Genomic DNA, 122,345 nt, shown 5'->3' on the forward strand with positions numbered 1-122,345 from the left:
ATCAATTCTAACACACATAAACAATGGACTGCGTGTAGCGTTTTATTAAGTAAATTCAATTATTTTCTACATGCACTTTAACAAGTGAGGAAAATAAACGTTTAATAGGTTTTGCTTCAACTTTGTAGTTAATTCCTTTGTGTTTTCCACACATGCACAATTTTGCATGCTTACTAACAAAATTAAAAAGATCTAACATAGGCATAATATTAATAAAAATTGGTATTCGAGAGTGTACCCCGAGGTATCGTAGACTGAAATTTTTCATCGTTAAACTCTTTCAGAAGTTACTTGCATATTTACTAAGAATTAATTTTAAAAATATTTTTAATATAAACGTTTTCAGTCATTTTAAAAGTATTTTTAGATGAGAACTCACTTGCTAGTTTAACAAAACTTAGAAAAGTGCTTAGAAGAAAAGTACATAATTTCGGAGAAGGTTGACTCAGGCCCCATCCCAGAGAATAAAAGCTGACTTTAAGTTGACCTAACCTACTATAAGTAATTAAACAAATTACAAATTATCATTTTTTGAATAAACAAATTATGAATTAAATATATCAAGACTACCATAACGCCCAATTTTTAAGTAATAGCGTTAAATTTTTTTGGTAACTAATTGCGCAAAATTTGGAAATCACACAAAATTGTATAAAAAAAAATAGAGTGTTGTTATCCACGCATCTGTTTTTAAATTTCACACCCTCTGTTGATTTGTGTTTTTTTTATCTTCTTCAATTCATTCGATCTGACAACTAAAAATTAATAGGGTATATAAAAAAAGGTAAAAAAGAGGTATGTGAATTACACTACCCAAAATTTAAACTAATGGTTAACCACAAAGTGATCAGTGGTTATGACGAATTTCAAATCTCTATTCCACACGGCACTTTTTTAGTTCAATTTCTGACGTTGATCAATCATACAAGGGTAGTCAGATAAAGGATGCCTCTGTGCGTCTTCCTAGCCCTGAAAGGTTGGACTGACTTGGCGAAGCCACCAGCTCATCCTTTTTATAAAAAAAAAAAATTAAACTAATTGAAAGTTGTGCAATAAATTGAGGTCTTAAATTTTTTTTTTTAATTTTTATATTCTTTTGGTCGTTTCCCGTTGTACTTTAGATCTTCTTTGAAAGTGTAATAAGTATACATATCTCTCACGTTTTAACGTAAGAATAGGATTATAGTAATTAATCACGTCAATTAACGTGAATTCCTTTTTTCACTCAATTGGAATCCTCATATTTTCTTTCCTTTTACAATTAATCCCAATTATGCTATAAATTAACTTAATTATATCATGAACCTGCATAGAACTTGTTTTCACATAGCCATGGCTAAGCTTCGGAAGAACTTGTTCACATCTGCAGTGTTGATCACTCTTTTGGTTCAAGCCATGGGTTACATAATCCCTACCGATATGAGAGCCGGTCACGGCTATATAATCCCTGCCGGTGGAAGCATCGGTAACGGCTATGTAAACCCAACAGGAGGAAGAGACGGCAATGTTTGGCAAGATGCACATGCAACGTTTTACGGTGACATGAACGGAGGAGATACCATGCGTAAGTGAAGAACTTTTGTTCGCTCTGGTTACGTACGATTTCTTTGTTAATTTGTTGTTAACTAAAATTTGATTAGGTTTTGACTTTGTGATTTGTTGGACAGAGGGGGCTTGTGGATACGGCAATCTCCATGAACAAGGCTATGGCCTCGAGACAGCAGCCCTGAGTACGGCCCTCTTCAACAATGGCGGTACTTGCGGTGCTTGTTTCCAGCTAATGTGCGTCAATGATCCCCAGTGGTGTAACCCTCACGTTAGAGCCATCACAATTACCGCAACCAACTTTTGTCCGCCAAATTGGGTTCCGGCTCCTGATCACTGGTGCAATCCACCCCAAAAGCACTTCGACCTGTCCATGCCTATGTTCGCAAAGCTCGCACAGACAAAAGCCGGTATCATTCCAGTTAAGTACCGCAGAGTCTCGTGCCAGAAGAGAGGAGGGGTTAAGTTCGAGCTCAAGGGCAACCCCTGGTGGCTTACCGCGACAGTGTTCAACGTCGGTGGTGCTGGCGATGTTACGAACGTCAGAATCAAAGGATCTAGCAGGAATTGGATTCAAATGTCAAGAAATTGGGGGCAAGTTTGGTTGGCGACCGGAAACCAACTTGTAGGGCAAAGCTTGTCATTCCTAGTAACTACGAGTGATGGGAAAACAATAGAGTTGGATAATGTCGCACCAGCAAATTGGCAGTTTGGACAAACCTTTGAGGGGAGAATAAATTTCTAGGTTTCTAGGGTTTAGGGTTTGGTTTTCTAAGAGTTACTTTTACAGCTTTTGTTTTACCTATTTACCAGATTTGAGAACTGATCTTTAATGCAGATGATGAATAAAAACAGGTTTTTTTGCTCTTTTCTATTGGCGAAAGATACGCTATTTACGAAGATACTTTTTACAACAGATCGTTATAATCGACTCAAAAGTAGTCACATTAGGTCGCAAGTTGTACAAACTTCAAAATTTTGAACATGCAATTACACAAGAAAGAAAGTGACTGCTAACTGTTGAATAAGAAGAGTATCCAAGATAACTCTAATGATTCCAAGAAGAAGAAAATAGAGCACACTCTTAAAGAAAACTCACAAAACAAACTAATTAGCAAAGCTTTTCTTATTTAGCTCTAGGCTTTGTTTTTCCTTGGATGATATACAATGCTTGGGGATTTGGGTATTTATAGCAAACCAAATGAAAGCTACACCACACACTTAATTAAACTAAGATTATTTACTACCACACAAAACTCATTAATTGCACCTAATTTTTCCACTCAACCATACCTAACATTTGTGACATTGATTAATTGCATAGAGCACTCAACACTCCCCCTCAATGTCAGCTCTCATTCTTTGCACTGTGCTGAGCAGACAGCGAAAATTTTCGAGCTTGCCTGTACTTAAACTTTTTGTGAACAAGTCCGCAACTTGATCATTCGTCTTGACCTGTCTCATCTCAATCTCTTCTTGTAGAACCTTTTCTCTGATAAAGTGGTAGTGCACTTCCACATGTTTAGTTCTTGCATGAAAGACTGGATTTTCCGCCAAGCGAATGGCCGATTGGTTATCACAGTACAATGGTACTGGATAATCTACTGGTTGATGTAGATTACTCATCAACTGTACCAGCCATGCATTCTCTTGAGCTGCCATTGCTGCTGCTCTATACTCTGCTTCTGTGGTTGACAAAGATACCGTTGGCTGTCTCTTGCTACACCAAGAGATGGTTCCAGAACCAAGCTTAAACACATACCCAGTTGTTGATCTCCTGGTGTCATGATCTCCCGCATAGTCAGCATCACAGTAACCAACTAACTTGCAGTCTTCACCTTTCTTGTACAAAAGACCATAGTCAATTGTACTCTTCACATATCTCAGTATTCGTCGAACTGCTTCCAAATGAGGTCTCTTTGGATTTTGCATGTACCGACTCATCACACCAACTGCATAAGAAATGTCAGGTCGAGTCAAGGTTAAGTAGATTAGACTACCTACCAATTGTCGATACATTGTCGCATCTTTCAAATCTTTTCCTTCATGTGCACACATTTTGGCGTTTGGTTCCATCGTTGTCAAAATTGGCTTGCATTCGAGCATTCCAAACTTCTTCAATAAATCTTTGGAATATTTTTGCTGACAGAGAAATATTCCTTCTTGTGTGCGATCAATCTCTAGACCAAAGAAGTGCTTGAGTTGGCCAAATTCCTTCATCTGGAAACGGACTGATAAATTCTCCTTCGTCCGAAGAATTTCTGCCTCATCATCACCGGTTATGATCAAGTCATCCACATACACTAGCACGATAGCTAGCTTTCCTTCATTGGCTTTGACAAACAAGCTGGAATCTGCAGGTGTTACTGAATAACCACTTTGTGTTAGAAACTCTGCAATCTTACCGTACCACGCTCTTGGTGCTTGTTTCAAACCGTAGAGTGCTTTCCTTAACTTGCACACGTACTCAGGATGAGCTTCGCTTTTAAAGCCCATTGGCTGCATCATGTAGATCTCCCGATCTAACTCTCCATGCAAGAAAGCATTCTTCACATCCATTTGGTATAGATTCCAATCTTTGTTAGCTGCAAGTGCAAGTAGGACTCGTATTGTTGTAAGTTTTGCCACTGGACTAAACGTTTCATCATAGTCTAGTCCGTACTGTTGAGAAAAACCACGAGCTACTAGTCGTGCCTTGTACCTCTCGATTGACCCATCTGGACGACGCTTTATCTTGTAAACTCACTTACAGGATATGGGTTTGACATCTCTTGGCTTTGGTACCAGATCCCAAGTTTGATTTTGCTCAAGTGCATCAAGCTCTTCTTTCATAACTGTCATCCACTCAAAACTCTGTGATGCTTCTTCGAACATCTCAGGTTCTGTTGCTTCTTCAATTATGGCTGCATTGGCGTATTTGGGATTTGGTCTCCGTGCTCTTGTTGACCTTCGGAGTTGAGATTGTGGAGTTGATTCTTCCGGTACACTAGGCCCACCTTCTTCGTCTGGTTGTTGATACATGCCAGTTTGCCAAGGATTCTGAGTCACTCTCTGTTCGACATCATCGTCATTTGGATCTCCTGATTCATCTGAACTTGGTTGGAGTTGGATAGTATGCTCCCCCATATTCTGTTGCAGCTTTTCTTCAAATTCTCTAGAGTCTGGTAGCACCTCCTTCTCTGATGACCACCAAGAAGACGCTTCATCAAACACCACATCTCGTGAAGTGTAGCACCCTCCACTTGTTGGATCACAACATTTCCACCCCTTTCTCTGGCTGTCGTATCCCACAAAGATACATCTAACAGCTTTCCTGTCAAATTTGCTCTGTAAATGATCAGGAACAAATACATAACATACACAGCCAAATACTCGAAAATAGCTAACTGTAGGTTTCATGTTCCACAGATTCTCAAAGGGAGAAACAAATCCTAACCTTGGTTGAGGAAGTCTGTTGATCACAAAGGCTGCAGTCCTCATTGCTTCAGCCCAAAACCTTCCCAGTACGTTCTTTGCATGTAGCATACTTCGACAGACTTCTGCAAGATGCCGGTTCTTTCTCTCAGCTACACCATTTTGTTGTGGTGTGTTGGCACAAGTATACTGATGACGTATTCGACATTCCCTTAGGTATTGAGAGAACTCACTTGAGCTATATTCTCCCCCGTTATCTGTGCGCAGGCAACGGATCTTCTTTCCCACTTCTCCTTCGGCTGACTCTCTGAACTCTTTAAACTTTGAGAATGTGTCAGATTTTTCTTTCATAAAGAAGACCCACACATACCTTGAGAAGTCATCAATGAATGTTACCATGTACCGCATACCACCAACGGATGGTTGCTTAACTGGTCCGAACACATCAGAGTGAACTAACTCTAATGGTTCTTTTGCTTTAAACTTCGATTCCTTATATGGTAATTGGTGTGCTTTACCATACTGGCATCCTGCACATACTGTGTCTGTTCGCACGTCCAGTTGAGGAAGCCCCTTAAGCATCGACTTTTTCACCATCACACTTAGCTTGGAATAGCTAACGTGACCTAACCGCATGTGTCATAGATCTGATGTCTCATTTTTCCTTGTCCTGTCTACATATGCAGATTTTGCTGACATTACGTAGACTGACTCCAATCGTCGCCCCTCCATTGTTGGTGTTTCTGAGATTTTGAGGTCACGATACACCTTCACATCTCGTGGACCGAACAAGACATGGTGGCCTGATGATGTTAATTGAGCCACAGATAGCAAATTTTTCTTCATTTCTGAGACATGATAAACATCTTGAAGTGGCACCTGGTTAGAATTATATCGAGGCTTAACTATTGTCTTACCGATGTGAGCTATCGGTAACCTTGAGTTGTCGGCTGTCACCACCACACGACCTCCCTTGTATTCAGATAGATTTTGCAGCTTCTGTTTATCACCCGTCATATGATTTGAGCAGCCCGAATCTACGATCCAATCATTTTTGTAGTCAATGCGTTCTGGTGTTGTTACCGTGAGGGCTAATTCTTCTTCTTCCTCCGTAGCGAATAATGCTTCAGCATCCCAGCCATCTTCACTATTCTCCTTCGAACTGAAAGTAGCAGTATTACTTTCAACAGGCTCTTTCTTGGTCCAACAATCTTTCGCCATGTGGCCCATCTTCCCACAGTTGTAACACTTGCCACTAAACTTTTTACTATTACCGCGATTCTTCCAAGCTCCCCCTGGACGAGAGCCTCCATTTTCTTGGTGACTTTGCACCTTTTCTCCATCCTTTTTAGATCCACTACCAGTGTACCGCTTGAAGGTGTCTTTGCTTTTGTTGGTGTAGAGCACTTCCTCTTCACTCTTCAGTGAGACTCCTCCTATTTGCTTGGCCATAGCTTCTTGACCTGCAAGCAAATTTTCAAACTCAACAAGCGATGGTTGTGTCGGCCATCCTTGTATAGCGGCAATGAACCCTCGATATTCGGGTCTCAAACCATGGATAATTATTCTCTTCATCCTGGTTTCCCTAATAGGAGCTGTTGGATCTAATTCTGAAATTTCGCGGCATATCGACTTCACCTTGTGAAAGTACTGGGCAATCGTCATGTCGCGTTGTACCATCGATAGCAGCTCATTCTCGAGAAGTTGCAATTTTGTATCGTTCCTCTTCAAAAGAGTGTAATAAAAGTGTCACATGCTTCCTTTGGCGTTTTAGCATCCCGAATGTGCTCCAACATTTCTTCTTCTATTGTGGTCTTTAAAGCAAACATTGATTTGCCTGCTTTAATTTTCCACTTCCGCAAGACGCCGTTAGCATCTTCCGCTGCCAGTTGTGTAGCTTCACTACCACCGACAAACTCCCACAAGTCTTGACCTTGAAGGTAAGACTCTATACACGTTGCCCACTTGTTATAGTTTTGGTTGTTGAGCTTCTTGATTCCTCCAACAACTTGAAGATCACCCATCGTATCGGCAAGACTTTGACTACACCGAACAAGCTTGAGTGACTACCGTGCAGAGTAATACACTACTCTCGACACAAAGAAGCTCCCTCTCAAGGTTTGTGATAACCCCAGCAATAATCTCAAGAAATTTTTTCTGATGTGGAAGATCAGTCAAAACTGCAACCACAGAGCATACTCGGAATTTCAAGAGACTTTACAACCAATGCTTAACCAAGAACGATCCCTGACCGACTTGGCTCTGATACCAATTGTTGAATAAGAAGAGTATCCAAGATAACTCTAATGATCCCAAGAAGAAGAAAATAGAGCACACTCTTAAAGAAAACTCACAAAACAAACTAATTAGCAAAACTTTTCTTATTTAGCTCTAGGCTTTGTTTTTCCTTGGATGATATACAATGCTTGGGGACTTGGGTATTTATAGCAAACCAAATGAAAGCTACACCACACACTTAATTAAACTAAGATTATTTACTACCACACAAAATCCATTAATTGCACCTAATTTTTCCACTCAACCATACCTAACATTTGTGACATTGATTAATTGCATAGAGCACTCAACACTAACGCAAAGTGTTTATGCTGAAAATGTGAGCGTCGCGCTGTTTTCTTCCGCATGCAGACTAAGCGTGTCAACTAAACTGTAGAAGACTAAAACCAAACCTTCACTTCCAGTCAAGCATGTCTAATAGCCTCAAAACCTCTTCCTTCGAGTTCGCAGCATCCATGAAATCCATTTCGATCCCAAAAACATCAACAACTCCTTCATCTCCGTTGTCCATGAAAAGCAAAGAGATCCAGGCCCGGATACCTGTAGTGATGAATGGGTAACCGCGGAGAAGTCAATGTAATCATTTGCCGTGGCTCTATATGCCTTTCGATCAATATAGTCAAACATAGAATTATCAATTATACATGCAACCCTATTAGAATCCTTGCGCCCAACAAGCACTGAAACACTCAGTCTGGGTGATCAGAGGAACGATAAACCTTCTCAACAGCGAGTTTCATCTTGTACTCAGGACCCTTTAGGTGAAATCTAAGCATGTCACGTACTCCTGGTGGTGGGATTTTGATATCTATCTAGGACGCGGCCAGGGACCATTTCAGCAAAGAGAAATCGATCTTCTTCCCATATATCAATGAAAAACTCCAAGTTATCAAAGGAAAGCCTTGGTGGAAGAAGAGTTCGACGATGGTGGCGCTTATAAAAGGTTTGATACAGCTTGCAATATGTTGAAGTGGGAGGGCTAGGTCGCTTGCAGGTAGAGGGCCATCTCTTGGCGCATAAACACTTCTAAAAGAAATCATCTCGAGCTATACATGCGTCTCCACTGCTTGCACTCTCCCATACAAGAAGCAAGATCCACCCCCTCCAGTAAAGGAAAAACCGCCTCTTCAGAACCTCTTCATTCACCATTTTTCAGCTCACAAACAATTCACAAAAAGAATCCGCCACTGCAACTTTCACTACATCGGAGGACTAAAATCAACAGAGATGAGAACAGATAGAAAACCCTGTGGAAAAAGGATAAAATCCAATATCAGAAAATATACACTCGTAAGTTTTTGTTAAGATTAGCACACAATCATGAACATGCCGTATAGCGTAACGAGGAAAACGCAAAAGATCGTATCAAAATCAGTTCAGATATAACGAATGACTTAAGTGTTAATTAGATGAATCATAAGAAAAAAAAAAAAAAAAAAAAAAAAAACTTGTTCCATATGACAGGTGGCCCTGAAAAGGAGTGAAGAACGTCGCATTATGTCTATCAACTCAGCAACAACCTCGCATTGTATTGATAATCGCGATGGGCGGTCTAAATGAATAAGCAAACTTTCAAGCTTCAACCAAATAGCTAATTTTCGTATCGAACAACCACGGAATTCTTCCTACACTTGAGTGCCCAACAACGTGCATTTTACATATGTGATTACAAACACAAGGCGGATTATCAATACATATGTATACATACATATATATATATACATATGTATAACAAGGGCGAGCCTTGGCGCAACAGAAATGTTGCTCATTTGTGACTGAAATGTCACAGGTTTGAGTTGTAGAAACATGGTCTTTGTAAAGGTAAAGCTGTGTACGATAAATGTTGTCCCGATCTTGCAAAAGCGTCATGTTGACTTGGGATCGTCCTTTTATATATGCATATATAACAAGACAAGCTCAATTCTTTCTTTCTCCTGTTCAGATTGTTCAGTTCCAACACACATACTAAGCACATATTTCTAGCACTTGATTAGATCAGATTAAGAGGCATAGAAAACAGGGAATTAAGAAAATGAAATACAAAATTTAAAATTAACACTGCAAAAAAAAAAAAAAAAAAAAAAAAAAAAAAACCCCGGAAACGTTGATGGAAGTTGGAAGCAGAGGAATGGGGGGAGTTAGGCAGAGGCCGGGAGGAAGGAGAGAAAAGTAGCAAATTAACGATAAAAACAAAAAACAATAAAACCGCATTAAGGGACATTGATGTAAAATTATGTAATAGTTTTGGGGTCGCCAATGGCCCAACAAAGCAGCAAATCACCGTTGGGCAACCCTTCTCTACGTGGAAGCGAGGTGAGAAATTTCGAGAGGGTTACATCTTGATTATTAGTTTTACAGTTTAGTTTATTATTTTTGTTTTATAAGAGAGGTTCTTAGTTAGATTTCTATAAATAAGGTATTTGGTATTAAATAATTGTTGGTCCGTTGTTGATTTAGCCTAACACTTTTGAAGTTCCATGTTTTTGTGAGACTGTTCTACAAACGACGTGGTTGAATGAACGTTAAATCTCAACCATTTTCTTTTGTTCTCCATGTGCGGGAGAGCAAAACTGGTTATTACATTTGGCCGGTTCAGGTTTTTCGTGGAGAACCCGGTCCAATTTGGTCATTGTGGATTTGAGACTCTTAGGTCCGGAATATTATGTCGGTTCGGTAACCCGCGTCCAAAAAGATGCAGTATCGGCAGAGCCACTAGAACTGAAGTCGGGATGGGTGGTGGAGCAGGCCATCTTAGCTGAGGAGGAGCCCCTGGTCCTGGTCGTTATCCGATTCACCCGCCAAGGGGGGGATGCATGCATGCAGGTTGGAACTTTGAACTTGAAACCCTCATTTTTGTTAATTTATTTATATATTTTAACAAATAATCAAAGGAAAAAGGATTACATTGTTTAGAGAAACCCTAGTTTTGGTTGACAATTAGAAAAAGATGTGAAATCAAATATAATTTTTATGAAAAAATAAGATGAAAATGCATGATTTTGGTAATGTGATGAACTTCCAAAATTTTGGGGAAAATGAAATAAATGCTAAGTTTTCAAACCAAAATTAATAATAATATTGTTGGTTAAGTCAATTGGGTAGGATCGATATTATACCACCGTTATACATTTAAATTTGAATTACCATCTCTGTAAATTAGAATGATCCGGAATATATTGTATCATAGAACAATCAAAACCTCACTTGTTGGTTATGGATTAGGCGCCGACAATGGTTAATTTGACTTGAGCATATATCTACATATACTTGAAGAGGGTCGAGCATATATATAAGAAGTGGAAAAGCGGGAAAATAAATAAATAAAATAGAGAGATGAAAGAGAGGCATAAGCATGTAGGCAAGTGGGTTGACTAGACCAAAAAGGGTAAGCATTGAGTGAGTGAGCCATGTTCGATTATGGCAGCCTCTGCCGACCCAAAAACAAAAGGAATAAAGTGATCAACAACTTAAACCTAGCTCCACATGATATTGCATATATATATATATATATATATATGTATATCTCTCTCTATCTGCTCAGCTAGTTCATGAGCAGTAGTACTCACTCACCTGTCCTCTCTATACAGATAAGTACAGCCGATCATGAACCAGAAAAAAGATGTTACATCACATCTAAATCTCTATCTCTCTCCCGATATAATTGGATTTGAATTTTAAACAATTAGATGCCTTTCATCATCAGCACAATGACAAGTAAAAGGGGTGACTTCACGCCAACAAGGTTTCTGCTTTGTGAGGGTCAGGAGAGAACGTAGCAGCCTTGTCCTCATTTTGCAAAGAGTTTGTTTCTATGACTCAAACATGTGACCTTTAGATCACAAAAGAGCAACATTTTCCTCACATAAATACGTGCATATATATATATATATATGAAGCCTAGAATGACCGTTCATATCATTAATTTGGACCAAGCCTAGAATGACCGTTCATATCATTAATTTGGACCTATAAGTAATTAGCACATGATGATCATCAAATTTAAAAACATTTTCCTCACATAAATACGCTCATATATATATATGAAGCCTAGAATGACCGTTCATATCATTAATTTGGACCTATAAGTAATTAGCACATGATGATCATCAAACTTAAAAGACCAAAACAAAGTTAACTTTTTACTCTCTCAAGTTTCTTATAATTAACCCACAAAAACACGAAAAAAAAAAGAACCATTAGTGCGGTTGGACCAACTCACTTCCAATCCAAAGTCTACTCCTCTATGTCTATGTTTATATTGAAGAGGGTGTGAAACATAATTTTGGAAGAAAGATTGCTTGGCTACTTACATGTAACGAAGATTTTTTGCTTACTTACAACTCACTAAAATCACAAAAAAAAAAAAAAATTGCGTTCAACCATCAAACTACTGATTCATCTGTTAAAAGAAATAAACTACAAAATGATTAAACTTCGATATTTGGGGAAGCTTCATAAAAATTTGAACCCATTCTTTTGAACTTGTAGTACACAGCAATTGTTTTCATATTAAATAGATAAAGTTAAATATTTGTTGGAAGTTTGCAGTGGGTAGTTCAACAAAAGTCCACCTAAGAGAAGACAAGATCTTCTGTTTAGCATAATAAATTGACGAGAATGGTACTTTCATAATCTTAAACAGTTGACAAGGTACAGTTGGGAATGATGTCATCATGTGCACTGCTTACACACATGTCACACATGCCTGATTGAAAATCAAACCAAGTCTAAACATGCATTTGTATAATAAAATTTAATTAGTAAACCCGATTTCGGTAAGATTTTATTGAATCGTAAGTTAAAGTCAAATCGGTTCACTTGAACGAAGAAACTTGAAATTATTTTTTTCATTAATATGAAATTCATCGTTAACACTCGATGTATTGTTGTAAATTACTTTTTGATTTGTATAGTTTTAGGGATCACATTGTGATATTATATTATTATTTTCAAAAGGAAAAGGGGAGGGGGAGAGAGAGGAGAAAAGGTACATTTGCTGCCACTCGATCAGGTCCATGCAGGGAATGTGCAAAACATGCTGTACATTTCATGCTGCCTCACTGTCTCTCATTTGTCACATGCCCTACCCCCTCTCCCAAACTACCCCCCAAAACTCCCTCTTCTGCATGTGCTTCCCATGTGCTCTCTCTCTCTCCCCTTCATAGCCCTCAGATGGGGGCTTTGCTGGCCCATATCACCTTCACATGCAGCCTCACTCCCACCCCCAATACAACTCTCTAGCTAGCTTACACTTCAACATTTATTTATGCCCCAAATGTCCATTTTACCCCTTGATTAGCTTCATCGTCATCTAAACAACCCAATTACTTTCTTCACCTTAATAAAAAGACAAGCTTTGTCTTCTAATAATGTGAAGAGTAGAGAGAAGAAGAGAAGGTTAATTTGTTGTCTTGCTATACCTTCTAGATCACCCGATACACTATGTTCTATAACTTGTTCCATTGGACTTTGGTATAGTATCGTATTTGTCTTTGTTGCTTTGGTTGTCTAACATGATAGTGTCTTCCATCTGATGCATTGAACTAAGTATTTTTCGATCCAATCCTAATGAATTGGCTTGCTTCGAATATTTGTACTGACTATTTACTTACAGTGGACAAGGTTTATTATGTACAGCTACTCACACGCATTGTTCACCCCGAGTAAGACTTGCACCAATTTTCAGTATTTTTTGGTCTAAAAGACAAGAACACCTTGATTAGAGGTTAATGCTTCTCAACTATTAAACACAAAAATCAAAGAAACAAACTTGAGGGGTATTTTCGGAACGAGGGTTTTATACGGTCCTGGACCTCGCATGTGCCGTTACAGATGGGCAGCCTTTCTGCCTTGTGGCTCGCAAGTTGTGCCGTGTTCCCGCTTTCTCCTTTTGATTGAGATGCCAACTCCTTGAAGGTGCAATTACAAAAACACCCCCTTTCTCTCCTCAATGGAAAGATCTGCATTTTGCCATTTTCCTTCTGTCCTTTGCTCCTCGCATGATTATTTTTCTTTCAATTATAGCTCAATAAATAGAAGAAGGCACAACCTTTTACCAAATGCATCAAAGCCAAAGGCCAAAATAGAGAGAATCAAAATAAAACTAGTAAACAAAAAAAGTAAACTTCCAAACATGTCTAAGGAGTGGACTTTACGACTCACACTTTCTGCAAGAGTTTAATCTCTCGTGAGGCAGTGTGTCGAATATTCAACTTGATCTTCTTGTTGGACAGAAAAATTTCTCTTGTGTTACGATAGTTAGTTCAAAAGTATACCCATTTCCTTGCATTGAGTTCTAATGGATTGTTCGACATCAAGAACTTATGGTGTATTTTCTGAACAAACGATAGAATCTGCACTAAGGGGGTGAGAGAGTGGATTAAATCTTAAAATGGGCTTAATATAATAATGTGGTTCAATTTCGACTTTGGCAAGAATCGAACCTGAGAACTTGCTAAGTATTAGGCTAGTGAGCTGATAATGTATCCGTTTTCTTACACTCAAGTTCAAATTCACAAATACTAATAATTTAGAGTAGTTTAAAACATCGTCAAAATTGCGAGAATCATAAGAAAATGGCTAAACGACAAAGGAAAAAAAAACCAGAAATGGCACTTTCGTAGTAACCAACAACCCGAGTGTCAATTTACCAACCCTCCATTACTTAAACCCCCGTAAGGCCTCTTCTTCCTCCTCACATTCCCTCTGCGACTCTGTTTTTCCATCATACAAAAACATAATGAGCTCGGCTCCTGGAAATTACCTCAAAGCCACCCTCGCCGGAAGAAGAAGAAGACTTGTGTCGCGTAGGGGTCGAGCTCCGGTAAGAAAATTCAACAACGGCGGCCGCAAACGGAGGTGTTTGAAGGCCGTCTCCGCCAAGCTGGAGACCCTGAAGAGCCTCGTTAATCCGACCCACGTCGGGAAAACGCTAAAAGCCGACGAATTGTTCCAGGAAACGGCGGATTACATCGTCCTGCTGCGGACCCAGGTCGTGATTTTGCAGAGACTCGTCGAGTTTTATGGATCTAGTGACAAGGAAAATGCTGCTGCTGCATTATAGTCGTTCCATATCTTTTAATTTGTCAATGGAAAACAAGAAGAAGAAGAAGAAGAAAAGGATGGGTTTTTTGGGTTTTTTTATTTTCCTTTATTTTTCTCTTAATTTTTGTTTGGAAGTTTAGATGTTGCATGCTTTGTTTGGTTGAAGATCATCCACCAAAGGAGGCTCAACTAAATTATTAATAGCTATTTTTTTTTGCCAGATCTTTTGTGGCAAAATGTGTTACTTGTAGGAACGAGTTCGATCTTTAGATCTCTTTTCTTGTTGATTAGAGTAGTTTAAAATATCGCTCGTTAAAAAACAGCTTAGCTTAGGTAATTTTTATCTTAAATAAGACTGAAAGTTTTATACTTTTTCCCTTTTTATCATCATTTTCCTTCTCCTTGGAATATTTTTGCTTGAAATTGGTTGAATTTGAATATTAATCATATTTTATTCCTGAGTTTTTGCTTTTATGTCTGCGTTAAAATGCATAAACAAAAACTGCAGGAATTGTTTGGCACCCAAGAGCCAGACATCCCTTCTGGCTCTCTCCATATATGTCTCTCGTGCAGGCACACACTGCATACACATCATTTTCAAACCACACAGACATATGCATTGCAGAGAAAATAACAAAAAAGGATGACTCTAAGCCAATAAGGCTCCGGTTTTGTGAGGGTTGAAAGTAGAAACGTTTATTGTACGTAGTCTTACCCTTTCATCATAAAAGAGCAATATATATATATATATATATATATATATGATGAATCTATATATGCACATATAAATCCAAGGAATGCATGAGTGAATGGCATGGCATTTTCACAGGAAGGCCTTGAAAGCCATGTGTCAGTATTAACTGTGGGAAGACAGTATGGGTTGGTGGTGGTGATGGTGGTGACAGTCACCGCAGAGATACTACACTAGAAATTAAAGGAATGGGGATGGATGGGTGCATGTAGCAAATTTGAATGTGATAGATATTTCACATAATATCTCCATGAAATTGACAGCAGTGCCCCTTGTGGCATGCAGTGTTTGTGATGATAGTGGCAAGTTTTTATTTCTCAGCACAGTCAAGAATCCCATGTGCAAAAGCCAAATTTGAGGGGTCTTTGCCTGGGAAAAATTTCAAGGTGTGGCGGTCACACTGACACGAGAGATGTTGCTAGTTCATATATTATAGTATGAATTGACAATTAAGTTGATATTTTCTAATTTCTTTTGGTTTGGTATAAAAAAAATCATATTTCAATGAGGATTTGAATTTTGGTGCAAAGGATTGAACACACTGCTCTAGTCAACTAGTCTAATCCACGCATCTTGGAATATAATGTTATTAAATATATGGATGTGATATAACATGACTAGATTGATTACCAACATTAATGTACAATATTCACACCGACGAATTTCATCTTTGCTGGTTTGGATGCCTCGTGTGCTATGTAATTTTTTAGGTGTGGTGGTTGTATTAATTACTATGTGGTGTTACTAATTGAAGTACTATTATATGGGTGAACGGTAAAACTAATATATTATGGACTTAGAGTACAAATTTGCTAAATAAATACACATGGTGTAACATGAGTTGATCAATAACGCTTTAGACGACAGTAATGTCATCTTTGCCAGTTTGGATGTGTCATGTGGTAAGTAAATCTGTATGTTACTTAACGTTCTTTCTGCTATGTGTAATTTTGTGTGTTAAGCTTGTAAAAGGAAACCATGTGCAAAAGCATGAGCAGAGGTCCACAGCAACTCAGCATGCTGTGCTGGTTTTGCTGGTTAAGGGAAAAATTGAGCAACCATGTCACAGGCTTCATTATATTGGTGAATCTAATTTCGGTTGCTTTTCGATAAATTCGGTAACATGGAGTTCAGAGCTCGCTTTTAATATTTGTTCATTTGTTTGCTTTTTTGGTAGCAATTAGTTGACCAAATTTTAGTAATTTTTGCCCTAAGTCTTTGTAGATTCTTAACCTAATTGCGACAATTATTGAAATAGTGAGGGTCTACGCGCGTGAGGATAAGGTCAATTGTCATTACGTTATGAGATTCACTTGTATTGACGACTGACAACAACTAAATGTGGCCGACTAATTGTAGCATTACTCTTGTTGGGAAGCGTCCATCTTCTATTAAGGCTAGCTCTAGTACTAGCTAGTGTTTGCATTTAAGAATTATACCTTGCAAAAATGTGCAAAATTGAGCGCAGTGACGTTCTACGATAAATACAGCCGACCTCACTTAGTATGATAAGGTTTTGTTGTTGTTGGTGTTGTTCTTACTTCACTTAAAACAAGAAGGATGATACTTCCATGATCTTTCATTTCAAAAAGGGTCCAAACCCCACAACCATGACTAGATGCAAACAATCATCTTTGTCACATCTTCATCAGCTACCATTTGTCTATACATTGAAGCTGGGAGAAAATATTGCTCCTCTTTTTATTTTTCTTCCGAATAGCTCCAATAAAAGTATGCTTTTTGCCGGTTCGTAAATGCGTTTGCCCTCTAGTTGGATACCCTTGTTGGCCATCACTGTAGTTGAATGACACACGAAAGTCGAATCAAGGAGTCATTTCGATTGGTTACATATAAGATCGGAAATTATACATCGTACAAATGTTTATCAATCAGTAAGATCAACACTCTTTAATTTGATTCATCCTTCATCCTATTAGCTATGCCAGTCCGACCTATAAACCCTAATTATATAAATAATTTCAAATACAAGTATATATATCTTGAACTGTTCATTATGTAATATTGTAGAATTTTAATGTGTGGAGATTAAATTTTCGGATCACGATTGACGGAAATAATTGAGATTTAAATAGATTTCATTTATGTGAGAGATGTGAACATTGAGCAATTTGGTGCAAATAGTATTGTATCACTGTATCAACTAAGCCACTAGTCTTATATTAATTCTTACCTCTTCCACTTGCACGCCTATGATTTCATCCATTCAACAAAATTCTTGAAGATCTTGTTCTTGATTTCTCCTTCCTGATGATGTCGGTTTTCCAAACATCACAAATGTAGCTTTCATTAGCGAACTGGTCTGCAAAGTATGGCCAGCACAAGAAAGGAACCCCATTGCTTAGGCCTTCTAAAGTAGTGTTCCAACCACAGTGGCTTAGGAAGCAAGCAATCGAAGGATGAGCCACAACCTTCTGTTAAGGCGCCCAACCAACCATCCGACCGCGAGAGGCTACTCGCTCTTGATATCCTTCCGGGTAGGGAGTACTTGCCTTGTCAGTGAAATCCGGCCTCACAATGCAGAGGAATGGCCTCTCGGATTATTCAAGAGCCAGAACCATTTCTTTGAATTGGTGGATTCAAAATTGTAAAGCTGCCAAATGCAACATAGATCACTGAGCTGGGTGGCTGTTGCTTCTTAACATCGATTAAAACATGATTTTGTGATTGGTTTTATTACCAACACATGCCCACACAAAGTCTGCAGTTTTCAAGATGGGCATGTTTGATGCCAACTGAATCTCCTGGTTTTTCAACATGGTTCCTGCCATAAGTGAACGTTTTTGAAAAATGACCATAGAAACAGAACTTAAGTGATCATGGAGGTTTCTACTGTCAAGAGGACAAGTCACTAATCCCCAAGGAACCCGCTCTCTATTCGCTTACTTGTTTGTTAGATGCGTCGTTTGTGTAACACGTATTGGTGAGGCTTCGATAATCACTTACATGTGCTAGATCTATTAGGCTACCGATGTGACACGCCAAACAACCCGAAGTTTCACTATAGTAACCAAAAATTTAGAACAATTTCAAATAGTAACTAGCAAGGACGTCTAAATCCATCCTTAGTGGACCAATTTGAAACTGCTTATGGCATAGTTAAAAGTGTTTTCTGACAACTAAAAGCGCTTTTAATAACATTATGAGCGCTTTTTAGACTTCCAAAACTTATCTTTCAAATGAGTGAGCTTTACGAACTTAATTTAGAACTAGTTGGACCAAAATACTTACATAGCATGGTTGAATAACTAGTGATAGAGGATCTCACAGGTTTCAATTCCCTTCCAAAAAAATTAATTTTTCTACGCAAATGTCGATTAGGCCAACTAGTCAAGGACCGTGTTTCCGTCGAATTTGTCCCTTAACACTTAAGTTTGAATTCTTTTTTTTTTTTTTTTTTTTTTTTTTTTTTTGTAAATTAAAATAGTTTAGAATATTTAACAGCATGACTTAAATAGAACCAAAGTGAACTAACCTAAAAAACTCATGGGGGCAAAGTTGATATAAACCCTTAATGTCAATACGAGTGACATGACATTAATCATATTTTATTTGGGGTGGAAATTCGAATGCCCAATAATATGGGTGCCATTCGTGCAATTTTACGAAATAATAACAATTGCAGACGTTATCCCCTTAATCCTCCCATATCGAACTACAAACGTTATCCCCTTCATCTTCCCACTAGCAGCAGGCTCAGTGGTGTGAAACGTTAGGGCAAAAATGGCGGTTTCGATAACGGCTCTCACGTCGTCCTTATCCTCTCTCTCGTTTTCCTCCCACGTAGCTCAGAAGCCCAGCATTGTGTCGTTTCCCGGCTCCAAATCAGTGTCTGTTTCGCACGGGTGCGGAGCCGCCACACGTGCCCCTCGTCTGGTGGTGTTTTCCGTCGCGGCAGCTCCTCCAACGGAAGTGGTGGAGACTGAAAACCTCAAGAAATACGTGAAATCGAGGCTTCCCGGCGGCTTTGCGGCTCAGACAATCATCGGCACCGGTCGTCGGAAATGTGCGATTGCTCGTGTTGTACTCCAGGAGGGCACCGGAAAAGTTATCATCAACTATCGCGACGCCAAGGTCTCCTCCCTTTCTCTCTCTCTATCTCTCTCTGTTAACACATGTAGTTTGGGGTTTCCAATTGTGGGTTCCATGCTCATCCAATTTTACCGATTTGTCAGCGACTGAAATCGATTTTTTTTTTCTTCACAAATAAAAATGATTTTAGTGTAGTTGATTTATGAATAATGTATAGTTAAGCTGATATCTCTGCGATTAAGCAATTTCATGCTCAAAGTTTGCTTCTTTGGGCAGCCAAAGATGCTTGCTTTTGTACTTTTTACATTGTTTGTTGCTGAGTCCAGACACAAGTAATATAAACGTTGTGAGATGAACAACGTTCAGAAATTCTTCAATGCCGGAAGAATGCTGCGGGCTATTCACCTCCTGCAACTATCCCACATTGGACAAAACCCCCTAACAACATTACGATAGCAGATGCGGTTGTGGGGGATGGCCCTTTATTTATCTGCTATGATGTTCTTTGTTCTTAATGTTTTGCTTTGTTTGTTCTGTTCTGTTCTTTTCGTTTTACGCTCAAAGTGCCCCAATGATTTTTATGTATTGAATTCAAGCATTCTTCTTTGGGGATTATGTTTATATGATGGAAAGGTTTGCGTAGTGGTTAATTCGTTCGTCTAATCTTGTTTTTCGATCTGTTATCTGTTTCTAGATGCAACTCTGAGTGGAATGCGATGATTTGTGTTAGGTTTCGTTCATGGTTGCCGACTACTGTGATATTTCTTGTTGTCCGAGTCCTTTACAGCTTTCAGTATCAGCAATTCCTTGAACAATGCTTTCTTTTTTGCATCTCATGGTCTACAAAGAATCGTCTCATCTGTCGTGAATATCATGATCATGTAACAAGTATAGCAGTAGTTGGAGTACAGGCACCAAGGTTACTTGTTAGGAGATTTTGTTTGTTCGTAGACAATGTTAACGAACCCCTTATGATTCTGTATTTTAACATTGTGTAGGAATATCTGCAAGGCAACCCGTTGTGGCTACAGTACATAAGAGTACCGTTGGTTACTTTAGGATACGAAAGTGGGTACGACGTGTTTGTCAAGGCTCATGGTGGTGGCCTTTCTGGTCAGGCGCAGGCGATATCCCTTGGCATTGCTCGAGCTTTGCTAAAGGTCAGCGAAGACCATAGAAGACCTCTCAGAAAGGAAGGGCTGCTGACCAGAGACGCCAGAGTAGTTGAAAGGAAGAAGCCTGGTCTCAAGAAAGCTCGCAAAGCCCCTCAGTTTTCAAAGCGTTAGACTCGTCTTTCCTTTTCTATGCTGTGAACATCGCAAGCCATACAAAGATCTCGGCTTCCATTGTAGATTAAAGTTTCTTTTGTGGTGAAATCTTTTTGTGCACTATATGAACAGGTTTTCATTTGGAAATGTGAATGTGGATTGAAAGCAAGGAATTTGGATTTGGTAACTTAATTTGTTACTTCCCATAACTTGATTGCTAGACATATTTATGTTTCTAGTGTTGTATCATATGATCCTAGAGTTTTCGGGCATAAATTCAAGTACCGGGCAGAAGGCAGCTTGCTCGCTAGATCGCCTATTTCTCAACAATTTCCGGCCAACACTCTGATCAGCAAGAACACAATTGAATTGATCCATCGAGTTATTCGGCCATAATTTTAGATTATCAGGTAAGACTATCAGGTAAGACTTGTTATTACTTCTTCAGGTAATAGTAGATTATCACTAATTTTAGCTATAGAAAATGCTCTATATCCCAAATTCTTCTTTTCCAAACCTAGGCGTCAAGTGATATGCACCCTACATCATTGCATAAAAAGTACAATAACTTTGTAGGTTCCAAGGATAACAAAATTGAAACTAAAATTTATGCCGGTTTTCCAAGCGAGACGAAGGTCGCTTGAAGTTCAAGGGCTTTTACAAGACAGGAGCGAATGATGAGACATTTAGGGTTATGGACCAGCCTCAAAAAAAGGAGAGAGTATCAGATACAAAAGGTGAGGGGCACGAGTTAGTGGGTGATATGTAATATTGAGGTTAAAAAGACATTTATATGTCAAATAAGACGAAACACGTGATTTATACGGTTGTATTGGAAGTTTTTCGAGCCCATATTTTAGATTAGTTTCTTATATATTTTGTATCTTATTTTTTGACCTATTTTGGTTAGTTTTGGATCTAATGCTGCATCCTTTTTTGGTACGTTTTCTATAAACCCTAAAACCCTATAATATAAGTTATTTTCTTCTGTCAACCTAAAAACATAAGGATTTTTAGCAAAATAGTCTCTGAAATTGACATAACTCATCACTTTGTTCCTAAACTTGAAAATCGATAGAAGTAATCTTGAGATTATCTACCATCAAATCAATCATTTTAGTCCTGTGAAAAATCTTTGTTAAATTGAAGAAATCGCCAGTCCAACTAGGATTTCTGAAACTATAAAGTTTCTTTAGTCAAATTTCATTACCTACGTGAGACTATAAATAGGAGCATTGGTCTTGTTGATTGATTTGATGCTTTACTATAGGTTTTGTATTCATGGGCATTGGTCTTGATTTCGGACGCTGCTTCGCTGGTCAAATGTTCAGTAGCCAAGTCTTATTTCTTGATTTCTCGTTCCGTGATGATTTATTTGATTTCTTATTCGGCATTGTTGATTGATTTGATGTTTTATTGTAGGTTTAGTCAAATTTCTTTACCTATTTTTTGATGAAATGTTCAGCAGTCAAGTCTTATTTCTTGATTTCTTCTTTCGTGATAATTGATTTGATTTCTTATTGGGCATTGGTCTTGTTGATTGATTTGATGCTTTACCGTAGGTTTAGTCAAATTTCATTACCTAGGTGATACTAAATAGGAGGAGCATTGGATCCTTTACTGTAGATTTTGTATCCATGGGCATTGGTCTTATTGATGCTTTCGCGCAAACGACAATGGGTTGGAATGGTATACAAAATCAACAGATCTTACTTAATATAAAATATCATGGCTACACAAACCGTTGAAGGTAGTTCTAGATCTGGCCGTCCAAAACATCACACCGTTGTTTTATTTTCTTGTTTTGGTACTGTTGGAAAACTTTATTTAATGAACACAAGATTTTGGATTTCCGTTTACATTGGTCTGAGTTGAATCCATGGCTACATTTTCTTTGCTGCCTACGTCCTTCTGTTTATTTCGAAGAAAACGAAGATAGATGGGCGTCTCGTCTAAGACTTCATCCATTCAATAAAGTTCTTGAAGGTCTTGTATGATTGTCCGCCTTCTTTGATATTGTTCATGGCCACTTCCTTCAGTTTCGAAGCTCTCGCTTTGCAGTTTTCATCGCCGAGAAGTTGCTCCACCTTGGTCTTGATTTCTCCTTCCGTGATGATCCCGCTTTCATTCTTATCGAATCTCAGTCCCACATTCCAAATATCGCAAATGTAGCTCTCATTGAGCAACTGGTCAGCAAAGTACGGCCAGCACAAGAAAGGAAGCCCATTGCTTAGGCCTTCCAGGGTAGAGTTCCAACCGCAGTGGCTTACGAAGCAAGCAATCGAAGGATGACTGAGAACCTTTTGTTGAGGTGCCCAACCGACCATCAGACCGCGAGAGCCTACTCTCTCTTGATATCCTTCCGGGTACGGATCACACGTACCATCAGTGGTATCCGGCCTCACAACCCACAGAAATGGCCTCCCTGACAACTCAAGAGCCAAAGCAAGCTCTTGGAATTGTGTTTGATCGAAAACCGTGAAGCTACCAAATGCAACGTAGATCACCGAGCTGGGTTTCTGTTGATCCAGCCACTCTAAGCAAGTTGAGTCTTGTGGCCAGAAGTTTCCTTCTGAGTTCTCGAGGCGGCTGCTTGCCAAAAGCGGGCCTATTGGTAAAATCTCGGGTGCTAGGGTGAACGCTGCCGGTTCAAGATCATACGCCGAGTTGCAGACAAGCCAGTCTGCCGCTTTCGCATACTTACTGTTTCTTACTAAAAGTTGAAAGATGATTTTCTGAGTGTCTAGTGTATGAAAGCATGTCCACAGCAAGTCTGCAGTTTTCATTTTGGGAAGATTTTTTGCCAACTCAATTTCTTGGCTTTTCAACGGAGTTCCTGCCGTAAGTGAATCATAACAAGAATATAATTAGTGAATTAGATCAAAATATTTCTTTGTTAATCAAATTATTGTTACGATACCATCATCGTCGTCGATGATTCCTTCATGAATCAACTTTGGAATATTGAAACTCAATGCCAAAGCTGCAGCTGATGCAGGCCAAAAGGCAACCCGTCGGATTTTCATTTTCGCTGCCACGTCCAGAGCCCACCCGGAATTCTCATCCGCAAGAACACAAGCGACCTTGTCACTTTCTTCTTCATTGATCTTTTCTATCAACTCCTCCAACTTCCCCGGCATGACTCGTTGCATTCCTTCACACAACAGGCCTAGGTCATTCCTGTCCTCCCCGGGTTCTAAGCCATCCGGAAGCGAAACTAGATGAATACGATCTCCTACATGAGTTTCGTCAGCCAAGGCGTTCACGATGCGTTTGTGATTGAACTCTGTGTTCACAAATGTGACTTTGAAGCCATGATTGGCTAAGCATTGTGACAACTCCATCAAGGGAAGCACATGGCCTTGTGCCGGAAAAGGAACAGCTATTATATGTAGGTTGCTCATTTTTGTTCTTGATCTTTCCTTTTTCCGCTATGAGATGTTTTCGAATGTAGCTTCCCTATCGTGTCATATATAGGAGAAGCCCGGAGCATCGTATTAGGAAATATTATATACGGTATTATATGTAAATATCTGGTATTATATTTACCTAAATAGATTTGAGTCAAATCTCACAAAATATGGGTCACTGTTACCTAGTCAATGGAGACAGACGAAAAGCATCCAATCTATCACTTGTCATAGACTTCCAATCTAGCCGTCTGAATATTCAACTATTTTGCCCACGTTTTTAACTCTCATCATTTTCTAAATATCATGTCAGAGATATTTGTTCAACCTCCACCACAGAAAAATCAAAACAATAGCAATATCTGCATGGATCCATCAAGTCCATACTATGTTCATCATTCAGAAAACCCCGGTATCAATTCAGAAAGATTGAATGGTCCCAATTATTCATCTTGGAGTAAATTCACAATCCATGCTCTCACAGCCAAGAATAAAATTGGCTTCATCGATGGCTTCATTCAGCCCCCTCAGCAACAAGTCAACCGAAAGAATTTGCTCTTTGGAATCAATGCAACAATATGATTTTGTCACGGCTTCATAATAGCTGAATTTGATTTATCTAAGGGCGTATTTACGTATCCGTAATTGAATTGAGAATGTGAAATTGAATTTCGATTACAGAGTACTTCGGTGTTTACTAAACATAGAGCAATCAAAAAAGCAGTGGGGCCCACACAAATTTTGGAATTCAATTCCTTGTATTGGTGGAATTGGATTCCCTATATATATAAGTGATAATTTGATTCTTGATTATTTGGGCAATCGGAATGACACTTTTGTTCCCTTTATGCCTTCACTTACTTTTTTTTATTTCCAAGACCATCCTTTATAAACCCATTAAAGTACATAAAATATTTGATTTGGGACAAAGACATTTTAGTAATCATACTAGTTTATATTCCGATTCTGTTGAATTAGTAAACAATTTTATGAAATTCTATTCTGATTCCAGAACATTTAAGTAAACAACTTCAATAGGAATTCGATTCTGACTTCTCCTCATTCGAACTCCTCCTCAATTCAATTCCTCCTATTTTCATTACTGTTATGTAAACACGCCATAAAAGAGTTGTTCATGCCAAAAGCGCCCAAAAGGTGTGGAAAGATTTCAAAGATTAGTTTTCACAGAAGAATGCACCAACAATCTATCAGATTTAGAAGTTCATCGCATCTCTCTCACGAAGCTCCATGACGGTCTCAGCTTATTTTACAAAACTTAAAGGCCTTTGGGATGAATTAGAGACATATCGACCTCTTCTTACAAGGACATATAATGAGCAAATTGAAGAAGATCGGATGATGCAGTTTCTTGTGGGTCTCAACTACGTTTACAATGCAGTTTCAAATTCCACAAAACATGGGTAACTGTTACCTAGTCATTACTGTAGGGTTGATTAGTTGATTAGGTGGTGTGTACGAAAAGCATTCAATCTATCACTTGTCATAGACTTCCAATCTAGCCATTTGAATATTCAACTATTTTCAACTCTCATCAGTTTCTAAATATCATGTCAGAGACATTTGCTCAACACCACCACAGAAAAATCAAAACGATAGCAATATCGGCATCGATTCATCAGGTTCCATACAATGTTCATCTTATTATCGTTTCAAATAATAAGACAAAAAATAATATATGAGAGAAGGGGAAGAAAGGAAATGAGAATAGAAGGGGAGAAAATCCTACTCCTACATTTACCCCTGCATTTACCCGTTTTACACGTGATTTTGTTCCTTTCTTTGGTTTATTAGGATGTTGTTTTGCTGATACATTGATGCAGCCCAAGACAATTAATATTGTCTATGTATTAAACATGTTGTTGGTGGCTTTCCATCTTTCAAAGTCATGTTTTAATTAGATGTTTAGAAACTATAATCTTTAGCATTAAATATTTATCCTATCAATTATTGTAATCTCCATAGTTAAGGGGATCCTTATGTACTCAAAAGGAAGCAAAGTGAGTACATTAAAAGTAATCTAAGAAGAGAGTTTTCCATTTTTAATTTTTTTTATTCTTATGGTTAAGAGTTCTAGGTTCCACTCCTGACATCGAAAAAGATGTTTTAAACACTTTTGTTTAACAAATTACATCTACCCAATTAAAAATCGATTTTATATAAGTCAATTCTTGCTCTTAAATTTCTGATATATAAATTTCTTAAGCATGTATTTATTTATAAGTCGATTATGTTTTAAATTTCTAATTTCGTCATATTATGTTAAAAATCCTCAATCATAGAATTAAACAGCCAGACACAAATACATACAGATCTAGAAAAATCAAAACCAAAATTTAGCCAAATTAGAGGCTGCCGAGTGCGGATGTGCAGGCAGAGGGCTGCTGGAGGCAAGTTGTCACATCCCGGCCCGGGGCGGATCACTTCCCGGGCCCGCTCCACCACCGTAGCACGATATTGTCCATTTTGGGCTTACCATTCCCTCACGGTTTTGTTTTTGGGAACTCACGAGCAACTTCCCAGTGGGTCACCTATCATGGGATTGCTCTAGCCTCCTTCTCGCTTAACTTCGGAGTTCCTACGAAACCCGAAGCCAGTGAGCTCCCAAAAGGCCTCGTGCTAGGTTGGAATGAGAATATATATTTAAGGATCACTCCCCTGGGCGATGTGGGATGTCACAATCCATCCCCTTTAGGGGCCCGACGTCCTCGTCGGCACACATGCGACCAGGGTTAGGCTTTGATACCAAATTGTCACATCCCCGCTCGGGGCGGATCACTTCCAGGGCCCGCTCCACCACCGTAGCACGATATTGTCCGCTTTGGGCTTACCATTCCTTCACGGTTTTGTTTTTGGGAACTTACGAGCAACTTCCCAGTGGGTCACCCATCATGGGATTGCTCTAGCCTCCTTCTCGCTTAACTTCAGAGTTCCTACGGAACCCGAAGCCAGTGAGCTCCCAAAAGGCCTCGTGCTAGGTAGGGATGGAAATATATATTTAAGGATCACTCCCCTGGACGATGTGGGATGTCACACAAGTACCTGCAAATTCAAAACCAAATTTAGAAAAAAAAATGATAGAAAAAATTTGAAAAGAAACTTCAATCCTATCAGATTAGGTTGAGCGTATGAAGGTGATCGTACATTCTTAACATTCATCCAGAAAGTTCTGTACTTCCCATGTTCATCTGCTCATTGCTGTTTTTGGTCGCCACTAGCAGTGACAAAAATCGAAGGCAATGAAATAGTAGCAAATTAAAATTAAAGTTTCACATTCTGTGGATCAGCTGGTTAAAACTGTAGAGTTTCACCCATTATTCATTGATTTTCGAAAGAGAAAGGAAATTGATATCTAGGTGTCCAAGCTTGGCAACCAAATAATGGATTGAAGAAGAAAATCCAAAAGACAATTAAAGAAATGTAGGGAAACAATAAGTACCTTGTTGTTGCCTGAAGAACTCGATCAAAAACAGAATCTCTCTTTCCCTAATTTGGATCCTGTTATGTCAGAGAGAGGAGAGAGTTAGAGAACGAGCATAAGTAATATAAATGTTGCTGAGTCTAGACATAAGTAAAATAAATGTTGTAAGGTCAACAACATTCAGAAATTCTTCAATGCTAGAGGAATGTTGCGGGATGTGAGTGGCCGGTCTACAGTTTGTTGGTTAATTGGTTGATTGTGCGCTGGCTATTCACGTCCTGCAACTATCCCGCATTGGACAAAACCCCCTAACAACATTACGATAGCAGATGCGGTTGTGGGGGATAGCCCTTTATTTATCTGCTATGATGCTCTTAGTTCCTTTATGTTTTGCTTTGTTTGTTCTGGTCTCTTCATTTTATGCTCCAAGTGTCCAATGATTTTTATGTATTGAATCCAAGCATTACTCTGTGGGGCTTATGTTTATGATGGAAAGGTTAACGGGTAGTGGTTAATTAGTTCATCTAATCTTGTATATAATCTGTTATCTGTTTCTAGATACAACTCTGAGTGGACTGCGATGATTTGTGTTAATGGTTTCGTTCATGGTTTCCGAATACTGTGATATTTCTTCTGGTCTGAGTCCTTTTACACATTCAGTATCCACTGTTCCTTGAACAATGCTTTCTTTTTTGTATCTCATGGTCTACAAATAATTGTCTCCTGTCGTGAATATCATGATCATGGAACAAGTATAGCAGTAGGCGAAGTACAAGCACCAAAGTTACTTGTTAGGGAATTTTGTTTGTTTGTAGACAATATAAACGAAACACTTATGATTCTGTAGATTAATGTTGTGTAGGAATATCTGCAAGGCAACCCGTTGTGGTTACAGTACGTAAGAGTACCGTTGGTTACTTTAGGATACGAAAGTGGATACGATGTGTTTGTCAAGGCTCATGGCGGTGGCCTTTCTGGTCAGGCGCAGGCGATATCCCTTGGCATTGCTCGAGCTTTGCTAAAGGTCAGCGAAGACCATAGAAGACCTTGCAGAAAGGAAGGGCTGCTGACCAGAGACGCCAGAGTAGTTGAAAGGAAGAAGCCTGGTCTCAAGAAAGCTCGCAAAGCCCCTCAGTTTTCAAAGCGTTAGACTCGTCTTTCCTTTTCTATGCTGTGGACTCGCAAGCCATACAAAGATCTCGGCTTCCATTGTAGATTAAGTGGCTTTTGTAGTGAAATCTTTTTGTGCACTATATGAACAGGTTTTCATTTGGAAATGTGAATGTAGATTGAAAGCAAGGAATTTGGATTTGGTAACTTAATTTGTTACTTCCCATAACTTGATTGCTAGACATATTTATGTTTCTAGTGTTATATCATATGATCCTAGAGTTTTCGGGCATAAATTCAAGTACCGGGCAGAAGGCAGCTTGCTCGCTAGATCGCCTTTTTCTCAACAACTTCCGGCGAATACTCTGATCAGCAAGAACACAAGCGAATTGATCCATCGAGTTATTCGGCCATAACATGCACGATTTTTTCAGATAACCTTGTTACCACGTAAGACTTGTTATTACTTCTTTAGTTAATAGTAGATTATCACTAATTTTAGGTATAGAAAATGCTCTATATCCCAAAATTTTCTTTTCCAAACCTCGGCGTCAAGTGAAGAAAAACTTGTGTGAGGCTTGACTTACCACTGGACTTTGCTAAGTAGCACTACAATCCACTAAAAATCGCCACATGACAAGTCTTAAATGTAATTTTTTTTCCCATTCTTTTATATTTAGGATTCTCATAATTATATTTCTCACTAATTAATATACATCAATCTAATGGATTTTTTTTTTGTTTTCTTTCTTTTTAAAAAAAAAGGACAATTGGTGGCAAAATACAGTTATCCATTCCAAATATTCCCTCCAATTTATGTTGCAGGACTCTTTCACTTTCTTCTCTCTCCCACTTCTTTGTCTCTCCGACTTTTTTCTCTCACTGTTCTTCAGAAAAAATTCTGTACCCTAAACAAAATCACTTTCTCCAACTTTTGTCATGGAAATCAATCAATAATCTTTAAGTTTTTTCGTTATTTATACAATACTTGATTTGATCATGTGAACTTGACATGAATAACCCATATATATAGGTGTATTAGGGTTAGCCTAATTTTTTATTTGTTTTCGTTCACATGTTAATCTAATATTTGGGCTCAATTGTTAATCAATGTTATGGTTAATATGTTGATACGAATTACCCACATATTTATACAATAGTTTTTTCCGTTCTTTACTATGAGTATTTTATTAATGTGGTAGTCCTTTTTTTTTTTTTTTTTTTTTTTTCAATTGGTAGGTTGCTGCTGAGACAATGGACTTTTAAGAAGATGTGGTGGTGAATTCTGACATTGAAGCCTTTCAAGTACGCAATGCTTATGCTATGAGGAAAAGGTTCAGTCTTCGTAAAGACCATATTCGAAGAGATAAATCAAATAATATTACACAATGAGATTGTTTGGGGAGTTAAAGAAGGCAGGCATGCCCTGCAACATAAACTGGAGGGAATATTTGGGAAAAGGAGAGAAGGGGGGGGGGGGACAAATAAAATATAAGCCATTAAATTGATGCACATTAATTAGTGAAAAAAATAATTATGAGAATTTTAAATATAAAAGAATGAGAAAAAAAAATTATATTTAAGACTTGTCACGGGTGATTTTTGAGTGGATTGTAGTACCACTTAGCAAAGTCCAGTGACATGCTAAATCACACACAAATTTCTCTCCGTCAAGTGACATGCACCCTCCATCATTGCAAAAAAAGTACAATAACTTTGTTTACATCATTGCATAAAAAGTACAATAACTTTGTAGGCTCCAAGGATAACAAAATTGAAACCAAAATTTATAACGGTTTTCCAAGCGAGATGAAGGTCGCTTGAAGTTCAAGGGCTTTTACAAGAGAGGAGCGAATGACGAGACATTTAGGGTTATGGACCAGCCCTAAAAAAGGAGAGTATCAGATACAAAAGGTGAGGATCACGAGTCAGTGGGTAAGATATAATATTGAGGTTAAAAAAACATTTATATGTCAAATCAGATGAAACACATGATTCATACCATCGTATTGGAACTTTTCCGGTCCATATTTTAGATTAGTTTCTTATAGATTTTGTATCTTATTTTTGGACCTATTTTGGTTAGTTTTGGATCTAATGCTGCATCCTTTTTTGGTACGTTTTCTATAAACCCTATAACATATGTTATTTTCTTCTGTCAACCTAAAAACATAAGGATTTTTAGTAAAATGGTTGTTGAAATTGTCATAACGCCTTACTTTGATCCCTAAACTTTAAAATCAATAGAAGTAGTCCTGAGATTGTCTACCATCAAATCAATTATTTTAGTTCTGTAAAAAATCTCTGTTAAATTGAAGAAACCACCAATTCAATTAGAGTTTCTGAAACTATAAAGTATCTTTAGTCAAATTTCATTACCTACGTGATACTATAAATAGAAGGAGCTTTAGGATCCTTTACTGTAGATTTTGTATTCATGGGCATTGGTCTTGTTGATGCTTTAGGGCAAACGACGATAGTTTGGAATGGTATAAAAAGTCAACAGATCTTACTAAATATAAAATATTACGGCCTATACAAACCGTTGAAGGTAGTTCTAGATCTAGCCGCCCAAAACATCACGCTGTTGTTTTATATTCTTGTTTTGGTACTGTTGGAAAACTTTATTTAATGAACATAGGGTTGCCGTTTACATTGGTCTCAGTTGAATCCATGGCTGCATTTTCTTTGCTGCCTATTTCCTTTTGTTTATTTCGAAGAAAACGAAGATCGATGGGCGTCTCGTCTAAGACTTCATCCATTCAATAAAGTTCTTGAAGGTCTCGTACGATTGTCCGCCTTCTTTGATGTTGTTCATGGCCACTTCCTTCAGTTTCGAAGCTCTCGCTGTGAAGTTTTCATCACTGAGAAGTTGCTCCACCTTGGTCTTGATTTCTCCTTCCGTGATGATCCCGCTTTCATTCTTATCGAATCTCAGTCCCACCTTCCAAATATCGCAAATGTAGCTCTCGTTGAGCAACTGGTCAGCAAAGTACGGCCAGCACAAGAAAGGAAGCCCACTGCTTAGGCCTTCCAGGGTAGAGTTCCAACCGCAGTGGCTTATGAAGCAAGCAATCGAAGGATGACTAAGAACCTTTTGTTGAGGTGCCCAACCGACCATCAGACCGCGAGAGCCTACTCGCTCTTGATATCCTTCCGGGTAGGGATCACTTGTACCATCAGTGGTATCCGGCCTCACAACCCACAGAAATGGCCTCCCTGACAACTCAAGAGCCAACGCAAGCTCTTGGAATTGTGTTTGATCGAAAACCGTGAAGCTGCCAAATGCAACATAGATCACTGATCTGGGTTTCTGTTGATCCAGCCACTCTAAGCAAGTGGAGTCTTGTGGCCAGAAGTTTCCTTCTGAGTTCTCGAGCCGGCTGCTTGCCAAAAGCGGGCCTATTGGTAAAATCTCGGGTGCCAGATTGAACGCTGCTGGTTCAAGATCATACGCCGAGTTGCAAACAAGCCAGTCTGCCGCTTTCACAGACTTATTGTTTCTTACTATAACTTGAAAGACGATTTTCTGAGTGGCTAGTGTATGAAAGCATGTCCACAGCAAGTCTGCGGTTTTCATTTTGGGCAGATTTTTTGCCAACTCAATTTCTTGGCTTTTCAACGGAGTTCCTGCCATAAGTGAATCATAACAAAAATATAATTAGTGAATTAGATCAAAATATTTCTTTGTTAATCAAATTATTCTTACGGTACCATCATCGTCGATGATTCCTTCATGAATCAACTTTGGAATATTGAAACTCAATGCCAAAGCTGCAGCTGATGCAGGCCAAAAGGCAACCCGCCGGATTTTCATTTTCGCTGCAACATCCAGAGCCCACCAGCAACTCTCATCGGCAAGGACACAAGTGAGCTTGTCACTTTCTTCTTCATTGATCTTCTCTATCAACTCCTCCAACTTCCCCGGCATGACTCGTTGCATTCCTTCACACAACAGGCCTAGGTCATTCCTGTCCTCCCCGGGTTCTAAGCCATCTGGAAGTGAAACTAGATGAATACAATCTCCTACATGAGTTTTGCCAGCCAAGGCGTTCACGATGCGTTTGTGATTGAACTCTGTGTTCACAAAGGTGACTTTGAAGCCATGATTGACTAAGCATTGTGACAACTCCATCAAGGGAAGCACATGACCTTGTGCCGGAAAAGGAACAGCTATTATATGTAGGTTGCTCATTTTTGTTCTTTATCTTTCCTTTTTCCGCTATGAGATGTTTTAGAATTTAGCTTCTCTATCGTATCATATATAGAAGAAGCCCGGAGCATCGGTTTAGGATTCATTGGGGAATCCACCATTTTGTCTCTTTGATTTAGGGTTCATTCCGGTTAGATTTACCCGTTGTACACGTGATTTTATTCCTTTCTTTGGTTTATTAGGATGTTGTTTTGCTGGTACATTCAGCGAACGGCTTTAGTTTCATCAATCTATTGTTGTATACTTTTGTTCTATTACTGATGGAACTAGGTTTCATTTTCTTTTTCTGGACGCACTGAAAGATTTAAACACAAACTCGGTTTTATTTTCTTTTTGGGTAATTAAATTCATTATTGTCCTTAATTTTGTTGTTATTTTTCTGGTTTATATGCTTTATTGCCTTATGCTGAGCTATGCTGCGGATTTCTTTGTTTTCTTCCTTTTGTTTTTCTATCTAAATTGTTATCTTCCTTTTGATTTATTGCCTTTTCATATGCTAGTGGAATTATTGAAAGTTTGAACTTTTGAAACGGGCCTTGACCACATTTGTGAAACTCTGGGTCTGGGGCCACTCCTCTCTCCATCTTCTGATCTAGAAAGAAACAGAATAAAAAAGATTGACAAATGTCAAATCTGACACGTCCCGATCCCGATATTCCTTGAATACCAGGATAGGCAAGTACTGACCGACACCCAAAGGTGACAAAAACCATTTATTGAGTGCAAATGCTAAAAACAAGGGGTAGATAAGACTTATAAATATAAAAGAATAAAGAATATGCATTTTAAGGAACGTGTTCAGAGCATACAACTAACTAGAACACTAAAAGAAATAATACAAAATTGAATGAAACAAAGGATGGATCCTACATCGAGAGGACTCGAAGATGCTGATGCAGAAGTGCCTGGATGCCTGGATTGTATGCCTCATTTATAAGTCCTGAAGGGGGCACAAAACAAACATAAGTGAATCAAGTTGATATATATAAATAATAAAACAGTTATTATTATTTATATATAATAAAACATGGGTGAACCAAGTGAGCAAATAGTCAGGGTAAAATACACTCCAGGCCTCATGCCGGCTCTCTGTCCATGTGCTAATAGCTAGAGGAAACACACTCCAAGCCCTATGCTAACACCAAACCGTTGCCCGGGACGGACCAGAATCTATCCCTACGTCCCGTAGCGGAAAAATGACCACTAGGTAAGTACAAAGCCATTGAACATATATATATTGAAAAGCAACTTCATAGTATAAAGTCATTCATCATCTATACTATAAAGAGGTGTTCTAAACATGCTCTAAATATCATATCATCATCCATCGGATACTCTATAAGAACACGGGTTATAGGAAAAATAGTAATAATTCAAACTAGCCTCAGTAAGCATGTTATCTCATAAAACGTTTCATAAAACATAGTCATCAAATCATGCCTCATGTATGCATTTCTACTATTAAAACATGCATTTTTAAAGGGGTCCACTCACAGTACTTCGCCGCCGAAGAGCCACGTAACTAGCGAAGACGGAAACACCACAAATAATTGTCTCTAAGCACATAAATGGTACATTTAGTCAAACTCTACTTGAACAACTTAATCTGAGAAAACAGACATCGGAAATGGGTTCAGGACGTCGAAATTAGCCTAGGAAGGGTTCTGGACGAAAACCTGAAAGTCAACGATCAACGTTGATCGGTCAAAGTCAACATTGACCGGGTCAACGGTCAATGTTTCAAAGTCAACGGATCCGGGTCAAGGGTTTTGGATTGGACCGGGTTGGGCCTAAAGGGTTTGGACTTAGGTTAGGTTTACGTTTAGGTAGGTTGGGCTTAGGATAATGGGTTAATGGGTTAAGGGTTTAGCTATTTAGGTGGGCTAGGATTTAATGGGTTTAGGACCAAGTTTTGGGTTACTCGGGCCTAGGTGGGAGGCCCAAAGGCTAAGGCCTTAGGTTCTAAAAGAAAAGGGCTGAGGGAAATTGGGTTTAGGACTTGGGCTTGGGGCCCTCAACAACTCACGGCCCAAAGGCCTTTAACAAATAATTTAAAACAAAACAAATAATAAAAAAGGGTTTGGGCTTGGGTCTGAAACAGGCCTAAGGCCCCGATGGTCTTTAAGGAGACTTGAAAGGTCTGAGTTCCTTGGGTTTTTGAGCTTGGTAGGAATGGCCCGAAGGGCTTGGGTTTGTTGGGTCGCCGGACCTCAAGAAGAAGAAGGCCGGATTTCGGCCGAAAAAACACCTCGAAAGCCTCGAAGGTCGCCGGAAACTGGGTAAGATTCAAATGGATATAACTTCTTCAATACTCAACGAAATTGGGTGATTCAAAAATGAAAGTTGTAGTACTCAGCGAGACAAAGAGATTGATAACTTGCACGCAGGCCAACTCGTAGTGGTTTGGCCTGAAATTGGCTCGAAAGCTGTCGGACCTCGCTAGAAAATCTGGAAAACGCCTTCCCGAGTTATTTTGGTGTTTAAACTATACCACAACAATTCAAACACTATCTAAACACAATAATAAGCACAATCTAAGGAGATTTAGGTGTGCTTTGCACTTACCTCAACAGAGATCTCGTGCATAATGATTGTGCGTAGTGCCGAGATGGATACTGAAGGTGAGGGAGAAAAAGATGAAGCTCGGATGATGAATATGATGGTGAAGTCCTTGTGATGGTTGTGTGTATATATGTATGGGTGCGTGTGTGTGTTCTTGTCGGAGAGAAGATCACCAAGAGGGAGAGAGGTAGAAATGAGACACAGAGAGAGAGCTCGGGAAGAATGAGAGGAGAGAGAGAGGTGAAAGGCTTGGACCCGGGAACAACAAACAAAAGGTGGGCCCCTTGGGCACACCTATTAAGACCCAAAAAGCTATTTTTAAAAAGAAAATATCCCAAAACTGAGTGAAAATACAAAAATACCCTTTTTGTTCCGTAAATCCCGTGATAGGTTGTTGCAAAATCCGATAAAGATAAAAATAAAATTCCTCCATTTTAAGAAATCTTAAATTTAGTCTCCGTAGTATCATCCATTGGTTAATAATACGTCAAGGAATTAAACTACAAAACCTAATTAAATAAAATCATAATTAAGATTAACTAGAAAGAAGAAACCAAACCATTATGGTACAAGGAAATACATTCCATTCCATGAGCAATCTAGGGCTGACCAGGAGAAGGAAAGGGACCTTGGTAATTCAGGTCCCACATTCCACGTGGCTGAAAGTCCCATGTCCTAATCTAAACCCACGTGGACAACAGAAAATGATGGTGAAATTTACAGTAAAAACACCAAATCCATGGTGTTGTCAGCAGTCAACATTTTTGTTGGGAAAGTACCAAATAATCCCACCAAATCCCAAGCTTCTTCGTACATAACCAACCAATCAAGTAAGTAACCCCACAGAATTTTTTTCGTCATTTTCGTTAAAAATAAAAATATAAAACACTTTGGTGGATCATGAACGGATCAGATTCTGATGATGCAGACAGACAGACAGACAACACAAGTACTTTTCAAGAGAACAACAAAAGACAAACAAATTATTTTTAAAGTCCCCATGAAGTTGGAAGCTTCGGCAACCTTTTCAGATAGATTTTCTGGGTTCCCCCACCGAAAATTCAAAGGCCAAATTACAAGCATTTACACGTGACCAATCAGAATAAAGAAAGATACTATCATTAATGTCAGGAAAAAAAAAAAAAAAGAAGTTGAAATTACAACCAACTTTCATAATATTATTCAATTTTCCTAGCTAACTTGAACTGTTTTTCATCTTCAACATCTCAACTCTCTCTCCTGGTTCATCCAGCACAGCTTTATGCAGAAAAAGACCTGTGAAAACGGCGAAAAGAGCGGCGGAGGAAGAGAAAAAGAGAGGAAATGCGACACTGACAGTGCCCGTAGCTACCGGAGATTCTTGTATAAATTAGGTATGGCTAGATTAAAAACTAATTTATGCAACTTAGGGCAACTAAGAGACACATCCAACGACGATCCCCCTGCTACTTCAGGCACTCTACCTATTCTCCTCTGCAACTTCATCAAAATATACAAGAGAACCATATGTACTTTCTCAAAAATGACAACAATAGGTGTTGGTTCAAAAATGAACGAGCGGCCTTTGTTACTTGGGGTCGACTTCCTGCATTCCATCTTTTCAATCTTCTTTCTTCAATGCCAGCATATATGTCAGTAAAAGCGATCATAAACGGGTGCACGAGCGGGATATGGAATGCATATGGATGAAAAGGGGAGAGCATTCAGGCGGGAGGAGCACTCAATTCAGAATCACAGTGAAAGACAATGAACCCCTTCTGGTAGATGTCTTGGCAGTGGCTGTCCAGTGACATATCGTTGGGGAAATGGTTTTGGTGCAGTTGGAACTGTACCGGATGAAGAAGAGACCCCAGACGTAGCTGCTTGGGGGATATGGAACCTGGCAAACCGGTTGATGACGGAAAATCTTTCCAACTCCTGGCATTCCAGTCTTAAGTCTAGAATTGATACCTTGTCTAACCTGCATCATTAAAAGATAGCATGATTCATGATACAAAAGAAATTTAACTAAACGGCCGAAGACATAGTTCTAAGGCATAGTTCCAAAGATAGCTACATATACCAAATGTGGTTATTCTGGCAGATTGACAAGGCATAGTTCTAAGGATTTATCCAATTTTCGCAGGAACACATGCAGTTCTGAATCCAAAAGCACCTATTCTTTTTACCCTTAGAAATAGGGTAAGTACCTGACGTCTGACATAACTAACATCTCTGACTATACCAGAATTTGAAAAAAATGGTTGAGTGTACCCCTGTAAACTTCTAGCAGATTGCAGATCTGGTTATTAAGGAAAAAGCATACACAACTGAGCCTTAGTCCAACTGCTTACGGTCAGTTACAAGAAACATTTTTCTACCATTCATTCCCGATGAAGACTTCATGAACAGAAAACTTTGGCATACCTTAGTAAGTCATTTTCCAGCTTCTCCGATCTATTCATGAACTCTTCCACAGCTTTTGACAAGTATTGCTCATCAATATTTTCAGAAACTTTAGGCTTTTCCGCAATCCTACAAAACATTTGCAGAGGAATTAATTCTTAGAAGGCCAAAACCTCAAACCATACAACTCGAAGCACTAGAACTTTTTATAAACTTCATATTTAAAATCTCTCTCTCTGGCTCTCTCAAAAAACCATGAAAGGTGACTTACATATCACTGTCGTTCAGTGGCGCATGAATACTATTTCTTTTGCTGCAGGTCAGGGTGCATGCATCTCCTAATGATAATTTAGCAACAAAATATGTCACACTATCATAGTACAGTGCAGCATCTGCTGAGAGAATGGATGCTGGTGCAGGGCTGAGCAATTGCTGCAGAAACTGTGTTGTGAAGATAAGCCTTCTCTTAGATCGAAGGATCGGACGTCCATCTTCAATCATTTCAAATTCATGTCCAACCTGCCATTAAAAATGAACAACACATAAACACTAGGATCCAAATACCTGGGAAATTTTTTAAAGTGGAATGAATTGCATGGTTGACCCATTTAACTAGAAGCTCACTTTCTCAATTAGCCGATTGCATGCCAAGGCCCATTCTTGCTCTGCCATACTGCATAAACAAATGCAATTCAAAAGTCAATAAAAAAGCAGAAACGACCCAAGGGTTGTGCGCTTCAATGAACAAAGGAGTAACTCATCTTCTACACACCAAATTTGACATAAAGAAAATAAATGGGGAGCAATATTAAATACCCGACATCTTGAACCCTTTTGGAACCTTGTGTCACTTTGTGCCATGGTAGAAGTTCTGATGTTTCAATTTTGCGTTTCTTTGGTCTCACAATACCCATACTTTCATCAATGGCATCTGAAGGTAACACACAAGGATATATGAAGGGTTCACTTGTTATCAAATTCGTCGCTGTACTTGGCCAGTCTCTGTTGCTTTGACTAGCATTAGAAGCATCTATCTGTTCCACAGAAGAATGTATGTTTAGGCTCTGAGAAGGCTTCATGAGTGAGAACTGCCCCGTAGCAGGCCTTGCATCATACATTGGTTGCATCTGCCCATTTCTGAAAGTCCCATACTGTTTAAACCAGTTCGATGCCATGCTTAGATTCACCCGAGAAGTTTCACCATTATGAGATAACACATTATTGCCAGTAGATTGACTCTGAGAATCACTTTCACCAAATGCAACCATGCCTTGGGCTTGGAAAGCAGCTTGTGAAGAAGTTTTTACACTTGGACCTTCTCTTGCATCTGCCAGGAAACTTGGTGCATTGGAATTTCCAAGTGGCGATAACTTGTGAGCTGGTGTAGAATTCAGTTCACCATCATTGTTATGACCATAAATTGACTGCTGTCCTTCCATAGCAGTTACCTGTTGTACATCCAGATCCCTCCTACTTGGATCGGCCTCTTCATTCTTTGTAGCCTGCACTTGGTGTAGCCGGGAGTAGTCATGATGAAATCCATGTGAATGTTTTAAAGCATGGCCAAGAAATCCAAGATTTCTTGCAGAGGGAGCCAGGCCATTGTTGTTGCTATGTTGTATTCCACCAAGATCCTGCAGTTGCGAATGATTCAACAATGAACCAGAGGCAAAAGCACTAGGATCGGAGACATTCCTTACCCCTGTCTGTGAAGCATCAAGCATCCTCTCTTTCCCTTGCTGCTCTTGTGCAGAAATGAAGCCTTGTAAACTTGTAGAGGAATGGCCAAACTCGGATGACCCATATCCACCATCCTGGGTATTCAGACCATTTAGCTCCTTCGAAGCCAACGAAGTAGTTTCCATGCCAGAAAGATGTTGCTGACTTGGGTTATTTGTCCATAAACTCTGTGGCTTCACTGATACTCCACCCCGTGCAGGTATGCCTGACATAAAAGGAGGCTGAGAAACTGGAGCAGCTTCAAGAACAGGGAATTGTTGACCACCAGAGTTGACAAAAGACTGCTGAGAAATATCTTGAGTTAGAGCAAGGTTGGAAGGTGGATGTCTTGCAGCAGAACCAGTTAATGTTGTCTGATTAGATGGACCAGGTACATTAAACAGATGCTGCGTTTGAAGCTGATTCCTTGAAAATGTAGGACTGGATGTAATTTCTGCAATAGAGCTTCCATGCATATAGGATGCAGGGATGCTCGATTGTCCACCGATACTAAATTTATCATCCCAACGGGATCTTGGTGATGATTCATGTGATTGGGGCAAAGATTGAGAAGGGGACGGAGTAGACCAGGTCTGATTTTTCTCTCTTAAACTAGAATCCATTTGCATTTGATTGGAATTAGTAGCTGGTTGGATCATACCCTGAGAAGAGAAAAAAGTGTTTGAATTGGATTGTTGTTGAGATGGGGAAGCAAATTTCAAAGCAAAACCTTGAGAAGCAGAAGACTGATTGTAGATATGAGAACCAGAAGCTCCAGGAGTTTTTGCCTCAGTTACCTCAGATAATGGATTAAATCCAGAAGGGCCAAACTGTGCGATAGAACTATTCTCCTTCGACTGGTAAACCCTGCTAAGAAGATGAAGCATATTTTGAGTGTTGCGGTTAAGCCATCCAAAGATTCCACAAGAATATACAAAATAGAAGAGAGTGAATGTACAATAAAATTATATTGGAACAACGCAATAGTAAATATGCTAACGAATGCGAATATGTAAGGTAAATAATAAGGAAGGCTGCAGAGAGAATGTTTAATGTTCATTAGTATTCGAAAGAAAACTACCTTGTTTGTGCGGTCACACGCATGCCATTAGAATCCTCTGATTTCCGGTCATATGAGTTGTCCCTCTGGTAGCAATTTTGCTGCTGCTCATATGTTCCACCTTCCCTCCCATAAGAGTTACGCATAACACGAGAGCTGTCACTCATTTGACGCTGTTTTTCTCCAATGGCCTCATTATCCTCCTTGTTGCTAGATATAAAATGTTTCCCGTAATCAAGCTTATTATTATATTGGACTTGGTGACTGGTTTCCTGATGGACATTAGTCATGTGTGAATTTTGCACGGAATGAAAGTTAAAAATATTTGAATTTTCTCTGTTCCTGAGAGTATCCTCTGAGCCCAATTGTACTTGCTCCAATTGTCCAGTTGGTCTGGAAAATGAAGTTACCCTGGAATCACCTTCCCTATTCCACATATGACTCTCAGAGTTCCTATTGTACGTGCCTTCATTAATATCACCTGTCCAACAATCACCCACAATGTCAGGGAAACGTAAACAAGCATCATTTCCATTACAGGGTCAAAAATGAACAATCTTACCTTCTGGTTTACTGCTTTGACTGGTCCATATGCCGTCCAAACACATATGTGGCTGAACCTTCTGAGGGTTACAATCCAACCACTCGTTAGAGTTTTTGGGAGACTTCTGATTGGATTCATGAGATTCATCCTGGTAAATCCCTTCTCGATGCTCAGATGTGAATTGGATGTCTGGCTGCGGAAAGCCGGGGAAGCTAGAATTAACACTTGAGTCATTAAGCATGGGAAAAGGTTTTGAACTTAAGGAAGAGACACTCTGCAGATTGTTATCAGCCCAACTTCCTTGTTGGTTCTCATTGTCCACGATGTTTGAAGGCTGATTACCGGTTGACAGCTCGGTATTCTGAAAAGTCAAACCACTCCACTCCTCTTGTTGGCCAGTATCACTACTAGAAGCTTCTGCTACAGCAGACTGCATAAGCGCGCTCCAGCTTCCACTTTGGAGAGAAGGAAATGAACTTTCGAATGCATCTCCAAAGCCTCCAGCCCCAATATCACTGTGCTTTACCATAGAAGGATCCCAAGTACTATCATCCATGTTAAACAAAATCTTCTCTTCCATTGGATCAAGGGGAACCAAACCCTGTGAAGGGCCATGCTGCATTGTTTTTTGCTGAAAGGTTCCCAGCCAGCCAGCTTGATCTTGCTTTCCACTGAGTTCTTGAAGTGATGTATTTGTTTGCAAGGTATTCCCTAGCTGGAGGTTACCCAATGGGGATTCACAATTTGAACCCTGAGTAGTAACGTGTCCAAATACATTTTTTCCCTGAAAGTCTTGTCGGGATACGAAACCCCCTTGAGGTGAGCAAATCTGGTCCGGAGAAGCAGTCATACAATGATCACCTACAAAGGGATTACTGAAGGCTGATGACTGCATAGCAGGCTTCTGCATTTGATCATTAGCCTTGGTCAACAAATTTTCAGAATCCTGAGACATTGCCGGGAGATGGTACTGATTCATAGTCCCTCTTCCACTAGCAACAGGAGTACCATATAAAGATACATCAAACTGCTGAGAAGTAAGACCCATTGAGCTCAAAGTTTGACCTTGCTCTTGAGAAAAAATAACTCTATTAGAAACATTTTGTCCTGCTGGCGATCCACCCCGCTGCACCCAATTCATAAACATTTGTGGCGTATCATTAACGGGTGTTCCATTGATTAGTGGTGAAAAATGAACCCCAGAACCCTGCTTATTGATTGCAGAGAGCTGATTTACTGCATTATGTTGCCTTGCATCACCGAACTGTTGTACTTGCTGCTGCCTCTGAAGTTCTTGCAGTTTCTTAAACATCAGGTGCTGCTGCAACATCTGCATGTCATTGTACCCAGACTGCTGCATCGAGTGAAGCTGTGGAATGCCTTGTTGTTGTCCCCTCACAAGTTGTTGCTGCCTTCCAACGAAGTTAAACTCGCTGGAAGCTTCAGTAATTTCAGACCTTTCTGAATTGGTAGTCAAAGTGGGACTATCGCATGATGCATTTTCTTGCTCTGATTGAAGGAAAGATAAGCCTCTTGAGGTTAAAGTATGTGGAATGAAAACTGAGCTATCACCAAAAAACTGGCTTTCCTGCAAATCCTGCTGTCCAAGCATAAACTCATTCGTCTCCAGAAGTTGGTTTCTAGACAATTCCGGTCTCTGAGACAACTGTGAATAGTTTTTATCAAACCTCAAGGACTCACCGCCCCGTCCTCTCCCAGAATCTGCAAATACCACAACAGATACATTAGGGCATTCAAAAACACGAACTTCGTATTTAATACGTTACATTATGCAATTGTCCTGGGGGAAAATTCAAAGATTTATCCACTAATTGGGAAACAGAATGCGAACTCCAATGCAGACATGACAATCAAAACACAGAACCTATAAAGCAATCAAGAAGACCATAGAAGGTAAAGCCACTTATACCTAGTTGCTGTACATTACTCGTCTCTCTTTGTTTTCCCTGCCATTGATTATATATATGCGCAGGCCAATTACTGTCTGCAACTTGAGATTGACGGGAATAGTTGTCTAGCTGATAAAAATTATGGATCCTGCCTTCAATTTCGTTACCAGGCATTAAATTCCCAGGCACCAAATTTTCTCAGCTAATTGTTTCTGTGAAAAATAGCTACGACTATATATGAGACCATTATGCATACGGCACCCTTATCCCGCCAATTCTGGGCACTCTCCAAACTGTCCTGCATATTTCATTGGACAAATTGAGATGAGAACTACTGACAGACAATTTGACAAAAGACCAAATAATAAATATTGAAAATTTAAACACGAAAACCTGGAAAATACAGTTACATCAGATTTCAAATTCAAGCCGGTCTCATTATGGAGAACCGCTGAAACAGTTTGCCAATTGATACCCGCAACAACAAAGTTGCATGTGTCTTATTCGATTGCTTGCAAAATAAAATTTATGAGAGAGAGAGAGAGAGAGAGATCAAATTAGGGACTTGGATGTCCAGCTACAAGATTCAAACTTTCTCAAACATCTGAAATGAAAAAGATTCGAACTTTTCGATATTCACAGTTTCTTTTCAGCACCCGAATTTACGAATCTTACGAGAGTATGACAGCTAATACCAAAACATGAGAAAGATAGCAAATTCAGCAGAAAATTAAGTTAATGCGAACTCGGGATTTCAAAAAACAAATCAAAGACTAAACACAAACCACTTAAACTCTATAATTAAGCAACAGAAACCCAAATTAAATCAAAACCAAGATTCAAACTTTCCACCCAAAAACCCTAAAAAATCCAACAAAATCTTACCCAACAGCCAATGGAACCTCAATTCTCGCAAAAATACTAGGAAACCACCTGAATTTAACAAATTCCCAGGTAATTTGACTAAAATTACAAACAGAAGACCTTAACAGCTCCAACTCTAATGTCTCACTCTTACAAGCTAAAGCAACAGAGTGTGAACTCAAAACCACAAACGAGCAAAAACCAGAGATTTGGGAGCTCACGCTGTGATCCAAGCCAGGAGAATTAGGGTTCTTCAAAATCGCGGACAGTACGGCGCCGTTCTGCTTCTTCGCAGCTCCCAATTCACACAGCAGTTGCTTAAGCTCCAAAACGACGTCGCAAATGGCTATCTCTCTCTCTCTCCGGTACTGAAGTTTCTCTCTCTAGGACTGGAGGAGTGAGAAACCGAAATTCATTTTTCGGACCCGAAGTCGAAGATAAAGCGATCCAACCAAAACACCGCTCCGAAAAAATTGTCTTCCAACAAACACTGCAGAGTCTCAGAAGAAAACGCCTCCCCAGCCTCGGAATCCGAATCTCAGGTTCGGACAAGGTTCGAGTAACCGAACCTACGGCACGGGGTTAGAGGCGTTAGTGTGCTTCGCGGGTGTTGGTGTGCTGTGATCTTTCAACCGTTTGATCAATAAATTTGGATGATCGACGGTTGGCTTAGTGGGGAGACGTAGCAAGTGTGCGTCATTGCTTGTGGCTTTGAAAGGAAAAGTGGACGGGATATTCGGATTTCACGCGCTTTTGTGCACGCGTGGAGCGGTGCACTTTATTTTCAAGCCAAACTTTTGAGCTTTTTATTTTTTTTTAAGAATTTTGTAGATAATAAGTTTATATTATTTCTTATTTTTTCGGTTTATTTTCCCGCTGCTGGTTTAAGCAATCGAAGTGGGTATAAGAAATGACATATTCTCCGGATCTCTTTCATCAAGATCACGAGACCAAATGATCCGAACTCTTGAAATTTAATCTAACAGCTAAAAACAGAGGATCTCTTTAAAAGTTATAATAACTTTAGTTGTTTAATCAAATTTCAAGGGTCTGAATCACTTGATCAGATGGCCTAGGATCTCTTTCCTGGGTTTAATGGCAATAGATAAGAGAACAAGTCAACAATAATTGTGTTATTTGAGATAAACTTTAGAAGAGCGTATTTTTATAGTCGAGATAAACAACTTTAACATAAATATAATTTTGAATCAACCTCATTCCAACTCTTAATCAATTTAATTTAATTTATCTCATTCTAATTACAGAATAAAAAACGAGCCATAAGTGTTTAATTGTCTAGGGTTATTATAGGTTTGGGCCAAGCCACCTAACTTTCAAGGCCCAATAGTGAATAAATCGATAGATCAACATTCTTAGCAACTATGACTGTGGAAGAGAAACATAAAAATGCAACCATCTTTGGTCAATTCGTGTTTATGTATTGGTTAAGCTAAAACCAAAACATGGGTTTAACTAATCTGAGGACCAACTACGAAATGAAGCATGTAACGTTAGCTGAATCGAAAAGATGTGCTTTATCATGTAGTTTTATATTAGTTAAATCAACAATTTTTAGATGAGCGGAACTCAAACCTGACATTCATAACAGTGTACATCGTCGTCTTCTAGGCCCCAGTTGATTCTATCATAAAGGTCAATGATGGACAATAGCATTCTCATGAACACAACTTACAGGTGGACTTTTGTAATCATTGATGCATGTAGTAAACAAACTCAAAATGTTGATATCCACTACAGAGTAGCTACTGCTTTTTAGGCTTTGGCTATAGTAGAAGTCAATGATAGACACCGACCTTCTTCCAAACACTGCTTAAAATCGACAATTTAACCGTTAGTGCATGTATGATTCATAATTTATGAACAATGCGTTAGCAACGATGAAGAACATCTACATAACCAAGTTGTGTGATTGTAATATATAACAATTGTTTATGTAGTGGTAGAGTGGATTTTGATACTTCATAATATAGATAAATTTTTTAGTGTGTTGGGAACACAATTCGGTACATCAAGTGTTATAATATAGGTAGTTAAAATTTTTTTTCTTTCAAGTATCCAACTACTAGTATAACACTTAATGTATTTGATCGTATTTCTAACACATTAAAAAATATCTCCCTCGTTCATGCTTAAAGATAGTAGAGTATTGCAGGGGTTGGTGATAGAATTTCTGATTCTTAGTACACCTATCATGCCTCAATAACATTGATGTGGCTGAACCAGTACATTTTTAAATTGCCCCGATAGAGAGAGAGCACGTGATCGACGATTTTCGAGGGAAATTTTTTTTTATTTTTATTAATTATAATTTGTTTGAGTATAAACACTAAAACGGGGATGTAGCTCAAATGGTAGAGCGCCCGCTTTGCATGCGGGAGGTACAGGGTTCGATCCCCTGCATCTCCAAATCTTTCAGTTTTTATGTATTTTTTTTTACTATTTTTCTAAAATGATCAGTTTTGCTGCTCTCTCATGCCCACAGGAAGGAGAGCGATTGGGTGTCGGACAAGTATATCAACATGTTATTGACCATGCGACATCATTTCATCGGAGAGCATTGCATGTCGTTAATATTGCTTCATATGTTTTATACATGTTTGAAATGTTTGTGAATCTAAATGAAAAGTAAATAACGATGTGACATCATTTTATCAGGCGGTTAAACAATCTAAACCTAAGAATTCCCCCACGAACACAAATACACACAAAAAACCACGTAAACGGAGGCAAATGTGGGTGAACTTATTTACACACCCATCTATTTTGCACTTATTTCTGGTGCCAAGAAGTTACAATTATAAATTAATCCCAGGTTTTACAAGTATATATGTATCCATTTGAATCGGACTATTGTCGTACCCACAATTTATAATCCGATCCTTTGTCAACAAACGTCTGCCAGCTCCCTTCCAAGTGGTTTTCCTTCGACAGATTCCAATCGAAATCTCCAAGCTTCATTACCAGTGTATCACCTATCTGTGCAACGTAGCCTTCATTGTTCGCGTGGTATATCTTCACAGAACTCCGGCAATGGATCCCGGCCCTTCTTCGAGCATCTATTAGCTCGGTTAGGATGTCATGGAGACCAAAGTCGTATAAATGGTCATAGAAAATGACAGGCTGCAACAGAGGTAAAGATTGCAAAGTTAAATAGCAGCCATTTGTAGTGGCAACTAAGGGATTAAGAACTCACTGTTCCAGGATGCGTCAGGATGTAAGCGTATCCCTGCGTAAGCTTATCTCGCGGAAACGGCCAATGGCCCTGAAATAAAATCAAAGAAAGTTCCTACATTAGGCTTCTAGAACTTAAAAACCAGTAACTGGCTTCTTGTGCTTAGTTAATGGTACAATAACATCGTATTAGGGGTATTTGGGTTCAGTGCTCGTGTGCGTGTGCGTGTGTGTGAGAGAAAAGGGAAGAGAGACCTGTGTTGATCCTGTGTCGTGGTTCTCCAAAAACGTGACAGCACGAGAGGGCCACCATCCCAGAACTCCAGTTGGTTTACCTTGAGGATCTATTAACCTCCAGTATTGGTTATGAAGAGCGGAGTGGAGTATTCCCTGAAAAATGCAATACTAAGTATGTATTGGGCTAAATATGCAGCCACATAACATAAATTTCACCATTACGTAAATTATCAGATATAACTCTCGTTTTTATTATAAAAAGATAACAAAGGTTTGACAAGCAAAACCATATCAATTATCACACTACTTTTCAAGTTTTCCCCGTGGCTCGAGTGACATTGTTCTTAGCCTTGTTTCTGTGAGTCAAACTAATGTAGGAAGTAGCAGATGCAGTCTAGCAAGTACCTTTGTTGTGACATCAAATGCAGAGGAAGTACCGCCTGTGGCATTGATCCAATTAACAATTCGTTGCCGGTGAGCATCTACAGAACCAGAAAAGTTAATTTTTTTTGTTAAGTTCACCGTGCTAAGAAAAACAGTAATCATATCGTTGCTTCTGGCCACAAAGGAGTTTTACTAAGTTAAGGAGGCATATAATAGAATCTCGCAGTTAACAATATTGTGGTTATCTTCTTTGTTATTGTTCTATCTTCTTGTTCAACGTTATAAATTCAAGTCTAGGGTTCACAAGTTCATACCTTGATTGTAACACAAATTTCCATTTTCATAATCTAAGCTGTCCCAATATTCTCCAATAGCAAATGCAGGAACCGAAGCTTCAATATATTCTTTTACATAGGTACCCGAAAAGCCTCTGGAACAATACAAAAGGAGTTAATCACATGCTATAGATTAAAAGGAGAAAGAAATTTCTAAAGATTTCAGACATCTGCACATTGGGTCAAACTAAGAAAAGACCTTGGGCCTTCGCCCCGCCCCCAAAAAGAAAGCACTTTCACCTTACGAAGTCAAGGCGCCATCCATCAAAACCAATATCACTTCGAAGCCAATTTAGCAACTCCTTTATGTCATTTCTTACAAAGTCCTTCGAATGATCAATATTGGGTGCTGCATGGAATATATCCCCTACACACAGCATTAACAGCAGATGAGCACACGGGTAAGCTTAAAATTTCGGCAGCCTCTAAGACATGCATATACTGGTAAAATTCATGAGGTTATCCCAACATTCCCACACTGATGTGGGGTGGTAAATATCATGTCTTGTTCAGGTCTGAACTGTTTTAGGTAAACTAGACCAAACAATCAAGACCAGAAGTGAAGCGTAGATTATGTCTTATAGACTCTCACCCTTTCCATCTTAATCATAAAGTCGATTGGAAGGGATTCTAAAACAATCAAAACGATGAACCCTTCCAAGGATCATAAAATTCAAACAACAATCAAAGAAAAAATAAAGTACCACTTGAAGGATTTCCTTGGCCCTGAAAATTTGGATCATCACAAACAATTGCTTCAGGCCCCCAAGCAAGCTTCCCACCAAAAATGTTCCAAATGCCATTTGGACTCTGAAATCGGCAAGAATGTGAGTTTTACCAAGAGGAGTGACAACACATATGACCAACCGAGCATGCAACATGAAAATAATGATCTAATGTCATAAAATACCCTAAAGTTTTGAAACAGGAACAGTAAATCAAGTGTTTACCTGTTTATGTGCACATCTATGATTTAGGACAACATCTCCCAGGGCCTGCTCGCAGTAAAAATACGTTACTAATCCAACACGACTATTCACATGATAATCAAACAGAAAAAAATTAAAGCAGATAATATTCCTATACATATCCACGGCATCATTCTCACTTGGCCCCATGATTTGATTATCCAAAAACGATTTCTGTTTTGAGCCTATGACGAGCCAAATTCACCTTCTTAACAACTTTTACTTTTTTGAACAAAGAGAACAAAAGAATAATAAAGGAAACCTCTTATCAAACAAAAAAACCCATTAAATAGTTCAAGAATTGACCTTCGATGCCTAAGATTATACATACCAGAAGATCGTGGGAATGCATTTCCTGAATGCAGTGTTTAAGTTCATCCACGGTACCATACGATGAGTTCAAATTGTACAGGTCAGAAGGCATATAACCTGCAGGACATTCATATTGGTTACAAATTCTGTACAATTATTGAAGAGCCGCAAACTTCATCAAATCATGTTTTAATGCCACCAAATATACTAATGCAGGTCCTAAGTATATTTCTACAGATAAACACACACATGCAGGGGACATGTTAACACAATACAAATATTAAGAACATAAACAAAAGAAATGTACTTCAGACAAGATAAGTTGTTAGGAGTGCAACATTGTTAATAACACCTAAACGGTATCATTGCCATCCAGAATGATTATATGCATGCACAGGAATATCTAAAAAAGGCATTAATCTTGCTATATTTAAATTCGATTACAAGACAGATAAAAAAAAAACAAAGTGGACGAGGAAGAGATGAACCTTGAGGAGCAACAGATTCTGTTGGTGGTGGCAACCACACTGCCGTTACCCCAATTTTTGATAAATCAGCAGCTTTAGGAGCTAAGTCCAGGTACCACTGCCTTCTCCAGCTTTCCCAATTGAAGCCTTGAAACTTCAAAAGCAATAGAATAAACAGTCGGTAGAAGAAACAATCTAGGAATTGCATCTTTATCCCGTGTAAAACAATCAAATATAGGGAGGGAGGGAGAAGGAGCGGGAGAGAGAGAGAGAGAGAGAGAGCAGGAGCATTTTGATCGAAGTAAACTTGAAAACCTTTAGGGGAAAAACTTGAAAATCTAGTCTTGCATAACCAATCTTCACTACAATTGGGATGACATATTGGTATTTCAAGTTTCAACCAACGGGTATGAAAATACATACCACGATTTCATGTCCGGTTCCAGTTCCTGGCTCTGCATTGAAGTCAATGCACAATTTCAAGTCAGATACAGGCCTTGTTTGGGAATTGGGACACATGTTTTCTCGGTAACATTAGCAATTTTGCGAATACAAGAAAACTAACCTAACTTTGTTTGTTCCTCAGTGCTCTGCCATTGTATGGTCTTCCTCTGAAGAACGTGCTCCAAAGCTTTTCGTTTCTTTTCTATTGTTTCTTTCTCACGCACATGCTCAATAAGTGTATCACCCTCCTTTGGCTTTTCCTGAGCTATAGACCATACTTCATCAGGTTTGGGCAAGTTCAAAGATCTGAACTTTGAACTGGAGGCTTCAGCTACATCAATCTTTCTTGGTGGGAACCTGGGACGGATAGTACGAATTTTCCTAGCCATCCATTGAGGTATCTCTCGGCGAGGACCATCACTTAAAAGTTTCCATTTCAGTGAATCATCATCTGTCAAAAGATCTATCCGTCCACCATTAACAACATAAATGGAATCTTCATCCCCATCACCCAGCGGTCTTTCCTTCAACAACAATGATTCTGCCATTTCTCCTCTCTGTCTCCACATCTTTGTAGTAGCTTCAGATGCCTTCAATGATCTTTGCAGTGCTTCACATCTTCTCAAGTATGCGTCATCCTTCGAACGTGCCATTTCTTTGGCAGCACCAATAGCATCCATAATGCTTTGCAACTCAGCCTTGAAAGCCTTGGAAGAAGACGTCTTTCTTTCTGATGAATCTTTCTTCATTTTCTCCAACAAAGACATAATTTCCTCCTCTTTCTGGAGAGTATTTTTCCTGCTTGATTCCTGAAATTCAAGCAATGATTTCTCAGCATCATTAGCTCGGAGCTCAAACGCATTTGCATGTGCATGGGCCTTTTCCAACTCCAACTTCAACCTATCAATGTCACTTCTTGTAAGCAACGACTGAGATTCTAAATCATTTACGGCACCCTGTAACATCATATTTTTTGACTGGAGGGAAGCAAGCTCATCCAGTGGACTCATACCTTCAGTATATTCTAATACTGCTTTTGATGCATGCTCACCAGCTTTTTCCGCCACATCCAGTGCCTTCTCTATTGCAAGTTTTGACTGTTCCACAATTGACAATATACTACCTTCTGTCACCTCCTTAATTTGTTTTTCGATCTGATAAGCTGCTTCAGCAGCTGTAGTTTCTGCTGCTGAAACCCTCATCTGGGCATCTTCTAGAATGTGAGATGTGGCCTGCTGGAAAGCAATTTCCGCTAACTTTTCTACTTGTACCGCAAGTTCAACTGCATCCTGTTTTGCAAGAACTAACTTAGATTCTAAGCTGAACTTCTCTTCAACAGATTCCCGCAGCTTCTGATGGAACCGCGACTTGGCTGCCTCGAGTTCTGCAATAGCCAATTCCTTGTCGTGCAATATGCTAGCAACATATTCATGTTCTTTTCCCTCGGAACAGGCCAACTCTTCAAGCAATTGATCTCTCTCTTTCTCAGTGGCTTCTTGTTTAGCTTGGGCCTCCAAAAGACCATTTCTAGCTGTGATTAATTCATCTTCTTCTATATTCAACACTTCACTACTTCCTGAAGTATCAAACACGTCGGTAAAAGTGTCATTGGAATCATCCTGTCATAAAAATCAGAAGCCATGAGTCGCAAAAACCGTGAATACTATGAGGAGAGATACATCATTCCTTTAACATGAAAAGACATTACCATGCTTGAAAAAATATTTGTTCTTGATTTACATAACCAATGCGGCGTGCAGAAAAGGTTCCTGCACGAATTTCATTTTGGTCATGATATTGAAAACGCAGCCTTCACATAACTTGCAACAGTTTCCGCCTCACGTAAAAGAAGGAAACATAGTAAAATGTCAACAAACAATACAGAAATGAAATTACAAATTCACATGAGCATCAGTGGAGAGAAATTACACACTTTTTTCTGTTCGAATTAGTTCTGAAGACAAGAGGGCGAAGCCCCAGGCTGCATAAACTCGTATCATACTTGCAATGTAGACCTGAAGATGCAATGGGGCAGCGGTGAATAACCCCAACTGCCATTTCAGGCAATGAAATTGTATTCATCTCTTCCTGCAAGGAATTCAAAGTTTTGATCTTTACCAAGATACCAGGCACATAAAAACATAAACATAAATAAATGACGTTGTACCAACGAAACCCAGGTTCTACAATTTAAGTTCCACAATTTTCAATTACAAGTAAAATTTAAAAAATAAACACAGAAAACTTATTTCATCAAATTAATGAGTAAAAAAAGGCGACCGAAGCCAACAAAGCTTCCCGCTTGCGAGGGTGTAGCGAACGTCTATTGTACGGAGGCTTACCTTGCTTTGCAAGGGACTGAAAGGAGAAATCTTCACTTCAAATTGTTTGATTTTACAATAAAATATTACAAACAAAAAAAGTAAAAATATGATTTTTTCCAAGAAAACCCAAATTCTATAATTCCAGGTTACATAGTATTCAAGTAAAATTTCAAAAATTCAAGCAACAATAACCCAGAAAACCAAATTCATCAAACAGCGTGCATGTGTACATTAACGACCACAGAACATTTTACATCAAATTTTCACATCAAACACTTGATCAGCCGATTTGATCCATTTTTTTTCTTGAGATTCCCAATAAATTTATGCGCAGAAAGAAATATAATCGTATATAAAAATGTATAGATATAAAAACCTGATGGAAAAATGGTGGAGCTAATCTGAAAGGAACTTGAGAGACCCCATGATTTTGGGAAAGATAAGAAAAATGGTGGAGAATTTTTAGTGTGGATGGATTATTGGATTATTGTATTAGGATGCGAGAGAGAGACAGAGCAGAGAAATAGGGGGAGAAGGAAATGCAATGGCGCGCAGACTGAGCGGCTTCGAATCAAGCTCGGGGTTCCCTTGTGTTTGACCATCCTTGTAATGACATTAATGCCCCTCGATTATTTGTATGCATCTTCACAAAGAGACGGATAAATATTAATGGGTTAAATAGTTAGATAAAAAAAAAAAGAGGAATCGGAGGGGGTTGTGAACTTGATTGCAAAGAGAAGGACAATTTTCCTTAGGTAATTGACCTTCCAATGAATTAAGGACAATTGAGCGAGTCAAAATTTAGAGTCTATAAAAAAGGGTCTAAATATTAACTTCACATAAGTTGTTTTACTATTGCACGTGAGTCTGAATCAAACTATTAAAAGTTCATGTTTTAAATAAATTATTATTGGTTAAAATTAAGTAAATTTGAAGTTTTAAAAATAGCGTAAGTGTACAATGAGCACGAAAAATGAAATCGAAATGACACACAACAATGTAAATTTTAAGAGACTTTTTTAGTTACAGAACACGACAAGTAAGAATTGATTCGCAAGATTGAATCAAAATTTTAAAATTATTATTTGATGCAACTAGAACTGTTTCCAAAGATAAAATGATTAAAAATATCTATTAGAATAAAAAAATTAATAAAAAAGTTCCTCAATGATCATGGTAATTAATCAACGATTTTGAACAACATGAGGAAGAAACTGAAGAAATTGTGGTAGAGAATCATCTCAGAAAAATCTTTTTTCTCGAGCAATTAGAATGCTACTCCCCCTGCTCAAGAACTCAATTCATTTCTTTAGGAGTCAAATTCTTGATATCGTGTGAGCATCGATTGAAAATTTGAGAGAAGTAAACATGTAATTAGAGTTTAAAGTATTTATTAGTTAATACGAAAATTACTTATATTATCACATTAATGATATTTTAGTCATATTGTAGGGGTAGTTCAGTCATTTTAAAGGTTATGCTCACACTCACGGGTTCCCACGAGCACACACGGACCCACCTGGAAAAGCACGTGCACTTTTCCCAAATCTGACTCCTCTTTTTAGTTGAAGGCTGTGTTTCGAGTCAATGCTTTTCTCCTTTAGGTGGTGTCTAAGTAAATTCAAAGCACCAAACACTACCTTATTTTCCTGGATTTTGCTTCAATAATACCTATGAATCTATGATGTGATTGTAATTGAAAACAAACGATTTAATATTTATGAAGTTAGATATAACGGTTAAAAGTTAAAACGCTTGTATTATTGAATGATACGTATCATTTAAATTTAAACATAGTTTCTTTAGATTAATCAGGTCTTTAGAATGCTGGTTTTGAAGTTTATTAGATTTGGAGAAACCCTCTTATTTACAATTTATAGATCACATCATATCGAACGAGTGAAAAACTTCAACTATGCATAAAAAAGTGACAAGATACGAATCTCAACAGGCCTGCAAAGTCAACAATCTCAAAAGGTCGATCGAGATGAAATTGATTTGAGATTTTGGAGATGATCTTTTTTGACGTTGAATATATGTGCCGATTAGCTTCGCGGCCAGTCATGTGGATACCTTCATTACAAGAAAGATTTCTTGGCATACAAGGAAGGTTTCTTGGTTGTATTTTCTGCTGCAGTTTTTCAAGTTATATTTGCTTTCCTTCTGCTTGTTAATTATGTTGTTAACATTACTTATCCTCACTCTTCCATGGTTTACTTACCGCAAGCTGATCGCGATGATCGAAACATATAACCAGACGATGATCTCCTCCGAACAAAACACACAATTATTCGAAAGTCAAACTTCAGAAAGACGTTTAGGGATACTTGATCATCTACGGTGTCTTCCGAGTATGCCATTCTTGGAAAGCCAATGTTGATAATTCGACGTTTCATCATGGGGAGACACAAGGATTATCCATGAAGTAAAACGTAAATTCTTCTTTTGTTAACATTATTGTATTGGATTTATTACATTAAGATTCTAAAAAGTACCAATGTGTCAACAAGTCCTATACAATCAATATATCTCCTCACCATGCATGCACCTTCTTGACCTCGCGGAAAATACAACAAACCCTAAGCCAAGCCTAAGATCTCGCGGAAATTAAAGAAACAATATCACAGGCCTCCTATTCAGCCCGATGAATGTTGTCAATGATGTAAACAACGCACAGACCGACTGCGATAGCGAAAAATACGACACAGTAGGCCTCGATCGCCGGAGAAATGAAACGGGTAGGAGTCTTGATGGGGCGGACGATCGGCCTTCGATTCCTTGCATCACCGACCGTCTCCAACGTACACAGGTGTGAATAACTGCTGGCAATGAATTCCCCCAAGTTGTCGAAGCCGAGCGCTTGGTGATCGATTTCAAGGCCGGTCTGGAAACGGAAATCTTGTTTGAGAGACGCCAGTGGATATCCGTCACCGTCGGCCCAACTTCTTTCAGTCCCCGGGAGTCGGTTGAGCAGACTGAGCAACCACGCCTCAAAGTAAAGCAGCCATTCAGGTACCGGTACGGTGGCCGCAGTGGCGGTGGCTTCCATGATGTGCAAGAAGCACGGAAAGAAGAGAAAGCGATAAAGATAAGGAAAGAAGATATGAGAGAGAAAGAGAGAGAGAGAGAGAGAGAGAGAGAAGAAGGCAGATATCTAGAGGGTTTTTGGGAAGTTTTGGGAAATTGAGAGAGGATTAAAGTTGAAGGGCCAGTGTGCTATGAAGAACTATGAAGAAATGAACTAGCTATGTAACTGCTATATATATATTCTCTCTCTCCAACTCACTCACTCCCACTCACTCTCTCTCTCTCTCTCTCTCTCACTCTCACATTACACTGATCGGTTAAAACCGCCTCTAACAAACTTATCAACGGAAGTCAACCGCCTAACATGTTAACGGAAGTCGCTGTCCAATAACACTCAGCTTTTGTCTGCAGGGGTAAAATAGGAACTTGAAAATATATTGGGATTGGGTAGGAAGAGAGATTTAATTGGTACAAATAGAACCTGTAACTAATGAACCGAACTCTCGCGCCAAAATCCATACCCTCCCCTATGGGTGGCAATTTCAACCCAACCCATTAACCCGATCCAGCCCACCCATTTAAATCTACATTTGGGAGGAGACTTAACGGATCAAGTTGTTAACATTCCACCTTATAAAAAAATGAACTTTAACGAAAAACTCCGGTCCTATTCACTTTAACGAAAAATCATATTTTTATACTAAAAAGTCAATTCTGGTACTATTTATTTTACCCTTTATTTTATCCTTATCGTTAAAATATAAAGTTTTCAATCCCTTTTCATTTATTTTTCTCGTAAAAAATGCGGTTTGAGCATAAGCTCAAACATGATTTGAAGGTCCTAGCTACGCTATGCATTCAATATAAAATTGGACTTGTTGATCACTCGTTTTTTCTAGTTGGTCTCGCGTGAACACGCAAACTCGTTACCTTCTGTTAACTAAGGGTGCTTTTGTAAATTCGTTAAAACAAAAAACCTATTCTCCTCTCCTGTTGATTTCGATTCTCAGACTTACACAGTTACACTCCTCAAGTCCTCCTCCAACTCAGGGCAATCCAGGCTCCCCCTTCCCTTCCCTGAACTTTTTTTTATGCCCCTAAAGACTTACAAAATTCCCAAATATGAACATTAAATTCGAGAATTTCATTAAAGCATCTTACATGTGATACATATATTACAAGAAAGCATACAAGGAAAGTTTCTTGACTGTATTTTCTGCTGCAGTTTTTCAAGCTATATTTACTTGCTTCTGCTTGTTAATTATGTTGTTAACATTGCTAATCCTCACTCTTCCATGGGTTACTTACCGCAGGCTCATCGAAACATCTTAGCATACGATGATCTCCTCCAAACAAAATCACAATTATTCGAAATCCAAACTTCCGAAAGACATTTAGTGACACTAGATCATCTTTGGTTTCGTCGAGTACATATGCCTTCTTGGAGAGCCGCTGTTGATAATTACATGGCAGTTGCAAGCAAAACTCAACCTCCGTGGCGTAATCTACGCTCTCCTCGCTTCTCCCTGTACAAGAAGACGGGATTGGTCGCGCTTCGTGGCGTCCTGAGGGTTTTCTGAAAACAGCTCGGTGTTTCAACTTCTTACTGCCTGATCATGATCAGGAATATATCTGTCAACTATTTCTAGAATCTAATTTGGAAATCTTTAAACAAATAGACGGTTTATCATGAGAAGACACAATCATTACCCACTAAGTAAAACGTAAATTCTTCTTTTATTATTTTTGTATTGGATTATTATTACATCAAGATTCTAAAAAATACCAATGTGTCAAGAAGTCCTATACAATCACTATATCTCCTCACCATGCATGCACCTTCTTGACCTCGCGGAAAGTAATACAAACCCTAAGCCAAGCCCAGCCTAATAAGCCAAGCCTAGCCTAATGAGCCTAGCCTAGCCTAAGATCTCGCGGAAATTAAAGAAACAATCATCAGAGGCCGCCTACATAGCCGGAAGAATGTTTTTGATGATGAAAAAAGCGCACAAACCGACTGCGACAGCAAAAAGTAAGACACAGAAGAACTCGGCGGCCGGAGAAATGTGACCGATAGGAGCCTTGATGGGGCGGATGATCAGCCTTTGATTCCTTCCACGGCCGACCGTCTCCACCGTACAGATGCGAGAGTAACCGCGGATAATGAATCCTCTCAAGTTTTCGAAGCCGAGCGCTTGGTGATCGATTTCGAAGCCAGTCTCGAAGCGGAAATCTTGTTTGAGAGACGCCAGTGGATATCCGTCGTCCCAACTTCTTTCAGTCTGGCGGAGGCGGTCGAGCAGATTGAGAAACCACACCTCAAAGTAAAGCAGCCAGTCAGGTCTCTGTTCGGTGGCCGCAGTGGCGGTTCCTTCCATGATGTGCAAGAAGCACGGAAACAAGAGAAAAGCGAGAAGGAGAACGAAAGAAGATGAGAGAGAAAGAAAGAAGATGAGAGAGAGAGAGGCAGAGATGTAGAGGGTTTCTGGGAAGTTTTGGGAAGTTCAGAGAGAATCAAAGTTGAAGGCCAGAGTGCTATGAAGAACTATGAAGAAATGAACTAGCTACGTACTGCTATATATACTCTCTCTCTCTCACACTCTCCCTCTCTCTCTCTCTCTCTCTCTAATAACACTGATCAGTTAAAACCGCCTCTAATTAACAAACTTATCAACGGAAGCGAACCGCCTCTAACAAACTCATCAACGGAAGTCGTTATCCAATAACACTCGGGCATTGTCTGCAGAGGTAAAATAGGATCTTCAAAATACTGGGATTGGGTAGGAAGAGATATTAATTGGTACAAATAGAAGCACCCGTAACTACTAACTGAACTCTCGCGCCAAAATTCATCCCCTACCCGAGAAGGGGTGGCAATTTCAACCCAACCCCATTAACCGGACCGGACCCAACTCATCCGTTTAAATCAACAGTTGGGAGGAGACTTGATGGATCGGGTTGTTAACATTCCGCCTTATCAAATTAAGACGGTTTGAACCTAGGGTAATACATGATTTGAAAATCCTAGCTACACCATGCATTCAATAAAAATATCGAATGGACCCATTAACCATCCGTTAACTTAGGGTGTTTTCGTAATTTCGTTAAAATAAAATACCTACTCTCCCCTCCCGTAGCCTCCGATTCTCAGACTTACACAGTTACAAAATTCAAGCAAACCTCCAAAAGTACAGAATTACCAAAAGAATTATAAGATATAAATCATTCAATTATACATCGAGCGCAGGTATAAAGAAGTCGGTCTGTTGATGTTGCTCAAGTCATGGTATCCGCCTTCGACCGAAATATAGCTCCGAGACTAAATATATCCTCCGGCCATGTTACAACCGAGCACCAAAAATCCCGGTCAAACCTCCCCACTAGACACAAAACTTAAGACTGCCCATTCTCGCTACCAATTTCCAGAAGATTATGAAAAATGTAGAGAGAGCTCCAACGACGTGCCAAATTATGCAAAAGTCCTTCCGCCTTCAAATCACTCTTCTGCTTATAGCTGGAAACAAAGGCAAAAGTACCGAAATTACAGTCCAGCAAAAGCACAAATTAGCGCAAATATTTAGACAGTATCTGTGAGCTTTTGATTCTACGTGTAAACACAGAAAAAAGCGGGATTTTCAAATCAACAGGCTTATAAGACAAAGCTCATCTATGTGGTATGCACCCAGATGAACAAAGAGAAGGCATAGAACTGATAGATATATGTTATCTTGTTCCTCTAATGAGCGTAGTGACTTTCTGTGATTTGATAGTTGGGAGGGACATATCCCGAACTTAAATTAAATTTTCCAAATAACCTATAGAAGTTGAACTTTTACCTCTCACAGCACAGAAACCCCGGACGTCATGCAAAGCTTGAAATCTGCACCACCACTAAGCACAGTATCACCTTTCCACCAGTCGGCGCATAGTGCCTGATTACAGCAAAGATCACCGAATTATAAAAAGTAGATTGAATTTTCGAACACTGACGGAAAAAGAAAAGAAAAATGATAGACAGAAAGAATAACATTGCACCTTTTCCTTGTGTGAATCAAAGATAAACAAGGGCCACTGCAAGAGAAAACACTATTATTGAGTAACGAATTTATCTAAAGTTCATGCTGGGCAGCAGTCGTGAACTTGTTAGAAAACAAAAACAAGAAGAAAACATACAGCAGTTCTCGTATCCCACAGCATAACTTTTCCATCATGAGATGCAGAGACTAAATGAAACGGAGACTTGTCATGCCACTTGCATGCCGTAACCCAAGAAGTGTGAGATGAGAAAGTTTTGATAGAAGCAGAAGTTCCTACAAAAATAATAAAAGCTTTTATGTCAGATGCTTGTGTTCTTTAGTTTGTTTGTGTGCATGGAAGAGAGAAAGAGAGAACATAACACTTGACTCATCTAACGGACCTGGTTTACGAGGATCCCATACCCTAACAATGGGGTCAGAACCACCAGCAGCAATCAAAGCAGAACCTTCACCTCCAATATCAATGCAGTTGAGTACTTTATCATGGTACTGTCACCAGGATAATGTTTATCATACAAACATTTAATAACTCTGAGAGAGCCAATGCCACATATTGAGTGATTTGATGCCACAGAACGAATGCAAGCATGATTATGAAAAAGACTTCAGACAACAGAATGCTAAGGCTATTTGTACTTACTATTGTCGATGTGGCTGTGCCTCTCTCGACATTCCACTCTTTAATAGAATGGTCCCATGATGCAGAATAGATTGTTTTAGGCTCCGGCCACTTTACAGAAGATACACATTGTGTATGACCTACTAGAGAAGAAACAGCCTCCCCCTGTGACGTAATATAATGTATAATAACTATCAATAACAGGAAAAACAATCTGGCTCACTAAAATCTTAATATTATAATATTTTCAGAAGAAAAAAAAAAATTGTCAAAAAGGACACAAGCTAGTCTAATTTAAAATGAAATTTTGGAAAAAGTAAAGTGACATAGGATGTCAGAACAGGATGATTGATGCAATAATCTTCTAAATCTTAATAAAAAAGGAAACATTTCATTCATTTCTAGCTCAACAACTCTCAAAGAAATAACCAAGCAGTTAGACATCCCGTTCAAAGAAATAATTGAACCACTTTTTCTTATATAGATATTTCCTTCAAATGACAATCTTTCCATTACTTATGGCAGAACCAAAGAAACCATCAAGAATTCACTAGTGCAAAAATTTCAATCGATAACAAAGGGTTAAGCCATTTGTTAGGGGGAAGTTGTATATACCGTGTGCACCCCGAGTTAAATATTTAATAAGCTTGTGCCCACTTAGTCAACTGAATGTCACCCCAAAATTATTAAAACCTTTTATATAAAATAATAAACGCATATCACATACCTCCAACTGCAATTCCTTTTCTTGACCAATCTTTTTTCTCTTCTTTGTTGACACAGTATCACCTTCTGCATCAGGCTCATTTGTCTGCCATAAATTGATAGTGGAATCCCAAGAGCCTGAACAGACCTAAGCATATGTAAGAAGACAAAAGAAAAGGTAAATTATAGACTTATGCCAAAGCCCAATCTCACATACACTACTTGTCAAATTATATATTGGGCTTGTCAAATTATATGTTGGAAATCAGAAGTAGACAAGACCATGTTTCCAGAGGTCTGAGCAGCAGCACTTTGAACAGCAGCTGTATGTCCATGTAAAATTTTGAATGCTCTTATCCTCAAAGGATTTTTTCGGGTCTCTTCTGCATTGAACTTTCCCAAAAAACAAATAATAAAGATTTAGTATACATGTCATACTATCCTTATGAAAACAGTATGGTCATCCAATTACCTTCCACAGCCTCAGTGTCCGATCTTTCGAAGCAGTAGCTACGGTAACACTTTCTCCACCTGCATAAAAAAATGAATACCAGCTTAAGCACTTACGACAAAATAGATATGGGAACTGCACTACCCAAGCAGCTACCATGTAAAGACCACCTCCCTAACACAAACAGAACTTAACGCACAGAAGTATCCCATTAGACATGAAAAGGTTTTCAAATCCAAAGGCAAAGACAATGAGGATGCCATAATAACTTGGTCCTCTAAAGGCCAGAACTGAAAAATTGTAAGTAGTTGACCGTGCCAATTGACATTCACTAGAGAACTGATAACAACAGTATCCTGGCCATATTCAACAAGGAATAAGCCAATCATGAACACTTATAGCTTATAGCTACCTTTTGGATTGATTATACTAACTGAAGTAACAGGTCCACTGTGTCCTTCCAGTATATGTGTACATGCTCCAGGGGCTTTCCACACCCTAAAAGATGATAAATTCAAAAAATCAGATATCAAGCTTCTGTATTATGTATCCACATAAGAAATCACAAGGTACACAAGAAAAGAAAAAAAAAATTAGTGCAATTACCTTCCCAAGCCATCATAGCAGCCTGTCAAAAAGAACCTGCCACATAATACAAATTACAGGAGTTTCAAACTACTTTAGGGCCAAAACAAGAATATAAAATTTAGAATAATGTTTTCAGAGATAACTTCATATTATGCTGGGATGCAAGAAAATATATCCAATGAATACCAAACATTCTGAAAAAGGACAATTGGAGTTTCCTCTGAAGAGATTTGGAGTTGAACTGAAAGGAGCTACTCCATGCTACCTTATTTAATAGTACAAGGACCTAACTAAAACTCCCCAGCTCAAATAAATTACTCTAACTTTAAATTTTATTAGCAACAGATATATCCTTATTGTTTACTTACATCACCTAGCATCATGTGAACAGTAAATTTATTCGAGAGGTGAAAACCCAAGCCATGCAGATTGTAGGATAAGAAATGAAGCAATGAAGTACACATTACAAATTGTGATGTGCGTACCTGGGACTAGAACCATCAACTGCACTAACCCATTCATTGTGTAAAGAAGGTTCTTCTTCTTTCCGTGGGACCACAGCCCGTATATATTCTATCTCCAATATCCTCTCCTGTCATAGTCATAAACCCATCATTAGATATCAAATAAGAAGGTGGATAAAATGACAATGATGAAAATTACTTCTCTCAAATCAGCTTGTTAGAGCAACATATGCAACCCTAGAGCTGCACTTGACACTAAAGTTAAAAATGCACACCAAAAAAAACCCTAATTCCAAAGTCAACCAGTAAATTTAAACGCAATAAATAATCGGTGAAATCAATTTTTCATAGTTGTGAAACCGAAAAAAATAATTGAAAAACTCATATTATGTGGCTAACTGGAATAATTTATCCAATTAACTTATCTCTTGTTGGTTTCTTAGCACCAGTTTGGATTCAGAACTTCAATACAGGATTTAATGGTATACGGGATGTACAAATCCCAAATCTTTCAAGTATCCCATTTGTTCAATTTACGCCTAACAAGGTGTAGTTCAATTTACTCTGAAACTGAATTTCCTGAGTTCAATTTACGCCTAACAAGGTGTAGTTCAGAAAACCCCGCTAACGAATGGAAATCTATGTTTCTTTTTCTCAAAGTTTACTTCAGTTTGTTTTAAGATGGAACAAGTAAATTACAAATCCTGCAGTGAAGCCCTATCATTAACCAAGCTGATAACTTTCTAACTTCCCCTGTTCCAATCCCGTCATTTATTACCATTCTCTCAGTTCACTTTTATCCATTCTCTCAGCATTGCCTTCTATTTCACGTTGCTTGCAATTGCATAACATACAGCATTTTATCAGAAAACTTATGCACACAATTCACACAACAAATTGCAAATTGAATCCGACAAATTGGAAATACACACCGCGGAAATGTTCTTGGCAAGAAGGAACTTTTCAAGCGACATCCGAACGAGCTCATTCTTGATAAGGAAATCGAAAGGCTCCGATTCCCAATCAGGGTTTCCTGATCACAATCACCAATCAAAGCTTCAGAACACCAAAAAGTAAAATCCTTTCTTAGAGAATCAACGGCGGAGGGAAAAACAAGTGTAAGCACATGAGAGGCTACCTGATGTAATGAGGTTGTTGACGACGGTGGAGAGGCCCAAGCGGGTGAGACTGGCGGGGATGGATATGGAGGATTCTGGAACTTTGTAGGGCTGGCCGAGGTCCGTTTTGAAGCGGACGAGGACCAACAGCGACGGCTCTTCGGAATTTCCGTCGGCGTCCATCGCTTTGCTTCTGGCGGATGAGACTGTAGAGAGAGAGAGAGAGAGGTGGTAGCAGGCTAGCAGCAGGGTTTAAGACAAAAGCGAGGGAAGGAAACTAGGGTTTAGTAACTGAAAATAACAAGAGCCGTTCGCAACGCACCGTTTTGGTTAAGAGAGAAAATTACTTTTCCAATATTTAGTGGATTTTTGAACCAATAATAATTTAGTTCTTTAAAATATATGATAGAAGAAGACAAATAATATATTAGCTAGAGCAATGTTTTGTTCCTGCACCAAGGTCGAATCTTCTCTCGTTGTTTAAATTAATTTAAAGTACAATGTGAGTAAATATTTAAAGCTTAAAATACACCAATGTTCTAAATGAAATTAGAATTATCCGAATATCGGAAATAGAAATAAATTTGACTATGGATTTGAGCTATAGCACATGGTTTAAAAAAACTGTACGATTTTCCCAATCTATATAAAGTAGGTTTACCGAATGACATCTAGGTTCGGCTACAATAGCGCGTATTATTCAATAGTATAAGTTTTACACAAGATCTAACTGTTGCAAAAATTTATTGTTCTATTAGATTCATATATGCAAGATCTAACTATTAATTTTTTGGATCACTCAATCATATGCACCACAGAACAAACATTGCAATTTTTCTTTCATATTATGTTAGAAGTGTGAAGAAAAAATAAGATTGCAAGTATCTATAAGTCTGTTGATATTTTACTGAGTGAAAGATGCAAACCAATATTTTTTGTATTTTTCAATAGAAGTGATATCAGTTAAGGGAATTTTGAACACAAGACTTGTATACTGAATTATTCAATCGTAATTATTTTTTGTCTCTAATATTCATAATATTTCTTGGTTAGCTGTTCAATCTCTTATTCAGATTCATATTATATAAACAAATATGATAAATGTTAAGTGCTGGACCTATAACTACAACTATAAAAATAAGTACAACAACAACAACGAAGCTTCATCCCATTACGTGGGGTCGGCTGTATGAACTATATAACATCATTACACTTGGTTTTGCGCTAAGTTTTTCATTAACTTACAACTATAAAAAAATAAGTGTTCAAAGAAAAACTTAGTATTGCTAAGAAGAAGAACGAGCCTCTTAGCAGGGAGTAAGTCCTATAATTCTACCACAGAGGACCAGAGGTGGGATTCTCTCAGCAACGACCATTCCGAGCAAACCCTACGATTAGTTTTGCAATGGAGGCGGGATTATCAACGTGAGGGAGATGACCGCTATCCGGTATTAGACGCATGATTGCAGACGGAAGCTCACAACGCAGCCTCTGCATTTTGATTACAACAAGAAGAAGACTCATTAAGGCATGCATATATGTTGACATCTTAGCATATGCAACCGGCAATGTCAGTGGTCGCACAATACATTTCGCCTCAAGTTTTCCAAAACGCTTCAAATAGGCCTATCGAGTATTTGCAACGATTTTGCAGTAGGTTTTGCAATCTCTCGTGCGTTTTTTGAGATTAAGAGAATAAATTAAGTCCTCCGTCTTAAAATGATTGCGAAACATGCTTGGTTTAAGTACGACAGGAAAAGTTAAGTAGCAGGTAGAGCTCAAAACTCACCAATATTTGTTTGTAGCTGATAATATTGTCTTGCTCGCTGCAAATCACTAGTACTTTCTGCTTCACCTGTAAAATAAAATTTCAGAATACAAGCTTACTATTGCCTACCCGACTTGCGGAATTCTGCATACCACTTATATACCGTACCCATTAAGATGGCGAGAGTTTACCTGTTTTATTTGGGAAACGACATTATAGCCTCCGCTAGTCATAAAACTGACCGTTGCATCTTTCCACCAAGGCAGCAAACAGTGTAAGCGTCCGACCTAAATATGGCACGATCTCTATTAGCTTTCCATTACACATACTTCAAAATCCAAGATAAAAATTTCGACAATATACTATATGCCTATTTCAGTTGGAACTTGAGTATATTAACAGAAGTATTATCTTACATTAGTCCAATCAAAGGTTGTAGCTAATGAAATGCTGTTGAAGGCCAACATACTTGCGTAGAAGCGTAGAGGGGTGCTCTTCAATAAAGAAACCTGGTGAATAAAAAGATCAGAACATTAAGCAAGCAAACTAAGAGAATTCACATAGGGTTGAAATACCCCTGTAAGGGGACACCAACCCCAGCATAGGCCACAGCTTTAGGTAACTTTGCCATGTCTCCGATGCCTTCTGCGTAAACGCTTGCATTGATTAAAACCAGCTTTTCAACCTGAAAATAGAAAACAAGAATTAAATTTATCAAATGCACACTAAATAATTTCTAAAACAACGCATCTGGAGCTAAGGAGCTCAATATGATAGACGCTCACAGCTATTGGATGGTGGTATGCAAAGTCAATTGCAACAGAACCACCGAGGCTTGGTCCAACTAATACCATCGGTCTTCTGATGTAGGACTTCCAAAACTATAATTCGAATGTGAAATCCAGTTATATCTCCAAGCTCAAACAATAAGATTAGATTCGAATTATCTCAACAGATGATGAAAAATGTATACCATTTTTAACTTAAAGTAATTAACATAACAAAATATCAAAACCATTTTGCAGATAGACCGAAACAATATTCACTGGAGCAACAAAAGAATAAAGAAAAGAAAATCACACTGCATATATACCTGATAGAGGTGATGCCGCTTGGATGCTACGCTGCATGGTGGACACCTTTCTAGTATAGATAACAAATAAAAAATGATTAAACCGATGAACATTAAGCACTTGTTGCAATAAAGAGACTGGAAGTATATAATCATATCCAGCCAGTAAAAAAAAAACAATGAGGAAAAGGCAGGTAAACGAACCTAAATCAGAGAAGCCCCACCCAAGGACATCAACGGCCCAAGCCTCCAAACCGGCCTCTTCAAGCAGGGGGTACGCGCACCTCCATTCTAAACAAGAACTAAAAGATACAAACATGATGAAACATGTTCAGCACGAAATCACCTTGTAACGGGTCAATCGGCAATTTGCAAGCATTACAAACCTGTCAAAGCAATGGAGGAGAACCACCGGATTGATCTCACATTGTTTTAGAGGCCTTACACAACTACTCATGATACAACTTTCCGACGATGCAATCTGCAATCGCAACCGGCTTGCCCCATTAGTCACACTATGTTTGCAGGGGTAATACCTCTACATTAAAGAAAGATATGAGAAATTATTCAAAGTCAATGATTAACTTCAAAGTGGATGAGAAAATTGAGAATCATCAGTTCATTACATGCTACGTGCCATGTGCCACATACAGTTTCAATGAATATGTCAACTCAACCACATACTATTCCTAGCAAATGTTATCCCTCTAACTTTTGCCTATTTATAACACGTTATCAGCACAACTCTCTAACCTTAACTAGTTCTCGTTTCCCTTCATTGAAGAGAACAAAAAAATGCTTCGTCCAAGGATTTTCCTGTTCTTCTTCTTCCTCTGCCTCATCTGCAGGATGTGCCCTCGCGAAGAACGGTTAGCATTATGCCTGCCTGTCGTTCTCAATTTGACAATTACTTATATCTTTGATTTCTTGTTTGGTGTAGTTCCTGATTACTAACCTAGTGTTTATTTATGTTAATTTTATTATAATCAAAGACGGTGTGGTACAATTGCCTATATTGAGCTGCAGATTTAATTTTATTGCAATTTTAGGTGGTGCGGTATAATAGTCCACCCTAATCTGCATATTTAAATTTTCCTACTGTTTGAGTGGTGTGGAATAATCGCTCATTCTATGCTTACCTCAACGAGAATGGTGTAGTATAATTGCCCTCCTCAATAATCATGTAAATCTTGAGCCTGAAGTTTCGAGCGCTTATCATTTTGGCCGGAAGATTAAAAATGAAAAATTTGTAAAAATCAAAAGTTCTAACACTATATTCTTCTAGGAATACATATTATTACAAGTTCTTACACATCCCATTTTTCTTTCAGAAAATAAAAGAAAATGGCAAACTTGGTAAAACTTAATTTTGTTGCCCTGGATATTATTGGAAAGAACTACCGTACCTGGGTAGTGGACACTAAGATCCATTTGGAGGCAGGGAATCTTAGAGAAACCATTAGGGAGGAAAACAATGCATCCTCTCAAGATTGGGCGATGGTCATGATTTTTATCCGTCGCCATCTTGATAAAGGACTAAAGAGCAAGTACCTAACGGTTAAGGATCCATTAGCTATCTGGAAGGCATTGAGAAACAGATACAATCTTCAGACAATGGTGATTCTTCTAATGGCTCGTTATGAGTGGACTCACCTAAGGATCCAGGATTTCAAATCAGTGGCTGAGTACAATTTTGCGATGTTAAGAATTAGCTCTCAAATGAAGCTCTGTGGGGAAACCATCACTGAGGAAGATATGCTGGAAAAGACTTTCAGCACCTTTCATGCCTCAAACATGCTCTTGAAGCAGCAGTATAGAGAGCAAGGCTTCACTGAATACAACCAGCTGACATCTGTGCTCCTGGTAGCTGAACAAAACAATGAGCTCCTAATGAAAAATAATCAGTCCCAACCTATTGGATTTGCGCCATTCCCAGAAGTGAATGATGCTTTCATCGAGATGAACGCCACATCCTCTGGTGGCAATAATCATAAAAGAAGACATGGCCACAAACGAGGCTGGTGGAACGAAAAATATAAGAATCATGATGTCCAGTTTCACATTCAGGTTCCAAGGCATAATTTAGGCCCAAGCTTCAAAAATGTAAATCGCCACAAAGGCAAAACTCATATGAACAATGTTCCTAGAAACTCTGAAGGATCCTGTCATAGGTGTGGTGGCAATAGGCACTGGGCTCGTACTTGTCGTACCTCGAAACATCTGGTGGATCTATATCAAGCCTCCCTCAAGGAGAAGAGTGTCGAGACCAATTTCCTCGACCAGGCTAGACCAATGGATATACCTGATCCAATGTTCGACTTATCAGGGCAGTTGAACACAATTCACCTAGATGTCTTGGATTTCATTGTGGAAAGAGGGAATGAAGTGTATTGGTCTGATTGAATCATTTATGTTTGATGTACTTTTATTATTCTAAACTTGTAGTTTAAAACTCGCATTTCAATTCAGTAAAAGTGGCATTTAAATGTTGTTTTATTATGAATAAATTGTTTTTAACCATGATCCCCTTTACTCAGAAAGTATGGATAAAAACTATGGTTATTCTCAAAACAAGAGAAATAGCAGAGATATTTATCTTGTAGACAATGCAACCATGCATACAATACTTTGAGATCGAAAGTATTTCGCAAGCTTGATGCTTATAAAAGTAAGGGTAACAACAATATCAGGCCAATCGGATGTAATTGAAGACTTAGGAAAAGGCCAGATCTATTACCAAATGGAACAATATTGTTCATACAGAATGCGTTCTATGCTACTCGATCTGCTCAAAATTTGTTGAGTTTTAAAGACATACGTTTAAATGGATACCACATTGAAACGAAAAGTGCAGAAAATGTGAGTATCTATGCATTACGAGTTGCGTGGTTTGTCGAGTGAATTGTATTATACATACATAAAGACAATTGAATCACATATTGTCATGAACCAGAAGTTCATTGATTCAAAGGTGTACATGATTTGACATGACCGTCTGGGTCATCCAGGATCCACCATGATGCGTAGGATCATTACCAACTCGAATGGACATCGATTATTAAGCAGACACATCACTATCTCAAATGATAATCCTTGCAAGGCTTGTTATTAAGGGAAGTTGGTGATTAGATCATCACAACTAAAGGTTGATGTTGAATCCCCATTATTTTTGCAAAGAATTCAAGGGGATATTTGTGGGCATATTCAACCATCTTGTGGACCATTTCGATATTTTATGGTTTTGGTTGATGCATTTACCCAATGGTCACATGTTTGTCTCTTGTCTACTTGAAATGTAGCTTTTGTGAGACTTCTTGCTCATATAATTAAGTTGCGAGCACAATTCCCAAATCACACCATTAAGTTAATCCAACTTGATAACGCTGGTGAATTTACGTTTCAAACCTTTAATGATTACTGCATGACATTGGGCATTGATGTTGAACACCGTATTCCTCATATCCATACTCAAAATGTTATAGCAAAAGCATTTATCAAGCGGATTCAATTAATAGCTCGTACTCTGCTCATGAAAACAAAATTGCAAGTTTCTGCATGGGGACATGTCATCTTACTTGCTGCATCATTGGTTCGATTGAGACCTATAGCCAACCATCAATACTCCTCGGTACAACTCGTGTTTGGGCATCAACCAAACGTTTCACATTTATGAGTTTTTGGTTGTGTTGTTTATGTGCCTATTGCACCACCACAATGCATTAAAATAGGACCTCAACACAGACTAGGAATTTATATAGGTTTTGATTCACCATCTATCATTAGATATTTGGAACCCTTGACAAGTGATATGTTTACAGCTCGTTTTGCTGATTGTCATTTTGATGAGACAGTCTTTCCGTCATTAGGAGGAGAAAAGACCATTCCAAAATAACGACATGAGCTGACATGGGTTGTACCCACCTTGTCTCATTTTGATCCACGTAGCACTCAATGTGAAAATGAAGTGAAAAGGATCGTTCATCTTCAAAGTATTGCTAATCAAATGTCAGATGCATTTAATGATGCTATGAAAGTGATAAAATCACATATACCAGTTGAAAATGCACTGCTAGAATTGATGTCCCCATTGGACAAAATAAAGTGGCAGCGAATGATTCATCTAGTGCATGTCTGAAGCGTGGTAGACCCTTAGGTTCAAAAGATTTAGCCCCTTGAAAGAGAAAGACGAGGGCACTGCTGAATCCGAATAAAATCATTCAGGAAGAGAAAATGAATGATAAATCCACAATTCATGATTCTATACTTTCAGAAAAAGAAAATGTCCTTGATGAGACACATGTCCCTGAAGAAATAGAGGTACATGAAAGCAAGGAAATCTCCATAAATTATACATGTACTAATGAATTGTGGGATTGTAATGAAATAATCATCGACGATATGTTCGCGTTTACAGTAGCCACTGAAATCATATTAAGTGATGATATTGAGCCTGTTCTGTTGATGAATGCAAACAGAGACAAGATAGGCCTAAGTAGATGCAATTCAGGTAGAATTAAATTCCTTAGAAATGCGAAGTGTTTTTGGACCAGTAGTCCAAACTCCACTTGATGTAAATCTCATGGGTTACAAATGGGTATTCACAAGAAAGCGCAATCAGAAAAATGAGATTGCAAGATATAAAGCACGACTCATTGCACAAGGTTTTTCACAAAGACCTGGAATTGATTATGAGGAGACATACTCTCCTGTAATGGACGTAATTACATTCCGTTACTTAATAAGTTTAGTAGTTTCAGAAAAAAATTGACATGTGACTTATGCCTATTTATAACAAAGTGTGATATTTTGCATCCGCTTTGAACCTGACGGATTATAACTTTTGCCTATTTATAACAGTACCTTTAGCTTGATTATTTTGTACTCACAAACCATAGTTTTATGCAAAGAATATTCCCACCATAAGAAATGACTTTTTTGACCTTGTATCACAACTTCCCAATTTTTGCTGCAAGCTCAAGCACTTCCCAGCTTTTGAGTCGGACGTTCTCGAAGAAGATGATGAAAATGGTAAGAACAGAAAATCCCTTTAATCGGTAGAAAATTGATTTCCGCACATTCATTTTCTTCTTAAAACTACTTAAGAAGTACACAAAAAGAAAAATAATAATAGCATAAAGAAATTAGACCTAGCATTCATGTCATGTTTCTCGTGTTCGTGTAATACCCGTTAAAGTAAATGGGTAATACGACCCGACCTGAAATCAACCCGACCTGAAATCAACCCGTTAATATTATCAGGTAATATAACCCGATTCTTTACCCGTTAAGAAAAATATATTTTAAATCAATAAAAATGAAAATGAAAAACATAATTTGACCAAAAAAAAAATGTAAAACATAATACTAAATTTCAGAGTTGTATATACATACTAAATTTTAGAGTTGATCCCTTCATGAAAGTTGTAACGCTTTTCATTACGAGTGATTACATTTTTCACACTTCTACAATAATTATTATTAATTTTGCACTCAAATAAAAAACACTGTTCATGAGATTTGGAGGGTTTTAAAAATTTAAACGACCATGTAACCATCGTCTCATTGTTATAATGATTATGAATTTTATTTATTTTGAACTCCCTTAAAAATACTATTCATGAGATTTTGTATGGTTTTAAAAATTCAAACAATCATATACCCATCCTCAAAGCCCAGAGGATGCGACTACAAGCATTTGCATATTTTTTTTCATATTTTGCGCATACGTAAATTAATAACTATAATTTTTTAATGTATTTTGTATTTTTAAATTACTTGATATTTTTATTTTTAATGTGTTTTATGATTTTCAATCTCAATCTTTGCCTATAATACCTATAAAAATAAATAAATAAGTAAATAAAACTTAAATTTTAAAATTTATATAGAATAATAATTAATAAACAATATACATATTTATTATGTCTATTGTATTTTATAGTGAGTTTTTTTAGTAGTTTAAAAAAATTAAAATCAGGAAAATAATTTTTTTCTTATCGTGTCGAAACAGGTTAACCACATGTTATTCTTGTGTAAACCTGTTAAGGACCCGTTATTAACGGTTTATTATCGTATGATCCGATAATGACCCGATTAGTTATCGTGTTGATCCGAAACCTGTTATTTTCGTGTCCACGTCATGTTAACAGGTCGTGTAAAAAATTGTCAGATCTATCAGAAATCATCTTCAAAATAAGCCCAAGTACTTCATGAAAAAATGTACATCATAATTAGCGGCATTAAGCATACATGTGTTATAACTTATATGTGAATTAGACCAGTTTACGAGCTCATCAAACTTCCTTTAGCTCTAAATTAGTACAGTAGAATAGTTTAAACTATCATTTTCGTAAGGAAACGAAATTAGTTAGATTAACAAAAATGAGAACGAGATTAGTGGGTTACCGACACAGGGAGCCTCTCCATCCTCTGAGCCAACTTTCTGGCATATGGGTCCTTAATTTTCTGAACCTCCTTTGGAAGAAACGATGGGAACCCATTATTTGTGCCTGCACCCCTCACATTGATCACCACACTCCTAAAGCTTCCATCTTTCCTTGCCATTAACGTACCCACCACCGCTTCCGGCGGTGGTGACGTTGGCGCACAGCACCACATTAGCGGCATAATTCTGATTATTCCGTTGATCTGGCAGCAGCAGAACGCCGTGCGGATTGTGCAGCTGGTCTTTGCTTTCCACTGGAAGTGAAAAACTAGAGAGAGAGTGTGTGCTGCGAAATGGAAAAACAAAACAAAACAGAAAGGAGAGGGGATTTCTACTTGGTTTGCTTAGGGCGTGACAGCACAGTAAGGTGCTCAGAAATTTGTCAACTTCTTCAGAAATTTGTCAACTTTTACGGCCGTAGTTAACTTGCATGAAACACATTAAAAGTCACGTTGTTGAGATTTGATGTGAGGAAAAGTTTTTACCATATCGGAGAGGGACATGCCTTGTTATAGGCTTATATGGTATTGGATCATTTTTTATATTGTCAAGTTTTATATTGAGCTCCAATTTTATCATGGTATTGGAGCAGACTGTCCCTCGTGTGATGCTTATGCCTCACCTAGTTGTCAACGTGTAGACTTGAAAATTGGCCACGCTTGCGTGGCCGTGTTGAGATTTGATGATGTGAGGAAAAGTTTGTCTCATCTCAGTGAGGGATATGTCTTGCTATTGGCTTATATGATCTTCAGTCACTCCTCATATTACCAATTGTTTTTATATTGGAAATCCAATTTCATCACACGTCTCATCTTTAATTTACACACTTGATGGTTATGTTACCTTGAAACTCTAATTTTATCACACATCTCATCTTGATTTACGCACTTGATGGTGAACTCGTCTAAATTGTTACGTGCAAACCTCCTAGACAACTGGATGATAAAAGTGAATTTAGGTAGACAAAGGGTGTCACATATCAAATTTTGAGATGGGCTAAGTCTTCATACTATATAAGCTATTTTTCTCTCAAAAAAAAGGGCTGGTATATAGCTCGTATTTCCTAAGCATGGGTTTGTCTTTGTTCTTGTGTGCGAGAGCAGCAACTCGTATAAGGCAACTAACTCAATCGCATGAGATTAACATGGATTAGATGAAACTAAATATAGAGAATCTTGCTATATTGTAAGGGGTGTCGTACGAGAAATTTTTCTAAGTCACTGGTATTCAAACGGATACTTCACGTTGAGAAAAGTTCAAGTTCTGACTTGTGCATGGGCAGTGATCATAGAAGGGTTGATCAGAGGACTTGACATCTTCTTCCATGGTGTAAAGAGGGGGAGTTCCATGGGAAGAGGAAAATTCAGAAAAAGAGAAAAAATAGAAGAAGATTGAAGGGATTATCCCTAACACGTCTCCACCGCCGTCGCACAAATCATTTATGATGATTGTGTCTAGGTGGATTGTGGTGTGCCATAAAATAAGTGGAGGGGTACGAAAAAAATATTTTTTTGTCACTATAACGAAGTTGAATCTTGTACATACTTGATATGTTAGGCCATTTCCAACCAACCCGACCAAAGGACCATATGGTTAAAAATAGTTCGGAATGACACGAAAATCGTCTCTAACCGAAGGTTAGGCCAAAGAGCTTGTGGGCTTCACCGGGCCAAAAACCCCAAGTCAGGCCAACATGCTGGCCATTTCCAATCACCCCTCCAACCCAGCCCTCCAGCGTCAAGCTTGACTTTGTGGCAGGTGCAACAATACCACACTTTCTTTGTTATTGTGGCAAGTGACAATCAAAATATGTCAGAAAATATGGTAGTTGAATTTAATTAACCATATCAATTCAATTAAAATAATAAATTATTGAGAGGGTTATATTTGGCCTATGTTCCTTTGGCCCACTCGGTTGGAGATGGTATAAAATATGGCTTGCCATCATTTATTAAAATATAATTTCTTACAGCGTTATAAGGCTAAATATGGCCCTTTGACCCTCATTCAGTTAGAAATAACCTTAATTCTAGTTTAGTTTAGTTTAGTTTTAGTTTAGTTTGAGATGCAAATTTTGAGCTACTACTGATATTTCCAGTTGCATTGGCATAAAAGTCGCGTTGGTGTTGATGGTTGAAAATTGGCTGCCGACGCTGGTGGAACAACTATTGGTCTGTTCTTGCACATGGAATCCGTGGAGCAAGTCTAGCTCAATACTTGCTAATGGAACATAATATTTACAACTACCTTTTTCTATCGTTTTCCTTCTGTACCCTTCCAAGACGCAGTACGCAAAAACAACAATATTATAGGGAGTCGCTTGTCAACTACCTGACGCATTCTTCTTTCTCTTTTATCCGATTTAGGATTGGCAGTGTAAGATAAATTTATACAGGGTAAGTGAAGACACAGTTCACAACTAACCTTGTATTTTTTTCACATAAACATTCACTTTTTTCGGTTATTTAGCCGTTGGTTTTTGCCATGCGAGAAAGTGAATGTATTTTTTCACATAAACATTCACTTTTTCGGTTATTTAGCTGTTGGTTTTTGCCGTGCAAGAAAAGTGAATGTTCATGTAAAAATTTCTTTTGAGATTTAGCTTTTCCCCGACCAAGCTCACAGGTCACCAATATAACCATTTGATACAACGGTCCAATCCCTCTCACATGATGAGCACAACTGGTCTCACTCGGGTTCTACTACCCGGTCATGTGTTAGATACAGTAGTGTTAGTGTACACAAGAACTTCTCCACGGAAAGAGACAAATAAAGGAAGGACTAGATCAAGTAGTTGGAAAATAAATGAAGTTGAAGAAGTGAAAAAAACAGAAAAAGGCAGATTTTACTAGGTCATGCCGCAATGGTGCAAAATACTCGTTCAATGTCACTTGTTTTTGGAATTTGAACGGGGTTCTTGGGAGGCATGACTCAGCCCTTAGGGCTGCTTCTCAGCCACAAAAATCAGACATAGTAGCTCTCCATTTATATCTCCAACCACCACTAGGGACCAACAATTACATTACAGGACATTGATGTCATCAATTACATTACAGGACATTGATGTTCCAGGGACATACAGGTAATAAAAGTTAGCAGTCCGGTCCTTGAGTCCTTGTCAAATGTGAACTGGAGAATTCTGTGACTTCGAGAGGAAAACGCGGATGCAGCCGGGAATATATCCACGTATCTATCTTTTGCTCGTCATGTGACTTCCTTTATTTTGTTTGTGAGTGAATCGCTTGCTCATGTGACGAGTGAGACAGAGACAATTGTGTATATCTCTGGTTACATGCAAAGGAGCTCCCCAACTTCAAATACATTGGCCTTTCAAGCCTTTCTGAAGAATTTTTCGTGCAACCAGTGATTTACCATATGTTTGTCTCAAGCGTCACGTGACCTTATGATGAATCACCAGTTACAACTTACAAGAGATGAAACTTTGACTTGGTATGGACTACTGGGGCCAAATCTACTCACATGGTATCATAGTCTTGAGTTTGCAGCAACGGCTGAAGCAGAGGACTTTATGACAGAATCACCACCCAATTTTGACAAACTTGAAGAGAAACAGATTCAGCAAAAGCACATAAAGTTGCATACGAAAATCTGCTTCGCTCAATCTTGTATCAGTTAGGACATCCAATGCAGAGGTCAGAAAAGTAAACAGAATTCAGCACATTACAAACGATACACACGCGAAAACTTGCTTCATTCAGTCTTATATCAGTTAGAACTTAGGATGTCCAATGCAGGCGTCAGAAAAGAAAACCGAATTCATCACATTACAAACGTTATACACACGAAAACTACCGAGGGAAAGAATCCCATTTCAATTTCATGGGGGAATCCTGGCCTGTTGTAACAATCAAAATATATATCAGCATGAAATGAAAAGCCTTCCTCTGCTGTAAATCATAACATGACAATAGTCACAATACCACTTATTATGCTGCCACCTCCTGCTGGAATTTTGTAATGATTTAGGGGATCCCTCGAAGAGATCCAAGAGGTAATTCTGCAAGTCGTCCGCACTGTACTTGATGAGCTTGCCACTTATGTCGTTTGAATGTCTTCCCACGAATGTCCTATAAGCTTGGATTACATTCAGTGATGCTGAGATTTGCACATCTTCTCGAAGCTGAGGATCCGGAATGAACCATGTTGTTTGGCTCTTGTAGATCTCTTCGAACGCAAGATAAAAGCTGCGGAGCCTTTCCTTGAGGGTTTTTGAGATAGAATTTGAACCGGGACTCTGAATGCCCTCCTCTTTGAGCAAATTAAGGATGGAACTCCAACTAATACTTGCTGTTGAACTTTCCCGTTGCACTTCCTAAGCCAGCCGTCTCCGAAAATGGGCCTCAGTTCATCCCCCTTAACCTTCTGAGCCATGTACCGTAGATTGTTCATAAAAAATACGTGTTTCAAGGAAGGATCCTTACATAACCTTGACCTTTCGTCAAGGTTGCCTTCCAGAGTTGAAGTAAGTGATCGGAAGTGGCGAACCATTGGGAAAATTCTGCCTGGATCTTTGTATAACCTGGACTTTTCGTCAGGTTGCCTTCCGCTGTTCCAATCCCGTTATTTATTACTACCATTCTCTCAGTGCACTTTTATCCATTCTCTCAGCATTGCTTTCTATTTCACGTTGCTCGCAATTGCATAACATACAGCATTTTATCGGAAACGTTCTTGGCAAGAAGGAACTTTTCAAGCGACATCCGAACCAGCTCATTCTTGATAAGGAAATCGAAAGCCTCCGATTCCCAATCAGGGTTTCCTGATCACAATCACCAATCAAAGCTTCGGAACACCAAAAAGTAAAATCCTTTTTTTAGAGAATCAACGGCGGAGGGGAAAACACGTGTAAGAACATGAGAGGCTATCTGATGTAATGAGGTTGTTGACGACGGTGGAGAGGGCCGAAGCGGGTGAGACTGGCGGGGATGGATATGGAGGTTTCTGGAACTTTGTAGGGCTGGCCGAGGTCCGTTTTGAAGCGGACGAGGACCAACAGCGACGGCTCTTCGGAATTTCCGTCGGCGTCCATCGCTTTGCTTCTGGCGGAAGAGATTGTAGAGAGAGAAAGAGGAGGAGGTGGAGAGAGAGAGAGAGAGAGAGAGAGAGAGAGGTGGTAGCAGGCTAGCAGCTGGGTTTAAGACAAAAGCGAGGGAAGGAAACTAGGGTTTAGTAACTGAAAGTAACAAGAGCCGTTCGCAACGCACCGTTTTGGTTAAGAGAGAAAATTATTTTTCCAATATTTAGTCGATTTTTGAACCAATAATTATTTAGTTCTTTAAAATATGCACCATACTCGAATCTTCTCTTGTTGTTTAAATTAATTTAAAGTATAATGCGAGCAAACATTTAAAGCTTAAAACACACCAATGTTCTAAATGAAACCTGTATTATCCGAATATTGGAAGTAGAAATAAATTTGACTATGAATTTGAGCCATAGCACATGATCTAAAAAAACCGTATGATTTCCCGATCTATATAAAGTAGGTTTACCGAATGATATCTAGGTTTGGCTACAATAGCGCGTATTATTCAATAGTATAAGTTTTATGCAAGATCTAACTGTTACAAAAATTTATTGTTCTATTAGATTCATATATGCAAGATCTAACTATTAATTTTTCGGATCACTCAATCACATGCACCACAGAACAAACATTGTAATTTTTCTTTCATATTATGTTAGAAGTGTGAAGGAAAAATAAGATTGCAAGTATCTATAAGTCATGTTGATATTTTACTGAGTGAAAGATGCAAACCAATATTTTTTGTATTTTTCAATAGAAGTGATATTAGTTAAGGGAAATTCGAACACAAGACTTGTATACTAAACTATTTAATATTAATTTTTTTTTGTCTCTAATATTCATAACATTTCTTGGTTAGCTGTTCAATCTCTTATTAATAATATTTAATCATAATTATTTTTTGATCCCATTAAGTGGGATCGGTTGTATAAACTATATAACGCCATTACACTCGGTTTTGTGCTAAGTCTTCCATTAGCTTACAACTATAAAAAGAAGTGTTTAAAGAAAAACTTAGTATTGCTCAGAAGAAGAACGGGCCTCTTAGCAGGGAGTAAGTCCTATAATTCTGCCATAGAGGACCAGAGGTGGGATTCTCTCAGCAACGACCGTTCCGAGCAAACCCTGCGATTAGTTTTGCAACGGAGGCGGGATTATCAACGTGAGGGAGATGACCGCTATCTGGTATTAGCCGCATGATTGCAGACGGAAGCTCACAACGCAGCCTCTGCATTTTGATTACAACAAGAAGAAGACTCATTAAGTAATGCATATATATGTTGACATCTTAGCATGTGTTCTGGTTTCTACTTTATAGCAACCGGCAATGTCAGTGGTCGCACATTACATTTCGTCTCAAGTTTTCCAAAATGCTTCAAACAGGCCTATTGAGTATTTGCAACGATTTTGAAGTAGGGTTTGCAATCTCTCGTGCGCTTTTTAAGATTAGGAGAATAAATTAAGTCCTCCATCTTAAAATGATTGCGAAACATGCTTGGTTTAAGTACGATAGGAAAAGTTAAGTAGCAGTTAGGAGCTCAAAACTCACCAATATTTGTTTGTAGCTGATAATATTGTCTTGCTCGCTGCAAATCACTAGTACTTTCTGCTTCACCTGTAAATTAAGATTTCAGAATACAAGCTTACTATTGCCTCCCGACTTGCGGAATTCTGCATACCACTTATATACTGTACTCATTAAGATGGCGAGAGTTTACCTGTTTTATTTGGGAAACGACATTATAGCCCCCGCTAGTCATAAAACTGACCGTTGCATCTTTCCACCAAGGCATCAGACAGTGTAAGCGTCCGACCTAAATATGGCATGATCTTTGTTAGCTTTCCATTACACATACTTCAAAAATCTAAGACAAAGATGCCAAGATAAAAATTTCGACAATATACTAGATGCCTGTTTCAGTTGGAACTTGAGTATATTAACAGAAAGATTATCTTACATTAGTCCAATCAAAGGTTGTAGCTAATGAAATGTCGTTGAAGGCCAGCATATTTGCGTAGAAGCGTAGAGGGGTGCTCTTCAATAAAGAAACCTGGTGAATAAAAAGATCAGAACATTAGGCAAGCAAGCTAAGAGAATTCACATAGGGTTGAAATACCCCTGTAAGGGGACACCAACCCCAGCGTAGGCCACAGCTTTAGGTAACTTTGCCATGTCTCCGGTGCCTTCTGCGTAGACGCTTGCATTGATTAAAACCAGCTTTTCAACCTGAAAATAGAAAACAAGAATTAAATTTATCAAATGCACACTATAAAATTTCTAAAACAACGCATCTAGAGCCAAGGAGCTCAATATGATACACTCACAGCTACTGGATAGTGGTATGCAAAGTCAATTGCAACAGAACCACCGAGGCTTGGTCCAACTAATACCATCGGTCTTCTGATGTAGGACTTCCAAAACTATAATTCGAATGTGAAATCCAGTTATATCTCCAAGCTCAAACAATGAGATTAGATTCGAATTTTCTCAACAGATGATGAAAAATGTAGATCATTTTCGACTTAAAGTAATTAACATAACAAAATATCAAAACCATTGCAGATAGACCGAAACAATATTCACTGGAGCAACAAAAGAATAAAGAAAAGAAAATCACACTGCATATATACCTGATAGAGGTGATGCCGCTTGGATGCCGCGCTGCATGGTGGACACCTTTCTAGTACAGATAACAAATAAAAAATGATTAAACAGATGAACATTAAGCACTTGTTGCAAGAAAGAGACTGTAAGTATATAATCATATCCAGCCGTAAAAAAAAAAAAAAAAAAACAATGAGAAAAAGGCAGGTAAACGAACCTAAATCAGAGAAGCCCCACCCAAGAACATCAACAGCCCAAGCCTCCAACCCGGCCTCTTCAAGCAGGGGGTACGCGCACCTCCATTCTAAACAAGAACTAAAAGATACAAACGAAACATGTTCAGCACGAAATCACCTTGTGACGGGTCAATCTGCAATTTGCAAGCATTACAAACCTGTCAAAGCAATGGAGGAGAACCACCGGATTGATCTCACTTTGTTTTGGAGGCCTTACACAACTACTCATGATATAACTTTCCGACGACCCAATCTGCAATCACAACCGGCTTGCCCCATTAGTCACACTATGTTAGCAGGGGTAATACCCCTACGTTAAAGAGAGAAATGAGAAATTATTCAGAGTCAATGAGTAACTTCAAAGTGGATGAGAAAATTGAGAATCATCAGTTCATCACATGCCACGTGCCACGTACAGTTTCAATGAATATTTCAACTCAATCACATACTGAAAATCCTAGTTCCGCCACTAATCGCAACTAAAGTTTTATTAAACAAAAACTTGGAAAAATCAGTACCTTAAGCTTGATTATTTTGTATTCACAAACCATAGTTTCATGCAAAGAATATTCCCACCATATGAAATGACTATTATGACCTTGTATCAATCACTCAAAAGTTGGGTGATTCACTGTTCACCATCCCGCAAAAGGCAAAAAGTACTTATTTCTTTTGTTGAATCATGTCAAATAATCAAGTAAAAACAAAAATGCACTTATTCAACCACTTCCCAGTTTTGGCTGCAAGCTCAGGTACTTCCCATCTTTTGAGTCAGAGAATTATAAGATGATGAAAATGGCAAGAACAGAGAATCCCTTTAATCGATAGAAAATTGATTTCTGCATATTCATTTTCTACGTAAAACTTCTTAAGAAGTACACAAAACAAAATAATAATAATAATAATAATAGAATGCAGAAGTCATCCTCAGAATAAGCCCAAGTAATTCAAAAAAAACACATCATAATTAGCGGCATTAAGCATACATGTGTTATAACTTGTATGTGGATTAGACCAGTTTACGAGGATTAGACCAGTTTACGAGCTCATCAAACTCCCTCCGGTTCTAAATTAGTAAATTAGAGTAGTTTAACTATTGTCTTCGTAAAGAAACGAAATTAGTCAGATTAACAAAAATGAGAACGAGATTAGTGGGTTACCGACACAGGGAGCCTCTCCATCCTCTGAGCCAACTTTCTGGCATATGGGTCCTTAATTTTCTCAACCTCCTTTGGAAGAAACGATGGGAACCCATTATTTGTGCCTGCACCCCTCACATTGATCACCACACTCCTAAAGCTTCCATCTTTCTTTGCCATTAACGTACCCACCACCGCTTCCGACGGTGGCGCAGAACACCACGTTAGCGGCATCATTCTGATTCTTCCGTTGATCTGGCAGCAGCAGAACGCCGTGCGGATTGTGCAGCTGGTTTTTGCTTTCCACTGGAAGTGAAAAACTAGACAGAGAGTGTGTGCTGCCAAATGGAAAAACAAAACAAAACAAAACAGAAAGGAGAGGGGATTTCTACTTGGATTGCTTAGGGCGTGACATCACAGTAAGGTGCTCAGAAATTTGTCAACTTTTACAGCCGTAGTTTCGTTGAATGGCTTGTATCAATTTAAGAAGAGCAACTTACATCAAACACATTAACAGTTACGTCTCATCCTGATTTACGGACTTGGTGGTGAACTCGTCTAAATTTACCTTACGTGCAAACCTCCGACAACTCGATGATAAAAGTGAATTTAGGTAGACAAGGGGCGTCAGATGTCAAATTTTGAGATGGGCTAAGTCTTCATACTATATATGCTACGTGTGCGAGAGCAGCAACTCGTATAAGGCAACCAACTCAATCGCATGACATTAACATGGATTAGATGATCGACTAAATATAGAATCTTGCTATATTGTAAGGGGTGTCGGACGAGAAATTTTTCAAACGGATACTCTACGTTGAGAAGTTCGAGTTCTGACCTGTGCATCGGCAGTGATCATATAAGGGTCGATCAGAGGACTTTACATCTTCTTAATGGTGTAAAGAGGATTGATTGCTGGTGTTTGGGAGGGGGGGGTGTTATTGTTGGTAGAATTGTTGGTGTTGGAAGCGTTGTTGTCAGTCATTGTCAAAGGTGATGGGCAGAGAAAAAAATTTGGATCTTGTCGTTGGAATTAAAGGCTCTTGTACCATGTACAAAGTTATGGAAGGTTGGAAAAGCTACAACAGAACGCCAAGTTTCTCACCAATGTGCATACCCAAATAACGTTGGGTTGCTTGTATTTATAATACATTAGAGATTACATTCAAGGTTTGAAAACCCCATTTACAAGGAATATTTGAAATTCAAATATACACAGATAAGACAGTTAAGCAGCTACAAAATATATGAAAAAGTCATAAACTTGACCAACTATTTGAAGATAAAAATTAGAAGACAACTCAAACATTTGAACTGGTGTTGACTTTAACTGAGTGAGGACTTCGTCTAACAGTAAAGAGGGGGAGTTCCATGGGAAGAGGAAAATTCAGAAAAAGAGAAAGAAAAGAAAAAGATTGAATGGATTATCCTGAACCCGCCTTCGGCACTGTCGCACGAACCATTTATGATGACCGCGTCTAGGTGGACTGTGGTGTTGGGGCATGAAAAATATATATTTTTGTCACAAGTTGAATCTTGTACAGACTTGATATGTTAATTTTAGTTTAGTTTAGTTTTAGTTTAATTTGAAATGCAAATTTTGAGCTACTACTGATATTTCCAGTTGCATTGGCATAAAAGTCGCATTGGTGTTGATGGTTGAAAATTGGCTGTCGACGCTGGTGGAGCAACTATTGGTCTGTTCTTGCTCATGGAATCCGTGGAGCAAGTCTAGCTCAATACTTGCTAATGGAACATAATATTTACAACTACCTTTTTCTATCCTTTTCCTCCTGTACCCTTCCAAGACGCGGTATGCAAAAACAACAATATTATAGGGAGTCGTTTGTGGACTACTTGATGCACTCTTCCTCCTCTTTTATTCGGGCTTAGGATCAACAGTGTAAGATAAACTTATACAGACAAAATCAAGATGCAATACACAACTAACCTTCTATTTTTTTCACATAAACCTTCACTTTTTTCCGGTTATTTAGCTGTTAGTTTTTTTCTGTGCGAGAAAAGTGAAGGTTTATGTGAAAATTTATTTGGAGATTCAGCTTTGCCCCGACCTGGCTCACATGTCATCAATATAACCATTCATACAACGGTCCAGTCCCTCTCATATGATGGGCACACACAGGTTCTACGACCAGTCATGTGTTAAATACAGTTGGCGGACACAAGAACTTATGCATGGAAAGAGACAAATAAAGGAACGACTAAATCAAGTAGTTGGAAAATAAATGAAGTTGAAGAAGTAAGAAAACAGAAATCAAGTAGTTGGAAAATAAATGAAGTTCAAGAAGTGAGAAAACAGAAAACAGTAAATTTTTACTAGGTCATGCTGCAGTGGTGCTAAATACTCGTTCAATGTCACTTGTATTTGTAATTTGAACGGGGTTCTAGGGAGGCATGACTCAGCCCGTAGGGCTTCTTCTCAGCCACAAAAATCAGACATGCCAGCTCTAGGCAGATTCTTTATCCTCTCACTACCCGCTATCCATGCCTTTCTGTTTGTGTGATTACGGTTAAGTCACGTTAACATTTTATATTACTATTCTTTTTTATCTTATTATCTCTATAAAAAAATAATATAAAATATTAACGTGACTTAACTATGACTACACAAAATAAAAGGATACGGAAGGACATAGAAAGTGAGAGTGCAAAGAATCTGCCTCACTCTAGATTTATATATCCAACCACCACTAGGGACCTACCATTACATTATAGGACATTGATGGCATTTCCTAAGAGCATCCCCACCGTAGCAAATTGCTCGGGGGACAGTCTCCAGAACAAAGGCCCGAGGGCCGGTGGATGGCCTCCAGCGTGAGGTAGGCCGGGGGATGGGGGAGGCCCGAGGGCCAGGCCCGTGAGGGATTGCCAGGCTTTGAGCCCGAGGTGGGGATGACGCCATGCTGACGCCAGGGTGGCGTCAGCGTATTATTTAATTTTTTTTGTGTCAGGCGCGTGCACCCCACCCGCGCGTGGGGGCGCGTCCTGACACTTTAATCAGAAAAAAAAAAAAAGGTTTTGTCTGTTACCGTTGGGAAGCCACGTGGCTTCCCACGGTACGTTAGATCCTAACGGTCACTTAATGTGGACCGTTAGATTTCAACGGTAAAAAAAAAAAGTGTCAGATTAAATATCCACCGTTCGATCTGAGATCAACGGTGGATATTAAAATGCTTTATAAATTAAAAAATAAATGAAAAAATAGTTTAAAAAATCTGAAAAGTTACCGTTGTGACACGTGGCACAATCTGGAGCGTTGGAATTCAAATTTTTTTATATCCAACGGCAGAGATTAATTAATTGAATAAAAATTTAAAAAAAAATGTAAAAAATTCAAAAAAATTCAAAAAAATATCTGAAAAATCTGAAAAAAATTGTAAAAAAAAATTGTTTTTACTTTTCTATAAATACCTTCTCATTATCATCTACCTTCACAACAATTTCATATTTTCTCAACTACTTTCAATCACATTCCTTTCTTTGTCTCAAAGTTTGAATCCATTTTTTTTCAACAAAATGACCACTGGTGCAGGTACGAATTGGTCGCTTATTGAAGATGTTGCGTTGTGTACTAGCTGGGTTGAAGTTACTCATAGTTCGCTTACGGGTAATGAGATGCAGTTGCGAGAAATGTGGAGTCTTATTCATACCAATTATCTTGAGAAAATTGGTGGGAAAAGAACCAAAGAATCGATGTCCAGTCGTTGGAAATTACTTAGCCAATCGTTTAGTACGTGGAGAGACGCTTTGGCACAAGCTAGTAGTAATATTCGAAGTGGGGAAAATTACTCGGATATGGTAACAAGATATTATTATTTATTGTTTGTATTATTTATTTGTTACGTTCAAAATTTATTATTTATTATTACTTATTTGTTACATTATAATTATGTTGTTTGTTACATTATAATTATGTTGTTTGTATTATTAATTTGTTTGTTACATTATAATTATGTTATTGTTACTTATTTGTTACATTTATTTGTTACATTATAATTATGTTGTTTGTATTATTTATTTGTTACTTATTTTCATTAAAATTAATGTATAATATCACTTACATTAACATGACATATATATATATATATATATATATTTGCTTGTTAACATGACATATATATATATATATATATATATATATATATTTATTTGTTAATTATTTTCATTATTTACTAAACTTGAAGCCTTCTTACTTATTTTCATTATCTTTGTTACTTATATATATATATATATGTATATATTTGCTAGTTACTTAATTTCATTATAATTATTTATTTGTATTATTTATTTGTTACTTATTTTTATTGTGTAGGAACTTCAAGCACAAGCTTGGTACGCTGCCAAAACCAAAAGCAAAAATAAATCATTCAACCGGTGGGAATGTTGGAATATTGTCAAAGATTGTCCTAAATTTAGAGTTGTGCCAGTTGGTCCAGAAGTGCACATGAACAGCACCCCTCTACACTCTACACCCGATCATGAGAGAGCAGATGATGCAGAAGAAGTGCCCGAAACGCCCCTCCCTGAACAAGCGTCGGGTTCGACCCGTTTTCCAATTAGGCCTCAAGGTAAGAAGGCTTCAAAGAGAAAAGGGAGTGCTTCCAAGAACGATTATGCAAAGTTCATGGAAGAACTTACTCACCAAGGTGAATTGACTTTGGCGAGGGAACTGGCGAAAGATGAGGCTGATAAGGCTGATAAGGCATCAAAAGCAGCAGCTGTTGAGAGAGAATTTTATGCTAATGAGAGAGAAAGAGAGCTACTTAGGCAAGAAAGGGAACATGTTAGAGAAGAAAGACGAGCTCAACAAGATCGTGAGATTATGAACATGTCTTTAGAAGGGAAGTCTCCAAATTCTAAATTTTTTTGGAAGTCAGAGAAAGCGGACGTGGTGCGAAGGAGGCGTGCAAGAGAAACAATAGCAAGCCAAGGTGGTTCTAGCACCGCAAGAGAAGATCATCCTAGCACCACAAATTGGTTAAGTGATGATGAATAGAGTACTTTTTGTAATCGGAGCCCATAATTTTCCAATCACTTTGGGTTATAATTTATTATTTATTGTTTGTATTATTTATGTTGTTTCCATGTTCATGAATATTTATTCAAATTAATTTGGTAAGTTATTTATATTAAGAATTAATTTGGTAAGTTATTTAATTTGGTAAGTTATTTATGTTGTTAAAAGTCCATGACCATGACCATCGTTCTAATTAAAAGTCATTGTATAAGAATTACATAAACATAAACATACTAAATAAACATACTAAGAATTACATAAACATAAACATAAACATACTAAGAATTACATAAACATAAACATAAAAAAATTACATAAACATACTAAATAAACATACTAAGAATTACATAAACATAAACATAAACATACTAAGAATTACATAAACATAAACATAAAAAAATTACATAAACATACCAAATAATAAAACACACCAAAAAAAATAACATAAACATACCAAATTCAAAATAACACACTAAAATGAACTTAATTATCTTCAGCTTGTTTCAATGCCCACTGGTGCTCTATCAAGTCAATTTGTTGGGCATTGTGCATGTCTGGCATTTGAAATGCAGTATATCGTTGAATGAGCTTTTCATTGTAACGTCCATCCCTTTGTAATGGCTCATGTTGCACGGGGTCATCGGTGGCGTCATGAGCACAATATATACGTGTTCTTGAATTGTTCATCGGGTCTGGCTCATATTCATCAACAGCTTCATAATCGTACTCATCTTCCACAATCATGTTGTGAAGAATGATGCACGTCATCATGATGGATCGAAGCGACTCTACATCAAACAATCTGGCAGCACCCCTGACGATCGCCCAGCGAGCTTGGAGGATACCAAAACAACGCTCCACATCCTTCCTGCACCCCTCTTGACAGTTTGCAAAGTGTTTTTCCTTCGCACTCCGCGGACGTGGCACTGTTTTGACAAATGTTGACCAGCGCGGGTAGATGCCGTCAGCTAGGTAGTATGGCCCATCGTACATACGTCCGTTGACCTCATATGTAACTTTTGGTGCCTTTCCTTGCAGGACATCGTTGAACACTGGGGATTGGGCAAGGACGTTGATGTCATTTTGAGCTCCCGGGACCCCGAAAAAGGCGTGCCAAATCCATGTATCAAAAGATGCCACCGCCTCTAGAATGATACTTTTTGCCCCTTTTCTGTCCCCGTAAGCGCCTTGCCATGCACTTGGACAGTTTTTCCACGTCCAGTGCATACAATCAATGCTTCCAATCATCCCAGGAAAGCCACGCATCTCCGCCTTCTTCAACAGCCGCTCCAAGTCCATGTGTGTGGGTTTGCGGAGGTACTCAGCGGTGTAGATAGATTCGATTGCTCCGCAAAACCTCATCAGGGACTCAAGAATGGTTGATTGCCCCATCCTCGTTATCTCATCCACTTGGTCTGCAGATGCTCCATATGCAAGCATCCGCAAGGCAGCAGTAATTTTTTGCTCCGGCAGTAGACCCATAGCACCAAAAGCATCTTTTTTTTGCACAAAATAAGAATCATGGTTGCAAACAGCAATCATGATTTTGTTGAACAAATGTCGTTCCATTCTAAAACGACGTCTAAAGTACGTATCAGGGAATGCACTATTAGGAACAAAATAATCATCCAAGAGTTCCATACCTCGTCGTTGCCTGCTTCTATCAAGGTTTCCGGAACGTCTGGGCCTGCAGATCTGAGCCGCAGCTTGGATGACTCGACGGGAATGTGAGGCTCTGCCCCTTCTTACTTCGTCATCTCTCATTTGACGCTCCTCATCTTCTTCCCTCTCATTTCTTACCCCCTGGTGATTGAACATTGATTCTGATTGGTTAAACAAGTCTTCCTCTTCCTGATTCAATTCCCACATCATCCTTGAGGAAGAAGAAGAAGACATTGAAAGAAAGAAACAGAAACTATGAATATTGATACTGATTTTTGTGAATAAGGAAGCAGAAAGTATGAATAATGATAGAGATCTTGAGAATTTTGGTGTGAGATTTGTGAAGATGGATGGTGGATTATATAGAGGATTCAGAAAGGATTAGGTTCTGCATAATGCCACGTGGCATGCCGTCATTCGTTAAAAATCTGATGGAAATCTATCATCAAAGATTGTTAACAGATTATGACACGTGGCATGCCGTCATTCGTTTAAAATCTGATGGAAATCTATCCTCAAAGATTGTGAACCGATTATGACACGTGGCGCGACGTGATTGGTTAATAATCTTATCAGAAATCCATCACCAATAATTGTATTATTTTGTATTATTTAATAATACTTCGGATAATGACATGTGGCGCAACGAGAACGATTAAAAATCTTATCCGATATTACAATTAAAATTATTTTGTATTAATTTTATAAATAAAAAAAATACTAATATTTTATTGCCTATTACCAGGGCTATAGAAGTGTAACGGTGGAGATGCAAAATCTATTGCCAGGGCTACTTACTGTTCATTAAGGGCAATTACTGTTCATTAGGTGGATTGAATAGTGTATTGCCAGGGGGGAGGGCTCCAACGCTGGAGTTGCTCTAATAAAAGCAAACTTTTTCAGGGACCTACAGGTAATAAAAGTTAGCAGTCCAGTCCTTGAGTCCTTGTCAAATTTGAATTAGAAAATTCTGTAACCTGGACTGGACCAGAAAAAATGAAATGCTGAACAATCTTACTGCGACTTGGACATCAACTTCGAGAGGAAAACGCGGATGCAGCCGGGAATATATCCACGTATGTATCTCTTGCTCCTCACGTGACTTCTTTTATTTTTTTTTAAGTAAAACACTTGCTCATGTGACGAGTGAGACAGAAATAATGGTGTATATCTCTGGTTACATGCAAAGGAGCTCCTCAACTTCAAATACATTGGCTTTTCAAGCCCTTCTGAAGAATTTTTCGTGAAAACAGAGATTTATCATTTATCTGTCTCAAGCGTCACGTGATCTTATGATGAATCACCAGTTACAAGAGATGAAACTTTGACTTGTAATGGACTACTGGGGCCAAATCTACTCACATGGTATCATAGTCTTGAGTTTGCTTCAACAGCTAAAGCATAGGACTTTATGACAGAATCACCACCCAATTTTGACAGACTTAGAAAAAGATTCAGCAAAAACACATAAAGTTGCATACGAAAATCTGCTTCGTTCAATCATATATCATTTAGGACATCCAATGCGGAGGTCAGAAAAGTAAACCGAATTCATCACATTACAAATGATACACGCGAAAACTTGCTTCATTCAATCTTATATCAGTTAGGATATCCAATGCAGATGTCAGAAAAGTGAACTGAATTCATCACATTACAAACGTTACAAACACAAAAACTACCGAGGGAAAGAATCCCTTTTCAATTTTCATGGGGGAATCCTGGCCTGTTGTAACAATCAAAACATATATGAGCATGAAATGAAAAGCCTTCCTCTGCTGTATCACCTCCTGCTGGAATTTTGTAATGATTTCGGGGATTTCTCGAAGAGATCCAAGAGGTAATTCTGCATATCATCCGCACTGTACTTGATGAGCTTGTCACTTATGTCGTTCGAATGTCTTCCCACGAATGTCCTATAAGCTTGGATTACATTCAAGGATGCTGAAATTTGCACATCTTCTCGAAGCTGACGATCCGGAATGAACCATGTTGTTTGGCTCTTGTAGATCTCTTCGAACGCAAGATAAAAGCTGCGGAGCCTTTCCTTGAGGGTTTTTGAGATAGAATTTGAACCGGGACTCTGAATGCCCTCCTCTTTGAGCAAATTAAGGATGGAACTCCAACTAGATCTCCGGTAGTTCAATGCTTGCTGTTGAACCTTCCCGTTGCACTTCCTAAGCCAGCCGTCTCCGAATATGGGCCTCAGTTCATCCCCCTTAACCTTCTGAGCCATGTACCGTAGATTGTTCATCAAAAATATGTGTTGCAAGGAAGGATCCTTATATAACCTGGACTTTTCGTCAAGGTTGCCTTCCAGAGTTGAAGTAAGTGATCGGAAGTGGCGAACCATTGGGAAAATTCTGCCTGGAGAATCAGTGGGTTTGTTCTCCTCGTCTGAGGTAGGACTCGTGTCAGGCGACAGCGAAATGGAATCAGCATCAGCACTGTCCTCGAAGAGATAATTAAGGGTCTCTCCATAGTCTGTGAGAATCCTCAAGTAATTCATCACATATTTGGTGAGAGGATGTATTCCTCCTCCAGCAACAGGGTTAGTCGAGGGGTTTGATGCAATGGCGCTCTCGAATTTACTAAATGTTGCCTTCACAGACTCACCCAATTTCATCAGAACCTCATGACACTCAATTCTTACAGAAGAACCAGCCTCGTCTGCGTATAAAGCATCTATGTCAGGAAGAACATCTGCAAGCACCTCATACATGTCAAGAATGCGGAACAACTTTTCCGGTTGGTGGGGGCCAATAGACATGGCTTCACCAAAATTCAGAAGCTGCAGCATTGAAGTCTTTGATGCCTCAACAAAACAATCCAAATAAATCTCTCCATGCTCCCAAAAAATCTGATCGCTGAGCCATCTCTCGCTGGCTAGATAAACTCGCACGAAGATCTTCATACCCCAGACCCATCTTCTGATTTTGGAATTCAGGGAGCCCCACTCCATCTTCAGCACATCCTCAATGCTCAGCTTCTGTATTTCGAGAATGGACAGGCACTCATCCAATGCCTCCTTTCGGATGATGGTATAAGCTTGCGTGCACTCCTGATCATAATTGCAATTGAACATCAAATTTGCAATGCCTCTGAGCTCAGGAACTATATCCGGATGAACCAAATCAATGATGACTTCCTCCGACGCTCTGCTGACACTATCCCTTTGAAGTGAGTCCTCAATCGAATCATCCCCAAAAGAGATTATCGAGCTTCCATCCACAATATCATCCTCACTCGAACGAAAAGAATTGTGCTCGGGTTCAAAGGGTTGCCTGTTCTGAACAAGCATGTACTTGAACTCTTCCTCTAGCCTTGCCATTGCCGTTTGAAGAACATCGTGAGCTCTATGTAACACCTCACATTCTTCATCATGTTTATCCAAACACGATCTTTCCAATCTTTCGATCAATCTCCGAGCCTCCTCCACAGCCTTCATATACTCCAGAGACTCATTCTGGCTCGAATCCCATATCATTGACTGACCAGCCTCCCAACTCATGATCCTCTCCTGAATCGAATTAAGGCGATCTTCGACCTCACTGATCTTCTCATCCTCATTCTCATCATTTCTCCGACTGAGTCCCATCATGCTGGACAATTGGGTGCCAAGATTAGCCAAAATCTCCCTCTCACCATCTGTAAGGTTCTTCTTCGACCCCAATGCCCTCACTATGTTCTTCGCCGCAGCAATCAAATCGCATTCTCCGTCCATTTCCGGGTTCATAGATTTACAATCCCCTCTCAACATACAATAAACACACCCAAAAATGAACCAACAAATCCAACTCAAATCTTTTCGGTTTTCGGATCAAGGACTCCTTACCAAGGTACAAGAAACAACTTCAGCAATTGAACCAAAAACCCTCCAATTTTTCCAAAACAAACAGAAAAGTAAAAGATACCCTTTTGGTGGAACAACTGCAGAATCAAAGCTTTTTGCATCCACTTAAGTAGTCTATGTTGAAAATTGGCAAATACCCAACAAACACCACTCTCCAAAATTAAGTGGGAACCCAAAAGGCCATTGAGGATAAGAAAAGTCCTGCAATCAAAAGGACTCGTCAAATTAGAAAAAGGGGCAATCTTTTTATCGCCGAATTAGCAAAAAAGACCAGTCTTTTCAAAAAAGTTGGTCATCAGTGGCAAATGGCAATCACCATGAACAATAAGATGCAGAAAAAGCAACCCCAAAGTTGAACCCAAAAAAGCAATTAACAGTAGAAAAAAAAAAAAAGAAAAAAGAAATCTTACCTCTTTCTCTTTGCAGGATTCGAACTTTTTGCAGGTTGCAGATTTGCAATACGTACAAAAACGAAAGACCCCAAAATTGTGCTTCAAAAATGGTTGAAGCAAAACGATCTAGCAGCCAGCAAAAGCATTCAGATGAACTGTACGGACAGTGTATCTAGGAAAACACAAAGAAGCCAACTTTCTCGGATAAGAATTATTGGGCTCTACTTTTGCGTAACCTTTCTCGAATTGTCTTTTGAATTTTACGGTCTGTTGTTTTCAATAACGCCAACTGCGGTTTGGATGCTTTGACCTTCTCGGTTTGAGTCTACCCTCTGACTAGTAATACAGACTACGAAGCTATTTTTTTTCTCAGTTTATTATTAATGTTACAGATGGTTTAAAATTATTATAATAATTAAAATTAATATTTTTTATATATTTTAGATGTATGAATAAATTTTTTTTGAAAATGAGAAGAAGAGGAGGAGAGAGAACGTGGGGAGAGTGAGAGATTTTTGTTTATGACTTGTTTTTTTTATAATGAATTTTTTTTTTAATATTGAAGGTATTTTAACATCACTTGTAAGTGAGGTTTCAATAAAAAATAATAAAATTTGAACCTGTAAAATTACATTATTGCCCAACAGTTTTTTTGTGTGATAGAAGAATAATTTTTGAATTCGAAACGCTAGAAGCCAACATCCTGCGATGCTTAACGAACAATATTATATTTAATAAAAAATAATATTATATGAACAATGTATCTAAAAACCGAATATGTGACGTATTATTAAAAATATAGTAATGTGATAAAAATATAGTAATGTGACGTATTATTAGAAATATAGTACAATGTTAGTCTTACCAGTTAACATGGTGGTGCCTACACTTCTCAGGTGGACATTATTTAATAAAATCACATATTTCGATTTGTTTGATATAAATCACACACACCAACTTCTTGTGCTTGAAGAATATTTGCACAAACCAAAAACCTCTATATACTTTACTATTGTTTTTTAAATCACTAGTTTTCTTTTATATAGTTCATGCCAAAGTAATCTTTAAAAATAATACCAGAGTTGTCAAATTTAGTTCTCGAATTTGTTCACTAAATGATTCGTTAATATTAATGTGTATGTTAATATGTTACTTGTAAGTACTAATAACTAGATTTCTAGTAAACATATGTGAATCAATTAAATAATGACATTATTTTGCGAACGAAATTTGGTGAAATTTATTTTGTTAGTTTAAATTCGCGTATGCACATTAACAAAATAAAATCGTGTATATAGACATATTAACATAGTTTTAAAAAAGTGTTTATATTTTCAGTAACATTTCAATAATTCATTAAAATACTAATTTGTTTAAATCAAACATAATGCATGTTAAACATGTGCGTGTGTGCTTACTTTTCATGCATGAATGTTTCACAAATTTTTCAAGAAAGCTATCTTGTAATACTTTTAGTAACTATATCTCTCTACTAATTAATAAAACACTTATTGTCAATCAAAACTTTATGAAATTATCAGTTTAACTCTCTAATTAAAACAGAATAAAAAATATGGGGCAGAAATGTAATTTCACACAACTAAATTTTACTTTTTTTTCCTTCAAAACCTCATATATATGTAATCCTAACATATCTCTAATTATAAAAAAAATAAATAAATAAAATAAAATAAAAACTTCTCAATCCTACGTTCTCTATCACTCCCTTCCTCTCTTCTTCTATTTCAAAAACAAAACAAAAAAAAAAAATTCTCACACAGTTTATGTGTGTTCCCATATGCTAGTTCCGTATTACCAAAACTGGTGGTACTCAATTTTATTGCATAAGGTATTCGATTTTCCTTCTCAAAAAAAGGTATTTGTTTTTCAATTAAAGATGGGTCTTGGTAATTTCATTTTTCTAATAACTTTCTTTTTCAGGACATTTTTCTAATAATTAAAATAATAATGACTTTTGAATTCCTGTCCTGGAAGTCATTTTCGAAATGAAAAAAGTTAGAGCACTGTCAATATATTGACTATGTTACAGAGAAATCTGCCGTTGTCTCACCTTCACTACCTTTCCTTTTCACCATAGTCATCGCCTCCAATTTCTCCACTTACACAAAATATATATTATATTATATATATGTATATATACACACATATACACACACATATACACACATATACATATACATATACATATATATGTGTGTGTGTGTGTGTGGTTGTAGTAATTTTCCCTTTGTCAAACAAAACATCTTCTTATCTTTTTCTTATTCAAAACTTATTCTTATCTTTTTCTTATTCAAAAGGTTGTTTTCTAGAAGAAGTCATTGTTGTCCTCTATACAATGTTTTGCTTCCAAAACCAAACTCTCAAAAGTCCAAGTCAACCTCCAAATTCATGAATTTGTAATTTCACACCAAAGACACGTCTCTAAAATACCATATCAGGACGAATTCCAAGCTCATATCCTACATGATACGTTTTAAGTTCAATTTTTAACGCTAATAAATCACATGTAAGGAAAAGCTAAAATATCTTTTTGAATCTTCTCAGACCCTAAAAAATAAAAGGAAAACTAACGAAAAGTTCAAAAAAAAAAAAAAAACAAATTTTTATTTTAATAAAAAATGACAAATAAAGGTGTAGTGAATAGTACCAGAGAAAGATAAAAATGTGGTTTTTCGTTAAAAGTGAACAGTACTGTGAGTGTTTTGTTAAACCTCCCAAAAATAAATTATCGTGATAAAGCCACCAGCTATTCCTCATTCTAAAAAATTGAAGAAATAGACATAAAAAATAAAAAATAAAAAAAAGCGAAAGTATATGAAATCCAATTGAAGCTCTAACCGAAAGTATATATTAAAAGGACAAAGTAGTTTACAACATCTAATTAACAACCGCCGTTTAATATATCATACGAAATGTTGGTTGTGAATTCAATTAGCATACGACTAATTGGAAAGAAAACAAGTTTTTAAGTAGAAAACCAACTATTTAATTAAACCTATAGCTACTTAAAATTATAGCACTATCTACATTATAAGGTTGGCTACTTATAATGTAGAACATATGGAAGAATGCATCCAAGAATAACGCAACTGATAAATATAAGTTCAACATCACTGGTATTGATATGTCTCAACTTAATCATCCATTGCTAAGTGTTGAGTTTGATGTGGGGTCACACTGGAAACCAATTCCCACGTTGAGAATGGGTCAAGTCATTATACTGGAGCTAATGCAACTTTTCGAGAGCACGATCATCATTCACAGACTATAGTCAATGCAACTTTTCGAGGGTCTAGTCATTTAATACCCTTAAACTGGAGTTAACACAATATTTCGAAAACCCAACTTAAGGAGGCAAATTTGATCCTAGTAAATGGAGGACTTGCTATGATACCATGATAAACTTTTGTAGCCTATGCATCCACCACCGACATAAATGACATTACCCCAAGTTAACCACCTATTACTAGGTATTGAGTTTTATCACAAAAGGGTCTCGATGATATTAGGGGTGAAAACTCCCAAATATTAACTATGCATTATTTTGTTATATAACAGATGTGGGATGATATTCTCCAACAATAACAAGAGCAAATCCAACGAGACGATTCAAGCACTGTAGATTTAGACTCCAATGTCTGATTTTGACCTAAGTATTTTGTTGTTTGAATATTTGAATCATCAATTGCACTTAAATAAGCATCAAACACCCCCATCAATGGATCATTATCTTGTTTCTCAAACATAATCATACTCTCTCTTTTCTCTCCACTTGTTTCTCAACACTAGTGGAACATTTTCTTGTCTACCTAAGGAGGACAATAAAAATACAGAAGACCAATTGGGGTTAAAATAGACAAGGAATAATTTTTCATGTTCATGTCTATATATTTATCTTTTTTTTTTTTTTTTTTTTTTCCAATTTTCATGAGGATTTTGGAAGAGGCCTCCCTTGAATAAATGATCTGAAAAACTCAAGAGCCTCTATCCACCCTCCCACCTTCACATTATATATTTGTATCATCTCTCTATAAGATATGAGACTCATATGTATTTGTGGATTTTATCTCTATTAAATAAATTATACAAATATACGTGGTAAGTGTAGCTATCCGGATTTCGAAAAAAAACATTTTGTACTTTCAAAATGCAAATATTTTTTCTTCCTGTGGTCTGATATGGTATGCATGCTGATTTGTCTTGCAGTTTTATTCTCAATTGGACTTTAAGATGTTGGGCCTCCACCCGAAGTACTAATTTCCGGACAACACTTACCCTTGTTTACAGATCACCAATAAAAATTCGACATCTGTCCATTTAATATTATTTCCCGCACACAATTTCTGTAACCAACACCTCCGTCGACCACATCCACGCATCCTCCTCCTTCATCTCTCTTCCATCAAACCCGCCCCAAATCGATCTTTTTTCTCGGTGCAATCATGGCGGCAAGGAGAGGATGCGGAGCCAAGTCGCGACCAACGAGCGAGCAGGTGCGTAAGTGGTGCCATGGTGAAGGAGAAGGTTGGGTACGAGTGGGCAGGGTTTAGTTCGACGGAGGAGAGAGATTGGTTGAGAAATTCGGGTTGGATTTGAATCAATCGGATCTGCGGCATGCGCTGAGCCGCCGAGGACGAGAGAGGAGAGATATTGATTGTTTGGTTACGGGAGCAATCTTAAAGTTGGGTGTTTGGTTATAGGTTCTTAGGTTCAGTATATTGGGTCCTTCCCGGTGAGTAACCAATTATTATCCCCCATTTCCTACTAACTTTATTTTGAATCTCAAATTCCACCAAAACCTAATCCTGACAAACCCTAAATTCGACCGTTGAAATTTTTTATATTCCTCATTCCAAACGGTAACCTCACACATCAAATTTGCACACTTCCCCTCAGTATTTAAATTCCACCTGAATTTATTAAAATTTTCAGTTCAATCTTCTCTCTCACGCATCACACTATGGAGAATCTACCAGAAATGCCTCCTACGAGTCCAACTCAATCAGAGAAGACATATTCCGAGTACAAATCGCCACCGCCTCCACTCCAACACAAGGATGAAAATTCTCAAAACTCCGGCAACAATTTACGCAAAACCACCACGCCGGACCGCCTTAAAGTTCCCAAGGCATTTAAATTCCCAGAAAGGTATTAAATCTTCCATTCACAGTGACATATAAGATTGCAACACACATATATATGTTATCGATAATATCTCGATATTGATGCGGGTCTGTTCTTATTAGACATCCTGTACACAAGATTTATCATTTATGTGTTATATATTTTCTTGAATTTTGTAGGTATACAAGCCCAACAGATATGAAATTGTCCCCTGTAACAAAAGGCCTTCTTGCCAGAAACAGAAAGGGTGGTGCCCTCTTGCCCCCTAGCAAAAATCTACTCAAACCTCCTCAAGGTATATACATACACACATACATACATATTGTATCACTGCATAAACATTATTAAAATCCTTGATCCAGGAAATTCAATTGGGTTTTTTTGGGTCACTGCTGCAGATTCAGGGGTTGCAGGTGTGGGATGTGGTCCAGCTTCAGAAGTAAAGTTTGGGTGCAATAATTGAAGGCTATGAGGAGAAGCACTTTTGGGACTTTTTTCCAACAGCTTTTTTCTTTTTTTGTTTCAACTTTCACTGTTTCAGACTTGGTGGAATTTGATGCATTTTGGAACAGTTGTGTTTCTGGTGAATGAATAATGAGATTTTTCAACGTGTCCTAAATTCCTCATGCTCACTCACTCATGTTTGATTGTGCCAAAAACTTGTGTCAATGATTTTGTACTTGCCCTTGTTCAGGTTGAAACCATGCCTTGTTTCTTTTGGAATTCGAGCTTCCGACTCAAAACCAATTGACAATGTGTGTGTGTCTAGACAGAAGACCGTTTATACATTTTATGTCAAACTTCTATCTCCAATGTGGGATACTCTCAACATGTCTCTTTAGTCTCTCGAGCCTAACATGTGTTCAGTTTTTATTAGGTGAAGTGAGAACTCATATATGCTCTTCTAGTAGGATGTTACAATGTGGGATAATCTCATCACGTGTTCAATTTTTATTAGGTAAAATTTATTAAACTTGGATCCAATCTATATTTTGAATAATGATCTGCTGCAATTGCAGCAGAGTTTTATACACAGTTTACTACACACGCATGCAAATAAACAAAACAACTGGAAGTGGCATCCTTGCTGTCTATGAAACATCAGTCAGTATACACATGCAATGGCCTTGCTGTCCACTATGCATGTGTCCTTGTTGTTTAGAATAATCATACATCCTTAACGTGGGAACCATATTCCAATCTGTAAAGCACAGTGGAATCTGTAAAGCACAGTGCACTGCATGTGGAGCATCTTTAACACTCCACCTCAAGTCGGAGCGTGAATGTCAATGACGCCTAACTTGCCTAGATGCGTTTGAAAAATAGGCGCACGCAGTGGCTTAGTAAACAAGTCTGCGACTTGTTCTCCCGTTCCGACATAGGAAGTTTTAATTTCTCCCCCTTCAACCCTCTCACGAACAGTGTGGCAATCGATCTCAATATGCTTTGTGCGTTCATGATACACAAGATTTGCAGCTATGTGTAAAGCCGCTTGGTTGGCACAAAATAACTTTGCCGGTTGGGAATGCTCAACACGTAAATCTTTCAACAAATATCGCAGCCAACTTAATTCACAAGTAGCTGCAGTTGAATATCTTCCGTGAATTAGGGTTGTTGGCACCATAGCCTCATTTTGGTGCTGTTGAATGACTGGTTTGCATTGCATGGGCGATAGGTTCACGTCGATTTACCACATCCAATTGGTGTTCATGTTGAAGAACCAATCCATGGACTCGTCGTGTATCTGGAAGTGGGCTCATCATTAAGATAGAACCTCGTATGATTGAGTAACTCTCGTTCAGACCTATTAAGAACTGCATGACTTTCTCTTTTTCTTCCTTGTCTGCATGTGCCTTGGATCCCTCGCATTCACAGGCAATGGGCCCATGATATGATACTAATTCATCCCAGAGAGCTTTCAATTTTGTGTAATAATCTGAAACAGATAGCTATCCTTGTCGGTGTTCGGCAATTTCTTGTCGAATTTGATAGATCCTGGAATCGTTTCCTTGCGAGAAACGATCCTCAAGATCTCTCCATGCTGCTGATGCAGTTTTGCAGTAGAGTATACTGTGGGCAATGTTGCCCTGCACGGATTGCCAAATCCAGGACAAGACCATGTCATTACATCTCTGCCAAATTGGATACTTGGCATCAGTGGTTGCGGGATTCTTGATTGATCCATCAATGAACCCTAGTTTGTTTTTGGCGCTGAGGGCGATTCGCATAGAACGGCTCCACTGTCCATAGTTGTGTCCATCAAGAAGTTGTGAGACTAAGACAAGACTTGGTGAGTCTGAATGATGTAGAATGAGAGGATCAGATACATGGGGTATCGTCTCAGTTGGTCTTTCGTCGCCCATGGTGGCTGTGTTTAATGAAGATGGACTGGTTGTGTTTGTGGCGGAAGCAGAATGAGCTTTCTAGAGTCACCAAGATCGGTGCTCTGATACCATATTAAACTTGGATCCAATCTATATTTTGAATAATGATCTGCTGCAATTGCAGCAGAGTTTTATACACAGTTTACTACACACGCATGCAAATAAACAAAACAACTGGAAGTGGCATCCTTGTTGTCTATGAAACATCAGTCAGTATACACATGCAGTGGCCTTGCTGTCCACTATGCATGTGTCCTTGTTGTTTAGAATAATCATACATCCTTAACGTGGGAACCATATTCCAATCTGTAAAGCACAGTGGAATCTGTAAAGCACAGTGCACTGCATGTGGAGCATCTTTAACAAAATTAACCAAAAGGGTGTAGTTGTTACAATTTGTGATTATGCTTTGTTAACTACTAATTTCAGTAAATACAACCAAACTCTCAATTCTTTGAGCCAAAAGAAACTTTTAATCTTCAAGGCTTGAATGATTTTCTCACTCCATTCGAACTTCGTACCACTGGATTGAACCTACATCCCCATGATAAGAAACGGCGTCGTCGATACTTTCGAATCTTGCAAGGTCAAGAGGAAGGTTTTTGGCAGGCCAGTTCTCCAGCCAAACTTTTAACTTGGCTCTCAGCTCATCCTCTGAAACAAACTTCTCATCCTCTCCTGGCTCCAGTAACACATAAGTTTCACTGTTATGGTATATCCTTCTCCGCCTCACTGCACAAACCTGTCCAAAAATTGCAACACAAATTTTAAATCTAGGATTTCATGCTGAAGTAAAAACTTGTTCTCGTTGATTCAAGTGGTATTCTACTTTAATTGAATCTTAACTATGAGAAGGGAGATATCCACTCTAGCCAACATGACTACGTCTAGGTTTGCAGAGGGCCGCACATAGGCTCTAGCCAACATGACTATGCTATGTTTGCTGACGAAGTACTTCATGTACTCAGACTCATCATTTTTCGTGTCGCCATTAATTGAATTACGGGAGCTCGAATCCGGCTCCTTGTACCTTCTTTGCCTGCAATTACAGTGCTGTTAGTGATGTTAGAATACACTGTTTTGAATAACTAAAGTTAGCAACATCATCATTGCCTACAGTTTACTCATAAAACATTGTACGGCCATTGGGAGTCATCGGTTGTATACAATTATGTGTATGTCTCTCTTATCACGTTCACGTAACCATGATTGTATCAGTCGGTGGTAGGACATAATTGTTCTACGATATATATACATTTAGTTTCAAAAGGTCTAAGATATAAAAGAGAGAACAACTTACAGTTAAAAGCCAGAAATCCACCATGGAATAACTGTTTCTTCAAAACTCCTTCCACTGGAACCATTTTTCCTGCAAATTTCAGCTTCTTGGTACTAAAATTCCAAATCCAAAAGCAAGTGAATCAAAACAAGATCTTGCAGATAACATGCTAAAACTCAGCCTCTGGTAGTCTAAACTTGTCACCCTCATATTCCATTGTATTTCCAATTCTACCCCTCCCATCCCTCAAGAGGCTCAGACAATTTTCATTTGGGCTTCAAAATGGGCCTACCCCACAAATGGGCCAACTTCTAGACCCTCTTCTTTTCTTTCCCGCGTGATCCGGTTAGTTCGTTAATTTAGCATTTTGGTTCACCAGAGTTCCAGTCAGTTAATCAGTTAGTAAAAATGGCGACGGAAGACCTTCCATCTGATCAGTTGGTTACTTTTGTTTCACAATAACAAAGTAAGAAACCCTCCGAGGTTGTCTCCCACCCCTTTTCAGCTCCTTTATTTCTCTCTGACTCTCACCCCAAACTCCTTTTGTTCCCAAGCCCCAAATTGTACCATCTTTTGAATCACAACCATTGTGATTTTCAAGGGTATTCAACTTTTACGTTAAAGAGTTCCTGGGTTTGATTTGATTTATGGGTTCGACATCGAAACGGGTTTTCGAAGATTCCATTTAGTGGTAAGTTTGCTGCTCAAAACCCAGTTTCCAGAATCTAAGATATGCATCTCTTTAGGGTTTGATTTGTGATTAACCTTTATGCATGGTTCAAACTAAGATTAGGGTTTTTCTTGAAATTTTAAAAGATTCAGCCTCTCTGATTGTAAAAATGTATGATTGTGATGATTTTTCTTCTTCTATAATCTACTCTAATTTACGGGGAGAGGGTTTAAAACTTGGTAAAACAAGGAATGCATACTATTCTGCCAACTGGCCTAGCCTGCGTCTACATATGGTTACAATGTTTAAAGTGTATGCATACTACCCTGCCAACTGACCTAGCCTGCGTCTGCATATGGTTACAATGTTTAAAGTGCTATCATATGTGAAAGTATGCTTGTGATGTTATTGAAACGTTGCATTTAGCTCTCAACGTGTTTGCATGAAGTCGAGTAATTAACCATATTTGATATTGTTCATACCATGCAGTTAAATATCAATTATTGTTGATATGTGTTCTTTCCTTTCTGTTGTCACATTGTGTATAAGTAGTTAATTATTGTTCATATTGTTCGTATCATGCAGTTAAATATCAATTAGAGACAGGCAAAGGAGATTTGATTCTCTGAAGATAATCAACTGTTGCAAATTATATAGTCATGGATGATGCATATAGGGGCGCAAGTGGTAGTAAGCATCCAAGGGTGCATTTTGAAAGCGATGTGGTTAATCACCGCCGAAATTCAAGCTTCCCATCATCCTCGTCATCATCACCATCGTCCTCATCATCGTCATCTCCACGTTCATCGCTGGAATCATCTGTCAATGATAAAGAAGATGGTAAGAACCTCTGCGTAACAACAACACGACCAGGCCACGAGTCTCAGGGGGCCCTGTCATTACCAGAGGGTTATTCTTCTCCGATTCTGCCTTGGAGCATGCAAAGCGGATCATCCGCGCAATCCTCTCAGTTTCAGATAATGCAAAGGCCTGCAGGATATGACCCAAGTCGAATCCCATCGAATATTTTTTCCAGTAAACCGGCAGCAGGCATGGATTGGAGTGTTGCTTCAAATGAATCATTATTTAGTCTTCATGTGGGGAACAACAGCTTCTCGAGAGATCAATTTGCTTTTCTGAATAAATCCGGAGAGCTTTACAAATCCGGAGAGCTTTATAAATCCGGTGAACTGACAAGGCATGATGAATTATTCTACATTCCAACTCCACTTCCCACAGTTACTGAGGCAGAAACTATTGAAATTAAGATTCACAATGTGGAGAAAGAGAAGGTTGAAAACAAGGCTCCGAACGTGGAGGCAAAAATCAAGGAAAATGAGAGTGCAAATGTGGAGATGTATAAGGTTGAAAGCGTGAGGGGAAATGTCGAAAATGAATCAGTAGAAGAAACAGAAGGACCAGATGAATCTGCAAAGACAGAAGCCATAAAACCTAAGGAAATCCGGAATTCTGCTGCTTCATACCGGTCTGATGGGAGCAATAACAGCACCAAGTCATTCCAGTTCCCAGTGTAAGCATTGTTAAAATCATTCCTTGCAGTTGGGATTATCCGGTATTTGTTCATAGCAGGAATAGAATACTTGAAAATTATTGCATATGGTTCTTACACCGCAGACATTCTCAGTGCAAGACGTCCACGCTTTATTAAATGACATATTTGTATCAATGTTGTCGATATGTATCAATAAATTGTCAGTACGCTTGAACTGATAGCAGTTGGTGTTTTTCAGGTTGGCAGGTCATGAGGTTGAAAAAAATATCCCTGCAGAGATGGACTCAGAAAAGCTAGAGTCAGAACCACACGTACAGCAGGAGATGCATAAGCAAGTAGAGCCCGAAGCCCCTGAAACACCCCTAAACGCCGCCACAACTCAAACAACCAGTTGGTTTTCGTGCTTCTGTTGCTGCACCCCCTGCCGTTGATCTAAAAAGCCTTCATAGGTAGATGCTTTGGATTTCAAAGTTGCTTCCTTGTCAAGTTTCAAAGAACCTCAAGGCTTGTAAGTGGTGGTGTTCCAGTTAGGTTAGGTTTGGGACTCCAACTAGGGTTTGGGTTGAAGAGAAGCCATGGAAAATGAAGAAACCAAAAGAGCGATGAACAAGTGAGAGTTGATGTACATAGAGATCTACACTATATGATGTTTAATGGTAGATTGAAAAATGTTGTATATAGATCTATATCATGTACAGAGCAATAGGTTCTTCACTTGACACTACTATTTATATAATTCTGCTTAAAAAGCATGTCTAACTTTCCTTCGGTTTAGTGCCTATCTGATGAAATTTTAATTAAATTCTTGAAATTTTTGTCATGCTCGCAATAACTAACAGAGATAACATGGTCATTTTAAGCTTGGTTCAAGGGCCAACTAAGTTTTTGTCCTTAAAACATTTTACTGAAGCACATAGGCAAATATAGTGAAAATTTGAACAAAAACCTTGCTTTGGAGACAATAGTATTACCAAGTTTCTTGGTTAGATAACTAAAATTGACATATACCCCGTAAGGATGATCTCCGCAATTCATTCAGGCTCATAATATATCGTACTATTATATTATAATACGAGCTTTAGTAATAAGTGTGTGACATACAACTACTACTAGGTGTTTAGTGTGCAAGTTAGAGAACGTCACTCCTACATCAGGATTGTGTAATCGACATGTTCAAAATTCAACATATTAAATTGGCTTTTTCTTATGGGGTCAAGGTGTGAACTTTCTGTTTAGGAACTTTAGCTACATGACAAAAGAGCTAAAGAGCATTATGTCTGGATGCTGAGAAAAGCCTTCAATTTATATAATTAGTTTGCTTTCTTCATTAGAGTATGTTTTTCTTCAATAGAGTATGTTTATGGAATAGGATCCTCTTCAGATTCTCTTTGGATCCTTTTTATCCAAATATCCTAGATCTGTCTGTTCAATCAAAAATCAAATAGCCAGGAAAACGATCAAACAGCCTTGACACAATTGAAATGAGAAGAAGTTGCGATGGTAGCAACGACCATGAGATCTTCCACATCGAGGTCTGCGACGTTGGTGTTGATGACAGCAACGTTGGAATCAGAGTCGTTATCAATTTTTTCGCGGCGCTGTACAAGGAAGGAGAAGAAGCTTCAATGACTTCGCGACCATGCTCAAGGTCAGGCTTGCAGGCAATCCTGCTCAAGGTCAGGCTTGCAGGCAATCCTGAAGATCTAGAGGATCCGGATGGAAGGGGTCCAGAGGATCCGGATGGAAGGGATCCATAGAGGATCCTTTCCCTATGTACATACGTGCATCAATCCTATGCCCACCATCCACAACTCTATACGATCTGATCAGGTTTGAGTATCTAAATTATTTTGTAATAAATAAGCAGTATTCATCTTGTTTAGAATCGAGAAGCCAATCACATATGCACATTTCTTTGAACAAAAAAGAAGTTTATGATCATTAGATTACTTGCAACACTAATCTTCAATGCCGTAATAATGAATCTGAATCGCTTGTGTCACAAGTCTCATGCTAAGCAAAATCGATCTTAACCACGAAATAAGGGATCACAACCTTTAGGTGGTGGAGGGAACACATGCACTTCTTTACCCTTTCATGTTCTTTTGGGATTTTTCTCTTATTTTGGGTAAAAGTAGTAAGTACATACCATATCTCTATCAATCGCATTCCAAGCTTGTAACTTTCCAAAATTAAATCACATTAAATCATAGATATGGACGGCCGTGGCTCCATGAGCTAAAATCCCAGTGGAATCCAGTACATACACATTGGCTCCCCACCCCCTCCTTTGCCTATCTGGACCTCATCCGCACTGGAGTAAGGACGACCCCCAACAACCCATCAAAAGGTCTGTGGGCCCCACTCCTCCCTTCTGGAAGGACATCCTACGTGGTTTCCATCTTGTGCAGCCACGTGTGTAGAGGTCTTCATCAGCCTTGATGAGTTTTTTTTTCTTCTTTTCCTTCCCCTTTCTCACTCACTTAACCACATGTATATAGTCTCCTCAAGGGCGGTCACCTTGCTACAATAAAATGTGTTTTGTTCTTTCAAACTAATCAAAAGATATTTGTATGTTAAGTCAAACAACTTGAAAACTTGTGATATGATTAAGCGTCTCACTAACATGCAAGTTTATTTCCAGACTCAAAAGAGAAACTTACAAAATACTTAATTGTAGGAGTATTTTTTAAGGAATTATGCACTTGTAGTTAAACTGAATATCTGTAGTAGTATATTAAACTAATCATATGCTTTTGCATAAACGAAACATCTAACATTCCGTTATCTGTTGACGAAAACATTATTGATATGCTTTTGCGTAAATGAAACATCTAACATTCCGTTATCTGTTGACGAAAACATTATTGATATGTTTTTGTGTAAACGAAACATCTAATGTTCCGTTATCTATTGATGAAACCGTCACCGTAACGTATCCGATGTAAGTCCACCGTTCCGAGTGCATTTATTGTCCGACGGGGGACCCCATTCCCTCATGGTCCCAACACACACCAAATACGACAATACCGTGAAAATGTAAAGAATTTACCTTTTTAAAATTAAAAAACGGAGGAAGGCACGCTGAAACGGGAAAAAAAAAAACAAAAAAAAAAAAAAAAAAAAGAAGGAAAAAAAAAACAAAAAAAGAAGAACGCGTTTTCTTCCCAAAAGAAACACAGCGGAATGACTTCTCTTCTCTTCTCTCTCTCTCCTCCTCCTCTCTCTCTCTCTCTCTCTCTCTCTCTCGTCAGGGACCAACAAAATTAGGGTTAGGTTTCCATAAGCCCCTTTTTACTCTTTCTGTGCAAGTCCAAGGGAGGGAAAGGGTTTTTGGGGTTTTGATCTCTTGGGTTCCGGAGACCCTTTTCTCTGCGGCAGGATCGACATGAATTCCCCAATTTTCAAGAGGAACACGCAGTCTCTGAGCAAAATCCGAGTAGCGGCACCGCGCCGGTAGCTTCCACTGATTCGATTTGAATTCCAGTGCAAGAAAAAAAAGCAGATTTCAAAGGAAGGTCAAAGAATTTTACTCCCACTGCTGCGAGGTACATATAGTCTGATGTTAAATTTACCAAAATTTTTCGGTTTGGATTTAGTTCATAGTTTTGGGAGGTTTGACTGTTTCAGTAGAGCATTAGTTAAAGCAGTTGTTTTGTGTCCGTACAGTTGGTAGTGGGAAATGAAAATTGCCCTGTTAATTTGTTGCAGCCGCCATGGCCTCCAAAAGACGGCATTCGTGTAACAGCAAGAAGCGGTCGAGCTACTGACGAATTATAGTCATAATCTAGCTGAAATTGTAAGAACTGTGAGTTAAATTTCAATGCTTTCGAATCTTTATAGTGTTGAGTCATTTCCTTAATTTCAAGCTGAAATTGTGTGTGATTTTGTAATTTTTGCAGTGAACCGCTTAACTGAGAGTTTTTGAGAGATGGGTTTTTCTCTGTCTTCCTCTTCGGTCGTCAAAGGACATGTTTTTCGCAGACCCACTTCTCCAGTGTTTGTTCTGAAGCTTGTTTTGCTCTTGTGGGTGTTCTTTACTTCTCAGAACTGTGCTGTTCTCGCTGATACTGACGCATCGCTTCTTCTTGAACTAAAAAACTCTGTCTTGGATCCGTCGGGCTTGCTTTCTGGCTGGAATGGTCGGCTCAATTCTGGTCATTGCTCATGGCCTGGCGTCTTCTGCAACTCAAATTCTCGGGTGGTTTCACTCAACATTACTGGGAATGGAGGAGAAACCGAAGGTAGATCGAAAACTATTGCGTGCTCAGATTTTGCTCAGTTGCCGCTTTATGGATTTGGAATCAGGAGAAGCTGTGAGGGTAGCAGAGGAAGATTGGTTGGGAAGCTCCCGTCTGTAATTGGTAAGCTCACTGAGCTTAGGGTTTTGTCCCTCCCCTTCAATGGTTTTGAGGGTGAAATTCCTAGTGAAGTTTTGGGCTTGGAAAATTTGGAGGTTCTTGATCTTGAGGGAAACTCGATAACTGGGTCGCTGCCCTTTCGGCTTAATCCAAATTTGAGGGTTCTTAATCTGGGGTTTAATAGGATTGAAGGTGAGATACCGACCTTGTGGTCAAATTATATGAGCCTAGAGATCTTGAATTTAGCTGGGAATCTTGTAAACGGGACAATTCCAGGTTTCATTGGTAGGTTAAAGGCGGTGTACTTGTCATACAATTCACTTAGTGGAGATGTTCCCAGCGAGATTGGAGCCAAGTGTGGGAAGCTTGAGCATCTTGATTTGGCGGGTAATTTCTTGGTTCATAAAATTCCAAGCAGTTTGGGAAATTGCAGCCAGTTGAGGACGTTGTTGCTGTATTCAAATATGTTTGAAGAGGGTATTCCAGCTGAACTCGGACGGCTTCAAGCTCTGGAAGTGTTGGATGTGTCGAGGAATAGCCTGAGTAGTTCATTACCACGCGAGCTGGGGAATTGTTCTCAGTTATCTGCCCTTGTGCTGTCATCTATGTTTAATCCACTTCCACGAGTCAATGATACTGTAGTGGACTCTTTGCTGGAGCAGTTGAATGCTATGAGTGACGACTTCAATTACTTTCAAGGTACAATGCCTGTAGAAATTACAACCCTTCCAAAGCTAAGGATCTTGTGGGCACCAAGGGCAAGTATTGAGGGCACTATCCCAAGCAATTGGGGTGGTTGTGAATACTTAGAGATGATCAATTTGGCTCAGAACTTTTTGACTGGGGAAATTCCTAGCGGACTTAGTCGCTGCAGGAACCTTCAATATCTTGATGTGAGCTCTAACAGGCTTAGTGGGGAGCTTTTTCAGGGTCTTCATGTTCCTTGTATGGATATGTTTGATATCAGCGGAAACATCTTGTCAGGTTCAATACCTGAATATTTCAACAAAACTTGTGGTTCTCCTTTGAGAGATTTTTCTTTCAAGTATGAGGATCCGTCCTCACACTATGTAGCATTTTTCGCTTCTAAATCCCAAGTTGGAAATCCATTCCAAATGCACAGAGAGGATGACGGTCTTATGGTAGTACACAACTTTGCGCACAATAATTTTACTGGCACTTTGCAGACACTGCCTATTGCACCTGAAAGACTTGGGAAGCAAACTTTTTATGCATTCTTTGCTGGAGAAAACAAGCTTTCTGGAGAATTTCCAGGTAACTTATTTGGCAAGTGTGAGGGATTGGAGTGGCTGATTGTTAATGTTAGCCACAACAAGTTAGAAGGTCAAATTCCTGCTGAAGTTGGCACTATGTGCAAATCTCTTAAAGTTTTAGATGCATCTCGGAATCAGATGATTGGTCCTATTCCCCCTACCATTGGGAACTTGTCTCTTGTCTCCCTTAATTTGAGTTGGAACATGTTGAAGGGTGAAATACCAACCAGTCTTGGCCAGATAACTGATCTGACGTATCTATCCTTATCAGGCAATCTCCTTACAGGTGTCATTCCGTCTAGTTTGGGGCAGCTTTCCTCTTTAGAAGTGCTTGAACTATCTTCAAACTATCTCACTGGCGAGATACCAAAAGATCTTGTGAATCTGCGAAACCTGACTGTTCTTCTGCTGGACAAGAATAATATTTCTGGTCAGATTCCATCTGGATTGGCAAATATGACCACACTGTCATCTTTCAATGTGTCTTTCAATAACATATCAGGTTCACTGCCTGCGAATAATAACCTGATGAAATGCAATGCTGCTATTGGAAACCCAAATCTACAATCTTGTCCCATGTTGTCTCAGACACAGCCAGCTTTGGATTCCCAAGGAAGAGTTGGCGATTCACAACCTCTTGCTGCTTCACCAGTGGGAGGTCCAGCTCTGAAGAGTGGGAATGGTTTCAGTCCGATTGAGATAGCATCCATTACATCTGCATCGGCCATAGTTTCAGTGCTGCTTGCTCTTGTTGTTCTGTTCTTGTATACACGGAAATGGAATCCAAAGTCTGGAACACAAGTGTCTACCCGGAAGGAAGTTACAGTTTTCACAAACATTGGGGTTCCGTTGACCTTTGAGAATGTTGTGCAAGGCACAGGAAGTTTCAATGCTAGCAACTGCATCGGGAATGGAGGTTTTGGAGCTACCTACAAGGCAGAGATATCACCTGGAATCGTGGTGGCAATTAAACGGCTTTCAGTTGGAAGGTTCCAAGGAGTTCAACAGTTTCATGCAGAAATTAAAACCCTTGGAAGGCTTCGCCATCCAAATCTTGTCACTTTGCTTGGTTATCACGCCAGTGATACAGAGATGTTTCTAATATACAACTATTTGGCGGGTGGTAATTTGGAAAAGTTTATTCAGGAAAGGTCTACAAGGGCTGTGGATTGGAGGGTGCTTCACAAGATTGCTTTGGACATAGCCCGTGCACTTGCCTACCTACATGATCAGTGCGTACCACGTGTCCTTCACCGGGACGTCAAGCCAAGCAATATTTTGTTGGATGATGATTTTAATGCGTATCTCTCAGACTTTGGTTTGGCCAGACTTCTGGGAACTTCAGAGACTCATGCTACTACCGGCGTTGCTGGAACGTTTGGATATGTTGCCCCGGAATATGCAATGACTTGCCGTGTTTCAGATAAGGCTGATGTATATAGTTATGGCGTTGTGCTACTGGAGTTACTCTCTGACAAGAAGGCACTGGATCCCTCCTTCTCTTCGTACGGAAATGGATTCAACATCGTTCAGTGGTCATGTATGCTTCTTCGGCAAGGCCGGGCAAAGGAGTTCTTCACCGCTGGGTTATGGGATGCAGGTCCCCATGATGACTTAGTAGAAGTTCTGCACTTGGCAGTAGTGTGCACGGTTGACTCTCTCTCAACCAGGCCTACAATGAGGCAAGTTGTACGACGGCTTAAGCAACTTCAGCCTCCATCTTGCTAGCTGCTTTACAAGGTTTGTAGTGGTTAACATTAGTAGTCTGTAGAAAGAGGAGCTCCATTTGTCATATGTGCCTGCGCATTCGGTGCGCTTTGGTGACACTGGTGCTAGGTTGATTTCTAAACCTTAGTGATCCAACTTGTACATTGTATGATAGTTGTGCCCCCAATTTTTTTCAGTGTCGCTTCTCCGAATAGGGGCCTGGCCAACGAATCTGCAGAAGAATGCGGATATTCCATTTCGTCGTCTTATACGTGTATATTCAGCTTCATTTGTGCAATAAAACATAGAGTTGATATGTTTTCTGGAAATTATAGAAACTGTTTAGCGTCGTCAAGTTATTCATATCTGTTTTATGATGCGCAGAAATGTTCAGTCATTGACCTATCCGAGGATCGAGGAACAAATCACACATGCTTCAATATCTTCAGTTCTTTGAACAAAAACGAAATTCAAAAGCAACATAAAGACATGGACACTTGCAGTATCATGATCATTCGCTTGCGATATTTATAAGATACATGAGCATGCAATCGTCTTTAAAACACTGATCACCAATGCCGGAATATTGATTCTCAATTACTTACGTTACAAGCCTCTTGCTAAGCAGAATCGATCTTAACTACAAAATAAGGGATCGGTGGACGGAACACATGCGCTTCCCCAGCCTTCGTGTTCTTTTGGGATTTTTCTCTTGTACAGACACATTGGCCCTCCCTCCTTTGCCTGTCTGGACCTCGTCAACACTAGAGTATATCCCCAACATCCCATCTAAAGGTTTTGTGGGCCCCACTCCTCCCTTCTGGGAGGGCATTCCACGTGGGTTCCTTGTTCTTTAGCCACTTGTGCAGAGGTATTCAGCCTTGAGGAATTCTTTTTTTTCTTAGGATTGGTTTGGTATTGTTGTGCTTTTAAAAAAATTGTTTCTACTGTGTGCTATGAGAATAAGCAGTTGTGAAATAAAGCAGCAGAGTGTTTGGTAAACTTTTTTTTTGTAAAAGTGCTTTTGGAAAAAAAAGCAATATGATAGTGTTTGATAAACTTTTATGTAAAACATCTGCAATTCTGTGAAATGACCAAAAATGATATAAAATGAGTATATTATTAAATGTAAAATAATAAACCAACCCTATCTTTCTTTTATCCATCTTCATTTATTAATAATATATGTTTTCTATTTATTAATAGTCTCTCTAGAAGTCTCCTATCTTTCTTTTATCCATCTTCATTTGTTAATAATATATGTAGAAGTCTCCCAACTCTCCCCCACTCCCCAATTTTCTGTCTTTACTTTTTTTTTCTTTGCTTCTTCTTCATCTTTTTTATTTTCCTCCTTCTTCTTCATCTAGCCGACATAGCAACTACCATAGGAGCAAGACCGCTTCGCTTTGCCACTCCAATCCTCTGCGGACGATGGATAATGAAGGCAGCGACTCAAGTCCAGCCTCGCTTTGCTTCTAGCTGTCTCCAAGTTGTAAACTTTGAAGAAGGAGAAATTGAAGATGGATAACGAAGGTAGCGACTCAATCCTCTTCTTCTAGCTGTTTCCAGTCTAGCCTCTCTTCCTCCGCAGGCAGTGACTCAAGGTTATCTCTTCCACTCCTCCTCGTTTTCTTTTTTTCTGATTTGAAACAAATTCAAAGTTGTAAACTTTGAAGAAGGAGAAATTGAATTGTTGTTGTTCTTTTTGTTTGCAGATTCTTGAAGTAGCAGAGGAAAAATGAGAGTTTTATGCTTCTTCTTTTTTTTTTTTTTTTTTTTTTTTTTGCGATTATCGGTTTTGGCTGTGGTAGTTTGGTGGGTTTTCATGTTTCCATTTCTTGTGCAGATCGGCAAAGCCGTTTCTGGTGGGTTTCTAGGTTTTGTGGAGATCGGCAAAAGAGCACCGTTTCTGGTTTGAGGGTGTTATTGAACTTTAGAAAGTTTCATTAAGGGAGCACTATAGCTCCACATGCTTTGAAAAAAAGTCAATTTTCCAAAGCAACATTTAGCTGCTTCAGCTTTTCTGATGATGTTAGCTTATTCTCACAGCAGCTTCCAAAATAATCCCTTTTTTTTTTGAGTTTACCAAACACCTTCAATATAAAAACTTTGAAAATAAGCAAGCTTTTTTTTTTTTTTTTTTAAGCACCTCAATGCCAAACCATACCTTATTCCTTCCTCATTCTCACTCACTTAACCACAAAGAGCCTTCTCAAGGAGAATCATCTTACTACAACTAAAATGTGTTTGGCAACAGTATTTCAAACTAATCAATCAATACTTATGTGGTAAGTAAAAAAAATTCAACAACCACCAAATACAACAAAACCATGAAAATGTAAGCCTATTTGATATCCTATAAAAAGAAAAATTCATCATTTCTCAAAAACACTTCTCAAGAATATCTCTTAACAACTCTTGAAAATAAATTTTTTAAGACTCAAAAACTTGTTTGGTATGAGATTTAAAATTGGTTTTATATCTTAAAACTAAAACTGGACACAGAAATCCAAAGAGAGAGAGTTGCAGGAAAGGAGAAAGAGGAAAGAGGAGAAAAGAAAGAAATAGAGGATCAGATGAGAGAGACGAGATAAGATCAAAGGAGATAGAGAGAAGGAAGAGGAGGATAGAGAAAGAAGAAAAAAGAAAGAAAAGGAAGAGAGCTAAGCGGAGTGGAGGAGAGAGAAAGAAGAAGAAAAAAAAAAGAGAACGAGGAGAGATAATAAAAAGAGAGTGGAGTTTAAGTTTAAGAACTCAGTTTTGGTACTTTTAGAGGGAAATAGATCGTCTCTGGATCACTTTTTTCTAAAGCTTGCAGATCAAGTGATTCGAGCTCTTGAAATTTGATTCAATGGTCAAAAATTATTATAATTTTCAGGGGTTCGGATTTCAAGCATCGTTGAATCAAATTTCAAGAGGGCGGATCACTTCATCTGTAGGCTTTGGAGGAAGAGATCCGGAAAGTATCTCTTTTCCCTTTGGAGAATTGACTATTTTTTAAGATAGTTTGAGTTTAATTTTTTAAGTACAGTCGTACTAAGGGCTCGTTTAGATGTACTTTTCAAGTAACTAAAAACGATTTTAGAGAAAATGTTTTTGGGTTTCACAAGCATTTAAAGTGCTTTCCATAAGAAGCACTTGTTATGTGCTGTTTCCAGAAAGCACTTTAAGTGATTCTCCATAATTTACTTACATTTTTACAAAAGATTGGTTCTAAAAACATTTTCACCAAAAGAGGTTTTAGTTATTTTAATGCACATCCAAATGAGCCCTCAGGCTAAAAACTTAAAAAGTGTTTTTGAATTTAAAATGTTGAATTCAAATCGAATGTCAAACATGCCCAAAAATATTTATTAAAAAAAAAAAGAAATTGTTATTAGCACTTTAAAATTCTCATTCTACACTCGTAACTTTCTATATTTGGAAAGAAAAATACATTTATAAGGAGTGTAGAATAAAATTTTCGGAATGCTAATAACACTTAAAAAAAAAAAAATGGCAAAAGCAAGGTAGAGGAGGAAGAAACATGTAATAGAAAAAGGAAAGGGAAGAAAGCGGTTTCTTCCCAAAAGAAACACAGCTGAATGACTTATTCTTCTCTCTCTCCCCTCCTCTCCTCTCCCAACCTCTCTCAAGTCTCAACCTCCCTCTACCTCTCTCAACAGGGACCAACAAAATTAGGGTTAGGATTTCCATAAACCCCTTTTTACTCTTTCTGTGCTAGTCCAAGGAAAGGAAAGGGTTTTTGGGGTTTTGATCTCTTGGGTTCCAAGGACCCTTTTCTCTGCGGCAGGATCGATATGAGTTCCCCAATTTTCAAGAGGAATCCGCAGTCTCTGATCAAAATCCAAGTAGCGACACCGCGCTGGTAGCTTCCACTGATTCGATTGAATTCCAGGGCAAGAAAAAGCAGATTTCAAGGAAAGTCAAAAAGATTTTATTCCCTCTGCTGCGAAGGTACATACAGTGTGATGTTAAATTTACCCAATTTTTCGATTTGGATTTAGTTCATAGTTTTTGGGGTTTTGACTTTTCAGTAGAGCATTAGTTAAAGCAGTTATCTTTGTGTCCATAAAGTTGGTAGCGGGAAATGAAAATTGCCCTGTTAATTTGTTGCAGCGGCCATGGCCTTCGAAAGAAGCATTCGTGTAAGAGCAACGAGGGCTCGAGCTACTGACGAATTATAGTCATAATATAGCTGAAATTGTGAGAATTGTGAGTTAAATTTTAATGCTTTCAAATCATTATAGTGCTAAGTCATTTCCTTCATATCAAGCTATATGCTGAAAATTGTGTACGATCTTGTGATTTGAACATGTTGCAGGGTGAAAAAAATCCCAACCGGTCTGGGCCAAATAAGTGATCTGACTTATCTATCCTTATCTGGCAATCTCCTTATAGGTGTCATTCCGTCTAGTTTGGGCTGCTTGCCTCTTTAGAATTGCTTGAACTTTCTTCAAACTGTCTCACTGGTGAGATACCGAAAGATCTTGTGAATCTGCTGTTCTTCTGCTCGACAAGAATAATATTTCTGGTCAGATTCCATCTCTCATACTTTCATCTTTCAATGTGTCTTTCAATAACATATCAGGTTCACTGCCTGCGAATAATAACCTGATGACATACCATGTTTTCTCTGACACAGCCAGCTTCGGATTCTCAAGGAAGAGTTGGCGATTCACAACCTTTTGCTGCTTCACCAATGGGAGGTCCAACTCAGGAGAGTGGGAATGGTTTCAGTCCAATTGAGATAGCATCCATTACATCTGCAGTGGCCATAGTTTCAGTGCTGCTTGCTCTTGTTGTTCTGTTCTTATATACACGGAAATGGAATCGAACTCAAGGGCCTACCGGGAAGGAAGTTACAGTTTTCACAAACATTGGGGTTCCATTGACCTTTGAGAATGTTGTGCTAGCCACAGGAGGTTTCAATGCTAGCAACTGCATTGGGAATGGAGGTTTTGGAGCTACTTACAAGGCAGAGATATCACCTGGAATCGTGGTGGAAATTAAACGGCTATCAGATGGAAGGTTCCAAGGAGTTCAACAGTTTCATGCAGAAATTAAAACCCTTGGAAGGCTTCGCCATCCAAATCTTGTCACTTTGCTTGGTTATCATGCCAGTGATACAGAGATGTTTCTAATATACAACTATTTGGCGGGTGGTAATTTGGAAAAGTTTATTCAGGAAAGGTCTACAAGGGCTGTGGATTGGAAAGTACTTCACAAGATTGCTTTGGACATAGCCCGTGCACTTGCCTACCTACATGATCAGTGCGTACCACGTGTCCTTCATCGGGACGTCAAGCCGAGCAATATTTTGTTGGATGATGATTTTAATGCGTATCTCTCAGGCTTTGGTTTGGCCAGACTTCTGGGAACTTCAGAGACTCATGCTACTACCGGCGTTGCTGGAACGTTTGGATATGTTGCCCCGGAATATGCACTGACTTGCCGTGTTTCAGATAAGGCTGATGTTTATAGTTATGGCATTGTGCTACTGGAGTTACTCTCTGACAAGAAGGCACTGGATCCCTCCTTCTCTTCTTATGGAAATGGATTCAACATCGTTCAGTGGTCATGTATGCTTCTTCGGCAAGGCCGGGCGAAGGAATTCTTCACCGCTGGGTTATGGGATGCAGGTCCCCATGATGACTTAGTAGAAGTTCTGCACTTGGCAGTAGTGTGCACGGTTGACTCTCTCTCAACCAGGCCTACAATGAGGCAAGTTGTACGACGGCTTAAGCAACTTCAGCCTCCATCTTGCTAGCTGCTTTACAAGGTTTGTAGTGGTTAACATTAGTAGTCTGTAGAAAGAGGAGCTCCATTTGTTATATGTGCCTGCTCATTGCTTTGGATATTTCTTATCCTACCATTTCAGCCTTTGTTTCCAGCCAGACAGACGAGAGGCAGCTTCGTTCGCCATGGCATTAAAAGATATTCAACATTGCTACTTAGGCCCAAGGGACCAAAGGAGGTTCGACATTGTAGCATGGGCTATATGCTTCTTCGACATGGCCGTGTTAAGGAATTCATTATAGCTGTGTTATGGTATGCAGGTCCTCATGATGCAGTTTTCTCGACAAGGCCTACAGTGGCGAATTGAGTCATGGTGTAAGCAACTTCAGCCCTCTGTCTTGTTAGCTGACCAACGAGGCTTGGATCGGTTAATATTAGTAATCTGTATGGCCTCAGGTTAAGAGCATTTGCTTCTGCCCCGTGGTCCTGTAATATTTATAGCGTCAAAGCAAAAGAACGTAAAAAAAGTAAAGTAATTTCTGTGCTGATCTTCTGTTGCTTGTTTTATAGGCGTATTACTGTACTTAATTATTCTGCCACTTTGAATTGCGATAATTCTCGGTCTTTTAGCCGTCTTTGTTTGTCACTTCTACAAATGGGAGGGTCCTGGTTGGTAGGAATCTATAATGATTGGTAACATATTCTTTTTTACTTGTAAGTGAGAGGTCTTAAGTTCGGTTCTAGTCAAATACGAATTTGAATCATATTATTGCTAGTTCATTATAAGGTTTAACCTGCTTCCCAGTTTCAGTATAAATAATATTGTTTGTTTAAAAAAAAAAAGTACTTTTATTTACCGCATACACAACAAGATCCCTTGCTTTTTTATCACCTCGTTCTATTGGAGGAGAAATTTTTTTAAGTATCTGTTATTTAAGCGAGTACTTCAAGTGTCATAAAATAAATAATGTGACAAAATATATAATTTATCTACTTATATTATGATTTCTTGAGTGTCGGTTAAATACCCGGTACTTGAAAAAAATCTCTCCTAATAATAATTTATGTTCTAACACCTTGTCAAATCATTCTCACAAAAAACAACAAAGATACACATTCTTTGCAGAAGTTACTCCTAGTCGTCCTTGGACCCCTCTATTTTGGAAGTAACTTTCGCACATTCTTTTTCAATCCTGCTCGTCGAAATTTTTGGGCCCCGAGATTGAATTAAGGTCAAGCTCATAAAAAGCCGGACATAATTAAAGTTTTGAACTCGATATTTATGAGAGTTAAACTTAAAACGTTCTACTTGTAAATAAAAATATATACCGTTAGACATGGTAAAATGCCTCTTGGGAGCCCTTTGTTTTAATGTTAGAGCCTTCCAACAAGAAGCTTCATGTACCGAGTTCAATGCAAGTGCCCACAAACCCACTGAAAGACCAAATTTAAACAAACCAAACAAAGAGTAAAAGCAACATTGATGCATCTTTCCCTACTTTCTCCCTCGTGCTCACGTCTAGGTTTTGACATGGCCACAAGGGCACTAGAAACTACAAAAACGGACTAGGGTTCACCACTATATGCTTCAACGGGTGCGCCACATCACCACCGCCGGCATGCTTCACAAACTCCGAAGGCGAGAGAAAGCTGCCATGGCAAACGCACAATATCCTCACCTCCTCACCCTTCTTGTATCTGTAAAGAAACCCTTCTATTCTTTTCCGGTCAGGGCCATCTCCCGTCGTAGACACACACGGCATGTTCTCCAACACATTCCTCACAATTTCATTGGCACCATTTTCTGGAACTGGGGGTTTATTACAGTTGATTTCCATTTGGACGCCATTGAACTGGCCAGATCTTTGAGCGGATATCATTCTCGGGGTGGCTAACAGTTCATCCTCTGTCTTTGGTGAAGATTGAGAATCGACATGGCTTCTTGCTTTGGTGTGCACTCCTGCATATGCATATCGAGATGTACAATGTGAAAAAAAAGGGAACAAGAGCTGTGACAAACCAGTCTAAAAATAAATTTTCAAGCGATCCTAGGTATCGGCAAGAAGAGGCAATTGGTTGACAAACATCAACCGAATCTATTATATTGATATGATATAAATACAAGATCATTTGTCTACCAATGTTCTTCTTCTTCATATCACAAAATCAATGGCATATCATTTCTCGTGGACACTTTAAGAGACAAAGTTCTTACTAAAGGCCTTTAGTCTGGGAAAGGGATCCTCTCTCCGGATCCCTTCCTCCTAATCCACCAACCACCAAGTTTGGAAACCGGACCATTGAAATTTGATCTAATATAACGACGTAAAAAGGTTCCAATTTCCCGACTTTTGGATGATACAAAATATTCAAAGACACATAGCAAACTAATTACAACGAAAAACACGTAAAAGATTGAAACCAATTGTAATTAAATTGAAACGATGCAGACTTGGGATAGCTAAGTTGCCTAGAGCAGTTTAAATTAGTTTAGAATAGAATATCGCTATACTCGGAAAAAGAAGTTTTGAAATGAGAATACCTTGAGATGTAGCAGCAGCTTGGCTCTCAGATTCCGAAACCCCAGTTGAGCCACTTCCTTGTGATGTCGCCGGCGGTGGCGGACAATTGGGCATCCCCATAGCTCTAAACTCATCCACAACCTTCACAAACTGCTCCCTCCTATGAACCCCATTCGCCACCTCCCCCGTCTTCTCCTCATCGCCGCCGTTCTCTCGGCTCCGATCTCTCGGCACCTTCAAGTTCCTCAGCTGCTTCTCTGACCTCTTCCTCTTTGCCTCCATTCTCCTCAAGCTCTGCAGCTCCTTCCGCTTCCTCCACTCGTCCTCTGTCTCCGTCGGAAGCGAACAAGTCCTCATCAGAGGCACGGCGCGCAACGGCTCGGACAGACGATACTTCGTTTCTTCTTCTCTTGCTGGGGTGAAACCGAAATCAGATATTGACGACGAGCGTTTCAGAGCCACCGTTTTGGCTCTGGCGGGGTCCATCCCGAACCGACCGTTCAGAGACAGCCCGAGGCTCAGCTCAATCTCCTCGGAATCCTCGCCGGTCGGCTCCCCTAATTTCCCCTGAAAATCGTTCCTGGCAACCATTTTTCCGTACAAATCTCCCGGAAAAGTACTCACTTGCATTGGGAACACCTGCTGGGTTGCTCTGTTCCCGCCTTCCTCTGTTTGCGCCAATGAAAATAAAAATTGCAGAAATTCGCCGGAACCCAAATCAAATTAATCGAATTCAATCAGAGCTACCCAGATCAAATTTTTTGCACGATTTCAAAACCCAGAAGTATAATTTCACCAGAAAATTTTGAAAATCTGAGAAATTGCAGAACCGCCGGAAACCCAAATCGAATTGGTCCAATTCAGAGCTACCCGGATGAAATTTTTGCACTTTTCAGAACCGGGAAGTAGAAATTCAGCAGAAAAATTCAAAATCTGAGAAATTGGGTAAATTTTAAGCCATCATATGGTTTACATTGACGATGATTCCAGCCATGTTTCCACCGAACACTGCAACAAAACTCCCACATTTTTTCCCGCACTTTCGCGGCTCGAATTTTCCATGGAAACGGCGAGAAATCCCATCTCAGTTGCACCAGAGGACGACGACCATGAGGCAGAGAACATCGGCGCCAGAAGCAGTTTCTCAAGCTCATTGAAAACAAACAGAAAACGCAGATAAAATTAAAAAGTACAAATAAATCTCTTTTTTAAGGAGGAGACAGAAATGCGGAATACCGAAAAAGGCCCTGAGAGTCGCGGACTGGAGACACGTGGCGGACATGAAGAGCCCTGAGAACCACGTGGCTTGCAGAAACGCAGATCTGAGTGTCGCACCAAACTTGCGTCGCCTACTCTTTGGGTTTTACTAGAGTAGGGTGCGATATGACACGTGTCGTGACGGACACGCGGAGGCGTAAGAGGACGCCACGTAGCGCGGAAATATCCCGGCTTCGTAGATAGCCGCAATTCCCCGATCTGATGCGTTAATATCTATGCATAAACGAGCTGGAATCCAGAGCTGGGAAAACGTACGCTCTGCGGGAGGAACACGTGGATGCGCCTGGGGAGTCGGGTCGGGGCCATTTCGTTTCCTTGAAGGAATATTGTCGCCGCGAGTGGGGTCATCATTGCTACTCGCTTTATGCTAGTTAAAGTTCAACAAAACGTATTTCTTTGATAATTTGTTGGATTAGTAATTTAGTATTACCCTGCTTCAATTCCTGTTTGAAATATTAGAATCGGTAGAAATATCAATATGTAAATTCGTAAAAATATTGACATAATATTGATATATTTATCGAATATCAAATATTGAATATTGATATCAGATCAATATTGATTGTTTTTGATAGAATATGGAGATTTAGAATAAAATTGTAAGAATTGTCAAAGCATTGGTTTTGTATGAAATATAAGAGGTTATTCAATATTTTACAAATATATCAAAAATATCGACAATATGTTTCGATTTTAGCATAAAACTTAAAAGTTTCTTTGATATAAGATGAAGTTTAGAGTTCACAGGCCATTTTCCTATCTTTCATTTATTTTTGGGATATTTTCCGAAAGTATCAACCAAATGAAAAAAATTCTAAACTTTGACTTCTTAATTAAGTAATAAATAATGCTAGAGTCAAATTTTTAAATCAAATTTATAAATAATATGTCACCAATGTGAAATACGTATGTTAATTGATACTTAATTAATAATCTAATCATACATAACCATATCATTTTATTTACAAATTTAATTTAAAAAAAAATTAATCTCAATAACATTACACATAAGTAATTAATAAAGAAAACGTAATATTAAGGCGGAGTAAGGCAGGAGAATCCACGGAGGAGGTGAGAGTGACATGCAAAAAGGGCTGTGACCTAGTCAGGTGTGGACCCCTCCAAGAGGGCCAACTTGCACACTTATTTTTTTTTTTTCCAGTAGGGGATGTTATGCAATCAGAGAAGTCCCATGTGTTGACATGCAGTCAGAGTGCAACGTGTCCGGAGGGAAATGGATGGAGACACTGAAGCCAAGTTGCAGGTGCAGACAAGGTGTCCAAAGAGAACTTGTCCATTACGCGTGTCCTACGCACGCGTCGTGTCAAACTAATTATTACACAATTAGGAATTATAAAATAGAAAATATCCGAAGTAGATATATTGTTTTCTCCCTCGAAGTTTTTTCTCAAAAACGGAATTCTTTATCATCTCATGTTATATAGATAGTACGAAATTAACGTTACACTAAAAGTGTGTTTGTTTACTTTCATTAAGCTTTACTAGACTGGACTGGACTAATAGTTAGTCCAAGTCCATGTTTATTAGCAACAAGGACTACGTTTAATGATTTTAACCAGAACTCACGTCGACTAGAACCTTCACCCAAAGTTCGTCTGCTTGTATTCTTACCCAGCTTCATACGCCCCTAACTTCGACCGATCCGAAGCCCTCTTCTCAGTCAAAGCCGGTGGCTTTACTCTTCTCAGAGGAGAGACATGTACATATAGAAAAAAGATTACAAAATCATACTTTTTGTGTTCTTTCAAATTTTGTAAGCATCTATGTAATTGACCAAAAACGCATGCAGAATTTTGAAGTAATTAGGTTAAGGAACTTCAAGCAAACAATCTTTAAAATTTTGCAAAAATTGAAGATAAAAATGAATTAGTCGTGAAGGAATATTATCCCCTCCAAATTAAGTTAAATATCTTGATCAATACATTAAGGATGCTTAA

At 38.7% G+C, this 122,345-nt stretch overlaps 17 protein-coding genes, 1 long non-coding RNA gene, 1 other non-coding gene and 1 pseudogene across 25 annotated transcripts; 9 read left to right on the forward strand and 11 right to left on the reverse strand.

Moving 5' to 3' along the window:
- The first annotated feature begins 1,332 nt into the window (after positions 1-1,332).
- Positions 1,333-2,290, forward strand: LOC103951074 (expansin-A23-like). The gene is made up of 2 exons (XM_009362357.1): positions 1,333-1,564; positions 1,668-2,290. Exons 1-2 carry the CDS (start codon positions 1,333-1,335, stop codon positions 2,288-2,290), a joined length of 855 nt encoding a protein of 284 aa, XP_009360632.1.
- A 5,361-nt stretch (positions 2,291-7,651) lies between these two features.
- Positions 7,652-9,783, reverse strand: LOC125474785 (annotated as a pseudogene).
- A 4,167-nt stretch (positions 9,784-13,950) lies between these two features.
- Positions 13,951-14,670, forward strand: LOC108867510. Its single transcript, XM_018648340.2, has one exon. The coding sequence runs from the start codon at positions 13,997-13,999 to the stop codon at positions 14,318-14,320; it is 324 nt and encodes a 107-aa protein (XP_018503856.2). The 5' UTR covers positions 13,951-13,996; the 3' UTR covers positions 14,321-14,670.
- Positions 14,671-18,706: 4,036 nt separating this feature from the next.
- Positions 18,707-20,539, forward strand: LOC103950987 (30S ribosomal protein S9, chloroplastic). Its single transcript, XM_009362257.3, has 2 exons — positions 18,707-19,144; positions 20,101-20,539. The coding sequence occupies exons 1-2, from the start codon at positions 18,794-18,796 to the stop codon at positions 20,386-20,388; spliced, it is 639 nt and encodes a 212-aa protein (XP_009360532.1). The 5' UTR covers positions 18,707-18,793; the 3' UTR covers positions 20,389-20,539.
- Positions 20,540-22,062: 1,523 nt separating this feature from the next.
- LOC103950985 (UDP-glycosyltransferase 83A1) lies at positions 22,063-23,876 on the reverse strand. The gene is made up of 2 exons (XM_009362255.3): positions 23,291-23,876; positions 22,063-23,206 (listed from the first exon to the last, which is right to left on the reverse strand). Exons 1-2 carry the CDS (start codon positions 23,772-23,774, stop codon positions 22,323-22,325), a joined length of 1,368 nt encoding a protein of 455 aa, XP_009360530.2. The 5' UTR covers positions 23,775-23,876; the 3' UTR covers positions 22,063-22,322.
- A 3,936-nt stretch (positions 23,877-27,812) lies between these two features.
- Positions 27,813-28,369, forward strand: LOC125475027 (30S ribosomal protein S9, chloroplastic-like). The gene is made up of 2 exons (XM_048579360.1): positions 27,813-27,878; positions 28,082-28,369. Exons 1-2 carry the CDS (start codon positions 27,813-27,815, stop codon positions 28,367-28,369), a joined length of 354 nt encoding a protein of 117 aa, XP_048435317.1.
- A 2,369-nt stretch (positions 28,370-30,738) lies between these two features.
- On the reverse strand, positions 30,739-32,524 carry LOC103950986 (UDP-glycosyltransferase 83A1-like). Its single transcript, XM_048579011.1, has 2 exons — positions 32,044-32,524; positions 30,739-31,959 (listed from the first exon to the last, which is right to left on the reverse strand). The coding sequence occupies exons 1-2, from the start codon at positions 32,522-32,524 to the stop codon at positions 31,076-31,078; spliced, it is 1,365 nt and encodes a 454-aa protein (XP_048434968.1). The 3' UTR covers positions 30,739-31,075.
- A 3,683-nt stretch (positions 32,525-36,207) lies between these two features.
- LOC103950984 lies at positions 36,208-44,072 on the reverse strand. The gene is made up of 10 exons (XM_009362252.3): positions 43,808-44,072; positions 42,743-43,020; positions 40,831-42,534; positions 40,290-40,749; positions 40,006-40,075; positions 38,306-39,870; positions 38,114-38,162; positions 37,761-38,008; positions 37,511-37,618; positions 36,208-37,064 (listed from the first exon to the last, which is right to left on the reverse strand). The coding sequence occupies exons 2-10, from the start codon at positions 42,894-42,896 to the stop codon at positions 36,836-36,838; spliced, it is 4,587 nt and encodes a 1,528-aa protein (XP_009360527.2). The 5' UTR covers positions 42,897-43,020; positions 43,808-44,072; the 3' UTR covers positions 36,208-36,835.
- Positions 44,073-45,940: 1,868 nt separating this feature from the next.
- On the forward strand, positions 45,941-46,013 carry TRNAA-UGC. Its single transcript has one exon. It is a non-coding gene; the product is annotated as a tRNA-Ala (tRNA).
- Positions 46,014-46,130: 117 nt separating this feature from the next.
- Positions 46,131-52,815, reverse strand: LOC103951073 (alpha-amylase 3, chloroplastic-like). 2 transcript variants are annotated; one of them, XM_009362356.3, is made up of 15 exons: positions 52,626-52,815; positions 51,859-52,013; positions 51,634-51,694; positions 50,047-51,544; positions 49,905-49,936; positions 49,503-49,635; positions 49,034-49,131; positions 48,685-48,729; positions 48,439-48,544; positions 47,975-48,101; positions 47,714-47,829; positions 47,421-47,497; positions 47,034-47,168; positions 46,801-46,869; positions 46,131-46,727 (listed from the first exon to the last, which is right to left on the reverse strand). In XM_009362356.3, the coding sequence occupies exons 2-15, from the start codon at positions 52,005-52,007 to the stop codon at positions 46,455-46,457; spliced, it is 2,919 nt and encodes a 972-aa protein (XP_009360631.2). In that variant the 5' UTR covers positions 52,008-52,013; positions 52,626-52,815; the 3' UTR covers positions 46,131-46,454. The 2 variants fall into 2 exon arrangements, with proteins under 2 accessions (XP_009360631.2, XP_048434970.1); XM_048579013.1 differs by having other exon boundaries at positions 51,634-51,762.
- A 5,630-nt stretch (positions 52,816-58,445) lies between these two features.
- LOC103950978 (ribosome biogenesis protein WDR12 homolog) lies at positions 58,446-63,456 on the reverse strand. Its single transcript, XM_009362243.3, has 14 exons — positions 63,279-63,456; positions 63,073-63,173; positions 62,162-62,268; positions 61,695-61,730; positions 61,501-61,586; positions 61,110-61,168; positions 60,920-61,030; positions 60,660-60,785; positions 59,954-60,097; positions 59,694-59,802; positions 59,450-59,586; positions 59,312-59,347; positions 59,113-59,208; positions 58,446-58,790 (listed from the first exon to the last, which is right to left on the reverse strand). The coding sequence occupies exons 1-13, from the start codon at positions 63,439-63,441 to the stop codon at positions 59,116-59,118; spliced, it is 1,308 nt and encodes a 435-aa protein (XP_009360518.2). The 5' UTR covers positions 63,442-63,456; the 3' UTR covers positions 58,446-58,790; positions 59,113-59,115.
- Positions 63,457-64,307: 851 nt separating this feature from the next.
- Positions 64,308-72,859, reverse strand: LOC103950979 (uncharacterized protein Mb2734-like). Of its 2 annotated transcripts, none has more exons than XM_018648341.2 (10): positions 72,504-72,859; positions 66,485-66,579; positions 66,303-66,400; positions 66,120-66,169; positions 65,812-65,907; positions 65,622-65,711; positions 65,443-65,535; positions 65,218-65,313; positions 65,048-65,113; positions 64,308-64,749 (listed from the first exon to the last, which is right to left on the reverse strand). In XM_018648341.2, exons 1-10 carry the CDS (start codon positions 72,723-72,725, stop codon positions 64,621-64,623), a joined length of 1,035 nt encoding a protein of 344 aa, XP_018503857.2. In that variant the 5' UTR covers positions 72,726-72,859; the 3' UTR covers positions 64,308-64,620. The 2 variants fall into 2 exon arrangements, with proteins under 2 accessions (XP_018503857.2, XP_048434971.1); XM_048579014.1 differs by having other exon boundaries at positions 66,485-66,636.
- A 5,614-nt stretch (positions 72,860-78,473) lies between these two features.
- On the reverse strand, positions 78,474-82,659 carry LOC103950980 (2-hydroxy-6-oxononadienedioate/2-hydroxy-6-oxononatrienedioate hydrolase). Its single transcript, XM_009362245.3, has 10 exons — positions 81,592-82,659; positions 80,590-80,684; positions 80,413-80,510; positions 80,222-80,271; positions 79,916-80,011; positions 79,728-79,817; positions 79,549-79,641; positions 79,309-79,404; positions 79,140-79,205; positions 78,474-78,818 (listed from the first exon to the last, which is right to left on the reverse strand). The coding sequence occupies exons 1-10, from the start codon at positions 81,805-81,807 to the stop codon at positions 78,690-78,692; spliced, it is 1,029 nt and encodes a 342-aa protein (XP_009360520.2). The 5' UTR covers positions 81,808-82,659; the 3' UTR covers positions 78,474-78,689.
- A 7,180-nt stretch (positions 82,660-89,839) lies between these two features.
- On the reverse strand, positions 89,840-92,800 carry LOC103950982 (exocyst complex component EXO70E2). Its single transcript, XM_009362247.3, has 3 exons — positions 92,534-92,800; positions 92,185-92,324; positions 89,840-92,100 (listed from the first exon to the last, which is right to left on the reverse strand). The coding sequence occupies exon 3, from the start codon at positions 92,028-92,030 to the stop codon at positions 90,054-90,056; it is 1,977 nt and encodes a 658-aa protein (XP_009360522.2). The 5' UTR covers positions 92,031-92,100; positions 92,185-92,324; positions 92,534-92,800; the 3' UTR covers positions 89,840-90,053.
- A 4,079-nt stretch (positions 92,801-96,879) lies between these two features.
- On the forward strand, positions 96,880-98,279 carry LOC103950977. The gene is made up of 4 exons (XM_009362242.3): positions 96,880-97,268; positions 97,469-97,684; positions 97,840-97,955; positions 98,059-98,279. Exons 2-4 carry the CDS (start codon positions 97,497-97,499, stop codon positions 98,121-98,123), a joined length of 369 nt encoding a protein of 122 aa, XP_009360517.1. The 5' UTR covers positions 96,880-97,268; positions 97,469-97,496; the 3' UTR covers positions 98,124-98,279.
- A 1,705-nt stretch (positions 98,280-99,984) lies between these two features.
- LOC103951071 (protein CHLORORESPIRATORY REDUCTION 7, chloroplastic-like) lies at positions 99,985-101,484 on the reverse strand. 2 transcript variants are annotated; one of them, XR_007256135.1, is made up of 2 exons: positions 101,345-101,484; positions 99,985-101,083 (listed from the first exon to the last, which is right to left on the reverse strand). XR_007256135.1 is itself a non-coding variant. In XM_048578667.1 (2 exons), exons 1-2 carry the CDS (start codon positions 101,366-101,368, stop codon positions 100,544-100,546), a joined length of 267 nt encoding a protein of 88 aa, XP_048434624.1. In that variant the 5' UTR covers positions 101,369-101,472; the 3' UTR covers positions 99,985-100,543. The 2 variants fall into 2 exon arrangements, 1 of the variants encoding a protein (XP_048434624.1); XM_048578667.1 differs by having other exon boundaries at positions 99,985-100,786; positions 101,345-101,472.
- A 5,409-nt stretch (positions 101,485-106,893) lies between these two features.
- Positions 106,894-111,164, forward strand: LOC103950974 (LRR receptor-like serine/threonine-protein kinase RPK2). Of its 4 annotated transcripts, none has more exons than XM_009362239.3 (3): positions 106,894-107,054; positions 107,176-107,314; positions 107,409-111,164. In XM_009362239.3, exon 3 carries the CDS (start codon positions 107,438-107,440, stop codon positions 110,867-110,869), a length of 3,432 nt encoding a protein of 1,143 aa, XP_009360514.2. In that variant the 5' UTR covers positions 106,894-107,054; positions 107,176-107,314; positions 107,409-107,437; the 3' UTR covers positions 110,870-111,164. The 4 variants fall into 4 exon arrangements, with proteins under 4 accessions (XP_009360514.2, XP_009360512.2, XP_048434973.1 ...); XM_009362237.3 differs by having other exon boundaries at positions 107,176-107,305; XM_048579016.1 differs by having other exon boundaries at positions 107,218-107,314.
- A 716-nt stretch (positions 111,165-111,880) lies between these two features.
- LOC125474861 lies at positions 111,881-112,894 on the forward strand. Its single transcript, XR_007256233.1, has 2 exons — positions 111,881-112,452; positions 112,564-112,894. It is a non-coding gene; the product is annotated as an uncharacterized LOC125474861 (long non-coding RNA).
- Positions 112,895-114,972: 2,078 nt separating this feature from the next.
- On the forward strand, positions 114,973-117,218 carry LOC103950976 (LRR receptor-like serine/threonine-protein kinase RPK2). The gene is made up of 3 exons (XM_048579361.1): positions 114,973-114,996; positions 115,266-115,382; positions 115,494-117,218. The coding sequence occupies exons 1-3, from the start codon at positions 114,973-114,975 to the stop codon at positions 116,616-116,618; spliced, it is 1,266 nt and encodes a 421-aa protein (XP_048435318.1). The 3' UTR covers positions 116,619-117,218.
- A 661-nt stretch (positions 117,219-117,879) lies between these two features.
- On the reverse strand, positions 117,880-120,300 carry LOC103950973 (ninja-family protein AFP3-like). The gene is made up of 2 exons (XM_048579018.1): positions 119,130-120,300; positions 117,880-118,547 (listed from the first exon to the last, which is right to left on the reverse strand). The coding sequence occupies exons 1-2, from the start codon at positions 119,737-119,739 to the stop codon at positions 118,141-118,143; spliced, it is 1,017 nt and encodes a 338-aa protein (XP_048434975.1). The 5' UTR covers positions 119,740-120,300; the 3' UTR covers positions 117,880-118,140.
- Between the last annotated feature and the right edge of the window lie 2,045 nt (positions 120,301-122,345).

Source organism: the organism of the source record quoted next, unplaced genomic scaffold, assembly GCF_019419815.1.
Source record: "Pyrus x bretschneideri cultivar Hongxiangsu unplaced genomic scaffold, Pyrus_bretschneideri_v1 Contig13, whole genome shotgun sequence".
NCBI lineage: Eukaryota > Viridiplantae > Streptophyta > Magnoliopsida > Rosales > Rosaceae > Pyrus > Pyrus x bretschneideri.

What these genes read in the sequence shown, in the direction of transcription:
- LOC103950986 (XM_048579011.1), bottom strand. Translation starts at nt 32,524, where the DNA reads ATGAGCAACCTACATATAATAGCTGTTCCTTTTCCGGCACAAGGTCAT. An exon ending in AGGAATCATCGACGATGATG is followed by an intron (nt 31,960 to 32,043) that starts GTACCGTAAGAA and finishes CACTTATGGCAG; the next exon opens with GAACTCCGTTGAAAAGCCAA.
- LOC103951071 (XM_048578667.1), bottom strand. Translation starts at nt 101,368, where the DNA reads ATGGTGGATTTCTGGCTTTTAACT. An exon ending in TGGATTTCTGGCTTTTAACT is followed by an intron (nt 100,787 to 101,344) that starts GTAAGTTGTTCT and finishes ATTTTTGGACAG; the next exon opens with GTTTGTGCAGTGAGGCGGAG.
- LOC103950982 (XM_009362247.3), bottom strand. Translation starts at nt 92,030, where the DNA reads ATGTTGAGAGGGGATTGTAAATCTATGAACCCGGAAATGGACGGAGAA.
- LOC103950984 (XM_009362252.3), bottom strand. Translation starts at nt 42,896, where the DNA reads ATGCCTGGTAACGAAATTGAAGGCAGGATCCATAATTTTTATCAGCTA. An exon ending in GAGTAATGTACAGCAACTAG is followed by an intron (nt 42,535 to 42,742) that starts GTATAAGTGGCT and finishes TGGTATTTGCAG; the next exon opens with ATTCTGGGAGAGGACGGGGC. An exon ending in AAAAGGGTTCAAGATGTCGG is followed by an intron (nt 38,163 to 38,305) that starts GTATTTAATATT and finishes TTGTTTATGCAG; the next exon opens with TATGGCAGAGCAAGAATGGG.
- LOC103951073 (XM_009362356.3), bottom strand. Translation starts at nt 52,007, where the DNA reads ATGAATACAATTTCATTGCCTGAAATGGCAGTTGGGGTTATTCACCGC. An exon ending in ATAGATGTGCACATAAACAG is followed by an intron (nt 48,545 to 48,684) that starts GTAAACACTTGA and finishes TGCCGATTTCAG; the next exon opens with AGTCCAAATGGCATTTGGAA. An exon ending in CCAAGGAAATCCTTCAAGTG is followed by an intron (nt 48,102 to 48,438) that starts GTACTTTATTTT and finishes TGCTGTGTGTAG; the next exon opens with GGGATATATTCCATGCAGCA.
- LOC103951074 (XM_009362357.1), top strand. Translation starts at nt 1,333, where the DNA reads ATGGCTAAGCTTCGGAAGAACTTGTTCACATCTGCAGTGTTGATCACT. An exon ending in GAACGGAGGAGATACCATGC is followed by an intron (nt 1,565 to 1,667) that starts GTAAGTGAAGAA and finishes TTTGTTGGACAG; the next exon opens with AGGGGGCTTGTGGATACGGC.
- LOC103950977 (XM_009362242.3), top strand. Translation starts at nt 97,497, where the DNA reads ATGGAGAATCTACCAGAAATGCCTCCTACGAGTCCAACTCAATCAGAG. An exon ending in GCATTTAAATTCCCAGAAAG is followed by an intron (nt 97,685 to 97,839) that starts GTATTAAATCTT and finishes TGAATTTTGTAG; the next exon opens with GTATACAAGCCCAACAGATA. An exon ending in TCTACTCAAACCTCCTCAAG is followed by an intron (nt 97,956 to 98,058) that starts GTATATACATAC and finishes TCACTGCTGCAG; the next exon opens with ATTCAGGGGTTGCAGGTGTG.
- LOC103950979 (XM_048579014.1), bottom strand. Translation starts at nt 72,725, where the DNA reads ATGCCGCTAATGTGGTGCTGTGCGCCAACGTCACCACCGCCGGAAGCG. An exon ending in GTGGGGCTTCTCTGATTTAG is followed by an intron (nt 66,170 to 66,302) that starts GTTCGTTTACCT and finishes TATCTATACTAG; the next exon opens with AAAGGTGTCCACCATGCAGC. An exon ending in TCAGCTACAAACAAATATTG is followed by an intron (nt 64,750 to 65,047) that starts GTGAGTTTTGAG and finishes ATCAAAATGCAG; the next exon opens with AGGCTGCGTTGTGAGCTTCC.
- LOC103950976 (XM_048579361.1), top strand. Translation starts at nt 114,973, where the DNA reads ATGGCCTTCGAAAGAAGCATTCGT. An exon ending in CCTTCGAAAGAAGCATTCGT is followed by an intron (nt 114,997 to 115,265) that starts GTAAGAGCAACG and finishes CATTCCGTCTAG; the next exon opens with TTTGGGCTGCTTGCCTCTTT. An exon ending in CGACAAGAATAATATTTCTG is followed by an intron (nt 115,383 to 115,493) that starts GTCAGATTCCAT and finishes TCTCTGACACAG; the next exon opens with CCAGCTTCGGATTCTCAAGG.
- LOC103950980 (XM_009362245.3), bottom strand. Translation starts at nt 81,807, where the DNA reads ATGATGCCGCTAACGTGGTGTTCTGCGCCACCGTCGGAAGCGGTGGTG. An exon ending in GTGGGGCTTCTCTGATTTAG is followed by an intron (nt 80,272 to 80,412) that starts GTTCGTTTACCT and finishes TATCTGTACTAG; the next exon opens with AAAGGTGTCCACCATGCAGC. An exon ending in AGCGGCATCACCTCTATCAG is followed by an intron (nt 80,012 to 80,221) that starts GTATATATGCAG and finishes TTCGAATTATAG; the next exon opens with TTTTGGAAGTCCTACATCAG.
- LOC103950985 (XM_009362255.3), bottom strand. Translation starts at nt 23,774, where the DNA reads ATGAGCAACCTACATATAATAGCTGTTCCTTTTCCGGCACAAGGCCAT. An exon ending in AATCATCGACGACGATGATG is followed by an intron (nt 23,207 to 23,290) that starts GTATCGTAACAA and finishes CACTTACGGCAG; the next exon opens with GAACTCCGTTGAAAAGCCAA.
- LOC103950974 (XM_009362239.3), top strand. Translation starts at nt 107,438, where the DNA reads ATGGGTTTTTCTCTGTCTTCCTCTTCGGTCGTCAAAGGACATGTTTTT.
- LOC103950973 (XM_048579018.1), bottom strand. Translation starts at nt 119,739, where the DNA reads ATGCAAGTGAGTACTTTTCCGGGAGATTTGTACGGAAAAATGGTTGCC. An exon ending in AGCTGCTGCTACATCTCAAG is followed by an intron (nt 118,548 to 119,129) that starts GTATTCTCATTT and finishes ATGCATATGCAG; the next exon opens with GAGTGCACACCAAAGCAAGA.
- LOC108867510 (XM_018648340.2), top strand. Translation starts at nt 13,997, where the DNA reads ATGAGCTCGGCTCCTGGAAATTACCTCAAAGCCACCCTCGCCGGAAGA.
- LOC125475027 (XM_048579360.1), top strand. Translation starts at nt 27,813, where the DNA reads ATGGTTTCGTTCATGGTTTCCGAATACTGTGATATTTCTTCTGGTCTG. An exon ending in TGAGTCCTTTTACACATTCA is followed by an intron (nt 27,879 to 28,081) that starts GTATCCACTGTT and finishes AATGTTGTGTAG; the next exon opens with GAATATCTGCAAGGCAACCC.
- LOC103950978 (XM_009362243.3), bottom strand. Translation starts at nt 63,441, where the DNA reads ATGGACGCCGACGGAAATTCCGAAGAGCCGTCGCTGTTGGTCCTCGTC. An exon ending in CTCAGACCTCTGGAAACATG is followed by an intron (nt 60,786 to 60,919) that starts GTCTTGTCTACT and finishes ACATATGCTTAG; the next exon opens with GTCTGTTCAGGCTCTTGGGA. An exon ending in TGTGGGATACGAGAACTGCT is followed by an intron (nt 59,348 to 59,449) that starts GTATGTTTTCTT and finishes TTTCTCTTGCAG; the next exon opens with TGGCCCTTGTTTATCTTTGA.
- LOC103950987 (XM_009362257.3), top strand. Translation starts at nt 18,794, where the DNA reads ATGGCGGTTTCGATAACGGCTCTCACGTCGTCCTTATCCTCTCTCTCG. An exon ending in TCAACTATCGCGACGCCAAG is followed by an intron (nt 19,145 to 20,100) that starts GTCTCCTCCCTT and finishes AACATTGTGTAG; the next exon opens with GAATATCTGCAAGGCAACCC.